The sequence below is a fragment of the Chroicocephalus ridibundus genome, chromosome 1 (genome assembly GCF_963924245.1).
Source record: "Chroicocephalus ridibundus chromosome 1, bChrRid1.1, whole genome shotgun sequence".
In the NCBI taxonomy this organism is placed as follows: Eukaryota; Metazoa; Chordata; class Aves; order Charadriiformes; family Laridae; genus Chroicocephalus; species Chroicocephalus ridibundus.
In genome coordinates, this window is record NC_086284.1 from 70,771,139 (window position 1) to 70,915,317 (window position 144,179).

Here is a 144,179-nt window from a genome sequence, read left to right on the forward strand (position 1 = left end):
AGGATGATAGGTATCCCCTCATGGCCCCAGAGTTTCAGCCTGGGAATATAGGATGTTGCTTGCAGAGGTGCCTAAGATTTTGTGATCTGCTTGCACAGGAGAGGAGCTCTCTGGTCGCGGGAGACAATGGGTAGAAAAGCAGCAATCTCACGAGCTGGCAGGGATGACAACTCATAGGGAGACCTGCTGGGCCTGACAGCTCCTGCCTACCAGCATCCTTCACCTCAAAAAGGCCCAAACTCCTCTATATCCCAGTTACCTACAGGTACAGGGGTAATTTTGGTGTGCGTTTAAGAATAACCCACTAGTGTCACATGCTATGAGCCCTCCCACGTGGACATGGTGGCTATAGTTCTGGGGCAGATGGATGCTGAGGTTTCTGTACAGGCCCCGGGGGTGGACACCCCCAGCCTTTCCAGCATTAAAGCACAATGGAGGAGATCTAGATGTCCCGAGTTGACTTGAGCATATTGGAACGTGTTGTACCAGGAGCTACAGAAAATAATCTCTCCTAATATGGGAAGCCTTTTATTATTTTTATTATTATTAATTTACTTTCCAGCATGGGCACACAGAGTTGAAGAGGGGGAAAGGGAAATTGCTTGCAGGATTCAGATGGCGGGGATCCGTGGCTTGCTCCAGCTGATGGGTGGGAGACACTACGTGAAAACAAACACACTGTCTTCCTCTCAGCTCCACTGGCAGGAACAGCAAGAGCCGGATGCGAAAGAACCGGGAACTGGTTTGTTCCTCCTGTTCTGCCAAGCTGGATGCCAGGGCAGAGGCTTTGAGAGGGGGGTAAATGGTGCTTGGCCTGCACCAGAACAGGCAGGAAGATACTTGGTGTCTGGTGTCCATATCATCACCACTTCATCACACAGCCGGACCAGACCACATAAGTTAATGGACAAACGCACACATTTCACAAGGATGATGCCGTCTGGTCTTCCATCGTTCCCATAATTAACGACAGATACAACAGTGCTAACTGGCAGAGGATTTTAATTTTTATTTCATTAAAGAGGAAGAATGCTAAATAGTGCTCACAAACACACTAGCAACACACAGCTCTGCTAATAATCTTTAATTGTGCTGCTGCTGTTGTGGTTTAAGCCCAGCCAGAAACTAAGCAACACACAGACACTTGCCCACTATGGGCCTGGAGGGATGGGGAGATAACGGGAAGGCTAAAAGAGAGAAAACTTGTGTGTTAAGATTAAGACACTAATAGGTACAGCAAAAGTCACACGCGCAAGCAAAATGAAAGGAATTCATTCCCTGCTTCCCATGGACAGGCAGGTGTTCAGCCATCTCCTGGAAAGCAGGACTCCGTCACACGTAGCAGCTACTTGGGAAGAGAAACGCCATCACTCCGAATGTCCCCCCCACCTTTCCTCTTCTTCCCCCAGCTTTATATACTGAGCATGATGTCATACGGTATGGAATATCCCTTTGGTCGGTTGGGGTCAGCTGTCCCAGCTGTGTCCCCTCCCAAACTCCTGTGCCCTCCCCAGCCTGCTCACTGGTGGGGTGGGGTGAGGAGCAGAAAAGGCCTTGACTGTGTAAGCATTGATCATCAATAATGAAAACATCACTGCATTATCAAGACTGTTTTCAGCATAAATACAAAACATAGTCTCACACTAGCTACTATGAAGAAAATTAACCCTATCTCAGCGAAAACCAGCACAGCTGTGCCTAGCTGTGGCACTAAAAAAAGTGTCAAAAGGAACACAGGCCTTTAAGAGTAAAAATCAGTCACTGTACCTAGAAGGAAGGCTAGAGATTGTCAACACCTCAGCACTGGAATAACCCAGCTATCCATGGAATAGTCCAGTTTAGGGATAGGGTTAAAGTTAAAATTAAGACTACAGTGACATTAATGGTTGGGAATGGGACAAAGCCTAAAACTCCAGTTGGCATTGGACTGCCAAAGCAATGTATCCCCTGGCAACTTCTTTCCTCTGGGCTGCGGAAGCAGGCCTTTGGCTGCAGATGAGCTAAGGGAAGAGTCAGGGTTATGGTTAGGGTTGAGACAGGAACAGGGGGAGAGTTGGGAGAGGAGCTCCAGTTGGCATGGGGCTGCCAAGGGGCTTCCAAAGTAAGGAGGAGGCAGTAAAAATGGTTTTCCCCACTAATTTCTTCATTTACATAATGGCCAGGGGTCTTGGGCTAGGGCTCATTCCACACTTAGTATTAGGGTTAAGGTATGGATTCCCTGAGAGATTTTTCCTCCGAAATCTTCATGAGGACCATGGCTGGTTGTCCCTAGCTATAGTTAACTTCAAGGTCAGGCTTTTGCTTTTGGAGGAAGAGAAGCCCTGAAGCTTCAGTTGTGTTTCCCACAGGCTGCCAACAGAAGTAGCAGCCTCCTAAAAGATCACTCCTTTGACAACTGGTTGATTTGGGCTTTGGGTCCTTGGCAAAAGGTTCATCCCATGCACAGTGCTAGAGCTGGGTTCAACGTTGGGAAAGGGAAAAAGCCTAAAGCTCCAGTTAGAATGGCACTGGTAAGGGGCTTCTGAAGGCAAGTGCAGGCCACAGAAAGATTTCTCCTCTGATTGCTTTTTTTATCTGGACCATTGCTCTGCGTGCCTGGCTAAGGATCAGACTTTAGGGCTACGGATGGAAGACGGAAAAAGCCTAGAGCTCCAGCTGGCATGAGTCCACAAAGGGTTTGGAAAAGGCTTGGAATGAACAGGGAAAAAATTACCCCCCTGCTAAATTTTTCATCTCAGCCACCGCTGAGTGTTCTTATCTACAGAGCAGTCCACACCTCAGCTTAGGGTTACAGTGAGGACACTTAGAGGTCCTGTATCTCCAGCTGGCATGGGTTTTTAACGCACTGCAAAAGGAAAGGAGAGGCTGCAAAGAGCTTTCTCCCCTCTTTATCTTGGCCATGGCTTGGTCTCTTTGGCAAACGCTCAGCTCATACACACAGGGTTTAGGGTTAAGTTCGGGAGAATGTCAAAGCCTAGAGACCTGTGTGATGTGGAGCTGCCAGGGAGCTCCCTCAGAGGGAGGGACTGGCCTCATTAGGATTTTGTCTCTGAAAACTTCATTATTGGTGTGGCTTGTGCTACTTGGGCATAGTCCAGCCAAGGCCAGTGTTTAGGGTTAGGAGAGGGAAAAATCCTCAAACTCCACTTGTGTTGTGGCTCAAAAGGGAGGCCGCAAAAAAATATTTCTCCCATGATAGCTTCTTGATTTCTGCTATAGCTTGTGGTCCTTGGAAAAGGGCTTAGCCCATGCCTAAGGTTAGGGTTTGGGTTGGGAGAGGGACAAAGCTTAGAGCTTTCATCAGCTTGGGGCTGTCAAAGGAAATGACAGGCTGCAAAAAGGCTTCTCTAGGAACTTCTTCATCTGGGCCCATGGTTTAATGTCCTTGGTTAAGCTTCAGTCAAGTTCGTTTGTCAAGGGTTGTCAGTAGATGTTTTTCTCTCTAAGTCAGCGGGATTTGGATCAGGCCCAATTGTTGTACTTTCCTCCTCAGGGTTCAAATCGAACCTTATTTAGATGTTATGTAGAAGTCCTTTGAAATAAAACTCCCACCCAAATCTCACAAACTTGGCTGTACCCAGTGATTGCTCACAGTGCTCCAAAGGAGGAAAATAGTGTTGATGTGAGGTAGATACCATAAATACTCCATGGGACTGATGCTTCTTGGATGTGTAAGCCAGAGGATATGATCTTCAGACAAATCCAACATTTTCTTAAGGTGGATAGAAGTCTACCAGAACTTGGTCATGAGCAGATTCTGGTCATAACTTCATACTCACAAGCCTCTTGACATTTCCACTGAAGTAGCACCAAGTAAGTCCCTCCTGGGACATGGGCGATTCAACATTGTATTGCCACAACAACTGACCTCTTCAGTGGGCAGTCATAGATGAAAGAGGTTCAGCCAAATGGGTCACAGTACACATGCTTGGGCAGGTCAAGGAAATTTCTAGCCTTCAATTTTTCTCTTTTGCTCAACAGAATCAGTGGGAAGGTTCACTAGCCCCAAAACCTGAATAATACCTAACACTAAATACGTTTTTCAACGGAGTGGAAGGAAGTAAAGTAGTGGTATACTCTTACAACCTGGCTCTGCTAAGAAGGTGATGGGGAAGGGCAGGGCTCACTTTGAGATACTGCAATTTGAGTACAGCAAGAAATCAAAAAAGCACTTGAAGCTAAATAAATTCCTCCTGGCAGAAAAATTCGAAATAAGGAGAAATGGGGAAATAATAGGAAAAGTGAAATTATGAGGAAAGGAATCAGTGGGGAAAGAGAAGGCCAGGGCTCATGTTAAGGGCAAAGTGTAGTGATTAGAGAGGGTGTGAGATACAGGAGATCCTTCAGAGGTACTTCTCACCTACATCTCCAGCAGTAAAGGGACCAAGGAGCTAATAGTCAATGGGTCAGGAGCGTGAATGGCCTAGTGGGATAAGCAAGGGCGCTCATGTACTGGCACTCATGCCTGGCACTTATCTGAGGCAGGATGGAGGCAGACATAGATTTGACAACTCACATAGGTTTGCAGGTATCGAAGCCACCAGCTAATAGCCGTGCCCAAGTAACAGGAAAAAATGTGATTCTTAGGAAACCCTGTGGAAAAATGTTCATCCTCCTCTAGCGTTTCACGAATGGCAATCTCCAGGACACCACCACCTGTGCCTGCCACCGACAACTTGCACAACATGGATCACTGATGGTGCAAGTGTTACGAGTGGCCTTGCGCGACCAGCCAACCTGTGCTCAGACAACTGCGTTCACGGAGCAATGAGACCCAGGAACAGCCTGCTGTGCTGCCCAGCTGCCACATCAAACACCCAGCAAAACTGCTCTCATGGATAAAGCCACAGCATTGCAGGTAATTCCCAGCAGCTATACCTGTCTTTTGGAGGTCAGAGAGAGAGCAATGTAGGGACTTGTAACCTTAATTTGGTATTTCCTTGTTTGTCACCCTGAGCTTGGTGCTCTGGAAAGATGTTTGTATTCAGCACTAACAAAGGCTGGGGCTGGCAGGGGCAGGTGGGGGGAGAAGTTGTCCTGTAGTTTGTTTTTCATTGAAAATATGGCTTAGCACACAGCGAGACGTGCTAGTAGGTCCCATCATGTGCTTGCACCTGCAGGCAGTTAAACGGCTCGTTGGATCAAGGCCACAAGGAAAACATTTGCTGGGATGGAAGACAAGAAGGACAAAAAATACAAGATCAAAACGATGCACTTGGCACTAGTGTCAAGAACCTGTTTTGGTGCCACAAGGATCCCAGCTCTTCCTAAAAGCGTAGAGTGCTCAGGGCGCAACCCATTTCAGGTCGTGCTGCAATCTCAGCCACGTTACAGGTCTGCAAGCGCCAGACCAAGCCATCAGTTTTTAGAGGCAGGGATGCAAAGCTAACATGAACTGGAAGTAAGCTGTTTATACCCTCGCTCAAAAACATAACATTGAAATCCTATTCAGAATTAGCCCTGCAAAAATCAAGAAAACTTAATAACTCGTACCAAAGTTGGCCTCACTTCAGGAAAATTTCTGTTGCCTTTGTAAACACAGCTGAGTCTCCATTTTTCTCCTTCCTATTGGCAACGTACTTCACTTGCTAAATAAAGATATCTAAACAATCTCTCTTTGTACAATAATTTTTATGCTTTCCCCGTCAGTCTATTTCAGTCAGCTGCCCCTACTCTGTGCAGTACAGTGCAAAGCAGCATTCACAGGACGCATTAAAAATGTTTGGGGTTTCGGTCAAGATACTAACAGGAAAAACCAAAAATTTCTGGCTGTAAATACAGGGTGAGAGAAAGCCCCTCTTTCATCATGTCTCTCTACAAGACAATGTCCTGCTACTGTTCCCAGTACAAATATCTCATTTTTCTGGACAGAACTAATAGTACAAATTTACTCCAGCATAAAATCTAGTATTCAGAATCTACCAAAAATCTTTTCCATGCATAAAATATTTAATTTCTCTATTTTATATCCTAAAACCCCTATTGCTCAAAACCCATCAGTTATTTCCGCAACATAAACAGTTACTTTATAATGAAATTGCTTTTATTTTTGCCTTTTCCCTTGGAACTCCCGATAACCAATTTCCATCCGTCCCCACCCCCAGAGGGGAGTTATCCCAGGCAGAAACATCTGCTCAAGGAGAACCGGAAACTGATAGTTTTTTCTGTCCAGTCATTTTAGACTTTATGCCAATGAGCAGAAATCACCGTTCAGCAGACCACCACTCAATTTAACAGGTTTTTGGGTTGAGGGCAATCCCAGCAGCAGTTACTCAAGAATATCTGAAGCAACTTGCCAGCTTCTGCCACGACCCAACAGCCACCGATGGTGCACAATGGAGCAGCAAACCTCTCCTTGCACCTCCAGCCACAAACAGCAGCATTGCCGCACCCAGCCTGAATTTCTGCCAGATGTTAATCCTGAAAAGCAAGTGCGGCATTAGCTTTGAATGCAGATGGGCTAGGCCAGACTCTCAATGCACTTCAGCCTTCGTCTAGTGATTTCCCACGTGTCAATCCAACCCCAGCTTTTTTCCTAAAGATCATCCTTAGATGAGGAGAAAACCCCCGTGAAACAAATTGTTATGCTGCTGGTGTAGGCTGGTTCCTTTTAAAGTAAAATGTGGGATGATGATGAGAGGGCACACAGATTACTTGGGTCAAGAGGGAAGAAAACTGTGTGCTTACCAGTGGTGTCATCTGAACAGCAGCGTGGGCTCTGTAACTGATACATGACATTTTAAGCACGCATGAGTCCTTCTCACATGCTGCAGGGAAAAAGCAACTCCTCTGAGACTTGGGAAGAAGGATTTACTTGCCTCCCTATGCCTTGGCTTACGACTGCACTCCATTAATTTGGTTTTAAATGACTCTGAAGACAGCACGCAGTTACCGTCTAACCTACTTAAATAAATGATTTGGTTTGGAAAAAAAAAAAAAAAAAAAAGCTGTTGTCATTTCCATTCGAGAGTGAGCGCTTCTCACTTCCCCAGCTGCACAGGCAGACCTTTGTTCAATAAACCCTACGTGCACTTCCAGCAGCCGGCACAGAGGGACAGATTGTGCCTGGCAGAGAGAGGATGGCTGTGGAGAGCATCCCACCGGCGTGCTGGCCAGCCCCGTGGCTAACCGCGGTCAGGACGGGGGGCAGAGAAACTGTGCCAGTCTGTTTGAGCTGCCAGGTTTCCTTAAATGAGATGTTCTTCCCTACCTTCCAGGTCTAGACCAAGTTTTGGGCCCTTGCAAATGTACCTGGTTGCCAGTTGTTACCCAGCTGTTGCAGGGCTTGCAATGCAGCTCCATGCCTCGGTCATTGTGAAAGAGGTGAGAGAGAAGAGCCGCATGCAGAGGAACATTGATTTTTAGATGGCATTTTGTAATACTCAATTAGAAGAGACTGAAACATCTCCCATTAGGCTTCTGGAAAAGAAACCTCCCCCGGGTTTTGACAGCAACAGGCGCAGGCGAGGGCTGTTCGCCCTAGGGCTGCATGTGGTCCCTGTGCGAGGGGCATCCTGCACCAGCTCCCGAGACTGCTGTGAGATGGGGATAGAACGAGGGGCAATAGTTTCAAACTGAAAGAGGGGAGATTTAGATTAGATATTAGGAAGAAATTCTTTCCTGTGAGGGTGGTGAGGCACTGGAACAGGTTGCCCAGGGAAGCTGTGGATGCCCCATCCCTGGAGATGTTCACGGCCAGGCTGGATGGGGCTTTGAGCAGCCTGGTCTAGTGGGAGGTGTCCCTGCCCAGGGCAGGGGGGTTGGAACTAAATGGTTTTTAAGGTCCCTTCCAACCCAAACCATTCTATGATTCTATGATCCAGCCCATCTCACCCTGTAGGACTGGGAACAGACCCTGACGGAAACAGCTTGTCCCACAGGCTGGGATGAGCCATTTCTCAGGGTCCTGCGCAGAAGAGACAGCCACAGTCTGTCTCCAGAGCCCTGCATATAGGAGTCTCAATCCATATGCTAGACACATCCCACTGTGCCCATGTTTCAACAGAGAAGATGGTGAGCATCAGGATGGAGGAAGATGAAAGGTCTGCCAGATTTTTGCATCACGCTTAGCTTCAAACGGGCACCGGAAAGACTTTTTTCCTCCATGAGAAGACAGAACGAGCCTAGAAATGAGCACTGATTATTGGCTCCATCTGCACTCATATTGCTGGAAATAATTTTGAATTACAAATGTACCAAGGGCACCTTGTGTCTGTACAGAAGCAGCACCACCCATGGAGTGATTCCAAAGGAAAAAGTTTGGTTTAGCCTCCAAGTTGCACTCACCGCTTAAACAGCCTCTCTGTTAGGATCCAAGCCTTTTTCCCCCCCACACCTTTTCCTTTTTTTAATGGAAATGACAAGAAAATGCATAACATGCGCAAGACTTAAGAATTAGACAGCAGGAATTTTTCTCATCAATCACGTTACTGAAGCCCAGCAGATCCAGAAAGTAGGAAACTTGCTATGAACAGGGGTAAAGCGGCAGGTTTTTATAACCAGCAAGTGAGGACAGGGGTGGAAGACCAGCAATACCACCAAGTTATTTCAGTCAGCTGCGTAACGCCTGCAGCATGAAACTTCACGCTGGTACGGAAAGCACAGTTGCTAACTTTGTCTACTGGCATGAAGGTTTCTTCGGATCAGATCAGAGGTGCTGAAGCGAAATTAAACTGGCAATTTAATCCCGCTACTGTACAGCGCCTGCTTTATGAACAGACAGCATCTACATCTGGAACTGTCAATCCGAAACCTTTCATTTACTTCAGAACTAAGAGCATAAAATTTTATAAAGAAGGAAAAAAAAAAAAAAAAAAAAGGGTGTGTGTGTAAGAATGCCACATGGCAATGTCTCACATTACAAACACGTATCTGCAAAATTATAATAAGAATGCCTCAACCACAATGCTGATTTTACACAAAAGTAGAAAGACACCCTTTTTTGGTCTTTTTCTGGCTCTTCTGTTTGCATTAGACATGCAAACTACATGTATTTGCTTTTTCAGACAAACACATGGGAGAAAATGAAGCAATCTCATCCTTGGCAGCTGCTGGGTGCCTACTTAACGTGTTTTACCAAAATTCCCAAGTCAGCCTTCCAGCTGAGCCAGGAAAAGAAAACACGGTATCAAGTCCAGGCTCGCAAACTTTGGCTGATGCCACCTCACCAGATGCTCCGTGACACCAGAACCTCGGTGCTTGCTGTTCACCTCTCCTCTCAGCCAGGGCAGGGACGATATGGAGCACCAACAGCCACCTGCTTGGGTGGAAAGCCCTGGAAGAAGTTCCTTCAGCTCTTGCCATGCCTCCTCCGGTACAGAAACTTGTGGCATGTGGAGCGAGACATGCTTTCACAGCCCCGTGAGAAGGGGCTGTTTCGCTGCAGTGTTGGTTAAACGTTTAAAGACTTTAGAGCAGGATGAGAGACAGAGGGATTGAGGCCGTTTGCAGCCTGGGGAGGAGCTGGAGTCAGGGAAGGGAGGGAAGAAGATCCCAGACTTCCCAAAGCATCTCAGACCCCAGACTAAAGAAAGACGAGACGACCATCGAAAGGAAATTGATACAAGCACATCAGCAATTTCTGCCCTGGACTGTATGCTTCGAGTGCTCACCAAGTAATAAAAAAAGAGCTGTTTTTAGAAACCCTTCCCAAGTGGCTGGTTACTGTGGCTGCACACAGAGAGGCTCCATGCACAGCTACAAGAAAGCCCTGCACTTTCAGCAAATACGCTCTCAAAGGGGATGCTCTCCTTTGCCTCAATCTCCAAAAGCTTTTCCAAGGCTCTCCAGAGTCATCACATGCCGGCATCTTAAGGGACATCAAACTAATTATGCACATTTAAACTTCCAAAATGTGCTCACAGAATGATTTAATTCCTGTTATTAGCCCTTGACACAATGGACTGGTTTTCTCAACACAACCGCAGCCCCACTCAGCGCTCAGGCAATCCCCCAAAGAGCAATCCCGAGACGTTCCTGCAGCTCGGCCGCACCTGGGCAAGCTGGGTCTCACCTTTGGAAACATCAATAGTGGTGACTGAAAGATGTATAGCGTTCTCAGCCACGCAAGTACCGTGTAGCATCCCTGATGCTAGCCAGCACCCAAAATCGTTGGTGTTTATCTGCTCACCCATTCACTTGCGTTAGCTTCCTCACTGCTGGGATGATCCGGTTCTAAAAGGCTCCACTGCTGCATTGTACATCTTAAATTATACATACGGTGCCCTGCCATAGGAGAAGAGCAATCAAAGTGATTTATTTCTGGGTGAACAGAAAGCATCCCCTTTGTCTCAAAACAGTAATTACTGCGGGCCACATTCCAACGCTAGCCTTAGTCATGGCAGAAGTTACCAGAACAGAGATTATTTGCGGAGTAAGGCATTTCTCAGCAGGTATCAGGATGTTGGTTTTCAGCGCTAAAGCATTTACATTAAATACCACATCTTTAATTATTTCAATTTATCTTTAATCAAAAGATGTGTAACTGCACTGCCTGCCTTTCTCTTTGCTGATAGCTGCTCCCATAGATACACAGAAAAGCAATTAATTAGCGCAAATTTTAGAACAGAAATAGCTATGCAGATATCTGTGAAGATGCTAAAAATGTCAGGAGAAAAGCAAGATAAATGTCAATGTTATTAAAAATAAATGTCTACTTAATGCAACATTTACCTAAATGTTTGCCAGGAAAACAGTAAATACAGAATTTAAATCCTGATGTAGCACAATTACCTACGGAGGCTCAAAGGGTAAACTCCACCCCTGCACTGAAAGGCAGCCCGAGATGAAAATCTCATTCCAAGCCTTGATATCATCTGGGCTAGCCCTCTGCACAAAAGTGGATTTTATCCAACACACAGCGACTTTGTAAACAACCCACTTCCTTTTACCAAGACTGAGTTTAGTTTTCTAACGTTTCCTTCCACATCCACAACGGTGCCTTATCAAACCCCACACCCTGGCAGAGTGTCGGGATTTATACTCCCTTTTCCCTCCCTCGGGGCCTCTCAGTCGCGGCTCTGCAGGACAGAGGCCTCGGGTCCCCGCAAGACCCGCTGCCTTCAGCTCGAAATGTAAGCCCCTGTACCGGGCAAATAACAAATGCGCGTTTCTTACATTCCCCCAGTTTATCAAATAATGCAGACGGCTCTCTTCCAGTGAGACGACTTATTCATCACCTCAGCAGTTGCCAGTCTGCGTGCACATCTGCAAACATTATCCGTAATGATTTTATGTTTTCTAGCAAGCTACTGATGCAAGCGTTAAATAGCGAAAGGCCAGCAAATGATCCCCAAGGAACCCTGCTACGCACACACCAGCTCGGAGACGATTCCCCTCCATCCATCTCCATTTGGAGATCTGTCAGTGTCAAAACCGTTTTCTGTTGGACATTGCTCATTTTGTCTCTGGATCAAGATGTGAAGGAGGCCGGCTCAGAAGACTCCTGCATCTTTTATCAGGCAAGCTTGTAATCTTAGCACAGTAAAATACATCAAGCTGATTTGACAAGATCCGTTTTCCTTCGGCTCACGTAGACAGACGCTAACAAAGTGGTCCTCCCTTAATTCGTTATTAAAGGAGTCCCTATTTCAGTTGTTCCATTATTTTGCTTTGGATCAATGTCAAGCTGACAGACCTATACTTACCACCAGCACTTTATTTTGATAGCATGTTAGCAATACACTTTTTCCTACTCACTGACTAAAAAGCAACATACAGAGGTCAACAGAGCTCCTCTCTCCAGGTGTTTAAAAATTCTCAGATACTACTTTCTTGGATTTAATGATTCTAAAGTGTTCAGAGTCAGCAGCTGTCCTGCGTAACCTCCTCTATCTGCTGTCTCAATGGAAAACACTTCAATTTCATCTTTTGTGACAGAGCTGCATCCTCTATTCGCTAGGCCATGCAAAACTCTGCATTAGCACTGGCTTGAACACCAATCTCAATAGAAACCTTCAAAACTGAGCCCGTCTCCAGATTGAACACTCAATGCTTCCACCTGAAAAGCTCATGGATGCTGGTTTCAGCTCTGCACAAGCTCATCCTCTCAGCTCTGTGAGAATACCTTCATTTCTAGAACATCTTTAAGCATTTCCGGCTGAGCTATAACAATTTCTTTGATGCTTGTGTGGTGGACTAGGAGGGAGTACAGAGCACTTCACGCCACAGAGGGTTAAACCTCTTCTAAATTAGGATAAAATAAAAGCTTTGTTCTACTTAGTATGGGTTATGAGCAAGACCTTGGATAACTTCCTAATTTGACCCGACTGATTTATTCCCCCCAAAAAGCCGTGCTGGAAGCGATCGCCCTACCACCGGGGTATCGCTCAACTTCATACACATCACGAGAACAGTGACAGAAACCCGCAAACGTCCCCACATGCACTGGCAGCTCCTAAACCTGCAGGGGTTGGACTGCCTGCCAGGGAGAAGGCTGGGACCTTGACGCTGTTCAGACTAATAAGCACATGCTCGACTAAGATCTGAACAGCAGTTGTAATCGCCGCCTTCTGCATTATTTGCCTCTGCTGTGTACAAACAGTGGCAGGCCCACATTTCTGGGATATTCAAGGAGGACATTCAAGATGTTAATATGTGCCTCCCCCTCACAGGCTGGGGGTCAGGGTACGCAACTCAAAATATTCTGGAGGGTTTTTTTTCCCCCCAACACTCTCCCCACCACCCTTGGATCAATGTAACGCTGCAGCTTGATCTTCTGCGAAGTTTTGAGCAAGCTGTAAAAACCCACCTTCCTTGTGGAGGGCAGGAGGAGATATTTGCAGACCATAAAGTTGCATTTGCATAGCCTAGATACTATCAGCTCATATAGAAACATAATACCTCTTCTTAGTATCCCAGTAATATCTAACCCATCCTAATTTCCTGTTGTTTTCTTTCAGGAGAAGGCACGTCAGAACAGCTGTGGCAGCAAATACACCCTTCAACAAGCTGGAGATGTTGCACGGAGCGCTCCTGCACTCACACCAGGGGAGTTTTCGTGGAATAGCCCCCATTAGATGCCCATTAGCAATCCTTCCCTTCCCTTGCTTCAGCTCACTCCAGCTGCTCCATGCACAAGAACAGCACCGGCCCACAGCCAGACTTGAGCGAACAACGTGGTTCTGCTTGAGAGGCTTGCATCCTCAGAGACGCAGCTCTTCATCCCTCTCAGAGAAAAACCACCCCCTCCCCAGTAACGTTTTAAAAATCCATTGCAGAATTTACGGGAACTGCTTCCAACGACAGAAACCACACTGCCAGGATGGAAGATGAAACTGCAACGTAACATAGAACGAATGCCCCACCGCTATGCAAAAACGCAATCCTGGAAAGCTACAAAAACATTTGGAAACAGCAGCTCTTTTACTTGGCCGTAACACTGCCCTCACGATCAATCCAGTTCCCCAAATAAGACAACCCCGTATCATTAAAGATGATCTCATCGAAAAGCAGTTCCGAGGAAGTTTTCTTGCATGGGAGGCTTTAACCGCCAGCCCCGATGCAGCCTGACGAGCGGTGGTGTTTGCTCAGCACATTCTGGTGGTTTCGGAGACAAAGCCAGCATTCCCAAGGCTCGAGATAATCAAGCAGATGAAGTCATGCACTCCGGATGCTCCAGAAAGAGAAATGGATTTGGAGGAGCGGGGGGAGGTTTACGAGGGACCACATTTAGCATTACCACACAGAAAAGGGGGGGGGGGGGAATATTCCCCTTTTAATGATTCTCTACATGACCGACATGCTGGCATTACCAATAAAATAGTATTCGAAGGGATGAACCATTTAAGCCCAGCAGAAGTCAGACTCACGGACAGCCCATCTAAGCACAGGCACCACAATGGAGCGCCTAGGTCTACGTGCTCTTCCCAGGGACAAAGATCTTTGGTGGCTACAGAGGGAGCCTAAAAGCCAGTGGCTTCTTATTTTAGGGACCTCAATTAAATGTCACCTCACTACTATCCCCATCTCTTTCAAGGAAGGTGCTGCTAATACCAGTCGACAACACTTAGAAATAAAAGGTGAAACACACGCTTACAACAAACCCTTCCATCTCGGAGCCTGCTCAGGGAGCGGGTGAGGGCAGAGACGGAGCACAGAGCAGCTCTCGGCAGCGGTACTTCAAAGGCAGCCCACGGTTGGGAAGCAGGCGAGGATTAGATATTGATAACCACAAACATTTTTGAAAGCAACTGGGGTTTTAAGAGCCCTTGGGTTTCAGAGTTCAACTCCAACTGCTTAAGGGAAATAGATTTTCAGCCCTTTCCGGAAAATCCTGTACTAGGTTGCTTAAAAACTGAAATCATTGTATTGACCTACCCCTGAACTCCTGTGCCTTCTTTTCATATTCATCTCTGCCTGCAAGCCCTCCAGGGAGGGATCTGGCCTCACACTGCAGCATATTTCTGGGGCTTACATTGCAATTATTATAATGGACAGCTTTCTTTTCAGATGGGGGGAGAGTCTGGTGAAAATCCTTTCCATTCGCATGTGTTTTCAATCATTTTTCCCTCCTTACACTCCTCCCCGGCCTTTCCAATTCAAAAATATATCATCTTTCTGCAGATAGCACAGCTGGATGGGTACAGCTCATTACTTTCTTAGAAGCTTCTTCCAAACTCCTTAGTTTTATTTTAACTATTACTTTGTGCTTTCTTCCACCTGGGTACAGATTATGGGCATGGTCTCTGCTGCTGGATGGAAGTCTACTAAATTCCAGTTATCCGCTGCATATTAGATACAGCCACCTCTGGAAAAACTCCTGAGGGAGCGTTTTTGGAAGGAAAGCCCGTGCCAGGTGCCGTGCCAGAATTTCTCTCCATACGAGGCAGGCAGCTGCGGTCAGGCTCAATTCACTCCTATTGCCACTGAAATGGCAGCATGAAACTTTAACAGCAAAAATAGTTTACACTTAGGCATTCCAGCTGTAGAAAAAAACATAGCCAGCATCTCTGTTGTCAAACATCCCGCCGTCTCTCGACGCATCGATTTCACTTCATGCTGAGTCTAGTGGCAAAATCCCCGTGCTAATGAAGTTAATGGGAGTTTCACCACCGGATTCAAGAGGGTTGGGGTTTCACACAGACTCTTCAGTCATAAAATTCCTTCCGCTCACCTCTGAGCTTAAAGACTGTGCCCGTTACACCCAGCACGGAGGATCTGGGCCTGATCCAATATCCTTTTAAGTTAATGGAAAGGCTCCCACTAACTTTAATGAGGACTGAGATAGATGGTTAGTGGATGAGAGCATTTTATTTGAGAGGAAGATGTTGTTCTACAGCCACTTACACAGTCTTTTTAACCCCTCACGTACTTTTTTGTGTGCTTCTCTTATCCCCCATGTTGATCTCAGCTGTTGCCAATAATGATTGTGCAAGAGTTGTGGGAAGGAGCCTCCCATCATAATCATTCACGTTTTCAACTCTTCCCTCCTCCTACCATTTAATGTGAGCAGTAGCTATTGAGGAAGTCTGAATATCAACAGCAGCGTTCAGGAGAGAAAAATATAAAGGTGTAAAAATGCACCAGAAAAAATAATCTGCGCAACCACAGTGGCGAATCAGGCAAAGCCTCAGTTATGCCTGCAGCTAACAGCAACCGCTCTGCATTAAGGTAATGCCTTTTGCTGGGAGGAGACATTAGTAACCAAACAGCTGTGACAGCAGAGTTGCGCTTAAGGGAAAAGTATTACCTTTGTACTGATGCCAATCAATAGATCCGAGTTAATGTTCTTCCCTTCCTGCGTGAGTATCGGTGTAGGCTCATTCCTCCTCCTGATCCTTCCTGTCACGCCCCCTCCCCCCGTCCTTCTTGCTGCATCAAACACCCGCACTTGGGTACCTCGGCTTTCTCTTGTTCTACCCCACGTTCAGTTCTTCTTCAGGTACCATTCTACAGGGCACCTCCTTGAAACGGGGTTTACTTACACCTCTTACTACTGCCCACTTGTTTTCAATCACAGTCCTGCAAGCGGGAGGCAGTTTCTTTTATGCTGGATGAAGCGAGACACGAGAAAAGAGGCTGCAGTGCTGACAATCCAGGCAAACTAGGTCTGATCCAAGTCTCCGAGCCTGTAGGACTCTGGATGTCAGTGAGAGCTGGATGACGCTGAAGCCCATATGACCATTGGGCAAACCTGCACTGTGGTCCCCCCAACCACTGGCATGAAATAGGGCTTTTCTTAATATTTCACACCTTCATTCTTACTGCTTTCTTTAAGCCCTATCCTTGGTATTATGGCATGCTTGAAAACTGAGCAGAAAGCCACAGGGCCACGTGCAGGGCTGAAACAACCATCACAGTTACCTGAAGCATGAGCCAAGGGCTTTTAATTCTGTACCACTGGAGGGAAACACATTTCAAGTCCTGGCCTTCCCACCCTCAAGCCCCCATATTCCCATTTTTTAATTTTTTTTGGATCCCAAGTATGTTCTCAGAGCAATGTATTCAAATGGAAATGAATAATCACCAGCTTAACAAAAGTCATTAATCCCCTGTAAGCATGCTTCTGCATGAATCTATTAATTCTCATTTCCAAGTTTTCAGAATTAAAGTAAGTGTTTGATATAGTACGTGCTACCTGTTCTCTATAATTAAACAACCTCCCACTGTTGAAGTGGGTGAAATACTTCATCAGTCAACAGCACGCACAGTCCTCGTGAAGAAAGTTTCCGTGCTTGCCTGACACACAATAAAACACTGAACATCAGCTGAAGTTTCTTGGCTGACATTAAATCCCATTTGTGGCAGAAGCAGCGAGGGAATTAATTCCCTGGCAGCTTTACGACATGTACCTTAAGAGAGAATTGCACAGTTCAGATTTATATTGAATATCCTCTGCACCTTTCTTCACAGACTAAAGCGTGGTTCAGATCAACCACAAAACTAAATGATTAATAACATTGCTATCACCTGAATGATGGCAAATCAGTGACCTATAGGAAACAGCTTTGCAGCACCGATGCAGTTTCAAGTGAATGAACGTCCATTCACTAATGGGATTCGCCACTTGGCAACCCTGGCAAGGAATTTGAGTAGCAAAGGGATACGCTGTCTAAGCAGTGCCGGAAAAGGAAGAGACTCGCTGTGTTTATACTTCTCAGTGTCGCAAAGCATCCGGAAGAAATGGAAGCTCTAACAAGCCAGTGGCAGAAAACACACAGTACCATTTATTTTTCTAATTTTTTTTTTAATTCCCTCTATTTTTGGGGGGGTGGGCGTCTACAAAGAGTGTATATAGCGTACAGAAGTAATTTTGTGATATTTTGTGATTTGTTACCGTTCTCATAAACAGAAAACAGAAACATACCACCCTGTGAGGAAGGCGGACCTTCACACATCCGAGACAAGCAGAAGTCTGTAGAGGCTTTTTAATGGTGTCTCACAAGCCGGCCCCAGGGCTGTGCTTTTAGTTCTATGCGTGATTGAGAAATCCCACATACTAAGCACACAGATACAAGAGAAATATCAGATACAACAATGAAAGCATCAGGGCAGTATAGATATTGGAGGTCCTTTGACACTGGGGGTGCCCCACGCAGACGTGGGATCGTGGCCCTGCTCACACAGACGAGCTTTGGAATACGGCAGGGGCGAGCAGGAGAGCAGAGCACGGAGCAAGTGGACTCACCCAAATGAGCTCGGGCACTTCAGTGGGCTCCTATGTTTTGGGACCCAGAACTAGAAACTGGTGATTGCTTTGAGACTTTTAAGCTTTTAGGTCACTTTGAACAAGCTTCCCTTAAATGTGTGCAATGCAAGCCATTCCCGAAAGTCCCAGAGGCCTGACACCATCCCCTTGATGGTATCCGATTACAAGGAAAACTTGGGTCATCCAAGAAACATCATCTAATAACAAAGTCATCTCTGGCAGTCCCAGTGGAGCACAGTGTAGGAGGCTGTGAATCACTGAAGACGTGGGAAAATGGCAGCAAGAGAAAGAAAAAAAGACCAGCTCGCGGCAGATAAACAGGTGTAACCTTGCTAAATCCTTCTGCAAGCAGTTGTCAGAACCTGATCCCTGCCTGGAAGCTCGCTGCTCTCTTCTTTAAGTAGCCAAGCTCTGATACTAAACATCTTATAATGAATTCCAGAGTAATTACTGCAATATCAAGCTTGTGAATCCAGCCAGCAGGGAAGAAAGGAACATCACTAAGCAGCAAGGACTGAGAAGCTGAAGCAAAGGGACCCAAGAGGAACAAACTGCCAAACTTTAGCTAAGGTTTGCGTTATATCGCTATACCATCGCAAAAGATAAAACATCAAAACCCATGAGCTGAACACACTGAAAACAACCGTTCATTATCTCGCCTTTGAGCTCATTCACGTATTGATAAAGCAATGCAACAATGATGCAACAACTGACTATCTCGAAAACAAGACCCGAAACTGGGAATATGCCGGGGACTGTCTGCTCTGTAATTTCAGAAGACTGCGGGAAAGTATGCTTTTACACCCAGAGTCTAATTTTTAATGTTGGCTTAGTATAGAAGATGAGCAAAGTGTGCAAAATCCCTATGGGCTGGGAATGTAAGGTCCCAGAGCACAGGCACAGTAATACCATAGCGTTCCCTGGAGAGCTGGAACATTATTTTTGAAGGTGACATAAAACAAATAAAACAAGAAAGAAACAGCATCCTTTTCTTCTCCAACCTGAGGTTTCTAAGACGTATAATATTATTTAAATTCTTAATAGTAAGAAGGGTTTGTCCATTATAAGTATATCTATCCCTTAAACCACTTTCCTCTAGCTAGGATAAAATAACATTAGGAAACGGAGCTCTAGAGTTGGAAGGATGAATTTCAATAACCAGAAAAATCTGGGAAGAGCCATAGTGATTCCATAGCAGAAAACCTAGGAAGTCGGGTTCAGTTAAAGAACAGTGCAATAGTTGATACCAAAGTAAGCGTGAAATCCTCTTTCATATGACATTTTCTTTGCAGATTTGGCACCATCTCTGCTTTTTATCCTTTTTGCAAGATTGGTAAAGTAAATATGCTTCGCCTATGACAGTTTAGACAACACAGATGTATAATTCAGCCAGCTGCTCTGGAAGAGAAGTCAACATTTCTGATCCCCTCTATCCTCTAAAATTAGGCCTCTTAAAATCATAGGGGTAAGTGCCTTAATACTTTCTGGTATCAAACAAAAGTCAGTAAGAAATGAATTGTATTAGAATTTGATCCAAAGCCAAGTTTAGTCACTTTGATCTTTCCATTAAATTTCAGCCTGCCTTGGTATAAGCCCTTAGAAAATATGCAAAGTAAATGTTGATGCTCTTTGTGGTTATTGCGTAACGTTGAGAGGCTCTTTGCAAATGATTTTCTCTTTCTGCGTCTCAGTTCACGGCCACTGCCCATTAGAAACCAAAGCATTATCAAAGTAGCAATCAGGGTGCCAGATAAAGCATACGAATCTGCACGCGGTATATTTGGGGTTGGACTAGATGACCTTTAAAGGTTCCTTCCAACCCAACACATTCTATGATTCTATATAGTTATGGAAAGCAGCCATGCACACAAAGGATCAGCTAGAAGTCTACAAAAACATTTTAAAAATTAAGTAAGCACTATCATGTTCTAACATCCAAAAGAAAAATGTTAAAAAATATATATATATATGCAGAGGTACCTGTGCACTTACCAGTATAGGCAGCATCGCTGAGGGTCAGTGACTTTGTGTCTGTGCTTGCATAATTACACAAGAATCTTGCTGAAGTACGTTAACAGGTCTGTATATTCAATGCACGTGGCAACTGTAAATTGTAGGCATTTACCAAAGACAGTACCAAGATTGGCCAGTTTCCAAAGTTCTAGGGCAAGAAATTAGGAGGGGAGGAAGCATTGTCAAAATCTCCCTATGGGCTGGAAAGGCCAAAGCTTACAGGAAGGGTGAACAACATTCAGAGAAAGAAGCATCTTCATTAACTCTTCCTATTTTTGCAGTACCTGGCTATCTGTCATCTTAGATAAGCATGAAAATCTCCAGCTGTCTAGATCACAATTTATCATAGCATAATTTCGAAAGGCTGTTCTTCCTAATTTCTACTGACACAGATACCAGCTTTTGGGAAAATATCTCTGCTTTCTTTTTCAGGCCAGTATATAATGGATGCGGTTTTCATCACCAGGAAGGACAGTAGTCTAAAGCCCAGGGAAGGATTAGTTCAGAGCACCACACCAAAAGTTCATAACTCACTTCTACCCATTCCATCTGGGAGGGGATAAGTCCCATCCAAAAGTCAGAAGGCCCCACAAGAACTGATGGGGAACCAGCAAAGAGACTGGGTCAAGTCAACACCACTAACAAGAAAGGCGTATTTTAGTCCAGATTCGCAACTTTAGCAAGAATTATGTTCTCCTGCTTTAGAAACAGAAGCACCACAGTGAATTTCAGCGCTTTTCAGGCCTTGCATTGCCCTAACAAGTGTGTACCGGTAAGTCCACTATTACATCTGTATGGTTACAGGAGGGCCAGCACAGCCACTAAGACCTCTGCATTGAAAAGCGCCAGTTCAGAACCGACAGGCACCATATTTTATGTCTCCGCATCAAGTTTTACACAACATCAGCTCCTGATCCAACTCTTACCCATGTGGATGTGGAAGGACACGGGCTCAACATAGAACCTCACACTGCTCTTCCACTGGTGATGGAGCAATCCTTTATTTTCTGGATGCTGATGGCAGGCAACATGTTCATCTGGTTATGGCGGTGGACAACCAAGTTCCGTGGTTGACATGTACAACTACACAAGTGCAGCCATCCCTGGAGGTGTTCAAGGCCAGGCTGGATGGGGCTTTGAGCAGCCTGGTCTAGTGGGAGGTGTCCCTGCCCATGGCAGGGGGTTGGAACTAGATGGTCTTTAAGGTCCCTTCCAACCTGAACCATTCTGTGATTCTATGATTTTTCATATTCAATAGGAAAGGCTGGTGTGAGGAGAAGCAGGGTCAAGGTTTTTTTTCCAAGTATCAGACTCAAAGTCGGAATAAATTTGAAGAAGTATCAGGGCTGCAAAACAGATTGCTGAAGCCAAAGGGATATGCATCCCCAAGCAATCAGCGGGGTGGGGAAGATGGAAGAGTTGAGGACTTTTAACACAATCATGGGCACAACTTAAATTGTTCAAACATCAGCTCTCCCTTCGGAAAGCACTGAGCTCACCAAGGATTAGTCACCTGTGTGCGGCCTAGGGCAAGCCTGCACTCATGTTCTAATGTAATCAAACCTTTCCCCAGCCATCGCCCTGCTACAGAAAGGTGTGCACCGATTCTGAAAGGGTGAGTGAGTTAGTTCTGGAACAAATCAAATTTGAAGAAATCTTTTAAAAGGAGGGAAAGTAAACGTGCACACACACATCTATCTGGGACAAAGGGGATTTCTTAGATGTCTTAATTTCCTGCTGCAGAAGCAGAGACTGACTGCTTATTCAAGCCCACTGCTGTTTATACCCAGTCTCTGCATCTGGAGAGAAAAAGCAAGAACTACTTCAGAACTAAACAGAAGTTCCTCTGGCCTGGACCCGCCAAGCCCGGTCCCTTAGTAAATGCCTTGTGCAATCATTTTGAACTTCCCTCCTGCTCACTGGTGCCAACATATGTATAATGGCATTCGCGTGGGTGAGCATGCTCCTAATAGCATTATCCGTCACCAGTCCCTTTATGATGTTTCGTTTCCATGGCTCCTCGGTGTATGCTCTTTGTCTGCTCTCCATCATCACTGTACAGTACACAGCAATTATTTTGGCTGCTCCCTTCAGTTTGAGCTGTTCCTTCCTTTTGTACATGGGCTGGGGGGGGGTATTTTTTTTTCTTTTTTAATTAAAGGGCTTTGTTTACAGTATTGGGTTTTTGAATGAAGATTTATAGCAGACCCTATAATTATAACAGTCTCACTAAACAGTAAGAACTGTCATTTACAGCTACAACACAGTGTTGTAGTTATATGCCAGCATAACGTCTCCACTATGGCAGCCTAACTATGCATCGATGCACTTCAAGCAAATCAGATCTCACAAAACCTGCTCCTGCTGAGTTGCAACTCTCCTGGAGGAATCCTTGGTATTTTCTCTCTTCAGCAGGAAAGGAGGGGTGGAAAACCACCCCCAAATACCGTAAGAATTTCACCGCCCCTGTTTCGACGAGCATGCTGCGTGGCATTTGGGGTGAATATGCAGAAATACTGACCATGCCATTTTCCCCTCCCCATTTCAGAGTTGCGGCTGCTTAGCCTGTTTGGGCACCAAGCCTTCAGCAGTGAGAACACCGTGCACTGGAGCCCTAAAGTCAAGCTGCTGATTTAGGCTGGGATTACATCGTCCAACAAACCACCTCTGTGCATGATTAAGAACAGGTTTGCTCAAGCAATGCAGTCGCTTGATGGCCTGTTCCTTGCTGTGCCCACAGCACAAACACAGCTCCACCCGGGGAAGTGGGCCTGCTTCTCCACAGCCTGGACGTATAAGGGAGAAGTGTGGTGGATGCATAAGCATTTTTTCCCGTTCATTAGGTAGGCTCCAAATATGAAAGGCTGAAAATGGAGGGTGAATAGAGAAAATTGAAGAAAGGAAGAAGGAGCTGAAAAACTTGAGAAGCTGTAGGGCACAAGAGAAAAGAGAGGAGGAAAGGAGGAAAAGGCGGAGTAGGAGACCAAGTGCAAATGGAGCAGGGAGGCAGCCCAGAAGAACAAAGCATGGGACAAGCAGGATTCGTGGAAACTTGACCAGCTCAAATGGAAGCGATGCCAGACCACACGCAACTGCACTAGACAACACACAAGAAAAATTCATTCATCTCATCATAAAAGTAAAATTGTTGCAGTTAACAGAAAAATAACAGAAATTCAAGCTAGGTGACAGCGTGGTACCCTATTCTCAAAGGTTCAGAACTGTATTTAGTACACACGGCTTGGTTTTGGATATGTTTCTGAAGGTGGTTGGGTTTGCTTTCCAAAAATTCTGAGTACTGCAGAATTAACATTCTGCTAATGCTGAGGAAAGCAGTCTCCTTCCATCGCTAACTAAAGTAGTTCCTGGCACTACATTGTATAACGAGATTCTCCATTTTTACAGTTTTAAAATGATTCGCAAGCATTTACAAAGTGATTTGATTTAAACCAGAACTGTAACCTGTTCCCTTTTATTATTTCTTTTCTAAAGAACGGCCAGAGTTCATTCCATTAGCGCAAAGTTCTTCCAAGAACTAGCATAAAGTAGGAAAGCACCTCGGTTCTTATTTCCCTCACCACAGGATCATGTAATTCATCAAGAAGGGCGTTATTTCCCATTAAGCCAACATTGGATAGAAATGCTGTTGTTCCAAATGATCCAGAAAGTTTTTAACGGCCGAGGAGACTTTCTTGGAAGTAACAGGACTGCCACAGACAAATGCACATGCATTTTGGAGGAAAAGGTAGAGGGAAAAGAAAAAGTCAAGTTTAAAAGAAAAAAAAAAAAAAGGCAAATCTGATGTTAATTTAGGGAGACAAGTCTCAAAACCACTATTAAAAAACATGAGATATCACCATCAAGGGGCACACGATTGGTAATCTAGCACTCACCACACGACAAAGGACTGAGCTGAGATTGTTAACTTTTGAAACATGCTCAGACTTCTCCCTTTTGCAGAAGAGGTTACACCAAAGAGCATCAAAAGGTGTGCTACACACTGCATCAGAAATGCCAGCTAAAAAGAAGTGACATAATTTATCTTAAACCATCCTGAATTTCATAGCAGAATGATTTCACAGAGACAAGCCAGAGACATGGCACATCAGATCAAAGTTACCTGTTAGCACAAGAAACAACTCTGCGCCTTATTAACACAGAACATCAAACACCGATAATGTTGGCGCCCACTGCTGAATTAGTAATGGCAAAGGAGAAAAATAACTGGATTAGAGAGCTCTCTATGGCCCCCAACCATTCCTCATGGAACATTCGTTAAACACTTCCTCTTCTCTTCACCTTGAACTCTGTGCTCAGCCCAAGCCAGTCGCACAAGAGCCTTGACTACGTTATGGAAATCTCAGTTCTAACACGCTCGCAGTTACCCCATCTTTAGTGGAAACGAGTTATACCAGCATAAAGTTGGGCCAACACTGGTACAAAACCAAGTAACAGGGAGTATCCCACTTTTCACCAGGATATAACCTGATAGGATACTGAGTAGGAAAGCTGCCACTAACACCGGTACCCTTCACTTTTCTTAGGGCCTCAACGTCCACTTTCCCTCCTGCAGTGACAACGCCTGGAATTTACTTCTGAATAAACACACTGTACACCAAACAAGGGTTAAGTTTCACTTCTACAAACTAGCTATGCATATTCAAATGGAAATAAACATCCTAATTCTCCAAAGAGAAACCCTCAGATACTTGCTTCATGATCCCAGGAGCCTGTTTCTCTCTGCCTGTCTGCTGGTGCCCTTACCCACCATTCTTTATGGCTGTATTATCATCATCATCATCTATGGACTTAATATTCCAAACATACCAGCCGCCCACAACTGAAGGGCTTCTTTGCATTACAAATTATAATTGCACTGAATGCACTATTGGTTCTGTGACATAAAAAGGAACCAAAAAAAAAAAAATCATCAAGCTTATTTTAACTTGACGGAGTTGAACCCATCTGAAAAGCTAAGTCAGTAACCCACAGAACCCACTAATTAATTACCATATAGAAGTATGTATCCAATCTAATGGAGATCAAAATTAAAAAAAAAAAAAAAGTAACCCATTATTGACCACCACAGTTTCAATTACAGCTGGGAGAATAATTCCAGTTAATGCATTTTCTGTGGCCTGGCTCACACCCAAAAAAATGCTTCTTGGGAAGAAGCTCAGAAGGAAAATTTGGCTTGAAAACTGGAGCAAGACACCTCTTTTGAAGTCTTCCTCCAAAAATCAAAATAAAAAAACCCACCACCACCACCACAGTCCCCAAAATCACACTTTCAGAAGGAAAATTTGGCTTGAAAACTGGAGCAAGACACGTCTTTTGAAGTCTTCCTCCAAAAATCAAAACAACCCCCCCCCCCCACCACCACAGTCCCCAAAATCACAGTTCTCCCCTTTTGAAGATTACTACTATTTTCTAGAGTAGGCCATTGAGATTAACAATTTTATCCATCCATTTCTTCATTAAACTGGACCGAGTCAGTATTCGTTAACCTTTGTGATACTTCACGCACTAGTGCCATATGACATCAAGCTGAATTCCAAACTAAATTCACTTAAGAAAACAGAAAAGAACATTTCTTACCTGTTACTTTTTCCTCATAACTGTGGACTCCCACTGCTGAAGATAACCTGTCAAGTTAAAGTCTTCTTTTTTCTTTCTTTCTTTTTTTAAACCTCCCACTCCTAAAACTTTTAGTATTACCACATACGAAAGAAAATGCATTGAAAAACTTGTCTAATCTGTCAATGGTTACGTGTCACTTCTGTTAGTCAGCTTCCGTAGGAGCTTGGGTAGGAATTTCAAATAACAACAGGGGAGACAATCTATTTTATAACAAGAAAAGAAACACCAAGAACATGCCAGAAAAACTTGCATTTTAAAATACAACAGTAGCATAGAGTTTCAGAGGCATGCAAAGGACCAGAAAATATAGTTTTAAATATACTATATACAGGTTATATTTCACATTAAGTCAATTTAGGTTCAAAAAACCATTCAGTGTGTGTTGGATTTTCCAACAAACTATAACTATATCCAACCGCTGAATACCCACCTAAAATAGAGGAACAGCCAATAAGCCATTGCTTTTGCAAGACACTAGCACAAGTGCATACACGTATTGGGCACTGTTATCATATGCTGAAGTTGGTGCACGTTCGGGTTGCAATTGCAGTATACTTTCTAGAATAGCATTGCACAACTGATCTACTTGTTACTTAAAAGCCTGTTCCACCCAGCAGCAACTAGTGAACGAACAGCAGCATTTACCTGCATCCTCCTTTTACTCTGAAACCTCTCATACACGTGGCCCAGGTGATCTATACACGGTTCAGGACTGTGTACTGATGGTTTACACTTTTCAACTCCTTAAAAAAAGGCACTGAATTTTGGATGTACTGAAGAGAAAGGAACAGAAAGGTTCACAGTTTCTAGTGCATTTTAAGAGCTGAGAGTTACTTTAGCAATACACCCTTCACAGTATAAATACGTTAACAAGTTCCCATTTAAAAATGAGTCATCCCATCCCACTAGATTAAGAAAACAGAACTCATCAGATTCAGATTCTGGAGATTGTACTTGTCTCATTTACCTCTAAATCACTGAATTAAACTAGTTTAAGACCAAGACGGAACGAAAGTCCTTGCAGTTATTTATTTATTTATTATTATTAGTTATTTAGTATATATAATAATTACTAGTTATTTAGCTTTTGCCAAGTAAATTGCCAGATCTAATCCAAAACAAGTGTGATACCTTTTCTAGTTTTTGATTTATAGTTTAGGCAAAGCATGACTTATTTTTACAAGTTAAATTGTATAGTGGTATTTTAAAAGTGCTTCAACTTTGTGTTATAACAAAAGTCATGGTTCTAAGTGTGGCAGATCTCTATTTCCTCTTAGTGAAAGCATTAAACCAGGCAGCAAACTTTACAATACAGAAAAGCTACAATAGAGGTTGGAGGAACAGCTGTAAACTTTTAGGATTTCATATAAATATATGAGACAAAAATATCTGAATAGAGAACACTGAACAGAATCATTCAAGAGTGGGACTTTACCGTCCATTCATATAGTCCATACTCATGTTAATCACCCAACTGCACATCTCTCCCCAAAAACAAAGACTAAGCAGACCCTTAGCTTTTACAATACAGTGGACCCACGTGAGTTTACCTGGCATGTTCTTGGTTCACTCTTAGATTAATCCTTTAATAATTTGTCCCCACCTAACATGCGGCTACCCTCAGGCCAGCTGCGGCTATCTGGTACCCAGCTGGGCAGTATTTAGCTGACAGGTGCTCCACACCAGCGGAACAGTGCACAGCTGCATTAAGTGTTCCTGCTATACTTCTCTGCAAGGCGCTCAGGCTGAGACTCGGCACCATGCCGTAGGTTCATGCTTCTTCCAATTCGGATCTGGTTAGCAGCTGCCTGGTTTGGGACCTGTGCAGAGGCTTGCGTGCATTTATCTGCAAATTAGTGTCAACCTCGAAGCTTTCCAATGTTTTTGGCCAAATACCGCCATCAGTAACAGTAGCGTGACAGTGTAGGCTCTTGCGCAAAGAGCAGCAGCTCCCAATTAGCACGGAGCTATACACCACTCCGGAGTGGCTGGCGTAACACTAGTCTCCCCACCCCTTAGAAAACATCTCATACTTGCCTACTTTCATAAGACTGAAGAGCATAAAAGCTGAGACCAAGGACTACACTGTAGATATTTATGAAGAACAGCTACCACAGCATCCTTTAAATAAAAGATCCTCAGAAGAGGAGTGCTACAGAACAGATGGGCTACGACGTATAAGTTCAGAAGTGACAGGATTTTGACTGTCTTTTTGTGCCTACTCAAGGTAGGGCTATTTGGTGATACCACAAACGGTTGAGACAACTGGAAGAGGGAGCTCATCAACAAGCTCCTGCAGCTAGAAGTGAAGACACGGATCTCAAATTCCTACCACTGCCTGGAAAGTACAGCAACTGCTATGGATTCAGACAACTCTTTCACATACCTACGTAAACACCAGCAAGGCAAGAATATCTACAGGATTAATATATAAAAGTACAACTTACGCACCTATATGATCCAGGTACGATGGGAAAAGCCAGACTGAATACCATAAAGAAAGATCACCACTTCTACTCCATCAGAAGTTATTTGAGCCTTTAATGAAAACTGCAGGTGAATAAACTCAGGTCACCACAATTTCTCTCATCTTAAAAAAAGAACACACATCCCCAACCCCAAGCTTTAACAAAGAGGCCTTAAGTAGTCAAAAAATAAGGGTGACAGAAAGCTATGTATAAAATAGGAAAATAAAAATAAAATCCATGTCTACTGCCCCTTTATTAAGCAGTTAGTACTGAAGACTATGGGCCTAATGCTTAGGCCCAATCCAGCAAATGAGGTCAAAAAGGCAGCAAAACTTGCAGAAACTTATTTCAATTAGTAAAGATGGGAACAACTGAAGAACTATTAATGAGCCTGTTGAATGGAGCGCATGTTGATTAAATACAGCATGGGCAAAAACAAGATGAGGCTTGTTTCAAAAAAAACCCAAACAAATAACTCAAGCTAGTTGTCCACACTGTTGGCTCGTAAATTAACTACTGCTTCCAAACCAAAATACTTGAACAATTCACACCTCAATACACAGAAGCTGTTGACAGAGAATGAGGTAACATAAAAAAAAAGAAAAAAAAAAGGATTTGATAAATCCATTAAAATATAAAGCATATGGTAAAAACTTCACTTGTATGTCTGTTTGCTTTTTCTAAGATACTAAGACTAGAAAGGGGTTAGGAACTAACAGAGCTTGTTAAAAGGGAATATAAAAAAAAAAGTGAAAAAAGGATTTCAAGAGGCATACAAAGGCTCCTGGAACAGGGAACATTTCAGAAAAATGAACAAGGGGCATGAAAGGGTAATTGCAGTAATCAGTTTACTGAAAAGGAAAACCATTCCCATATATCATTTTTCCAAATACTACAGAGTCAATGAGACTGAAAAGCAATTCACTCAAACCTGAAAACGCTCATACAACATATAGTTGACTTTCTTAATGTCATTGCCATACTCAGTACATGCTTAGATTCACCTACAGAAAAAAAATAGGTATTAGAAGGCAAAAACCTATATTCTCTGCAGAATTCACTCATGAAGTTTAAAAAGCAGCCCACTGTGGAGTCCTTCTGTAGGTAGATTGTAAACAACCGGTACTTCTCACCAACTTCCTAAGGAAAACTTCTACAATCTTAGAAGATAGTCATGGGTAGGTGCTCTTCAGGATAATGCATGACCGTTCTGGATTGCCGTGAATTACTGCTTTCCTTCATTAAGCTGGACCAAGCCGAAGGGTCACCGCCCAATTTTTAGTTAATGCATGTACAGAAATAAAATACAGTTGTTAATTCAAATACAGTTGTCAATTCAGAGAACCTTACAGAAATAAGATTTCAAGAGTGGTGGGGAAATAGTACGCGTGTAGAACTCCAAAAGTTTTACTTGCCTCTCGGGTCTGCGCAGGACTGCAATTCATTTGCGGTCTCCTGGCAGTGGTATGATTTACACCAAAGCCAGTCAGACAGCGCTGCTTAACCTACGTTGGAGTTATGCACAGAGGTAGTTGCGCTACCACTGGCTGAAACACAGAATAGGAAAGGAACATGTTTTAACGGCAAAAACGTACCAGGAAACAGCTCCATCTTGAAGTTTTCCTTAAAGCTATGAACAGACTTACTTATCACAGAAAGAAGTAACACAGAGCTCATCAGACACTGCCTCATATCAAACTGTCCTCTGCAGTCGCAGAGGTTTTCTTTTTAGGCCACACAAATTCCAAGACAAATAAATTCATAATTCACTCTATTTCACCTTGCTAAAGGAACACCAGGACTACCACCCAAGGATAAATCCAGTACTCCATCATGACATAATACCTTTTTTATTACAATATCCAAAAAACTGAGTATGTAAGATTTTTGAGATCTCACGATCCCTTCTTCAATCTCAGGAATGTGCCATCTAAAGACTGTATATTTAAACCATAAAGGAGTTTAAATGTAAAGAAAAGAGAAAAATGCATTTTCTTCATAAACATTCTGTGTGTCTCTTCCTACCAACCACGCCATCCTCTGTAAAACCCGAAGATTTCTTTCCGTAAAGCAAATATATATATAGTGTTGGTAGCCCGCCCCACCCCATCCCAAGATCAGTTTTTATTAATCTTCTGTATTAGTGTCAACAATCAGCTACAGATACATATTACTTTGAGAATTAAATACATAATCGTTTAATTCAAACAAGCAGAAGGGCAAGAGGAAAAAGCATTATGTGGATGGCACATTTGGTTGTAGATTACCAAAACATTCAGCCTTTACAATTCAATGATTCTTTCTCTAGTAATCAACTTTCAAATAAAATTTCTCTTTGTTGCAAATACAGACCAAAATACACTAGATAGTTTTCTTTTACTACAATCTTACCATAGTAGTTGAAGAAGTACTATTACAAAATGCTTTTAATTAGTGTACTCTTTACAAAGAGTCAGAGAGGCAATGTAATAGCAGAGTACAGTGTAAAGAGTGCTTCTAGGAACTAGGAGTTTTTGTAATATACTACTCGGTAAGCGATATAGCTACAGAACTCACAGCCACAACTGTTATGTCTACTCTCTCTCTCTCTCTCACTTAAAAGTAGCTGCAGCTTCAGTGCATTCAAACTGTGCCCGATGTCTCTGAACGGAGAGTTCTGCCTGCGTGAGCAATCTGAACAGATTAACACTGGTGTGAATTGAAAACGCCCCTCCTTGATCTGAGCTAACTATGTAAACGTACACAGGAGAGGGGAGTTTTGAACTCAGCCGGGAAGGTGAGTGCTCGCCACGGCCACCCAAGGGAAACTCTCAACCTGAAGAGAGGTGGTCGGAGATTAACAGAACTGGGACACAAAAAGAGGCAAACAAACAAAAAGAAAAAAAAAAAAAAAAAAAAAAGGACAAACAGCAACCGACAGAGCAAACACTTTAGAAAGAGCCTATTCCTTAAGCCTGCTTCAGATATTGCTCTGCTCTATAAAAGTGAATTTAGGACCTAAGGCTTGTAAGTTATAAGAGGCCCAGGCGGCCAAGTCCATCTTCAACGTCACTGAAGTGCTTTCACAAGATATAGCTTTTCCCCGTGTTCACTGGTGAAGATGGGAGCCTTTTTGTAGTGTTCCACCAACTCATCCATAGTATTAAAGCGACGCTGCCCAATACAATAGACATTGTCCACGAGCTGCACCTTGAAATGTTTGTTCTTCCCCGATGCCTTTAGAGATACCGAGAAGTCACTGGGCTGTTGAGAAGAATTTAAAAAGAAAAAAAAAAAAAGAATTACATAAAAGTGAACAAAATGAAGGCGTAATTTTGTAGTTTCAGGAACAAACTGTGTCATACAGTTGATGGTAATTTATGCTAGTCTTTGTTCCACAGCTCGCTGCTTTAGCTGCTTAAGAAACCCAATAGCCTATTATTCAATAAATAATTGCCATCATTATTAACATGCACAGTTAAGTCAGTTAAGTGAAAGCTCCCCAGATGCACAGTCTGAAGTTGCCAATTACATGACTAAATTGCAAATATTATCTTAGTTACTCAATCTAGAAGCACGAGAATGTCAAGGAGAAGGGAAAAACTTTCATCATGTATGGTTTCCTTGCTAGAGAGTCCTGGAGAAAGCAATTATCGCAATATTAGTTGGGCGAGATGAAGAAAAATCCCCATATCGCTTTTTTTAGAGCCGTGACCACTAGAGGGCCGTTCTTGCTTTGCATTGCAAAAGACCAAGACACATGCACCTTTTATCTTCATTACCACATGTATGGGGAATAATTTCTCCTATTGAGTACACCTTTTTTGTTAAAAAAGATAAAGCCATAGAATAAAAACACAGTACAAATCTCACCATCAAACCACCGCCCACAAAAGACAAAATTTGAGCACTAATTAAGTTATTCACGACAGAACAATTTTACATGATAAATCTCTTCGTTTTGGCAATCCGTGGCTTTAACGAAGACAGTGCTGTCCTCCAAAAAGCCGGGACGAGACCACTTGGCTTTCTGCACCACACGCTGCCATAGGAGGGTAGAAAGGACACACTGTCCCTCACTTCTGGCTGAACTCCATCTCTAGCCATTGACCGCCGCTGGCTGGCCCTAGAGATGGGAGTACGCTTCGCCCTGTGAGAGGTGGCTGGAGGTGGGTGTTGCCAGCCAGCAGGAAAATGGAGAAAAAAAAAAAGCACACAGCAGAGTTTGTAGCAAGTATTTAATGGAGATAAGTAATGCCTGATGCGACTCTGGAGGTCCTGCTGCAGGGTCTCTGCCCGCTGAAGGCATGGCTTCAGGCAGAAACCATTGAAGGCATGTGCCAATTTCAGACACAGCTTTCCTGCAGTCCCTCGGTCTTCCCCCACAGCTGGCTGCTGCTTTGGTCAAGCTAGCGCTGAGAACCTGAACTCATCCAGGCTAAACAGAACCCACAAGGGACTATCTGGTTCACAGCATCACCTTACGAACAACCCCAAGCGCAGCTGCAGCACAGCAGAGGACGGAGCGGGGGGGAGCAGGAGCCCTCGGACATTACTGCTGTCACCAGGCTTCGGTTCATGAAACCGCAGCCTCCGGAGTCCTCTACACCACGTTTGGGTGGTCAGGTACACACCTGAGTATGCACCCAAGTAAGCTGAAGGTCAGCATTTTATCAGGCACACTGTCTTTTTTCTTTTCCTGCAATGATGTGAGTCTCTGCCCCACACATACACCGTGTTCTGCCTATCCCAAAATCTCGTCCCTTGCATCTCCCCCTCACCTGTTTTAGTACCAATGCCCTCTCTGCCTTCCATTCCTACTCCGTCCACCCTGCTCAGAGCAAACAAAGCTCCTGCCGTGCCTGTTGATCTGGCTCTGGCCCAACTCCTCAGGCTTGCACCTCAGCTTTGAGCAGCAGCTCTTCCTCTCCTGCGCTGCTCAAGCCAGGAGCTAGCTCCCCACACCTCTGGACTCTTCTATCCCAAGACACTACATATTCCAGATCCACAAGGACCACTTCTTTAAAAATTATTTTACATAACATCCATAGGAGAATTGCTTCTTCCATCTGTAACCTGGTGCCACCCGTGCCTTGGCTGGGTCAGTGCAGGCTCTGGCAGTAAGGCAGCTTCAGGCATCAAGTTGCTCCAAATCCACTGGCTTAAAACACACGCAACACCCCCTGTGACTGCCAAGAGGAGAGGACTGGAGAGGGTTGCAAAGAAATATCCAATAGTGTACCTTTGGGGTTCCCAATGCTCCACCCAAGGTATGTTTCATGCCCGGTCATCTATCCTTACCTCCAAGTTTGAAAACTGCTGTGTTACGCCAGCTAGGTGTGATATTAAACCCTTGCCTCAGGAGCATCACAAACAAGCTGGCACAGAGCTCACAACAAGACTAACCTGTTTCCAGCACCTACCCTGCTGGGTTAAAACTAACCTGGTCGTACCAACATTGTGCTGTGGTCAAGACCTTGACCATTGTGTGGACAAACCCTCCAGCAGCCGTAACCCCACAGGCCTAGGACCTGTTGCAATGGGCATCTCCACAGCCCTACACAGCAGCCATTAAATGGTAACAAAGCACGGGCCTGCACAAACCAAGCTCTGCAGAAGCTCTGAGACGCTGGGCTCATGGAAGGGAAATTTAATGCAGCTGATCTCTGTGCTCTAAACATAAGCTACCAGGCAGGTCTATAAGGTCTCTTCAAGGACGACCACGTTGAGGGGAGCACTTACAGACTGGTTGCTTCAGATCGAAAAACAAGAGCAAGCGTTGTCGACTAAGTTCTGGTGCTTCCACGGGCAATGCCTACGCTGAGTGAAAACCAGCAACCAAAGGGCCCTCATTTAAAATAGAAGAGCTTACAAATGGAAAGTTCATAATCTGAACCGAACACATTTGTTTTAACAACAGGAAAAAATGTTATGACAAAGGTTTAAAAAACAAGTGAAAGAATCACTTTGCACTTAACAAACTTTTAGTGTTTTCTGACAAAGCACAATTGTTTTCAGCATGTCAAAATTACGAGTTTTCAAAGCTCCTTATACTTGCTAAGAATGATTAGCGCATCCTTTCTTGTCTAAAGATAATGACACACAGAGAGGTGCTGGAATAGGTCTTAGACCTCTGACCTACTGTCCTATGTCCCAGGCACTGGCCAGACTTAGATCTTTGTGAAGTGGTCTACACAATACTCTTCCTGCCATTTTAATTATAACTTTAATGAATGAACATTCTCCTGAACATTCTTCCCAGCCTCAGAGCTGCTAATTAGATTGATGCATAAATTGAAGACATTATTATCGCTTATTTTCTCCAGCATATATGTTACAAAGTTTATTCTTTTCGTGATCTGATTTCATTTAAAAAAAATAGCGGAAAGGCTGATCTAACTCTTTTGAGAGCCACCATCCGGTGCAAAGAGATGGAAGAGCTCGAACAGCTGTTGCAAAAATTCTGAAACCCTTTATTGGCCTCAGTGTAGTAACTTCTACAGGACACAAGAACAAACAGCAAAGGCAACTGGACTTGCATTTGTTTTTATTTTGGTTCTTTCCTACTCTAACAAACATGCAATATGGTTAAAAAGACTATTAAAAAAAGCCCCTCTAGATAAACTACTGCTCTTAACATTACCATTTCAAAGTGTGCTGGTTCGATGCAGCTTGAATTGGTTCCCTGCTGTCCTCCTTGGATTTGCTCCAAGTCTGTTTATTTTATTTACTGTTTAAGCTATTTTGTTTCAACTGCTGGCCAATTTTTCTCCCTTCTCCCTCTTAAATTAATTGCTACATTTGGATGTTTGCACACTAACTTCTCCACGAATAAAAGCCTCATATACACTGAATAAAGGCACATCAGAAGTAAGCTTTAACCCCTGAAATCTACAGAGGAGTTGATGATTCTGCGACAGAATTACAGAGCACAGCTTCACAGCAGGGAACCTGTGAATAGTTCTGTACTGTCATAATTGAGAAGACCTAAAGATGAAGATAAATCAATTCCTAAATCAGAAAATTGAGGATTAGTTATTATGCATCTGCAGCTTTTCAGTCCAGGTGTAGTATTTCTTTGAATAGTTTCAGATTCCTTTATTTTAACTCCTGCTTATGACTAAGATGACCATAGACTAGGTGATGCCTACAGCATGTGGAAGACAACAGGCAGGAAGATGTTCCTTTAATTTTACAACTTTGTTCAGGAACTTCACTGTCTTTTCAAAAAAAGATGGAAAACTTTATCATGAAGACAAGGTATAAAGCGATATAAGGGAAAACAAGAGAAAGCAGGAAAGAAGGTTCCCTCTTTACAATCTTCATTTAAGAATGAAGAATGAATTTAAGAATGAAACAAGACAATTCTATCATGAATGGCAATGTTGGGAAAAATAACTTCCTCTGAAAGCCTTTTACTCATCTTGTAGCTGTTCCCTCACCCCACCCCCGTGCCTGGGAATACCCTTCCCTCCATGGAAGACACACTCATTCTCCAGACTATTCTAGACCCTTCATGCTCCCATCTGTGAGCCTTTTCATTTCCATTTCCATACCCAGGTTTTCCCCTCACTTCTCCTCCTACTCAGACACCCATCCAAAAAAACCCAAAAAACAACTAACCATAAACAAAAAACAAGCCATAGCTCAAATGTCTAAGGTCACGCTGGAAAGAACCACAGGGGAAGGTTAAAAATTCCTTTTTCTACCCCTTCCACCTTGTTTAGATATAAACAAATACCCTTCCTCTCTATGTAATGGTTCACCATGTTCCAAAATCAACGTTACACTGGTCAGAAACATGAATTAGCTCCATCGATCTTCAAATACAGTTCTAATAAGATTTCTGTTCTTCCATTTAAAATAAACCACTATTTCCTTAAGCCTGTTTTTAAAGATAAACTTTCTCCTCTTCTCCACTCTACTCATCAATCACAGCACATCACAGAACATGACAAACACTTCACTGTTTGAACAGTTGCCACATTTCATTGCTTCTATCCAACACTTGTAGGATCAAAACCCCAGGAAAACATGGGACACCCTGAACGCTACAGAATTAGCACCTCAAAAAGTATAAAAGCTCTCAACCTGTGCCTCCTCCTTCCGCTATCACTACTGCTGGACAAAGAGCACTGAAGCTAAATGCGATCTCAAAGGACTGACACAAATATAGTTGCACCTACAATCCTTAGTATCATCTTAATACAATACCCTGCAACACCATTTAGGATCAGTTACTATAATTTGATAGCTGTGACACTATTAGCAGAAGGTAGCCATTACTTCCTAGTGAATAATTGCTCCTGGAATGGTACAAAAATTTGCATAGCTCATTCCTGCTCACAAACAAAACTGGTTTGAGAAAAATAACATCTTTTCTGCTTCATGGGAAGAAGTCACAGGGCTATGAAGCAGTGGTGTCTGTCTTATCCCCAGTTTCGCACCCCTGTGCAGTGGAGTACAAGGGGACTGCAGGTCCTGACAGAAGCTTCTGCTGAGGTCTAAGGGTGTCTGCAGTCTGCTCAGAAGCTGGAGTTGTGGTGTGGTTGCCCTCCCTCATCACCGGCCACAGCCTATAACTGCTTCCTGTTAGCTACAACACTAGCAAGCACACTTGTTTCCTGGGGTGAATCTGAACAAAACCCCCTCTTCCTTCCAAATTTGCTTCTCTCCCCAGTGGAATCTTAGATCTCCAAAGCATGATGATCACCTACCCAGCCCAGGCCAACGGTGTCAGCCAAGACTTGTTTGTCTTGTGTTAGGTACTACACAGAGCTAACAAAAATCTGACTGCTAAAGAGTCTGCAACTCAAAAAGGATAAGAAGTGGCTGTACAGAGACTGCATAGATTAAATCTGCATTATTTTTCAGGAGTGCTACTTAAACGAGACAATAAACTTCAGTTTTTAATCTACTGAGCAGCCTGCAACAGAAAGAACAGATCAAGCAGTATTTCTAACTAGGTATGTTCCACTTCAGTCTCCTCCTTTACATCTCCAAAACTAAGGTGACATTACCTAGATATAACAGAACTGGCAAAAATGTTATCAGTACGTAACCATGCCTGTTACATAAACTATGGGCTTAAATGGTTCAAACAAGTTTATGGCTCTAATAATAGTATTTTGTAATTAAGATAATCAGGCTCCTAGCTACCTTACAGAGTTCATCTCAGGATATTCTCCACCACAGCAGCATCCCTCAGATCTAAGCGTAACTGAGGAGAATATTTTTGGCTAAAGAAATCTAGCTGTGAGACACACATCTGGTAAATTAAATCTAGAGAAATATTGTAAAATCTTGCATCTACTAAAATTTGAAATGGAAAAACATGACAGTCTCATCAAGTGAATACAGAGTAATGCAAACCTTCATCTATCCAAGTACAGCTTTTCATATCTCGGTAACAAGAGCAAACTCAAAGCAGTCTAAGGAAAACTTTTATACATACGACTTTTCGTAACTATGGTGATGGAAGGCTATAGAAAACCCCAAAAGAGGTCAAAAATCAGGCACAAGATTAGCAGGATGACTCACAGTTTTATCTACGGGGCCTTTTTAGAAAGGAATAACCCCTGCATCCACAGCTTTAATAGGTGGGTTCATAATGGGAAGTGCTGGTCCGGTGGAAAGGTGAGCGAAGCGGAGAGCCGACAACTTCACTCTGTTCAGTCTGGTCTCTCTAATCAAGATCTTTCGCTCTGATCCTGCGGACACTCCTGGTGACTTTTAGCCGCAGCATGAACAGCCTTTGTACTCACACGTGTGAAACGCATCAACCGTCAAAAATTTAAGAGCTATTTCTAAATTCGTTTTTTGTTCCATACAAAATAAGCTTGACATAGATCTTTTGTAATCTTTTTCCCAATGCTATCAAGTATGCCCATTTGCTTATTATATCACTCCCGGCACTTCAGGAAAAACCAAAACAACCAACACCCCATCACCAATGCTTTTAGAGTTCACATGCATAAACAAATTATATGATGTTATGATATATAAAGATTAGGGCAGACAAAAGTTTGAGAGGTAGTAAAATATTTCTTTAAACCTAATAAAAAATAAAACTCTCTAGTAGTACTAAGACAAAAGAGGCATTCATATGTATAACTACAGCCTTCCTCACTGCTCAAAAAAACCCCAAACACAGGATCTGCAAGACCAGATCAAGATTAGAAAAAAAAAAAACCAAACCCCAACTATAAGTTCCTCAGTTCAGCACATTTTTTTTTTGCGTGTGTGCAAAAAAACCTTGCTGTAATATGAATTGAGTAAATTTTCTGGGATTCCAGTAAGCATTAGATGCTGGAAACAACTTCAAGACCACATTCTGAATGAATCTTTTTGTGCTCCACAAGCAACAATTTCCCCAGCAACAATGCAGGCAGCAAATTTGAAACTGCTTTGAATACAAGTATGTTTAGTGCTATGATGTCATAATAAATTAAAAGGTTACTGTGTCCTTTCGAGGAAATTTGTTTACTCAAGAGGTTGACTCTTAGTAGCAAAGAAATGAGCTGCAGCACGGTGGTCACTGTGACATGGCGTGCACTGAGAAATGGTTGCCCATTTTTGTATTTTAAGTAATGTATTCATTTTCAAACTGTCCTTCTGGCACTTTCCCAAAAGACAGAAGAAAATTAATAGCTACTGTCTCAGGATAACCCAAAACGCAACATCCAGATCTGAAAGTGAGCTTCTACCTGCTGGACAGACACACCAAGGGTACACCACATCCAGTATACCCGCCTGTCCCTGTCAGACAGGAGGCTACCTTGAAGAAACAACTGAACTACTGTAATTTAATGATTACCATAATCTCCTAGTGGCTTTCTACATTTTAGAAGACTGTATGCCCCACCTCAGTCTTTTCTTCTGTTGACTAAACAAATTTGATTCCTCTCAGCCTGTGTCAGTCACTCATGTTTTCTAAATTTCTATTTTTCTTCCTGTTCTCCTTTGGTTTATGTTTATTTAATCTCTATTTTTCTTTCCTGTTCTCTTCTGGTTTATTTGCATTTGCCTTCATTTAGTGATGACAGTTAACTAATAGCAGAAATAGGAACTCGGTGACACAGAGCTTCCAAGAAAGGGTAGTTTGACAGCTACCATGTCTACTGCAGGTAGGAAAGATGCCCGAAATTTCATCAGACAATACTGTATCCAGTTACAGAATTGTACTTTGTCAATAACATTATACATGATGTAAAAATTTCAGGGAATAGCAAGAGTCCTAACTTCAGTAATAATAATAAATTAGTAATGTTTTCCAAAAATTAGAAAGCAAAGTTTAATTTGGATTTAGAAAACCCTACAGAGTTAACAATTGCCTTGTCTTTCAGCTGTTGTTCTGCTGCCACTAGAATCCTCTGTTCTTCTCACTCGCCCACAACCAACATACCAGCCAATCACAAATTTTAGTATCGTTACATTAAAATGCCCATAGCTGCATAAGGTATACTTATTTTAGTAGTATTTATTGTATGCTTAAATTAGAAGACTGAACTAATATAACTATATTAATTTTGAATTTTTGTACGTGAAGCAACGAATACTTAGATGGAAACATCTACTAAAGAAGAGTTTGTCTTCATGGAACAGCCCCACGATTGAAACAATAAATGCGGAAAAGCCCTAATCACAAATTCAGATTTGTTTTTTTATTTTGTAGCTTTTGAAAGATGTATTAGGGAATTATTAAAATCTTTCACCTTTTAAAAAAATCACAGTCAAGGGATAATTAAATTTTGAGTGCTTTAAGCATGAATTCTCTGGCCTCAGCATACATGAAAGGCCTTTCAGTGTAATTTTAAATTTGAACTTTCAGAATTACAATGATCCCTAATCAGCATTACTCATATCCCTCTGATGTCATCAAGGCTCAATTTACAAAGCATATGATCTGCTGACTTGAGCCTCTCTGTTGTGTATCATAATCTTAACAGTTAGTACAATAATAACTTTACCTTATTACAACCTAAGTAATCTAAGTAGAGCAGAAATACATTAAAATGGGATTTTAACCAATAGTTTAAAGAACCTATGCTATTATTCAATTGAAGGCAGAATGAAATTGTCCAATGCAAAGATCCCATTTGAAATTAGCTTGAAAATCAAATTAATGACCAAATTTGCAATTCACAAGAATTATTTTATCTCATAGCACTGTAAGTTTGAGGAGGATTGCACATGAGGAACACATGAAAAGTCGAACTGAAGCCTGAAATGTTCGGTTACTCGCCCACTAATTAAGAAACCCTGGATGATACAGACCGCAGCTGTCAAATTTCAGTGTAAATGTCACTGCATTTCAGAACCATACCAATTCTCACAACCAGTAAGCATATGGGTTGGCAACGCCACAGCCTTGCTTCTTCTTGAAGGGTGAAAAGCCCTTTACTACAGATAGGGAAGCTATTAGCTGTCATGCTTGCTAACCCAAGCATCGGGTATTACAAAGCCTGCCGGGCTGAGTACCACTTACCGAAGATTCACTATCTCTAACAAGGAAATCTCCTTCCACTCCCCGTTCGTTCAGGGCACATTCTGCTTGGTGTCGGGTGACATTCCCATAATACCACTCTCTTCCAGCAAACCGTCCGGTAGATGATGGTCCCGTGTAGCTTATCTGAGGCGGATGGGAAGTGTTAATGGTAGGACCATCGCTAATGATTACTACATAGTTTTTAGGAACAAGACCAATTTGCCCTCTGGAATTTTTACATTTCCACCATTCTGGGTCATTTTCTGGCTTTTCAATGACTTCCATCGTCTCCCCTTTTTCAAAATTGAGCTCTTCTTCAGTGACGGAGCTGAACGGATACAGTGTCTGAACAACGTGGAGTACTTTGGTGCCCTGGCCGTTACTCATGGAAGCGCCTTTCCTTAAGCTGAGGAAGCTGGGTGAATCTGCAGTTGCCTCCTCGACCTCCTCTACCACATAGTTCGAAGGAAACCAGCCAATCTGTCCATTGTAGCTACCTCTCCACCAGCCGTCACTGCACTTCTCCATGACAATTACTCGGGATCCTTTAACGAGGGACAGTTCATCCTCCCTCTCCGCAACATAGGCAAATTTCACGTAGGCTGGAATGTTAAGATCGTAAATCCGGTCAGCGCTGCTGCCGTTGGATGGGTATTCTGCGTCCGTGCTAGGAGTGGGTGAGGCGTCTCGTGCGCTCGTCTTTCTCTTGGTTTTTCCCAAACCTGTTAAAGAGAGAAACACAAAGTGGTCACTTGGAATGTTTGTCCCCAGACTGAAAACGCTGGATTTGATGACACGCTCCTCTGTCTCTAATAAAACTGTTAAATGAAGATCTCTTCTGTAACACTACATAGTCAGGAAACACCACCTTTAAGAGATTATCTTTAACATCCAGCTGATGCACCATTAAGTAAGGTTCAATTTGCATTATAACAGCTCTCTTGCATTCCCAGAAGTACCAGAGTTTTAGCGCACTTAAAAACAGTGGTTTCTTCACCATGAGAACAGCTAATCACTGGAATGGTTGCATAGCTTGCTGTTATGTCTCTTAAAACTCCAGCCAAATGATCATGCCTTTTAATTTCAGTGATGACTTTAATTTGGTTTAAGCAAAACATGAAAGAAAGTCTACAAAAATAAACTAGCATGGCAATAAAAGCTTAAATTTCTCTGCAGATTACATTTTGCTCTCTTCATTCTTCCGTCCCCAGGCAGCTACAGCTGCAACTCCTTCCAACTGCAAGCCCCTTTTTGAAATCCACACCCCTTTCATCTACATTTCATCACGTACCATAAAAGCATAAACCTGACGGTGAGGAAGACCATTTGCATACGTTCCCCTATAATCTGTAAATTCTGATGTACTGTCATGGCTTTAATTATAGCATGAAATACAACGCAGAGAAGAAACAACAACAACATTAAATGCATAACTTTTTTTTTTTCTTAATTAGAGGAACCACGCTAACGTCTGTGGAAGAAAACATGGAAGAAAACCTGCACATTACACTTGGTGTACTTTTCAAACTTTTGCAGCAAGGACTGCTTAAGCTTATATATAAACAGAAAGGTAAAATGAACAAGTAGCCCTTTCTTGTGAAATTCACTTATAAAAGTTCTGAAGAGAAAACAAAAGATGAAGCCTCAATATAGCACAAACGAAGCAAAACCCAAAATATCACGCAGGGGAGAGAAAGCAAAAACCAACACAGAAAAAGGAGCTCTTCTACTTATCTCCATGCTCCTAGAGCCTTGCTGGCAGGCGAGAGATTCACTTGAGACACAACGAGTACGTGCTGATTATGGCAGATTGAATGGGGGGAAAACATATAAATAAGACTTTGCTTTTGTTTCTTCAAATGATCTGATAGAAGAAGGTGCATGCTATTTCATTTTTAATAACTCAGAACTATTTAATCTGGCCACTCTCCTGCTGAAAAGCATGTTCTTTTTTAAAAAATATATATACGTATAAATGTACATGCATATACAATGAGTATCTTCAAATATGTTTGTTTGGTGCGAAACTATTTCATGGGGTTAGCTGTAGAGCACAGACAAACAGCGCACACGTAACCACACAGGGATTGCTAACTAGAAGGGTTAAATACATTAATTAATACAGTCTAAAGGTCTCAGAAGACTGCAGAAAATTCCGATGATCCTAAAGTGTTTCCTGACCTTCCCCAGCGGCTCCTTGCTTCCTGCTGGAGCCTGCTTACATCCTAATGTCATTCTAACGACATCATTTCAGCCGAGAGCTGGTGGCTGCACTTTCAGGCAAAACGAGGGAGAGCGGCTTATTGTACTAGAGGAGACAATCGCAGGAAAAGAGCGTCCAAGCAAGCACTAATCGGAAGCTGGCCAGGCTCTGATGCCTGCCAAGACTGGAAATTTTCATCAGTTTAGAGATCATTTTCAACTAAAAGACAAGGATGTATCAGAACTAAGGAGCATTAAATTAGGGTGATATAAACAAACACAACTTAAGGGTTGTTCTGTTAAGAAAGGGGGGAAATTACTTGTTACAACTTCATGGAAAACAAGCAACTTCATGGAAAACAAGCAACTGTACTTCAATAGATTCTCTCTACATGAAGCCCTACACTGAGACTGAACCTTCCAGATTAAATCTTAGGGTTTTCATGTGCTTTGTAAATGGAAATATGCAGTACCGCTTCTTGGAATTACAGCAGGAGAACTAATACAATAAAATAAAACAGCCAATGATGAAGTAGCTGGCCAGGAGAAAACTAATTGAAAATCAGAGCAGAGAGACACCTGTGAGATATGGGGATATAGTGGGATAAGATAATGCCATAAACTGAAGTATCTAGCAAAAAAATTGTTGATAAACAGGTGAAAGAAACAAATGTCTAAAAAAAATTCCTGTAGTCTGATGAAGGTGTCTAAACATCTGCCAAAAGGTTATCATCCAAACACTTTCTTTCACTTGGAGTTTCATAAGTTGCATCTTTTTCTACAAACCTTCCAATCCTGCGTCTGACATTTTAAATGTTTATTTCTACCCTCCCCATTCAACACAAACTGTAAAAACATGGGGGGAAGGGGGGATCAGAACCTTCACTTTTTTCTTTATCAATAAAAGGCAGTCAGAGGTCTTCAGTTTAAGCTTAACATTTAACGTAACCAAACTTTTTAAGGCTGATAGCATGGTAATGATTAGCCTTTTGCAATAGCAGCAATGTGCACCAAAGACTGTGTTTCCAGCTGGTTTGACCAAAGTAACTAACTACGCAGAGATCCATCTGCAGCCAAGCACAGCGAAAGGCATACACAGCATTATCTAACACTCATTTTTTTCTGCGAGGTTACAACATTCATAACTGTGTCTGACAGAAGAGGAAACAAGTTGTTCCACGAGCAGAACGAAGGAAATCTGTTCCTGTTTTTCTCCTTGCACCTCCTGCTGCACTACTCCTCCTCTGCCTCCCCCATCTCCTGCAGGATCCACAAAAGGCCCCCTTACCATATGACTGTCTTTGCAACCCCAGGTCCTTCTCGTACCTCCAGCTCCCTCATTGCCATCTCCAAACTGCCCTCAAAGTTTACCCCATCTCCCCTGGCGTTGCCCTCCCTACCTTCGTTGGGGTGGCCAGCCAAGCGTGGTGCCTGGCTCCCCGCTGCCTTTCAGCCCTGCCTGGATTGAACAAAGAGCTGGGATCACTCTGGCTTCTCCTCCAGTGGGGAACACCAGCAATGACCCTCCCAGGCAATGAGTTGGAGAAAACTAGTTAGTTTATCTCTGCCAGTCTGACGAGTTTCCTTAAAATTGGCTGAGTTATCAAGGGCGGACAGATGGACGGACGATGACAGCTGACTGCGACAGCATGACTAGTGTAAGCTTCATTTCCTTAGGAAACAAGTCTAAAAATATAATTTAGTAGGATGGCTAGTCATACCTAAGCAAGAATAAAGTTAGGATGATTATAAACTTCATATGCATCTATGACAAAAATCGTAACTCCATTAAAAAAAATGTACAATTTACATGAGTCATCTCTGGAAGAGTAAACACTGCCATAACTCGTTACTAACAGAAATGTTCACTTACTACTATTTGTTAGAGTATTTCTATTCTTATGTCCAAATGGAATGAAACCCACGTAAGGAATTTCACAGAAAACAAAACATTCAAGCACTTTGGGAGTCACATTTGGAAGAGTCAAATATACTTGTAATTGCAGTCATAATTTTGGCGTTTATATTGTCTTCATTTTAATTAAAATTTATTTACTAGGAAATACAACTGTATTTTCCCCTTATGACTCATTGGTTACAGTTCACTTGAAGCCCTAATCCTCTGTAATACAACTAGCTGTCATAAGAAGAAACCTAAAGCAATGGATTAGCTTTCAAGTGAAGGGAAAAAGAGTAGGAGCAAAAGCATTGCAAACCAGCAGAAAGCCTGGTTTATGTTATGGTGTCTCCTAGGAAATAACACTGTTCACAACCTACAGCTGACCCACACTAAACTAGTTCGTTTTTGTTCTTACAAACAAGTTGCCAAGTGATGTAAGCAGGTTTAATTTCTAGGTGGATATATTACTGAGATGAAAACCCAACTGGTTGGCATCATTTCCAGAGACGGGATCCACTGCAAATCCTCCTTCTCTCTGCAGCGAAAGAAACTCTCTGGCCCCAAGGTTAGTCCTAGGGAGACTCAGAAACATGCCTGCCGCATTACTTGGTGCCCTCTTCCTTTCCTCGCTCAGTTGTGGCTCTAAAGAATAGCTTGTTTTGCGACCAGCAAGCCGAAGGAAGACCAGTTTCCTATGAATTCGCTTCCTGTCTCTTAAGTCCCTATTGTGCAAATCCCAGCTTTGCACCCTTTCGCTACCAGCTTGTCCCCATGACGGCCTTCCCATTGTACCCGTCGGTCCTCCAGCTTGGATCTCCAGTGTCCTCTCCCTGCAGCGCTTCCAGCCTTCCCACCTCCTGCTCCTTAAGCTCTCCCAGGAAATAAACGTCTTTAGCTCCCCTCCAACACCAAACCTCAATTGGTGGGATTTCCTTCTGGTCTTGATGCTGTGATAGTGCCAGTTCCCCTACCCTTGCCTATGTCTTCTGCCATACTGGCCACGCTCCTGGCCCAAAGCTTGGCTGCCTGTCAGACAGCACAGATGCCCGACTGCCCAGCCTTCTCCTGCTAAAACCAAAAGAAGGATTTCTCTCTCCTTCTTCTGTCTTCAGCGAAAGCACTGAAACAAGGCTGCGTAGCTACGATCTTTATGAAAACTGATGCTTAGCATAAACAACTTCAATTATCTTTAAAACTTTATCCTAAACACATGCTTTATCAAATACATACATAACACTTTTATAGAAAGGGATATTTTTTTGCCACTAGTAAAAATTCGTATTCCATTTGCTAATTATGGCTTATATTACATACTATCTTTACTAGAAAAAGCCCATTTACAAAACAGGTGTCTTTTCCTAATTTTAGGAAAACTTATTTGATGAGTCTTTCCATGCTCCTGTGCGCTGGTGTCTTTGTCTGGAACTGATGAGTGACCACAGTTTGTATTTTAACTGCTTTTGCTCATCCCCAGAGGTGAAAGAACAGAAAGAACAGGCTCTGTAAGACATCTCCGCCGGCTTATCTGTACTCACATTTATTTTATTGAGTTCTGTTTAAGAATAACATGCATTAAACACTGAAGGTATTTGCAGTCAAATTGTCTAGCATCCCCCTCCCAAGATTACTCCATAAATTTATTACATCTTTTACGTAGCTTAACTTTTATATATACTAAGTACAGTTGCATTTCTTTTCCAAAGGAATTTTAAGCTTATTTGATACCTCAGATTACTGACTTTCCCATTTTCCCATCTTCTGTATATAAAAAAAGTCAGTCAATACCCAAAGCCAATTTCTAAAAAACAGCTGGCAAGTGAAACTACTGTCATCTGAATTCTGAATTCTCCCAACTTATCTTTTCTAAAACCTTCTCTGATTTTAATACATAAATCATAAGCAAAAATATTTTCTGCAGCTTACCTGCACATTAAGTTCACAGGTAAAAAAAAAAAAAAAAAAGCCTTTCATAAAAAAAGGTGCAATACAAGAAAACTATTGCTTTGAGAAATCATAAAGGCAATACTAACTTTCCAGAACAGGATTCCTCAACCCAGAAGTCAGTGAAAGAGTCCATGCCACTAAATATGCCAGATACAACTGCTTAGGAAGCCTCCAACAACTTCTTATTAAAATATCGAGAGCAATTAAGGAGGGCTTCTCCCACACACACCACCCTAAATGTACGTGACCTTTAAACTATAAAAAACACTGCAAAACCAGTAACAAAAGTACCTCAATACAACTGCATTCTTGGAAACTACTTCCTCTTTAAGGGACTAGATTTCTACTAAATGGTGTCCTTCACTTCTGGGGTAGCTAGTTTTAAGTCTGACTATACAGCTGGAAATATAATAACAAATGCTGCTGTGTAATGCTGTTACTTTCCCTCTCCACGTGGCAATTAAAAAATCAACTTTTTATCTATTTTCTTTTATTGCTGTATTTATATTTCTTAATAGATTCTTTTTCATAACAAGTCAAAACTGATGTTTATATCATGCATTCAGCCTTTAATGTTTGAAATGAGTTTTCTATCAGTTATTATACAGTATTACAAAGCTGTAAATTGTCAAAAAATTAACTAAAGTATGGTAAGGGTCATCAAATAGATATCTTGAATTAATAGTACATCAAATACTACCTTTCTTTCATAGTCTGTTTACAAACACAACAAGCTTTTTCTCAATCAAAAGCCCAGGTTACGCTGTATCACCTAGTCAAAACACAGGAACTGATACTAGAGATTAATTAAAAGTGCATTTACATGTAAATCAGAAACAAAAGTGAGTAGAAAATGGTGTATTTTGTTTTTATCTCTTTAAGCTAAGTTTGTGGATTGTAGGTGCAAAATTGTAGGTGCAAAATTGTAGGTGCTTTTATTTTTTAAATCCTCCAGAAACAGAAGTGTGATGCTCTGCCCACTTGGAAAGGCAGGCAGGGCTAGTGAAGATCCCTGTGCCTTCCCACCTCCTGCCTCCCCGCCAGCCCCTCGGCTGCCCAAACCGGCCATGCCTTCCCCAAAGAGACATGCTCTGCAATCACGTTAGTCCCCCAAGATCAACCCGTGATGCACGTCTCTCTCAAAAGGTGACTAACTGGCATGATTTTAGCGAGATGAATGCAACGCCAGGCTGATTGTGATGGGTCAGCAGGAGCAGGGCAGCGGCCCTTGGGCCCCGGTTGTGGTGCTGGGGTTGTGGTTTGCAGGGCTGTGCGCTGCTGTCCTCCTTGTATGTGATAACGCCCTTTCCCAACTTCCCAGTTTGCACTGGATGGCAACGCCTTTCAGCACTTGAGTTTGCAGCTGTTGGGTATCAAACTAACTAATATGTAAAAACGAAGGTATTGAAAAGAGGAGAAAAAGGGAGAAAATTCTGGGAGATGGATACTTCAGCTTCTGCCTTAAATCTTATCTATACTGCCACAACTGAAACACAGGCTGTCAAAGCACGGGTTTTAAACGTAACGTGAATTGAGTATTTGAAAATTTGTTTATGGGAAAAAAATAATTAAAAAAAGGACCTTTCATTGGCATTACAAATTACCCAGTAACTGAAGTTTCTTTACATTACTGGCCATTCTTCTCTGAATTAAAAAAAAAACAACAAAGCGTTTACTTGTAAAATTTTTCACACAAATTTCAATGCACCTCCATTTGTGTACTATCCTTCTAGACTAAAATGCTTTATGGTTAAGAAAAATTATCATAGAAGCCACCAGAAAGAGCGTAAGTACAGTAGGTTTTTTATGAAAATAATTTTAATCAGTTTTTTAAATAATGTTTTTCTTCTTTGAAAAGAAACCTATTACAATTCAAACTGAAACAAGGCACTCCAGAGCTGAAAAAATGTAACATTACTATAACCTATTAAGACAACTTTAGTTAAACAGCTGAAACATTCAAGCAAAACAAGATTGAGGCTGATACATTTAAGGAAGTCAAACAAACGAGCTAGGAGAACTCCCAGTATAAATACCTAAAGCAAGACTTGTTCAAATACCGAATAATAATAGTCATCCCTGAAAGAGTTAGAAAAAATATTTTTAAATAATTTCTGTTTAGTGACTTATATAAAAAAATTAAGAAATCAATTTCAGCTGAGATGGAAATACTTTTTAATTTCCTCAAATATAAAACTAAGTTTTACAGAAAAGCTCTCCTAGTTCTAAAAATCTTCGAAGACAAGGTAACCAGAAATTCTCTTTCAATTTACTAATCAAGTGTTTTGTGTTAGATGCAAAAATAAGCAAGTTTATCAAACCTCGTTTTTATTTACAGGTAACATTTATTCAACATTTTAGCCAATTTTTATTTAAAATACTTCAAATCATGATTGCATTTCAATAGAATTGCAATTTCATCTGGCTTCACACATGTCCTTTTCTGTTCATCAAGTCAGTCATTCATCTCCTAATACTAAGGCTCTGAATTATATTGCATATTAATGCATACAGTTAATAAGTATGCAAAGTGGACACTATCTTTTTAAAACAAAAAATGTATTAAGAAAGTAGTAATTAACTTTTCAGGGAAAAATCTTAAGAAAAACATAAAACTATGTAAATTCGTAATTAATTCACCCAATACAGAGATAAACACATAATTTCTTGACAGCTGGAATGTCCAGATCAGACATTCTCATTTAGCTTTATGTTATTTATTATTATTATTTTTATGATTTTAAATTGTCTTTGCTTCTTTATTAAAAAGGACTTCAGCAGACTGAAGTTTCTCCTGTTACGGAGAAAGAAAAACCAACCATTTCTGCACATTTTCAGCCTGCTACCTCCCACAGCTTCTTCTCCCCCTCCACCTACACGTCCAGTTTCCAAATGAATGTTCAAAGGCCAAGATCCATATGGGATAGTCAGTATTTTAGAAGCAACATCTCCATCAATAGCACCCTTTAAAGGACACTGCTATAAATTCCAGAAATCTTTGACTGCATTTGTGATACAGAAATGAAGCCTTACAGCTCTATTAATGATGTTTTATATCTTCTTTAAGAAGCTCAATATCAAAAAAAGCTACACTAGAACAAATCAGAAAATGGAAGCTCTTCTTTAAATGTCAAAGTGAAATTCTGACATTTCCACAACCAGGCTGCTTTAACACTATGTTTTTAAAATACAGGAAAAAGTAGTGTCAAAGTTTCCCATACATCAAACACTATTTTCCATGGAGGCTTCCATAAAGAAATCAACTCAACAACCATATTAAAAACAACTACTTCATTAATTCTTGTAATTTAGACTGTGTTAAACATGCCTATCTGTTATCAGGAAAAGCACATTCAAATTCCTGTACCAGATAACAAGTTTCCGGTACCCAGTGCATTTTAGACCAAGAGCTTAAAATGAAAGGGATGTTTCCAAAGGCATCAAACATATGATCCAAAGACTTCCATCAACCCCGTCATGTACCAGTGGAAGCACCCCAGTGGAAGTGTGAAGTAGATGAAGTCGTACTAGGCAAATTTAAAATGGCCTTGTGTTTTTACATCCTATATAGAACAGGAAAACTGCTGTCTCAGTCTCAAGTAGAAGGCATACAAAATGAATAGGGTTTCTCAAGATCCGTGGTTCCATTTTCTGTCTACAAATTTAAACAGAAGACAGCTTGCTTTAAATACACCATCTTTGCTTTCAAATAGTGATCATTTAAAGATATTTCCATCTACTTTGTAATCTTATTAATCATAGAATCGTTAGGGTTGGAAGGGACCTTAAAGATCATCTAGTTCCAACCCCCCTGCCATGGGCAGGGACATCTCCCACTAGATCAGGTTGCTCAGAGCCCCATCCAGCCTGGCCTTGAACACCTCCAGGGATGGGGTTTCCACCAGCTCTCTGGGCAACCTGTTCCAGTGTCTCACCACCCTCTAGTCCTACCATTACCTGACATCCTAAAAAGTCCCTCACCAGCTTTCTTGTAGGCCCCTTAAGATACTGGTAGGCCACTATAAGGTCTCCTCGGAGCCTTCTTTTCTCCAGACTGAACAACCCCAACTCTCTCAGTCTGTCCTCATAGGAGAGGTGCTCCAGCCCTCTGATCATCTTCATGGCCCTTCTCTGAACATGTTCCAGCACAACCATATCTCTCTTGTAGTAGGGGCTCCAGAATTGGACGCAGTACTCCAGGTGGGGTCTCACGAGAGTGGAGTAGAGGGGAGAATCACCTCCCTCGACCTGCTGGCCACGCTTCTCCTGATGCAGCCCAGGATACGATTGGCTTTCTGGGCTGCTAGTGCACAGTGACGGCTCATGTTGAGCCTTTCATCTACCAGCACCCCCAAGTCCTTTTCTTCAGGGCTGCTCTCAAGCCAGTCACTGCCCAGCCTATATCGGTGCTTGGGATTGCCCCGACCCAGATGGAGGACCTTGCACTTGGCCTTGTTGAACTTCATGAGGTTGGCATTAATGATGCTCTCTTGATTTTGTAGGATGTCCACGATAAGGGAAAATAACCATGACTACCTTAGAATGATAGGGCTGCCTTAGGTTAAGAACATATTTATAAATTATGGGGAAAAGGCACAGTAGCCCTGTAGGACTCCCCGGTACTTTCTGTTCCCTTGATGTACATTAACAGAACATTGACGAAGAAATCCCTAATCACCGTGAGGTGCTCCAAACTGTCTACACCAATACATGCTCCTGTGCCTCAGTAAGTACACAGTGGCTTATGTTTCCCTTCCTCCTCCAGCATTTGATGGAAAGATGATTTATATTTAGTTTTCTCACATTTATATGAACTCAAAGAGGTGCACAGGACAGCTCAGGGTATAAATCCAACTTGCTAACGTGAACCCACTCAATTTTTTATTAAAAAAAAATAAATAATACAGCAAGTACAAACTAGATTACCCTGAATGTAAAGATGATGACCCTCAAATTTAAGGACTGTTCCAGATAACTGAGATGGAACTGAGATCCTATTTTGGATATGGGTAATTATAGTACTAACTTGGACTTTCCACTTCTTGTTTACTCAAATTTGCTCTCAATTCTGTACATGAAAATGAAAGACTTAATAGGTGTTAGAAATACAGATTGAAGTTCAGATCGTCAAGCCTAAACCTGAAGAGATAAATTACAAAGCTGTAATTATACAGCTCCTCAACTCAAAAGACATGCATTAGAAGATGATGATGCATATGCTGACTAAATCTCTCAGCAGCGAAACACTCAGGACAGTCCCCCCTGAATGTAACACGGTCAGCTACTCTTTGAGGTTACAGTGTTTTACTCCAGCTGGCCCATACCAACACCAAGCATGATGTAAAGCCTTTGCAATTCTACCGTGAGGTCCAAATGACAATGCTATATAAATGTTTTCAAACATTAAATACCATGTTACAAGAAAATCCAAGGGGTGTATTACTTTTTTCCTTTGGAAACCTCAGAAACCCTTAGAAGCCTGTCATAGATTGGCAATTTTATTCAAAGTTCCTTTTAGGAAAAGAAAGCAAAGTAAATACCACCTTTTCTTTACTAACTTCCTCGCTCAGTTGCAATGCCTATGGCTTCACTAATCAAGGGCTTTCAGGTTATTTGCAACTACAGATGCAAAACCAGGCCTCCCCATCACTCAAGGGGAAGTAACAGGGGAAAATGGCTTGTTTAACAAAACAGCCTGTCTCCTCCGAGGTTTGGCCCTCAGAACCAAAACACAAAACCCCACACTCACACACAAACTAAAACAATTTATTCTGTAATGAATTAGTAAGTAATATAAAATTTATAAGTAAGTAATATAAATTTATCTCTTGTTCTGGAGAACAACTTCCTGAATGAACAATTAAAAAAATCTTATGGGTTTGTAAATTTGTAGAGCCCATGCACTAGAACAACAGCGTTTTCACTACATCAAAATACATTTTCCCTTTCTTTTTTTCTTTTGCTTCCCCTTTTCTTTCATTTACAAGGTCCCAAAGACTGCTAAGCAAGAGTGATGGCGATGATTGCGTATAGTTTAGACTGCCTACGGCCAAACTTCTAAATCAACTTTCTGGTGCAAAATACAGCTACAAATAGTCACCTGGTAGAAAGAGCACCCCTGAACACCTGCCCCGCCAACCTGACCACCCGTTCACATTAAGAGCGGTGTCTGTCCAAATTTGTTTGCTGAGACCACAAAAACTACTTGTCAGTAAACGATCATGTTTACCACTGAAGTGACTCTCAAAGAAAGCCATCTCTGCCACAGGAACTGTCCTCCTTAAAAACAACAGAAATGGTCGTTTTCTCTCCCAGAGCAGGTTTATGCTGGGTGTCTGCATACTTTGCACGCATCTTGATTCCTGCTCTATGGATGTACTCCACAAAACAAAACATTTTTGAGACTCAGAAAAAGGAAGGAAATCTTCTCTTGTACATTCTAAGACAAAGCCCTTTTTTTTTTTTTTGGTGTGAATGCTAATTTAGAAATTTTGTTTGCATGGTATGAAAACATTTCACAGAATGGCCACCTACTGTTGAGGTCTTCAAAAAACCTGAGAAACAGAAAGCAATGGAACCCGAATGGAAACACATAGAGAAAAAGAAACAAATTAATCCTCCAAAAGACCCTGGAAGACTAAATGTTAAGACAGCCCAAGGCCTCAAAAAAAAAAAGAGATTTGGCAATATTGAAAGAATTATTTAGGGATGTATATTGGAGGAAATACTCACATCTAAATGAGACTAATTCCCCGATAATGCTAAGATGGTAGAAAGAAGTCACTGGAATTCTTTGGAAAATAGTGTCCCTGAGCGTACATATACAGGCTAGTGATTTTTGCTGGCCATCGCAGCTCAGTCTTCAGAAGGGTGACCCAGCTATACTCTGCAGACCTCAAAATCAGCTAACTGTTGACTGATTCTTCTCTGCTGCCACCTTCACACGCTAGGATGTGAAGCTAATGGAGAAGACAGTACGCAGAGTGTGCCGAGATCACATTTTCTGAAGAACTGTGGTGACTGCATCTCCCCATAAGCACATGCTTATGGGAAGGGTTCAAACCAGGCAGTAGGGTGCAATGCGGTGACCCACGCTGCAGCCCCGGTTTTGCTGCTTCAGCTGACTTTGCTCCTCCCAGGAACCTGAGGGAAAGGAGGACAGAAGGGAACACAATGCAAGAAAACCAGTACAAGGCACTACTTGGGAAAAAAAAACCAAACATACTCTATTTCACCGCCTCAGAAGAGGAGACATAATTAGCAGATTGCTTAAAGGATTTTATTCTATGGAAAAAATGAAACATCAAAAGAGTTGAGGGTTCAGACACAAACTTTTAACGTGAAAGAGCAAAAGGCTCTGCCTCCACGGTTGGAACAAGGTGTAGGAAGAGCTACCGGCAATGCGGGTGACTCTTTATTAGGGAACAACAAAACTACCTTGGGAGCTAATTTTTTGGGCTTGCTCTAAGGCCAAACACCATTACATGTTAAAACATAACTGGCTCAGAGAAGGGCAAAACCAAGGGTCCTTGAAGGTGACAGCTGAGGGAAGTAATACCACCAAAGACACCAGTACATGCAGCCACACTGAATTAAGGCGATCCTTTCATCTTTTCAAAACATAATGACTAAAATCAAAACTCGTTCTGCCATCTGTAATGTCAAATTGTACCTGTAAGCGTATAAGCACACACTGCATGGGGAGGTGGGAGAGAAGTACCTACAACACAAAACTTCTAATACAATACAAAGAACAAATTTATTCACTCAATGTGAACTAAAACCAGCCAGATTTCTTTATGCCTTCAGCCTTACAACATTTTACTGCGATCGCCATATTTGAAAAATCTGCTGAAAGGTAGAACACATCATGTTTTCCTATATGTTTGTTTCAAACACTTGAAGCAGCAAATCCTTTAAATAATCCACCCCAATAAATAATTCACATAAGACTAACTTTCAGCAGAATAAAATACATGGAATTGTAAACTGAAAAAGGAGCAAACTTCTGCTCCCATCTCCAGCTATCACTGGAGCTCGGGGCACTGCAAAAAAGCTGCAGGTTCTGCTTTCAGTGCTGCTTTTGGCTTTTCACCTTGCATCAGATAAAGGGCCTGATGCATACATCCGGCAGAGAAAGTCCTTTATCAAGCAGTAAAAGAAGCATTACTCTGTACCTTGAGTTCTCCAGAATATCTACCAACTTGCTTTCAAGTCTTTTTGCTGCAGGTCATGAAGTTTGTGTTTTATTTTCATTTGGGTTTTAGGGAGCTTTTTGCACTAGTCTGCTCTGCAATTTCAGATTTTTTTTTCCTTCTTAAACACACGTTCCTTTAGGAATTATAACATGGTATTTTTTAGAAAGTCAGATCTTAGTTCCACAAAGCAGAGACTTCAATTCCTTTAATACTCCTTTCACTGGACATAGTTGATATGCATGAAGTTATTTAAATTTTTACAGGCATAAAATAGGTCCATAACCATGAATTTGTGAGTTTGTTTTGCATTCTGGGTAACTATTTTAACATGCATAATAGTAACACTAATTCAAAATGAACATATTCATCTGCCATTGTGTATAATCAAATTGATAGTAAGATAGCAGACCTTACCATGTCAACAATATCTTCTTGTATCATTTTCACTGTGCAAAGCTAATGCTATTGAACGTGTTCTCTAGATCTTCAAAGATCATCAATGAACTGAAAATAGCCACTTAAGCTAAGTCTAGGTTTTGATGATGATCAGGAGGCAGGTATGTTTCCAGAAAGTAGCAAGGCATTTGAATTCCTTATTATACAAGTCATCTGCTACCACTCCAGTGGTATCAGCACTGCCAGCTCCTAACTCTACATGCTCTAGATGGGAATGAAAGAAATCTCTTCTTTGTTTTGAAATCACTGTGAGTATCTCCCATTTCTCCTTTCTCAGAATCTAATGACAGTAATCCATGCAAACAGACTGATCTATTATTACTGTGATGATGGAAGAAACGCAATTGTTCCAGCTTTTTTTTTTTTTTTTTTCCAAACCACCAAGGACAACACACCTAAACAGATTTCCCATCAGCTTCTCTTGCTACCACAAAACCATGTTCCTTAATTTCATCACTGGTGAAGAGTCACCACTGTTGCCATGCTGCCCCACAAACAAACATACTTTGAGCAATGCAACTAAAAAACAGGATGAAGCACATCAGCGAAAGTGCTTTTGCTGAACAAATTCAAGCATGGAATAAGCTACTCTTGGAAACTGAGGAAGAATTTGTGTCGTATATAAAAACTTCGACTACTTCCTCTCTGTAAAGATGAACTTAAATTCCTGTATATTGACTGTTTTAAAGTGCCAATACAGACGACTTACCCTCATCCAGTGCTCCAAGAGACATGTCAGACGTGACACTACTGCCATGTCCACATTTTCTGACAAGCTAGAAAGCTTCAAAGCAACATAAAGTGACACAGGAGAAATACTCTTACTTGTGTTGAATTTCTACAAGGGCATTTTACTGCTAACTTCAACTAGAGATGTTTGACTAAAGAAAAGAATTCATATCATTCCTTCTTAGAAACCTTTATGCATGATAAATAATTTGACGAGTAGCTAGATACCATAGAAAGTTCTGAAGGTTAGTTGGTTATTTGTTTTTGGTTTTGTTTTTTTTTTAAATCAAATTTATTAAATGCCTGCATTTGAGTGGAAAGACTAGCATTTCTTACAGGTCTGTGACAAGGAAGTCCAACAACATCGGGAACTCAAAGTTCTAAAGAGATTAAAATAACTTGTCTTATATGGCAGCTCTGTTTTTATTAACATGAGCTCTACAAGACTTAAGAGGCTGTGCTATACAACAATGTACTTATTATACAATGATACCATATTTATTCTTATTTCCACCACTCTTTCATTCTGTAGTAAATTTTATACTCATATAGTGTCCAGAAAATACCAGAATTGAGAACAACTAATTAAGAACTAATAGAAATATTTTCAAACTCGTACTTGGTCATACTGCCAATTTAATGTGTTTTCTGCGATCTTGCAGCTAATATGGCTAAGGCAGTTTGCTGATAAACAAACACAAATTCATCAAGCAAAGAGTACAGAAGACTCAATTTATAGCTACGACTGTGCCAGAAATACTGTGCATGCTTCTCACGATTACACTTCTAATAACTAGTGCTGAAGAACTGGGAAAAGTTCAGTTAAAAACCACAGCAATTACAGTCACCTAAGTAACTTTCACCAGTGAAAGACTTAAGTAGTCATCAAATTTCAGTAGTCAAGAAAAGATTTAGAAGCGATTTCATGAATGTCATAATACCACCTTGTACAAAGAGCTCTTCTTTAACAGATAGCTCTTAAATTTACTAGACATACCATGTCAGAACTACTGAAATTGGGCCACTAAGATATTTTAAAAAAAAGAAAAAAAATCCTCAACACCAAAAACAAAACGAAAAACATAAAGACCACTAACCCACACACAAGAGTGTTAAAGGTTGATGACTTATTTGGTTTGGAGAAGGAGATTTCATGACCACGTTATGCAGAACTATGATGGCAATAGTTTATATTTGAGATGAAATATTTGTATCTAAAAAGGAAATACAGTAAACCTCTTAACCAACCATGTTTTCCAGTGTTAAGAAAACACTGGATTAAGAAATTACCTATTCCACATTTCTGCTTGTTACTACGCAGTGACTGTCTAAAGAAAAAAGAGCTAACTACCCTGACAATTTCCAGAAAGGCATGGTGAAGGTGGTATTAAGTAGCTCTCAAATGGGAAAATGTGAAGTTATGTGAAAATGTTTTTTTCACATTCATAAATAAATAAAAATAACCAGGGGAGAAGGGGAGAGGTGTAAAACCATTGATTCCTGGAAGCAACAATATATATAGCACTCAGGAACTGCTGCACAGATCTACAGATTGACCCAGGTAGACAAGGCTGACAAACACAAGAAATACTCCTGGACACTCACAACACTTCTGAAATAACGTACTAGGAACAGTAATGCAAATAAGGACTGGTTTCTGTACTTTACATATTACTCGGCAATTCTTACTTTCCACGTGAAAATCTGTTACACTGAGTAAATTAAAACTAAAAAAGTTACTGAAATGTTTTACAGACTTACAGAAGCTTAATAAAGCAGTGATTTGAAGAGTTTCTCAGGCAACTTAAATATCTCTGTGAAATGTTATCAAGATTACTGTTATTTGCCATCATTGCCAACACTCATGTCTAGTGTTTCTATTGTTTCTACACATTTTGCAAACACATCTCCTCTATTCTTTGCCTCCAATCTCTCTTTCAATACCTTTTAATAAACTTTCTGTCGTTTGCTGGGCATCTGTTCAAAAACCCACACCAAGAAGCGAGTGGAAATACCTTCAAGGTTTCTTATGCGGTTGTTCGCTAAAGGGAGCAACACCAGACACCTTAAGAAATCCCTATTATGCAGTGCTGGTTGTGAAGCAAAAGCAGTAACAGTCAGAAAATCATGGATTCCCATGAAAATGGCACCCTGCTGCTGGATCGCACGCATCAGTCACCCGTGGCATGCTGCTGCCTGGGGAGTTGTGCTGTTGCCAGGAAAATGACTTGCAAAGGGACGGAAAAAATGCAGAAGTTTTATTTTGCTTACACAAACAACTGGCTTCCTAATTATTATTGCTTCTTTCAGATAAGGTTTCTGTTCGGCACGACAGAGATGAACCAGCAAGCGTAGAGATCATCTTTGCTGCAGAAGGGGAAACCCGTGGAGCCGCGGTCAGAGGCAGCTCTGGGGGTGGTGCTGGCAAACACCCTCTCCATCCAAATGGGTACGGGAATTCCTTCCCACCCCCAGTGCATGGGAAGAACTATATTTCAGAAAATTACAGTTTGGAAGACACATGCTGGAGGCCTCTGGCTTAGCAAGACTTAATTGAAATGTATAAAAAAAAAATACCCTCCCCATAAAAGAAATGCTGTACAAAGAAACTATTTTAAACTTCATTATAATGAATGAAGATGAAATTTTAATCACAGGCCTGGAAGCTGGCTTTTGCCTTAAGAATAGTAATAATTAGCAGATTTCATTCAATATGAGCAAACAGAAGAGGGTAATTTGAAATGGCTAAATTGCCATTAACTTTTTACTCGCAGTATCACTCAGTTAAGACAAAAAAGGGAATGAGAAGATGAATCATTTAAAAGACTTAATAGGTGGCCTATACGCTACATTTCCATAATTAAAACTGGTCTGCTGTAGCTATATATCCCTTAGAGTTCACTCAAGAAAGAGATTTATAAATGCAGAAGTAACATGTATCAAACAGAAAAGTGATAAAAACAGACCGGCATCAACAGAAAAATTACAAGTCTAGAAATGTCTCCAAGTCACTTAAGGAAAGCTAAAGGTTTTGGAAAAATTCCCAGATGACATGACTAAAAGAAGATACCATATACGGAATAAGTGAATGGTGCAGAAAAGGCTATTGTTTTGTAAAAAGATGTTGGATGATCCAAAAGTCAGAAATTACTACGGGTCATTTGAGATTTGAGGTGAGCTGTTTTTCAGTCCACAAGTAACTGATTTAATGTACATATGCTAATCAAGTGTTAATCAGCATTTTAACATGCACCTGACACATTTAAAAGAGCTGGCTCTGAGCACGTTTTATTTCCTGATGTGCTTTTTTTAAAAAAAAAAAAAAAAAAGGTAAAATACAATGGAAATTCCATAAGCCTTAAGAAATTGCTGAAAACGGGCTGATGTTTTAAACCCCCAAGCTGCGTGTTCTAGGTACCCACACACCCATTAACCTTCCACCAACCACAAGCCAAACAATGGTAAAGCTGATGGGATTCTATTAATAACATATTCAAGGACTGAGATCCAATTAATGACGGTCAACTGAGTTCCAGGAAAATTAGAAGGCATGACTTCATTCTCTGATGAGATTAAAAGTTTTCCTGATAAAGGCAGCTTTGTAAAGGTAGTAAACTTTCATAGTGTATTTGGCTTTTTATGTATAAGACACTGATGTATTAACTGGTGCCATAAACTTTCATTAGAACACGGACTAAATGGATTAAGAACTATTTAGATGATGCACCTTCAACAGCCAACTATGGCGACTATTAATTAAACAGTAATAGCTCTTATGGTGTCTGCCACAATTTGAACTATGGCTGGTACTTTTCATATTTATTGAATATCTAGAAGGATTTATAAATCAACCACCGGTAATTACAGTGGATAAGCACAGGAGTGGCAGATAGCTATGGGCTATCACATAGACAACACACTACATCATTTGTGCGATAACAATGCTTTCAGATGAAATATGTTTGAACGCAAGGAAATGTAATCGATTAAAGAAGAGGTAGGGAAAAGCACATCTCCATGGGATTGCTCCGTTTGCTGGAGAACCACAACTATGAAAGGTGGGTCCAGGTATGTCAGGTCCCTCTCCTTAAAAGCCTGCTAGCCTTGTCACTGGAAGCAGCTAAGGGTCTGCTCTTTCTCTCCTGAGATTTCACAAGACTTAACATTCATTATTGGCTGAGTATTAAATGACAATTTTTTATTTTTATTTTCAGTTCAGTACCCGACATTTTGGTAATAGCTTCAAGATTGAAGCTGGAAACAGGTTTGGTTTAAGGACTAATGCTCCTGACCGCCACTCCCATCTGTGCTGGGTTCGCGGGTATTTTAATGTGAATTTTCTTGTGATCTTAGGAAAGGCACGTTTGATGAGACAAATAGACGTATTTCTATAAAGAGAACTTAAGAACTTGTTTCACTGCGCGCAGCAAAACTTTCAAACGCTGTTTCACTAGATCAAGCATCAGCCTTGCAATTTGCAAGCCTTTGTTAAAAAAAGGAAAAAAAAGTGCATTTTTTTATGGCCTCTCAGAACAAAGGATCCTCCAAGGAAAGACACATGCTCTTCTTGTTCTGAATAGGAAATTACCGTACAAGACGACAAGTAAGACTTAAAGACTATAGTTTAGTTGAGGACTCCAATTCAGGAAAGGTAAAAAGAAAATTGTAGAGATACGTGGTGCACAGCACAGACCTAAGTTTCATTATGCTAAGCAGTTCACTTAAACTATAAAAAAAAAGAATACTCTTAAGCACCAACATTTTTGGGGGGTGTTAAGAATATCCTGAGCCAATTTGTGGGTTGGGTATGGCTGAGGCAGTTTCTCACTGTCACAGGATGTGCGAGCATGAGGTGCTTTGCACTCTGTATGTTTAACAGCTACATGTGGTCACCACAAAAGAAAAAGCTAGGCTCCACCACATGTTATTTTCTGCCTCGGCTGAACAAACGCATCGAGAAAACTATTTGAAAAAGTACAGGGGAATCAGTAGATTGTAACAGTCCTTCAGAACTTAAAAACCTGTGTAAGTCTGTGCAAAGGGCTGAGGTTTGGAAGATGCGACGTATGCAAAGGCTCGGCCGTGAAACCACCAAACTATTTTCTCACACTGTTTCATCAGTCGCCACCATAATGAAGTGAAGCATCCTGCAGCACGCAGCTTTGTTAAGATCAGGGAGGTAAACATGTATATATGCTAGGACACATCTCTGTTCCTTCACTTAAACACCTTTCTGTTGGATATAAATAAAAATGTGTTTCTTTATATCAAGTAAATACTGTCCGCATTTTACACAAACACTTGATATGTTCACAACAGAAATGCAATCCTTTCATAAAGCAGCTTTTAGACAAAATATATATGTATGTATGTATTTTAAATAACATAAATCCATATAAAAGGAGCTTAAAGTCACAACTGGGATTTCGATTTTAACTAGTTAATTGATGTTGGAGCTTATTCTTTAAACAAATCTTTGAGAAGGCATAGTAACACTTGCTGGCACTGTAATGAGTATATTCCAAGAGTACCTGTAGAAAAGCCTACGATTTTCAATATTACTATCGCAAATCTTGTGATAACCTTGTTTGCCTGCCACCCATCCTGTAGCCCTCAATTATCACGTACTTTATGGCAGCTCAGCAATAGAGGACACTGTAATGAAGTAGTGACCGAGAAACCTAACCTGTGAGACACAACACTAGCACAGGACGCCTGCGATAAACCTACACGAGCTATTGCCACGTTATTTTTAAGTGAAACTTTTTGCTTTCTACCAAGTCCAATCTCAAATTCTAATTTTTCTGTTGAAGAGCCAGTATTTTTTGCAGCAAACTGCAACAGAGCAAGTTTGCCCTATGGCAGACTTCACAAAACACAGGCAAAAACCAAAACACAAGCAAAAAATAACCTCAAAACACCTCCAGGTGCATATCTGTTTCTGTTTTATTCATTGAATCCCAAAATACCACTAGTAGAGTTTTGGGGGTTTTTTTGCCTCTATAAGTAAAATGATCACTTACTGCTATGTTTAACTTTTTCTAGCCATATGCAAAGCCTTTTATTTTCTAGTAATTTAAGGCCATTAAAAATCATTGCAAAAATAAAGACAAAAAAATTCATGTCACATGACTTCCAAATATATTTCTTCAAAATACACTCAAATTTTTTCAAAAGTATATTATTTTATACATGTGATACATAGTTGTGAAGAATTTATGTGCAAGTATAGAATAGAGTACATATTAAGGAGTTGGAAGCAGAAGAAACGCCTGGGCCCACAGGAACTTAACTCCTGACACTGCACATAGCCACATCATACAATCCCATGCATACAGTGATTCAGCTTTGCTATGATAGCTATGCTGAACAATCCAGTTTACATCCTTCTACTTCTGAGTGAGAGGACTTGGCATGAGAGGAGACAATCAGCAGTTGATATCTCAATGAAAACACAGTTCTTCAGCCACTGAGAATACACAACCTCTGACAAACTGGAACAAAACTAACATCTTATTCTCCTGGATGTGATACGAGAAAACCTGTTAAGATTTTTCCACATGATTCTCCTCCCGCCCCTGCTTGCTCTCTCCCTCCCTCCATGATCCACCATGTCACCTCACACTAAGGATTCAGAAAATCCAAACAAGCATGTTAAAAATATTTATATGCAACATTACATTCCCAATCTGAAACCCATCATGTCTACTAAACTTCTTCCAAAATACAAAAAGTACTTACCCAATGTGTCTTTTAGATTTTTAACCAGAGAACCTTTCTTCAAGCTGTTTTTTCGCTCCACATAATTTGATGGCACATATCCCGTTTTGTTGGCCGCGTTTCTTACCCTCCACCATGTCTTGGAATCATCTAATAGCCAAAGACGCTCATTTTTCTTGATGTCAAGTTCTTGGTCCTGCTGTGCAGTGTAATCCCACTTTGCAATAACAATAACTTCTTCTGTCATCTTTCATGGAGTCCTTCTGCAAGGAAATATTAAAACATGCTCATCGGTAAATTATATCATGTAATCCTTACTCAGGTTTTTCTTTGAGTTCTTCTGAAATAAGCAAGAAAAGGGTAAGGCAAAATGAGAATGTCATACAGAGAAAAACTCATAGATTGGATCTCCTCTTTTAAAAATAAGGGAAGTCCTATTGACCTTTCTTGCTTTTTCTGCCACTAAAATATGACAACACCTCAATAGTAAATTCTAGTTATAATGTATTACGCTCACTTCCTCTGAATGTATATAAAACATTATTCAGATATACATTAATAAAGGCTAATTTATAAAACCGATTTAGTTTTTGCATATAGCACTATAAAACTATCCCACACCTGGCAATTAAAGTTCTGATCTGAGAAAAAAAAACAAAAACAGCAGCATTCCAAAAATATACTTTCCTTCTGCCCTAGTTTCTCATCCTCATACTAACATATCATTTATATGTGGGTTTTTTTGCATTTAAACAAAGTTATCCATTCTTTTTTTTGTAGGAATTTAAAAATACTTCAAGAAGCAATGTAACTCGGCAGAGAAATCTGCCACCAAGAAGAGGGTACTCTCTTTAGTAAGCCCTTGCTCACAATGTTCTCTGCAGGCAGCACAAGACTGCATTTTACGAGAAGCCTTTGCTCCCGGGAAGATCCCGGTTCACTGCAGTCCTGCACCAGACACAAGTCAGTGGCGTGAAGAGTATCCACTGTGCTTTCCTCGACTGCATTTCCTTTCTTCCCAACCTGAAACTTACACAGATTTCTGTTAAGACTGAATGAGTTGGGTTTTTGTTTTTTTTTTTTTTTTTTACTTACCTGTAACAAGAATGATCTTTTCCAAAGCTATTTGTCAGCTGCATAAAGACAGCTGTATGCTTCCATGTTTTCCTACGCATCCCAGTCATTACTGGGAACAACATGAGGGAGCACAATAGTGTGCAAGAAAGAGAAAAGTCCCATGCCAGTGACATCCAAACATATTACAATGCCAACCAAAACACGTTGATTTTATCCTCTAAATTCTGAAAAGTTACCTAAAATTTTCTACTTGCTGACAGGGTTTTTTGGGGGAAGAGGGAAGTGAAGGAGGATGGGAGAGACTGGGAGGTAAGAATATATTTGAAAATCAATGTAGCAGATTTTTTTTTTTTTTTTTTTTTTTTTTTTTTTTTTTTTAAGTAAAAGCTGTAGATTTCCTTTAAAGTACACAGTAGTGGAAACACGTCCCAGAGTACTTTAAACTACTAATGTCCAAGGATATTTTTAACATGATTTGACTTTGTTGCCTAGTTCTTAGCAGTCCACAACCCTATGAACTCTGATACCTAATAGTTTAGGTGACAAAAAGATAATTAAAAAAACTAGACAGCCAAGCAGTCTACTCTTTCAAAGAAAAATAGGACTCTATTATAATTTAATAGCCGCCTCTTACTATTTTTGTTTCCAGAAGAGCACCGTATAGGGTTGAGCTATAGTTGCTAAACTATTTGACAGCAAAGCTCTGGAAAGCACCAGCAACGTCACCCCTCATGGCCAAGGTAGGATGACATTTTTGAAAATCCGAAGCTGAAATCAACAGGCTTAAGTTCTCATTTTCCAATTAGAAAACAAAAAGGAACATACAAAAATTAAAACAGCGTTCCAATGTGAGTTTGCATAGCTGAGAGTCCCAAGATAAATTCAGAAACAAGTTACTATGTTTTGAATAATTGAGAATAAACACAACCCTTACAGTTCAAACAGGCTGTGACTTATGCAGGTGGAATTGATGAGTTTACAAGAAATAAATCACTACACCCTTCAACAATTTTTTTACCCTAAAATAATAATCCCATCTGACAATGACATAGGAGAGCCTGAGCTTTGGACCGCAGTCTCCAATAAACTGCCCTGGTTTCTGACTCACATAAAATGGACAGATAGCCTGCAGGTCGATAAGCTGATGTAGCCACAGGGGGACTGCAATCAAGCACGTTCTGGAGGCCAGTGTTGTCAATATGATCTCTCTTTCCAGTTTAGATTGGTTTATTTTATCTCAGCAATTGTAAAATGGTCAATTCTTACTGTTCCTGGGGACATGGAGAACATGAAGAAATAGGACACCATCAATGCAGTTAGCTGATGTTGCCACCACACAGGCTCCACTTCTAAAAAGGTTATTTTCACAACACAGGCAAGTTAAAATTATCTATCAATAGTACAGTATATTAATAATAAAAAACACATTAGGCATAATATTTGACTAGCGACTCACAGAAAGCTATTAAACTCTTCCCATCCCTCTGAAGCAAAAAATAATTGGCCCGTGTTGTAAGAGTCACCAAGTGTTTCCCTAAGGTGTTGGGCAAGGACAGAAGCACGGGAAGAGACCACACGTCAGGGCTGACGACGGCAACTATACAGTCCTCCGAAATTCACTCAGGACAGGGAACCTCAGGCTACCTGATTTCTACAATTCCAGTTATTGTTGATGTGTAAAACTGCCACTCTGCATGGGAAACAATGTCATTTCACAAGCAGACCCCTTGCATGATGCAATTTTGGCAGAAGCATGGGGAAGCCAAGTTTCTCAAGTGGCACGCTCACGCAGAACCCATTTCAGTAAAATACTCCAGGTTTTGCTGAATGTTTAATGGCACACGCATTCCTACTCAACTGGGGACAGGATTATAACCAGCCAAAATGCATCATATAATTGCAGCTAAACATTTGGTCATTTAAAGATGTATGCATGTCTGTGGAGGAGTTCGGTTGCACTGTTTTTTTAGGGTTTGGGTAGTGGGGTTTTTTTTGTTGCTTCGTTTTGTGGTTGGTTTTTTTGGTTGTTTTTTGGTTTTGTTTTGTTTTTTGTTTTTCTTTAATGGGGGGAATTAGTACTACAGTTCTTAAAATTACTTTCTTCTGGTTACATCATTAGACTGGCTCCATCAAGGACAATAAGGTTCTTCCTGTGACATTTGCAGAGCTAAGATTTCCTTGTATGTGAATAAGGACACATTTGTTCCCCAGAAGGGGGGATGTAGAATTAATAGTTTTGAAATACTTCTGCAACACAGCTGTGTGCCAAACAAAAGATTAGAAGCAAATGACATAACTAGATTTGGGGAAAAACATAAGGAAAAAACAGTAATACAACCTTCCAAAGCATCTGAGCACCCCATAAAAACTCAACACGTGCTTGGAATTTCTTAACTATTTTGCTTATAGACTGCACAATAAAAAAAATATCAGAGTCCTCATAGATTCTAATGTTAACACAAGACTCCTTCACATCAAGAAAATGAAAAACCATTACTGCTAAGAGTGTACAATCTTCTGGAATGTTCCTCCTCAAAAAGCTCAAAAGTTCCAGCGCTTAAATACAGAGTCTTCGCCTCATAGCCGATAGGATAATACCCCCCCCACTTTAAGAAGTACCAGTGAAAAGCTTTGAAAGACCTATGCAAGGAACTGTAAATTTATGAAACGTAACACAGCCATTTCTCAGTACAAGATTGTTTTGCTTTAAAAAGCATATGTATGGCCTTGGGCTTTAGCTTACTGTATCAAGCAGTCATTTGCTTCACTTTTACGGCAATCCAACTTCCAACTGCAGTTTTTTAAATAAAAAGAAAAAAAAAAAAGGCAAAAAGCCCAAAGACCCCCCACTAAACAAGCAAACAAACAAAACTCCAGAACCCAGACCCTCGAAAGGTAATTCTTGTATTAACTATGTGACCAATACACACTTCCAATCCCTTTTAAAGCCAGCACTTCCTAGCAGCGGACGCAAACTAATTTATTTTACCAATATTGCTCTGCTGAAATGTTACAACTAATTAGATGGAGCTCAGGTACTTTCAGACACTTTGTTTCTTCCCTCCAATTTAGGTTTTGTTAGGAGACGAGTCCTGTCTTCTTGCCCTACTGCAGAACCACATGTAAAACGTTCTAACACAAAAAACGTGCTTGGGAGAGAGAGGGAAAACCGAAAAACCTGCCAGGCTGGGAAGATAGTGAACAAAAACCCAGCCAAGGTAAAGTCAGTCATAAGAAGACTGTACTGAAAGCCTTCTCAGACAGGTGAGGGACATTTGCTAACCCTAAGGCAGAACAAAGGCAGACATCAGTGGAATATCTACTACTGCAGCTCCTGCATAGACTGTATCAGAAAAGTCCAGAAAGGAAAAGGCTATGCTCAACAAACTATCGATTCAAAAGTTATCAATGGCTGAAAAAATACCCGCAAAGACAAACAAACAGCTATGCCGTTTTGAAACAATGCTTAAAACTAAACTATGCAAACAATATTCGAGACTATGGAAACTTAAATGTAGAACTTAAGAGAATTTGCTCCCTAGTAAATATGCTCGTGATTTTTCATGGGAAATCTGATGTTATTTTAAATATCAAACTATATATAATTGTTACGCAGATCTCATCTTCTTTTATCAGGCCCGGATTATTTTTTTTCCCCCCCATATATGTTTCTCCTACAATGATAAAGGATCCATCCCAGCATGCCACCTGAACTAGAATCTTCTGTAGACTGACATAAGTTAACACTCCCACTAGTTTAACGCCCTGACCCAATGATGGGCAGAAAAGCAGCATCTCCTGCCTTCAGGAGGAAGACTCAGGGTTACGTCAGGGACACAGTTAGTTAGGATACCGCAAACGGGAGGTATGGTTGATCTTTAACGATGCAGTGAGAAAAGCAGCAGTTGCTCCCCCTGTTCACAACTTATTTTGCAAAAAAGAAACATGTCTGAAAAATGACTGACAGTAATGCTTGAAATTTAATCCCTCACCAAGGGAACAAGCAAAAAGTCTATTAATAGGAAGTGACAATTGATATAACAGACTGTTCTGGAATTGGATGTCCTCTTAAAACACACTGAAAGAAAGGTACTAAATGGATACGGAGGCTTTTACATGACAATGATGAGCATAAAACACATAATTGTTATATGGTATTACATAAGACATAATTACTGTACAATATTTAGTTAATTGTCTTGGGAGAATTAAAAGATAACTAATGACATATCATGGTTTGCTCTAAGATTTGAAGGCTGAACAACCTCTTCTGCTGCCCCCAAACTCTGGAAATCAAAATGGGTATTGAACTCTGCAGTGATGGGCCAGCTATCTGGTGTCCACTTGATTAATCTTTCAGAAGCAAACAGGCAATATTTGGTCTTCTAAGGTAACACAGTTGTGGAAAATTAAAAAAAAAAAGTCTCTTTCTATCAAGGCCTCTTTTACAGTGACCGGATGTGCTTACTGGATTATGTTAGTAGAATAATTTGTATTAAAACACTTTATCTGAAGTACACGCTAAGTCTGAAGCTTTCTTATGAAGATGCAATCTCTGATTAGCCTGCCTACTGTTTCAGGAGGTTTGAAGCTTTGTTTTCACTTAGTTGTTTTCTTTGTGGTGTGTGTGGGTGTGTGGTTAGTTGGGTTTTTTTTGTTTTTTTTTTTTTGTTTTGTTTTTTTGTTTGTTTTAATCAGCCTGAGTGAATAGTTTTGACATACAGAAACGTTTCAAAAAAGTGCATCTCTGCATTTGAGATTGTTTCACTCTGTTCTTGAGGATCAGTGAGCACCAAACTCAAAGACAGAGCTCAGAAGGCATTAAAAAGAACAGAAATGTGAATTCAAATGAAAACTTGTGGTAAAAGAATGCACCTTTTGGCGATACTTTTAGCTATTTCCAGTAGAACACAGCATTTTTGACACTTAAAGTATGCATGTTTGTAAAAATGGGAAAGTATCATCTCCTTCAGGCAAAGTCCAAAGTTAACTTAAAACAAGTAAAATATACTATTTCTAATGATTGCTACAAGAAAATCTCAAAATGCGGAAGTATAAAAAAAGAGTAAACAAGCTGACACAAATTATGGCAAACAGTGCCCCATGTTAAAACCAGTAAAACCCTTTCCATGCTTTGCTACACAGGCTATTTGCTGGTGCTCAGACAAATGAAGATGGATCACATAAAGGCCACCATGTCTAACTGCTTCTGCAGTTTAACACTTTAATATTGCATGTAATGTGCGTCAATCCACCTCAAGGGACACATTTATTTGGAAAGAGGTCACTGCACCAAAAATTACTGTAAGAATACTTCTCCCGTCTTTTAAAGAAAGTTAACTAAATAGCTGTAGTGACTAAACGTTCATCATCTGGCTATGCAGTTTTGAGGTGTCAAACCGATACCCGAGCAGAAAAAAACCCACATACCTGGGCTGCCTAAATTGCTGACGGTTTTAACACAAGCTTGACAATTAATTTGGGGTATTTCACTATTAGGTCTCATTAGGATGCATTGACTACTGAACTAAAAGTGATAGCTGAGTAAGTGCAAGAGATTATTATCTAATTTACTTTGATGTGCAAACTGAAGACACAGTCACAATCAATAGAAGCTTCTGTCGGTACTTTAGGAGGGTCAGTTTTACAAAGCTGAAAGCAAGGATGAGTGGAAACTGTAAAGAATAAACATGAACAAAGATGGCAATAAATCCACTGCAAAGGAGGAACATTTTATTACATTTCCCAACCTACTCCCACAATTTAGCATTTATGAATGAAGTATTACAAGGTTAAAAGAATATTCTGTTTAAAAAGTGATGTAAAAAGCTCTAGAGGTTTTCTGTGTCCTTTCTTTGAAAAGGAAAAACTGATAGCAACAAGCTCAAGTCAGGAAATGCAAACTGAAGGTATCAAAAGAAGTGCAGCTCAGCTCATTAAGAACCATAAAAAGTCATTAAACTGCATCTGGAATAAATTAGATATTATCAATAGAATAAGTAAAGAATTAGGCCGAACATTAAGTTTCCTGCACGTAATGTAAGAAAAAAAATGTTTAATACTTATTTCTATGCTATTGGATTATTTTACAGTGACAACCATTTTCTTCTCTGTCAATAACTAGGGTATAAAAATAATAAGAAAAATTAAACACTTTTAATCTTCAAATGAATCCCAAGATTAAGAACTGTCCACAAAGCTTTTACAGCTTTAGCGTCAACTCTGAGGAAAATTTGGAGCAATGAAGAAGTTCTGGGGAGTTACAGTTGTGCCACTAATTTGAAAGCACAAATTAGACATCCTTAATAACACCACGAACTAGTGAGATGAACACTAATCCTAAAGAAAAATAAAAGGAAAGAAAGAAAGGACCCCCTCTAAAAGCCCACAGAGCATACCAGCAGATTATGGATGTGCAATTAGTACTTATTAGAAGGGTTTTAAGGAAGATAAGCATGAACAAACTATTTTTTCCTGTACATTTTTCACTTCATTTGAGCTCCTGATTTAGGCCTACCCAAACCCGCACAGATTAAGAGCCAGCTGCCAGGCAGGCCCAGCCGCGGGGGTGACTTCAAAGGCCGGCTCAGCGGGCACCATTAACCTTTCTGGCAGGTCCCAAGGCATTTGTTCTGAGGTGCAAAAGTGCCCGTTTTCCTTATGAGTCACTTAGGAGAAAGAAAGCCACAATAATTATAGATAAAACTGCGAGGGCGATACAGCCCGGTGGAACCGTTAATCACGTTGGAGGTGCTGCCCTGCCACGGCCCACTTCTACGGGCGCCCCAAGTACGGGTTTTTTAGAGGATACTTCTCGCTAAAATGTAAGCGGGCTGTGTCTTCAAAAAAAGCGAAAGATTAATGTTAATTAACTGATAATTTAGAACTGCAGTAGCTAAGTAACTTCATCTTGAAGCTACCCAACAGCCTGTCCCCCATGCACCTCAAACCCTCGTCCCCTCTGTATCGCCTGCCATTGTTTCAGGGCACAATGCTGCCAGGTTTGGGGTTTTGTTTCTTCAACCGGATGCCTCTGACAGCTTCTAAGCAATGTTTGCTCCTCTCGGCTCCACAACGTATCTGATATCCCCATCTCTTATGCCACAGCAGCTACACTCCGGCGCCTTGTATCTCGCATTACAGAACAACTGCAAACAGGAAACCTCAAGACTAGTTCAGTGGTAACGAATTTCTGCGTAGCTCCAATCCAGCACAAAAGTTAAGCTTGTTTTTTTGTCTTGTAAGTGGCTTAGAAGTCTTTTAAAAAAAGACACACAAAGAAATAGTTGAGAATACATATCGGAAACGCCCAGAAATACATCCTTCCTGCTAAGGAGTCAGTACAGCACTTTACCATTCAACAAAAAAGAAATTTCATGTTATATATGTTTATATAATAACATATAAAAGGATGTTTGTAAAAAAAAAAAAATCCCACACCGTGTTTTCACAAAGCCTATCACACGAATCAGCCTGCCCAAATGAAATAAGCAGGAACTGCTTCAAATGATCTTTTAAAATGTAAACTCGCCGTTTAAGGAAAGGGAATCACAAAGCGGGCATCTCCTCAGCGAGACCCACACGTTTTGCCCGCAGCCCAGAGTCTTGGCGATGACCATCTCTGATGACTGTAGGTGACGACAAAGCCCTTTCCAGCTCTCCAAACCCACCCCAGAAGGAAGGTGTAGCACCAGTGTCTACCAGGCAAGAGCAGCGGAGAAGCCCTCAAAGGCAGAGGTTGCCAAAGCACAACAAATGCAGTGAGGGTGATCTCCCAGCTCACATCTCCCCTCCCTTCTTGTAAGCCAAGGTCACTTCATAGTCACAGCTGACCATTATTCACTAATACAGCTTCATGATTTGGGGCTTACGGTTTCAGAAAAAGTGGAAGTTGCAAGAAAAGGACACAATGATGTCATAACAGTAAGACTCTGGGAAGTATTATTAGATAAGAAAAAAAGTGCTAACACTTATTTGGGAAAGTAGCAGATACTTCAGTCTGCTGCCTCTCTAGTGGTACACAGAGAAAGCCATCGGGGCTGTTACAAGGTAGGCTGCTGCAGCACTAAAAGAACACAAATCTGAATTCTGGCCTTCTGTTAATTCATGTAATACAACCCTAATTTTATACAATGTTCACTCTGTTTCATGCTACGACCTTCATATGAGCTAACCTTCCCCATTTAATATTTCTTTCATTTCATTAGTAATACTCTATGCCACAAAATTTCCTGGTGTGGTGGGGCAGCTCAAGATACAAACGCTTAATCAATGTGACAGTCTTTAAAACACATAATACTAAGTACTATCTTTCCTATTTATGCAATAAGAACTCTGCTGTTTCGGAAAGCTAAGTTTTTAAAAATCTTTTGATGTCTTACTTAAAAAGAAAAGGATATTGCTATACCCCTTCTGGAACAGCATGCCTATTATAAAGTAGGCAGTGTTCATTTTTAGCTTCTGACAGATTATTTAAATTTAAATTTCTATTTCAAAGGAGAAAAACTGGCATTCTACAGGAACAAGCTGGTATTATAGTAACGGATGTTAAGGTTTCACAATACCAGTTAGGAGCCTTATAATTTACCTACGCTTAAAAGATAGATAATGATAATAACAGAAGTTACAGAGAAAACACTCCAATAGGTCTTTAGCTAAGGTAAAACTGAGTATGGTCACCAACACACAGGGCAAAGGGCTTAAAATAAAAACCTGGCTCAAGTCTTTCCATAAACATGGAAAGACTATTAAGAAAACGGCTAAGGACAACCTTAAGGGATTAAAAAAAACAAACAAACATATTTCAGCTTGTTTGGGGTGGGATGGGCAGGGAGAGAGAAGGGGGTAGGGGGTGTTTTTAAGAAATCTGTACTTTTATTTCATTTGGAAAGCAGCACAAAGATTTACAGACGGTACTGGCAACCTTCTAGAGACCAGGCAAAAAACACTGAGGACGAGGATTTTTGTAGTTAGATGATTTTATTAGTACTTCATCCAACCCAGATGGTATTTTTGGAAGAAGGTATTTCCCTGTATCTTTGAAGACTATAACAAACTTGCATCTTTTCATGCCCTCTTATTATATACTTATCAGAAAACATAAGGAGTGTGAATTACTAAGTTATCATCGCTGGTTTTAGTCTGTTAAAAGAGGGGGGGAAGTCTGAATGTAAGGCAACTCCAACCGCAGACAGCCAGCTAACATCCCTTCCTACCAACTCCTTCCTCCAGCCTTTAGTCCCCACATACTCGCGCCATCTGTCCTCAAACTCCCTTTCGTGCATCAGTTGCTGCAAGCTCCACCAGCAGACAGGTTCTCATTCTGCCTCCATGAGCAGCCTACGCAGATGCAACTATTGCGGATGACGCAATCTGCAGTGACTTTTTACACTATTAGGGCAAAAAGCTGCTTCTTGCTTTATTTTGAAGGCATTGCCACCAAGAGCGATGGATGGTTTTCCACATTCTAGACAGCAATGGTAAAACCCAGACTGCACAGAGAGGACACCTTAGGACCCTTCGGCTACAAACAGCATGAGACAAACAGGGAGAAGGCAGCTTTTTTGACCTATGTTTCTTGGCTGCAGAGTAAACACCACAGAACCCCAGACACTGCCTCACATTTAAATAAATACAGAGAGAGGCTCAGAGAAGAGCATCGGCTCACCTTTTTCTGAATTCTTTTAAAAGCAGTTTCAGAAAAGCCACAGAGCTAATAGACAGCTCAACCCTCGCTTTTGGGAAAAGAGACCTCATCTCGCCTTTAAAACAGCAGCAACGATTAATGGCCACATCTACGCATTGGTTTATGTGTGTTTCTATGAAGTCAGAGACAGGGATAAGCTTAATGTTTGTTGATGTTGCTCTGGACCGTTCTCTCTCCATTCCTCCCAGCAGATAACATTCAAGCTTACCTATACATTTGGAAATACATGGGGGGAAAAAAACCACACAAACGCACAAACAAAAAAAACAAGATACAAGGAGGGGAAAGTCCAGGAAAAATACAACATACATTAGGTGTCTAGACTAGACAAAATTATAAAATAATTTTACACCTCCCAACCTCTCCATAATCCCTTACAAAAAGGGGGCAGGAGGGTGCCAAGCACACAAGATCACAGAAAAAACCCAGACACTCTACTGAAAGGACATTTAGGTAATATTATCTATATGACAGACTGATGAAACATGCTCTGTGGAAGAACAAATTAAGTGTATCACTGTTCATGCATTTTCATCCTCACTACCAATAAACCTTCCTTCTCGCCTTGAAATTAAAACAGTCGGCCACTCAAGATATGGTGAACAACACAAAATTTTATAAGGGAGACATCCTTGAATTTCTTTCAAGACAAAAAAAAAAAAAAAAAAAGGCGTTTGCATGATTTTCTTGCCTTGCTGCTTCTTTTCCCCTAGCTCAAACATTCAATGGTCTGCAGGAATTATACTTCACTAGAAGTGTTAGTACCTTTATGTATTGTATAAACAAAGAACAGACCTCAGACATAAGAAGTTTAACCTTGATCTTACACAGAAGGACAAAGCTCAGAATCACTGTGGATTGCTGCGTTTTCCTGCTAATCCCTTGAAACGCTGCTACCTACTTTTCAAGAGGTTTCACTTTAAACTGTCTATAAAATGCTGAAAATAAAATTGAACTGCTGACCTTCTGTTCCCCAATAGAAACATCATATATTCACTTTTTAACTAGAAAGAGGAAGCGATGTTTGTTCAGTTCAAAAACGCATTTATTCCCAACCAAAGCTGTTTAAGAAAAAAAAAAAAGAGTACATTGTCCATTTCTAGACAATGATCACTTTATAGTCTTAAGCAATTTATCAATTGCTTTACAAAAAACCCCATTCAATCTACCTCATGACAGTAGGAAAATGTGAAAAATATGTATATTAAAACATTTTTTAACTTTCTAGCTCACAGAACATAAAGTCTTTTAAGTGCCCTGTTCAAACTCTGTTTCTGTGAACTTCCAGTTTACTGTCATTTCAAATATTGAATAAATTCTTAGACTTCTGGATTTTTTTTACTAGGTCACCTAGACCAGAATTTTTATCCAATATAAAGAGGTGCATGTGGCAGTGAAAAAAACCAAACACAAAAAACCCGAACACAAAAATATAAGATACTTCTCAGTTTAACTCTCTAGGCAAAGTTCTACAGATTTTTACCTGAATTTGCGTTACTGAACACCAATTTCTCATATCTAGGAGAGTTTCTCAGGCAAAAAGCTACTTTCTGGAAGCAGTGTCTTTGAATATTACAGGTAAAAATAATCACCGGACACAAGATAACATTCTTGATTCTGTAACCAAGGAGGCAGCTTGAAAGATACAGTGTTAGATTTCATTAAGAAACAGCTAACACCATTAAAATTATTCCTGTATAAATCTGTACATCTTCCTGAAGAAGACTGGACCGCAAGACAGTTATTTGGAAAGCTATCCTTTTAATTTCCTGATCGGACACGTACCAAGAGAAAGCACGATTTAAATGAAAAGACACTCTTGGATCTTTGTATGAGACGTGAGCGGATGCTGCAGCTTCACGAGTCTTTTGCCGGTCAGATGAACTGCTGTGCTAATGCTACACAAGCAGGAAACTATCAGCCCAGGCAAGAAAGGGCCATCCCAACCTCCCCCTGAAGTTATCTGTTCTCCTTCTATCTAATAGCTCTTCAGAGTCAAGACAGGAATCCTTTCTTACCGCTCCCAAAACACAAGCGCGGAGGAAACCCCGTCCCTCACACTTTTCAAAAACAGAACAGGTTTCAAAACAACCTGTCCTATACGCTTTAACTTTAAAGTCAAGGCTTCATTTTTGGTCTGGAATGTTGCCAGCATTTATTTATTTCAATCAAATTATTTCTTACATACTCCAGTTCAAATGCGGTCCTCTTCCAAAAATCAGTACTTGGGAGTGCTCTGCCACATGATTGTAGCAGCAAGCTATTATTAATTCCTCAGTCAAAGGGAAGGGACACAAATCCAAGAGAGAAACACCATTCACTGAAGGGGAAAAAGGATGAAAAGGGATTTACTGAAACCCTCCTGCCAGGTATGCTCCAGAGAACACAGCCTGCTGTAAGCACATTAGGAAGATGCTCCTTATTCTGAACTCTTACCTTGCAGTTCAGGTGTCAGCTGCTTTAAGATGGCTTACACAACCTAAAAAGTTGTTCCACTACTATTCCCCCAACTTGATTTTCCACTGCACCAGAACTGCTGCTTAAAAAGATAAGCTTCTGAAAGCAAACTTTTACCAGATAAAGACTAGAAATATCTGACTTTTTAAATAGAAACAGTTACCCAAAACCAAGAATAAGCAATTAAAAGAGTCCACATTCCCATGAGCAAAATATACATTCAGTAGAGACCGACACTGCCTGGCTACGCCAGACTCTCGTCCTTCTTTATTCCCACTCTCAACTCCAATGCTTGACCAAAACTGAATCTTTCTAAACTCCTCTAAATCTCCTTGTACTGTTTCATCTTCTGCCAGAAAATTTGTCACTTTTCTGAATGAAATCTCCCTGCAATAAATAAATCAGTTCAAAACTAAGCATTTGGCTTTGGCTGCTACATGACATTCCCTCTCATCCACAAACGTTATGTACTCTTGCACTGATGAGACGTTCTATTCTCACACACTCACAGATACATTTTCTTCCTCACTCCCACCAGATAACAATAAAATGCATCAACAAATGTGAAAGGGAATAATAGTAGCCAAATAATTTCCAAAGGTGGAGAGACACTGTGGGGATTAATATCTGTACTGGAACCAAGATTAAATAAAGGAAAAACAGGTTCAAAACCACAGGTCTGAAATTTAGAACTTTAGCCACAGAGTTCTCGTTACTTCTAGGTCAATACAAATTTAAAAATTTATATTGCTACTGAGTTTCAATAAGAGTGACTATGCCATCATTGTTTCATATACAAGTTTAGTTGAGAGCCACACAAAATATTTAGTACTTGACAGCTTCTTGTAGTACCTTAGTACTAATTGTAGTCAAAATTCGAGTGACACACCACAACTCTGTTTTAAGTAATTTCACAACAACAGTACACAATTTCTTCATTATCTAAATTAGAACTTACTAAGAGAAGCCAATAGTGTTACCAAATCTGCAGCAGGCCTCAATGAAAAAGGCTTTTTAAACAAATTCATACGCAAACATTGAGAGCTGTGGCGCAGTATATGAAAGGAGCAGCAAATTACAATTCCTGGGCTCATCAAAAGTACGAGCAAGTATATAAAAATTCACAAGTCACCTCAAGGTGGGAAAGAGAATTGGGAGAAGGGGGAAGACACGTGCATCCCCTTCTCCCCGTGAACCTCTGGGAGAACTTACAGAAGAGATATCCCTTTTCCTTCCCTGCATCACAGAACCTCTGAATGCTTCAAGTGACTAATACCAAGCATTTTTATTTTATTTGTTCTTGTTCTTAAGCTCCTTGTTGAAAATTAAGCTCTGAGGAACAGGTCTTGGACTGAAGTGCTATTTGATGCCTTGCTCCTGCTCCTCTAGTGTGCAATATATTTATATTCAAAACCTCAAACCTGAAACCTAATCAAATTCAACAAGTGCAAGTGTAGGGTCCTGCACCTGGGGAGGAATAACCCCATGCACCAGTACAGGTTGGGGGGTGACCTGCTGTAAAGCAGCTCTGTAGAGAGAGAACTGGGAGTCCTGGTCATGACCATGAGACAGCAGTGTGCCCTTGTGGCCAATAAGGCCAATGGTCTCTTGGGGTGCATTAAAAAGAGCGTGGCCAGCAGGTCAAGGGAGGTTATCCTTCTCTATACTCTGGCCTTGGTGAGGCCGCATCTGGAGTACTGACTGGGTCCAGTTCTGGGCTCCCCAGTTTAAGAAGGGCAGGGAACTACTGGAGAGAGTCCAGTGGAGGGCTACAGAGATGATCAAGGGAATGGAGCATCTCTCTTACGAGGAAAGGCTGAGACCTGGGTCTGTTTAGCCTGGAGAAGAGAAGACCGAGATGGGATCTCATCAATGCTTATCAATATCTAAAGGGCGGATGTCAAGAGGATGGGGTCAAGACTCTTCTCAGCGGTGCCCAGTGACAGGACAAGGGGCAATGGATACAAGCTAGAACAAAGGAAATTCCATCTCAACATGAGGAAAAACTTCTTTACTTTGAGGGTGGCAGAGCACTCGAACAAGCTGCCCACAGAGGTTGCAGAGTCGCCTTCTCTGGAGATACTTAAAACCCGCCTGAATACATTCCCGTCCAGCCTGCTCTAGGTGGACCTGCTTTGGCAAGGGGGTTGGAGCAGATGATCTCTGGAGGTCCCTTCCAACCTCTACAATCCTGTGAGTCTGTGAAACCAACCTTTAGTTCCAAAAAGGTAAGCAGTACTGTGTCATTGCATCAAATGCTGCCCTTAGGTTTTGTTACTCTTATTTTTTGTTACATGTATTTTGTTACTCTTATTTTTAACCATTCTACAGAATTAGTCAGGGTACTGGCTCAGGATCGGGAAATGCCCAGTCACCACTTCCAGTAGCCTGGTTTGTACCATCATTTTCCTCTGATTCTCCTGTCACAGCAACCTACTGATCTCTCCGCCCCAACCTTTTTTCCTAAAGAATACACAGCAGCAGCCGCTCCTCACACAACTGGACATAAACAGCACACCTATGGGACACTGCCATTTTGGCCACCAGTTACAGGGTTACAGCTCACAGGTCAGGACTTCCTGAAATTTCAGCAACCTACTGTTGTCAGAAAGTATGTTATAGCAGCCGTGCATCCAAAGAGTGCCTGAAGCACAAGCCAGCAGTTGAGAATGCAAGATTCCATTATCCCTCTGAGGGTAAATTCAATTTCTAGAGAGCACAACTGTCAAAACCTTGCTTAGCAGCTAGTTTCAAAACCAGTTTTATAAACATACACACACACCAGGTTTGTAGTTCTAGTCAAAACATCTAAGTAAACCCAAGGATGTCACACCCTTTTCTTTTGAGATAAATGCTTTAGCTTACCAACCACCCTGATCTTCACCATCATAAACCAGCGCTCTCTCAATAATGGAACAGACCTTTCCAGATCCTATACAAATCCAGAGCTGGTAGAAAATGCCATTCAGTAATCTTGAGGGAGAACTAAGAAAGGAAAACTAATACTCTGACTGTTTCATCTTGAAAGACAAATTCAGAGATCAAATACAAAGAGAGGTCTAACCCTCATTCAATAGCATTTTTTTGGGCTGGTATGTGATAACTTGAGAACTAATGGTTATGAGGCAACCCAGCTTATCAGGGAATGTGCTAAGCACAGAAAGACAAAACACTACTGATTTTGGTGCAAATTGGGAATTCAAAATCAACCTCTTGGGAAAATCCAGATCCCCCAAACTACCTGCTGCTTCAGGCAAAGGATTTCTCTGACATTATCTGTTTGCTTGCATCACAGAGGATACTTAACTTGCATATAGGAACCATGTCTGTTAGGACGTCAGTAATTCACATTAAAAATAAATAAATAAATCGGGCTACAGGTAGATTTTACAGGATAGCAGGAAGAGGTGGAACAAGTCACAGGGAAAAGAAGTGCTAAAAAGTAATGCAAGGACTCAGACTAGCAAGGAAAAAAACCAGTGCAAGTAGCACTGACAGCAGCAAGGGATTTGCTGGAAGGATTGCACATGCAGCTGCCGAATCAAAAAGCCGGAGTAGGTTCATTTAAAAGAAAGAGGGGGGAAGAGGGTTACAGAGCAGGTAGAAAATAAGCTGCACAGAGGTTCTATTATGGGGAACAACTAAGAGCAGCTGGCACAGACAACAGCCTACAAAATAAGAAGGGATAAGATGAGAAGCTGCAGGGGATCCCTGAAACAAAAGGGTGTGAAGAGAGAGCACAAAGAAAAGCGGGGGTTAAACCCAGGAGACTGCAAGGAGCCTGTGATGTCTTAAAATGAGACTCTCAAACTTCAAATCAGGGAAAGAAAAAAAGACTGTAAAAGGTTTGTATGCATGGTATTCTACGCTTCATGTTACTACTGGCTTAAAAAAATAAACAACACGACATTTTCTCAGTCCTCTCTGCTTAGTACAATTTGCGCTTTGTTACTACAGCGCAAACAGTAATTGTAACCCAAGATTAATTAACCGAGTTATTAGAAACAGAATTCCACAGCAAATATACCACACTAACCTTTAAATATTTTCTGTTCTGTGAAATCCACCAATTTCAGCGGTTATCCAGAGCGCCTCTGGGTAACGCACATAAAACCATTTGCCAGGTACAAAATGAGATGAACTGTGTGTACTGTCTCTTCCCATTCATTAAAAGGCAGTATTTCAGCAAGCTGAACTGATTTTTTAATATCATAATACATTTGATGTAATACATACCATTTGAATATGATGTTATATGGAAGATGTTAAGAGCACTACTGAAAATAAAATCATTTACAGTTTTAGCTGTATTTCTACTACGCACCAATTCCAACACGAACAATGAATCATTTAAAGCTCCCTCAAAGCCTCCACACCAGAAGAACTGCCTTCCAGCCATTACCAAATGGAGGAACAAGACTTCAACTGATTTTGTAAGTGACCTACGCCAACACTGGCTGTGTGCCTGCTTCTGCACAGCACCAGCTCGAGCAGTCAGCCCTACAGAGCTACCAAACAGGCACAGCACCCCTCAGAAACCTGAGGGGAGGGCATCTCCGGCAGGCGTCTGCAAGCGGGAGATAACAACAGCTTCTTTATGGGGCAGATAGATCTTGGAATAACTCGGGTGACATCGGCCTCAACTGCTAATCTGCTTCCTCCTTCAGGAGAATTTGGGATTACTGACCCCTCCTTGCGCCAATACAGCCCTATCACACTACACAGAGCTGACACAAGGGCTGCTCCCACATCCCGGATGCCGAGTGCCTCAAGCTGACACTCCTGGACCTATGCCTCTATGTCCAACACTCACCAAAGTCACAAACGCTTTTAGCATGTCAGGTTACCCTCCATGTGATGTAGCTTAACTGCATAAACTACCTTGAAGAGTTTCTCAAGATCATATTCTAAGCCACATCAGTTGTCCCTCAAAAGCGCAGCGTATATTCAAATTTTCTAACTGAAACTAGCGTAACACAGGGACAGGTTTATGTAGAAGCCACAGAAATAGGGGCTCAGTAACCAGTTCTGCCAGTGGCATTCCTCCGAACACTGGTCAGGACAGTAAGATTGGTCACTGTGTGTTTTGTGCTCAGTTCACAAATATACTCAGGCACAAGCTTAACCTTAGCTTATTTGCATATATCTATTTCATATATATAGCTTAACTCATAGCTATATTCACGAGCAACATGCTAGATTCTTTTCAGGAGGCAAAGTTTTTTTTGGCTCAGAAAAACTGACACGCTGGAGAGAAGACAGCCAAAGCCCATACGGGCTATCAAACCACAAAACTACTTCCACCAGGAAAAACGTGGTCATTGTTTTATTTTTACTGAACTGAATTTTCAAGTATTGATGAAAGCTGTACAGTGTTCTCTGACAAGGAATCCATATGGATTGCAGTTAAAGTACACTGCAAAGACCATTTGTGGGCCGTAACAGGTACCATTGATATCTACAAACCTGAGTTGCACCTGAAGTTATCAAAGCTGGAAAAAAAATTATAGACGTGTGATTCTTAATAACCTATTTTAATATTATTAGGAAATAAAAGCATGCCTGTATTTTCATGCAAAGAACTACAATTACTACAAAAAGAAACAGGAAAAAATGTAGTTAAAAATCTAAAAAAGAAAGTACTAGAATTACATAATTCAGGGAAGATCAATTTATTTGGGGGGTATACCTGTGATTACGGGGGTGTAGACGCGGGATGAAAGTACTCTTCCCTACTGTCCACAATTACAGGTTAGAAAGTATTATGCCATTAGCATAACATAATATGCAGTATTCTATAAATTCATTTATTATACTAAATGTCTGTAAGTATTTTTAAGTAATACTAAAGTTGCATTCAAAGGCTTAAAATGAACACTTTAGGCACCTGGGATCGTGGACATAATTACAGGAAACTTTTTTTTTTATGAAAAGGAGTCCAGACATCCACTCAGTGCACACCCTTCATTCTCTCAGTTACTGTCAGCATCAAAATTTCCCATAACTCACAAAAAACACCAAGAACAGGCATTGTTTTCCTTGGGTTTAAACTCCTCAAAAATCAACAACTACAAACATGCTGATCCATAGGAAAATACCAAGAAATATTTTGATACAGCATCACGGACTAGTTGAATTGAGACTAGTTCCATCTAGTTGAAATGTCTGTGCTGCTTTTTCCTCTTTAATCGAGGAGGAGGATCAGTCTTTCAAAAGCTGTGATCAGGTCCCCATTCTTGCAATGTGAGAGGTATATTGATGTCGCCGTTGTTCTGGGCACCTTTTCAGAGTAGGCTTTCCACCAACTGTTGTGGTACCATAGCCATTAACATTCAATCGCAGTTTAGCAAATCTGCTGGGTACTAAGACTGTCCTGGTTTGAGGTAAAACAGAACCAGTTTTCTGATTTGTAATTTTACTTTTTAGCTGGGCCTCTTCTAACTGACTAAAGTCTGAAATTAACAGCATATTGTTCAGAAACTGTTCACTCTCAGAGTGATAAGACCTGATTATACCAAGGAACGGTATGCACAGAGGCTCTTGCTTATACTTATTGCTGTAACAGCCAAGGTCAGCGAACTTCGCTATTTACCCCGTTAGAGGGTCGGAAGCAGAGAAGCGTAGAGGGGTCCCACCTGCAGGGAGGAGCGGATGGGACAGATGACCCAAAACTGACCAGCAGGGTATTCCATCCCATCTGCATCACGCCCAGTATAAAAGCTGAGGGATCAAAGGGGCAAGGTTGCTCTGGCTCGCTTTTTCTTCAACGGCCGACATGTGAGGAGGACCCTGTCTGTTCCTCTGCCTTTGATCCCGATCCGAGCATTCCTGACTCTAGTTCCGGAATTCAGCTCCTGTCCTCCAGTCTGGGACTTTCCCTGTGTCTGCTGGTGACGCGTTCATCATCGCGGGAGCTGGATACAGTTTTGTATATATTGTATACTTTTTTCTTTAATTTTTATTATTCTATTATTATTTACTATTTTCTTATTTATTATTATTTTCATTAAAGTAGTTCTTTCTCTAAACTCATAAATCTCCTTATCTCTTCCTCTCCTCTCTGAAGAGAGAGCGGGGGAAGGGGGGGCCATCTGTCATTCTGATTGGCCAATCCGGCCAAAACCATGACAAAGATGCTGATAACTTTGCTTGTACCTGTTTGCCTCTGATCTCATCAAACAATCTCCTTCCTGTGTACAGAGGTATCCCTGAGAAATCAAACAGTACACTCCAGAAAGGTGTGTGAAGTCTCAAAAAATTATACTATGAAAGAACATTTCCCAGAAGATTTTACCTAAACATCATCGCTAAAATATGAAAAAAAGAACTGCTCAAGGCACATACTAATATTGCAATCACTTTTCAAAATACTCTGTTGTGAAAATACAAGGTGTGATTTATTTTTTGATTCAAAGACTTTAAGTGAATAAGGAATAAGTTCAAAAATACTGAATACCACCACATACAATACGGTGTTCTAAAACAGTTCAAATGCTTTTAGGATAGTTTCGGATCTACAACAACTGAATGATTGCAATAAATTGCCAGAACATTAGACTCCATCTGTAGCTTAATATTAATATAATTACAGAAATGACAGAATTTTTGTTTAAATAAAGGGTGCCTTTCTATATAGTTTTCTTCCTTAAAGAAAAAAAGGGAAACAGAAAAAAGAAAAAAAAAAGGGAAAAAGAAACAAACCACTGAAAAAAGCTAGCTTGCCCAGCTAGACAAAAGATAAGCTGGCCGATCTTGACAACCACATACTAATTACACTGTAGTTCTGACTCAACAAGATCCTATAAGGACACATTATTGTCCACAGTTCGGTGAAGTTTAAAAACACTTTGAGTGGCATTTGTGAATATTTACTCTGTTGCCAACTGCATTTCCTTTCCAAAGGGCAAAAGATTTACTATGTTCTGGTTCAACAAAACATTTTAAGTGCAGGCTTTACTGAACCCACACCTATGCATTCATTTCCTTTCAAGAAAGGCATTAGAACGCTCCAAGTTTTGCAGAATGACATCTTTACCTAGTTGAGTATAGCCCATCAGAAACACGCACACAGAGGATGGAAGAGACACAAAGCATTAATATAAAAGTTAGACTTAATTTTGTTACTGAAATTAAGTGTTGTCTAATGGGACATAGCAAGTATTTCAGGTACGCATACGTTCAAACAAAACAAAAAAGATGAGAGAAAAAAAAAGAAAAAAAAAAAAAAGAGAGACATGTACACCTCTACATCCTCTTCTAACTCAGATGTCCAAGTGGCTCTTCCTCTCCTCCTTTCAGTAAGCCAGTATCTATTCATTGCCTTTTTGGGAAGTATATAAAACCTTCACCTGCTGTAAACACTTTCACTTTGGGAACGCTTGCAGTGCAAAAGCCAACTGTAGCATCTCAGAATTTCCTTTTCAGGTTGAAGGAAAATGAATCATTTGCAAAAACATATGTAGATGTTGAACTTAAGACTGGATTGCATTTTCAATTTTAACTGGTTCACCTGCACTTTATTAAACAAATTAAGCCTAATTTCAACATCTGATAACACTTCATTGAACAAGCATTTAACAGAACTCACAGCAAAAATCAAGGCACCCAAGGACTTCATACATTGCTTTTCATTTGAAGGCTCCAAAACGTCAATAATTAGCCTTCCTAACTTCCTTCTGAAGAAGGTAACATTATTTTTATTTTATAAACACAGAATTTGAGTAAAAAATAATAAATCCACCTGGTAAAGTAATGAATGAAACTAAGACTCCTACTCTTCTGCTCTGTGCTTCAGCCACTACAATGCTGAAAGTTCATTCAGTGTTCTGCCTTTTTGCTTTTATTTTTGGTACAGTTGTAATGAGGTTTCATTTTATTCAAAGTTTCTGTTAATAAATCTCTGTTAAGCCACAGAGATCAACTACAGTTACTAGAAGCAGACAGCGGGGTACATAAATTAATAGAAAGAAGATATTCAGACTCTACCACAAAATGAATCCTATGGAAATCAGCTTCACTCGGTTACGTCAGGTCTTCTGAGCCAGCCCAGGAAGACACTCTATATATACTGAATGCAATTCTGTTCTGCTCTCACAGAAAATCCACAAACCTTCTTTCCTCTCAATATTTTATAAGCTCTTACTTAGTTTTTAGAATTCAATCAAAGATTAATATTAAGCCTGCTCCACCACAGGCTATGCATGGCGGTTAGTACTCCACACCTCCCACACCACCACATCCTGCCTACAGCGCCTCCAGGGGAAAACGTCCCAAGTCAACACAGTAGGTAACAGTAGGTGGGAGCCCAAAAACTGTGGTAGCAATATCTAGTGCTTAATTAATAATCTGAGCCTATCCTTTTTTCTCATCTTTTTTTGAAAGTAAGAACTACAACTCATTTGTGTCAGATCACTGAAGGAAAAAGATTTGCTATTTAATCATCGATCCAGCAGTTTAAAAAAAAATAAATTACAAGTACACTACATTACATGAAAGCAAAACCAAGCAATATATCCAGTTCACTCGTTATCTTTAGTTATGAAAATAACCACTGAACTTGAACCACTCACCTTTGGCACACTGTTAAAAGGAACCAGGCAGTGAAAGGTGCAGGACTCTCCAACAAAGTTACGTAGACCACTGTCTGAAACAACAAACAATACATATTTTAGTTTCAGCACTAAACTTAGAAGAGCTTTAGCTAGATAATTGGGTTTCATTCTATCAAAATCTCCTAAGAGAGGCTGAAGAGCAGGCAGAATGGCTCTAACTTGATCCACCTATTTAGCATAAATAGAATCCATCTTCATATTTAACTTTTCTCAATGAATACAAGGGCAACTTAACGGCCAACCATCCAAACCATCTAGGAAAGAAAGCAACTACAAACCCAGCCATCACAATAGAGAGAAAAATCAGTCAATAAACAGAATTAAAAATTCAGCCCAGTTTTAGAAAGATTACATTTGAAAGAGCACCATTATTTACTGTTTCCTTCACTTCTACATTAGTCAGTCTAACTTGCCCATACTTCCTAAGAAAAGGTAACGCTGTTACAAGTGGAAAACTGAGGTACATCAGCAAAAGCACAGCCCACAGCTTTGTGGGACACGACTATTTCCACCCAGGAGGCACTCACACATGTTTGGATGTGGAATCCACCTGGACTACTACCGCTTGTGGTTTGGGGCCCTCTGTCATGAGAGACACTGACCCAGGGAGGCAGTGAAGTTGGTCAGAGGGCTGGAGAACTCTGTTAACAGAAGTTCCGGCTGGATGTAAAGAAGAAAGGTTTCACCACGAGGGTGGCTCAGCATGGCCACACGTCCCCCCTCAGAAGTGACGGACCTTCTTCCTGAAGGTGTCTCAAATTCTCCTGGACATGGCCCCAGCTGGATGGCACAAGCCTCCAGAGGTCCCTCCCCGCCTCTGTTGTTCTGTTAAGTATTTCTAGCTGCAACACTAACCTTTCAGAAGAGGCTTCAAAATATTTAAACATTTGTTTCTGCCTATTAGCGATGCTTCTAACTCTGTAGGATGTCTGACAAATTCAGGCAGTGTGAACGCATTAAGATGCAATTCAAAGAGAAGGAAAAAATTCTAGACGCCTTCCTGCACTGCAGCCCCTAGCTCGTAAGGACAACAGATTACAACTCCTACTCTACCTAAGGCCACTCATGCACAAACGTTTCTGTTCAAAGTCCTCTCTGAACAGATTCCAATCAGTTGCCGCTCTACGAAAGCATCCTACAAAGAAATTCTATTAAAAAGAGCAATTTATCCAATGATCCCATACATCATCATGAAAGGGGAAAAAACGCACTGACAAATTTATTAAAAATACCTTACACAGATGTTTAAAAGCGAGATTTAGACTCCTACCCATTAATAAGGGGAGTAACAAAACTACTAAAACTACAATTCGGTAAGCATTTAAGCATAAATGTGTAGTCGGGGGTAAAGCATGGGAGAGTCCCTGCCCCTCGGCTCCCTCCCTGCTCCCCAGCAGCTGCAAGTGCAGCCAGAGCATTGCTAGCCCTCCTGAGAAACACACAACAGAAAAAAAAAAAAAAACAAAACAAAAAAACCACAGAGGAGGGCAAATTATAAGGACGCATTATTCAAACACAAAAGTGTCCTGATCCAGTCAAGCGTCTGAATGAAGATACGCCTGTGGCAGCGTATCTTCAGATGGGGCTGGAGGGTGACCTACCCCTTTCTCCCCTGCCAGGGTGCTGGCTGGAGCGCCGGCTGCCCCACTGCCCAACCTGGGCTTTCAGCTTCCCACAGACACAGACCGTGGGCAACAACACTTTACTATATCAGTTTTCCTACCCAGTTACAGACCTTAACCGTGTTCTCACTGAAAAACTGTTCTATATTCGAAATTACAAGACAGATCTCCAGTAAATCGGAAAGAGATTTTAACAGATGAAACAACACTAAAACCCTGAGGCAGGGCAGATCTACTTCCCTACCGGCTGAATATTTTGTAGTTTTTCTCCTATCAATAATGCAAGAACATTTTTAACATTAAGAGGAACAAGTGAGAAAATACAAGTAATTTTGTTTTTTGTTACAAGATCTTCTGAAGTTTACTATCCTTCCCCTTCCTACCTCACAAATCATCTCCTCCCCATTACCATCCAGCACTGAAGTACTGTACCAAGTTTCTGACTTCATTTGGGGCTTTTTTTTTTCCGTTTTGTTCTTTAAATACATACCGAACACCTCTCAATTATTGCTCCCACCTTCACAAATGCACATTCACGTATAGAACTTGCATTTGAAAGTGCGCTGAAAAACAGGACTATTAATCATCAATACCTGAAAAACTAACCTTGTATTTATTAGCCAACTGCAGAGGAGGTACAGTTGGGGAAAATAAGAGTCCAAATTCCATCTAAACACACAAGAAAAGAATGAGTCGTGTTTATCTCCATGTAACAATGCTAACTTCCTTCTGTACAGCAAGAATGGTTTTATTTTCGTAGCTCAGTTAACATATATTAAAAGTAACTCAGAATGTTAATGGTGATAACGCGAAGAGTCAAAGGAAGAAAATGCACAAGAAAAACTCATTCCTACCAATACTTTGATTGAAATAAAACCCTGTTAATCTAACAGACATACGAGTGCAAGGTGCAGACTAGTCTCTGTCCTCTCTGGGCTCAATTCTGTTGCATTGCGACCTCCGTTTCTATTTTCCTCCTGGTAAAAATCTTCACTGTGCTATGGAAGAGCCAAAGGAAGTCTTCTGCTATCAATCACACTAAGAGTCACTTCCCCAGAAGAGGAACCAATTTCCATCACACGCCCCGACAGACCAAAGCTCTGCCTGCAATGCTGCGACTTGCAGAGTGACTCAAACTCAGGATGGAAACCTGGACCACAAATAAGTCGCTTATACTTTAAATATGCTCCTTGAAACAATCTTTCAGTTACATAAATTCAAGATCTGTCTTCTCAAAGGGCAGTAAATGGAAACAGTGGTTAGGGTTTGGAAGCATCTGCGCCAGGGCAGAGGGTTTGCACCGTAGGTGGGGTTTTCTAGTTCTGCTGCTGCATCCTACCAGCCAGGACTCTAGACAGCTGTATTTGACAGTAAAACCAGGATGGGGAATGAACAGTTAAACTCTGAGAGTACAAAATAATCTCTATCAACCTTCAAAAACCTTGGAGAACACGTGACAAACAGTTACTGTCCACCCAAAAGACAAATTGGCGCAACATTAGAAAACTTGGGAAATGAATTTAACAACTCTTTTGAAAAGCAGCAAAGCAAAAGGAGGCACAGAGCTGGGCAGTCGTGTCCCATCATTTCTGTACCATCTAGTGTGACGTCCATTTGGACATGCAAAATGCCACGCTTCCTTACCACTCACAACTGTCTTCATATTCTATGCTTACTACGAGGCCCAGAGCAGGGGCACAGAAGATAACAAGAAACAGAAATTGGAGAGTACAGGAACTGGATGAACAGGTGATTACAAATGTGCAAGGTAGAAAGAAATTTGTCAACATTTGAACGGCAACCTCAGTCACTCTCGTTTGTTTTCTAAACCAAGGTCCTCTGAACACAAGGACTATAACAAGTCCCATAGTAAAAAGCACTTTTGAATAGTCAGAAATAAAAGTTTCAACTTGATGCTTGCAAACGAGCACCATGACAGAAACATCAGTAACATCCGATTTAATAAGCACCTTCTGTTTAACTGTGTAATCTTTAAAGATTACAACCTAAAGAATAAATTAGTGCTCTTGTAATGATTAAATTACAAGTAACATCCAAAGTTATTAACCACCTTTCCTTTCACTAATAGCTCTAATGTGCCCCATTTTCTTTATCCCTGTGGCTAAAATCCAGATTCAGCCTTACAATGACTATTTCAATGACAATTCTCTTAGGCTCTCTTCCCAATACCCAACCACCTCCTATTTAAATTCTGACATGAAATAGCTAAAATAATCTCTTTGATACTTAATATGCTAATACACAAGAATGACCTGACCATAAACCTGTACTGCACAGAGTGGGAATTTTAACTCCAGTGGTAAGGTATTCAAGTGACTCCGATAACTATGATAAAATTCAACAATTGACGTATTACTGGTGACCTTCTGGAGAACAAATGAAAAGCACCACATTAATACAAATTCTCCTGTGGAGAAGATCAAGCTGGCAATCTGCCAGTTCATTACACCATCTAGCTCCACTCCAACATTAAATATTGCCTGCCTTTGTAATTGACTGAAATACGCTGGAGCAATTGCAGGTAACCACTTTGGGCTATTAAAGTATTCCATTAAGACTTCTCCATTAGGCAGATATTTCAAACGAAGTTACATCAAAATAGGCTATGTTCAAAATATTTTAACTATGCAGACAATTGGGCAAGCACAATCCAGTTCCACAGAGCAGCAGACAGATCAGCCTAAGCACTCAAAAGCTCAGTGCCTGAATTTGCTTAAAGGGAAAAGAAACCCACCAAGTGTATTCAAGACTCTAGCATATGCTTAGTATTTTAGCCTCCTAGTCATACATATTCTCACAAAATCACTTACTATTACCTTCTTCTAAAGCTGAGGAAACAGTAATGTTAAAATACGCAACTGTTCTTCAACTCAGATAAATCAAGGCATTAATTGAATACTACATTTCAAAACTAAGTACGGAACACGGGGAGAAAACAGAAAGCAAGACGTGATGCACATCGTATTTAAGGTTTCAAAAAGGCAGCAAACTGCAGCGTTGCACTACAATGTGCGTAACATTCTGAAAACAAACAAAAAAATTAAAATCCTTTCATGGTACATATTCTACACAACTAAGCTTTTCTTCTCTTAAGATTACAGTTCCTTAACAGCAAGGAAGCAAGCGAAATGGGGCACGAGAGCAGGTTTGCTGCCTTGCATGCAGAAAAGACTGCCAGATACTTAAAACGCTGGAAAAGATTTAAACCTCTATGCCAGCTGTGAAAGCGAAACTAGCCCTTGAAGCAAAGACAAACATCTGTGTCTAAATGGGCTTTTTTAAGCAGTCCAGGTTTGGAGCCATCACCAGAGGCTGTAAGGCTTAGCCTAAGAAATTCGGGTCTCTTCTGAACAGTGCACGGGCAGGAGGTTGTGCATACACCTCCCGGCCATGCTGTTTGTATCAAGAAGGAAGCAATTAGACATGTACCATTGGTTGTTCACGCAACTTTTTTTTTGTTTGTTCATTAAAACAAACACATACTTTGGGGGGCAGGTAGGGAGAGGAACGCAGCTAGAGAGAGCGTGCAATGGTTCACACTTGAACCACATGCAATCAAAGAGGCTACGCTGACCTATATTCTCATTTAACTCCTGCAGTCAAGTGCACATCCTCTGCAGACTCTGGTGTATACGTGATAAGTTTTCAAAAAACAAGATTTTTTACATCTACTCACACAACCACCACCTCCCAGTCTACTCATGAGGCACAAGTAGTTCGTTTTCTAAATAATATCAACAATTAAAGTAACTACTGTATTTCAAAAACCAACTTCCAGTGCCAGCTTCCTCTGTAGTTGCAATCCAAATACATGCATGACTAGTGTCTTTTTAAATGGGAAAGAAACGAGGATTACACCTGTTAGTGACTGCATCTGTTAGGAATTCTCCAATATATATTGTACAGATTCACATTGTTTTATTAAGAGGAATCACAGGCTTCTTACATTCAGATAGGAGTTTCCCCAAAAAGTCCAAGTTATTTAAAAAGCTAATACTGATCCCAAATTACTACCTAAACTAACTGCAATATGCAAATTTTTTTAATTCCTGGCTTAAGCAGGATTTTCCATCTTGATACTTACTGATATTGACCTAATTCAAATTTGACTATGCTGAGCTGCAAACTTCCAGAGCAGACCCTGCATAAGAAAAAAAAAAAAAAAAAAAGAAAAAAAAGAACCACAAAGCAGCACGGGGAAACTGTGAATGGGAGCCAGGAAGCCTCCCCCAGCTAGGCTACAAATTCTTTGAGAGGAGGTGTAATACTGCAGCCTCAAAAACAAACAAAAAAACCACAACCAACAAAAACCCCTACACACCTGTCCTTTAGACTGATAGTCAGGCATCAAACTAAACGCAAGCCGTGTCCAGTCACTCTCTGCAAGCTGAAGGAGCCTCACGCAAAGGCACCCTGACACCAAAATAGCCCCAGTTTTTTTAGGCATTCCTAGTCAAGAGCCACCAGCGAAAGACGAAGTATTCAAAACACCATTTTACCTCAATTCCCTTATTTTTTCTTTTCTATTTGCAATAAGGAATAGGAACACACAATCTTTCTAATTTTCCTTATTTAAGGGTTTACAAGCTGGCTATGTAAGCGCATGCATAAATATCGCTAAAACCCATATAGGAGAAGCAACAAAGGTCTTGATTTATGCTTAGGACAGCTCTAAACACCTCACAATCCCTTACAGATGTCTGCTGAAAGACCTGAATTACCAATTATAATTGCAGATAGAGAAGCAGAAACATAACTACACTTACCAAAGCTGTTCTTAAACGTGTCTCTCAGTATCTTTAAGGAAAAGAAAGGTTTAGGCTTCAACCTTAAGTAGTGCTTAACTAAGCAAGCTTCTCAGGCCGTGGTTTGAAAACAAGATAATTATTTTCGTTTCTGTAATAGGATACCTTATTATTCAAATTACAGATTTGATTTTTAGAAACATCTTAGCATTTATAGCTAGATAACTTTCTTCAGCACTTTAGAAATTAGTATTTTGTACATATAGTTTAATAATTCATACCACTGGAACTTCAGCCCTTTTCTGATTGGTATTTTAATTTTTTGTTTGTAAAAACTGTACAATGACAGTCTTTTCCATTAAGTAATATCTGCTCAGAATGTTTGAGAACCTGAGTGGTTAAAAACACATCAGCGCTAGCAACTCCTTCACAAATCTACTTTTATTACCACATCTTTGCCATTAAAATAAATACATAAAGACATACAAGACCCACTGAATCATACCAGTTCTTCCAAGCCTCTTTAGTAGAGTCAGAGCTTTTAATTCTATACTTGTGGATTTCAGGGCTGTGAAAGATGACTACGACAGCATATTAATATACTCTTTACAGTAATCTAGTAATCTGCACATGTAAATTACTGAAAACTCCCACCTCCACTGGAAAAAGGCATTCACAGATGCCTTCTGAAGAAGTGAAAACCACAGATTCCGATGAATTAGCTACCACAGAAGGATGCAACCCTAACTCACTATCAGAGAAACACTAGGCAGAGACACCTGGTTACCGCTCTTGCCTAGGGAGGTAAGTAAATAAATCTCACATCTATGCATTTGGGTAGCTTTGGGGTGAGATAAAACAGAAAATGCACTGTAACAGGGGCTACAGAGAGACTACAGATTAAGTCAAGTAAGGCAGACTTAGCCCACTGGCAATTCAAAGTTCAAGGCTGACTGCAACCCTTATTAGAGCTCCTGTTCTGGTAAATTATTCATTCTTTCTTAGTCCAAAGGAAAACTCTTCTGTGCGTACATTCAACAACATAGCTTGTCTGTGCCAGATTAGCACTCACTGAATTCAAAGTAATAGTGCCACTCCTTCTCAGTGCTAAAATACATGGATAAGGTGATGTTAAGAGGGACAGGTTAAGGTCAGTGGTTGTCTCTGAAACCACCAGACAGATACAGAATTGGAGGAAACGCACAGAGCAGATCCAGGAAAACGTTGTCAGAAACAACTTGAAAACTCTCAAACAGGAAAGTGACAACTTGGTACGTGATGCTGATGGAAGGAGGTCTGGTCTGAGTACTCCCCACCTGCTGTAAAAGCATCACCAGCAGCTGCAGCAATCACTCCCTGCGCCTCAGCCTGTTTGCTGAGGGTGTTCGGATTTTACCCTTTCTCCAGGTGCATAGCCACCGAGTATATAAGGATGCTGGCGGCATTACTGTTCAAGTAGAGTATCTTATTCTGAAGAGTATGCAAGCTTTGCCCTGATCTGTTCAGGCAAACTGCATCTGAAGTACCGTCAGCATAAACAAGAGCCATTTCACTTTGAAGGGATGGCAGAAAGAAGTCCAGGCACCCTGGCCCTCAGGTGAAGAAATCTATAATGACTTCAGCTGAGGGAGCAAGTTGAAGAGAGCTCTCAACCACCAACAGCAGGAAGAGTAGAAGTATTTACTGTTTACTCAAGCTCAGTATTTCATTTACAAGGTTGAAAAGGACCAGGCTGCAGAACTCACATAAGCAGACATTAAACTGGAACCTGTTAGTAAAATTGAGGGAGGGGGGAAAAAAAAACAACACAACACAAAGACCGCAACACAAAATCTCTTACTGAAACTGGAATGTGCTCAAATAGTACCTGGTGTTAGAGTTCAGTAATACACTGATGAAAATGGTCTTGTGAGGAGCAAGACATTTTTGTCCCAATACATTAGTATATCAAAGGCTGGGAAAAACTAGCATTCCAGATCTAAAGCGGTTTTGGAGTCTCCTCTGATGGCCTGACTGAAAAAAAACCAACAAACTTCATGTGGTTCAAGTACAAAACTATCATAACTAGGGGTTCACAACTAAGAGCGACAGGTAAGTAGAAGAAAAACACTTGGAACTTAGAAGTGGCTTTGGTTCCTACATGATTTGGTAGGTGGCACATGCTAGTCAGTGACGTGTGGTACCGTGACTGTCCTCTTTGGACACGGCAGAATGGCAGTCCCCAAAGCCAGGACCTTCAATGTGCAGATCAAAACAAAACCGCTGGGAACAAACGCCTGAGTTGCTAGGATAGATACTTCCCAAGAACACAGAGTCCCCCCAAAACACCTGCTTTTTCTTCCAAGTTAATAATCAGAAACTGTTGAAGCAGTTTTTGGCTGAACTGCCCCAGAAACTTTGCTTTAGGTTGACAACAAGAAGAGAAACATTAGCACAACTTTGGTTCCACCACAGCGTATAGCAGCCCTAGCCGCAGGCACTGCTATTATTGCTATTTGAAAGATAACTAGGTATTCCAAAATCTCATAATACCCAAATAAAATTTGGCAACAGCCTACCTTCTGAGGTTTTCAGCACTGATTTTCTCCCTTTCATGTCTTGTACACATTTGGTGGTGTCTTACTGTACTCATTTTAATCACGCCAATTCAGTGGCAGACTACAAATGAAAATGCAATAGAAACATTGCAGGCCCTGTAACAATAGTCAAAACAAAGATTTCCTATGGCAGCTGTCAAATTAATGACATCTCCAAAGCTATCTAAATACAGTATCTGGGCAGAAATCCAATTATGTCAATTCTGTCTGAATACCCCAAAAGAGTGTCCTACTGGGGTTAGAAATGGAAAATAATTTTAAGCGCAGATTAGCTACATAAGCAGTTCCACACTTGAAACCAGAACAAGGGAACAAAAACCTAAAGGCATGACATTTATCTGGACACAAGGGAGAGGGGAAAAAGAACTGTTAGACATCTGGCAAAAGGTCAAAGCCAATTACCTTGTCCAAATTTGCCCCCAAGATAATAGCTTCCAGGTTCACGTCTTCGAAATAAGATGTATTGACTCCAGTAATTAAAAAGATTTCTGCTTACCTCTACACCCTCCACTACTGCTTTGGTTTTTCCAAAACTTCTTTTTCACAACAAAATATTAACAGCAGTAGTAGAACCTGCCAACTTCCCACAAGGACAAACTAAATTTATCTAAAATCTACATAAAAGAAAATAATATTCTTCCTCACTTAAATATTAGGCAGCAACAACAAATGGTATTCAGGGCTTTGAATTCAAGAGTATGATTTCTTGCTGCTTTTGCTGCTTTTCTTAAACCATTGTAACCACTGATTTCCCTTTTGCCTTGGAAGTGTCTGTTACCACTTAATTACGTGGCAATTTCAGTTTGCTGAACCTTGCCACAGGATTCTATTTATTTGTGGTTTAAAAACAGACAATGATTAAGGTGGGGCGACAAATAGCCTTTTAGTTCAACAAAGAAAACAAGGATTTTTTTTTTTTCTTTCTTTGCAGGCATATTAAATTAACTGCTTTTGAAGCTACAGATAAATACAAATCTACATGTTTTTCAAATGAAACTATTCAAGAGACTGCTACTGAAGAAAAAACTGCACGTGCCAAATAACTAAAGCAATATATATTGGTTAGTAACTACATTCCAATGAGAAACCTTTATCTCTACTATGAATAGATAAATAAGCCTTTAAATAAACATAAGTGAATGATGATGAAACATAGCAGACTCTGATTTAGACAAAGTTTCTAAGCCTGATCCATCCATACACTGGAGAGAACACTTTGAAAGGTAAGGACAGAACACACTGTGTACATATATTGTGAGTGCTTCTGCCATCAACACAACAATGAATTCAGGAGAGAGTAAAGCATTCATTATGAATGGGCCTATATTTAGGATTGCACATTCCAGGCTGTGCTTCTTGCAACAAGACTCACGCAGTCAGAGGCTGGGGGGTTGCTGCTGTCGGGCTGGTGTTGCTGTGCTGCTGAGCACAGTCATAGAATCATAGAATGGTTTGGGTTGGAAGGGACCCTAAAAATGATCTAGTTCCAACGCCACGGGCAGGGACACCTCCCACTAGACCAGGCTGCTCAAAGCCCCATCCAGCCTGGCCTTGAACACTTCCAGGGATGGGGCAGCCACAAATTCCCTGGGCAACCTCTTCCAGTGCCTCACCACCCTCACAGGAAAGAACTCCTTCCTGATATCTGATCAGTAACCCACCACATTTCCCGATGTTATAGCAGCACTTTGAATATCAGGCAATAATTTTAAGTAAACATTAATAATATACTTTACTGTGAGTATTTTCTTACAAGGAAAAATTACACAGTTTATTTAAAATAGCTCACAATTGAACCATGCAGTCAATGAGTCTCTCAGAAGCATTTTGGCAAAGCCTAGAACAAATTTCTTCAGCTTCTTTTTTTTTTTCTTTTTAATTTTAAGAACATATTCAAGGAATCCATTTGTTGCCAGTTCTTTATTACAAGAGATTTCATTTCTGCATTTGCTCTCTAGAACACACCAAGCACAGTACCATGAATCCTCCTTTATGTCACACAGGCACTGCAAATCCAATTACTACTCTATTAGGTCTCATTTAAATCCCATACGGTGTGACAATAAACTGAACAAAATGAGTATCAGCACTTTTTTCAACCATCTTTACAGTATGACACAGGTGGCAATCACAGCTTAATAAGATTTCATTTACAAGGAAGGTAGCTCTGAATTTTCTCTTTCTCTGACAGGCGTTTCAGGGAGATTTGGGAAGCGCCACTTTTTCCCACCCTTCCTTGAAGGAGCCAGTTGCCCATTGCTATTTCATGCTTCCCAAACATCTGAGCCTTCTGCTTGGGGCACAGAAGTTTGTCTTGGTGCTCAGTGCTTAACACACATGCAAACCCTACCGACCACCACCTAGCGAATTCAACGTTTACTCCAAAGGTGTCAAGGTTTCTTTTTTTAAGATTTCCTGGGTAAGGAACCCTTTGACATAGGGTAACATCAGGTGGGGAAAGCAGGGAGGGGAGAGCAAAACAAGACCTCACCAATCTGAAGGGTACTGAAAAGATGATGGCATTTTTAAGTAAGTTCTCATCCTATCTGGATGTAAAAAACTATCATTGCTAAATATTGCAAAGTAAATTTGCACAACTTGCAGAAGCTCTGAATACTTCATCACTTCAGTGCAGTTAATTTATGGATATACTATAATCATGTGCCCCTCTGCCTTCATTACAGTATTTCCCAAGCTTGTCTCACTACCCAGTGACTACTGTTTATAGACGTCCAGGTCTGCCCTTTCTTTTGGGAATGCAAAAAACCCAAAGAAAACAATCAAAAAAAAAATCCCTCATTTGTAGTAAGTAGTCACCACAGTCAAAGCTCTCTCTGAAGGATGCGGAAGAGCCCTGTTGAATAGCTGTTTCTTAATAGCTGACCTGACTAAATCATCTTCCTCGTGCAGGCTAGATATCAAAATGTCATGCTGACATTTAAACACATAATATCTTGTTAAAAAACAAAAGCCAGGAAAACATATTCTGTCCACTTTCAAACATATTCCCCGGACACTTTGTTGCTAGGACAGAAAGGTTCAAAGTTTCACGAAAAGACTTTCAAATATTTCAGTCATTCCATTAAATAATTTTAGTTATTATTTTATCAAGTTTTGTCCTTTACATGCCTAACACCAATAGTCAGTAAAACCATGAGAAACAGGTAAGTTCCAGGTTAAGGGAGAGAGGATGCTGGTAGAAGAGAGGGAGAGTAATTAAATTTCAAGGTTTGTGCTCCAATTCTGCAATTAGAACAGGAAGATTTGGGCCATAGCTTTCTCTGCGTGGAGATTATAAAGACAGTAACATTATTGATTTTCTTCCCTTTTTGCCAGTAAAGGAAACAAAAGGCGGAGGCATTTTTCCATGCATATTACTCAATCACACAGTCTTTTCTAATGTATTTCCATGTTTTCTATCTGAATGCTCTTTAAATTGCTGCCCTCCCCCCCCCCCCCCCCCCCCCCCCCCCCCCGCTGCTTTGCCTATCTTTTGCTCCAATTTAAGGCCCTCCCATTTATCTTCATCTTGTATCTAAAACTATGGGCAGGCCACATTAAGAACAACAAGAGCCAAAGACCACAGACCCTGAGTTAACTCCGTCTGCAACTCTGAGCAATATAACAGACCTTAAGGAAGATAAGCTTCACTTACAAAAACGTGAAGATGCCAGCTTGACCCAAATGTCTTTGTCTGAAAATGAAGCTAAGAGTATCATCTCTTCGTTCTTAAATCTAATAAAGAATTTAAAACACTAAATTGTACCTGCATACTTAAATTTTGAAAGCTCTGGTTTACTTTCAAGAAGGCAGAACAATCTCCCCTCTTTTCTGCATTTTTTTGGTTATATTTCCTTTCATTGTATTTTACCATTCCTTTCAGCAGGCTACGATAGCAAATACAGATCCTGTAACAAGAACTTATTCTCTTGGGAAGTTACACCTATTGCGCTGCAAAAGAGCACAAACAACCCACATGCTTCAGAACAGAAACCCTACTGACATGAAACCTAAGAGTAACAGTCTCAGAAACCCACTGTCGATTGCTAAAGCATACACACAATTTTTCTTTGAAAAATCAGCGATAACAACCTTCCATTTAAACCAGCGATATCACAGATGCCACAAGTGCTTTCTTCTTACAAATATAAAGTAACAGTTGCCAGTAAAAACCAAGAATTTTCAAAGCTAGAGCCTAAATACAGACTATGAACATATCAAGTACTTAAATTATAGCTACTGTATTTTTAGAAGCACTAGGTACCTTAAGAAAGCAGTACAACAAGCTTCAAGTTCTTAGCACATTTGACATATGGTAGCAAAAAAACTATAAAAAAAAACCCTTAAAAAATCAGTCCAGGAACAGACATCCTGTGCAGACAGGATTCAAAATTCTGGTGACGGTCCAACAGTCAGAAATAAACATACCAGAGTGAAGCAATACCAAGGACAAAACGCACGATGCATCATCTAGTACTGGTTCTGCCCCCTTATGGGGTACACCATTAATTCATTCCTTTGCCAAAAAACAATTCCTACCTTACGTTTTACTAACTTGTAGTAACTTTACATGTAAGAATCTATTTTTTCAACTAAAATCACCTTGCCCTTCCTGCTGTTGACATGCATTATGATCTCAAGAAGGGTCAATCAATATTTAGCATTTCAAAACATACATGGAACAAAGCCACTCAGACCTACTTATTTTTATTACAGAGTACTATCTCACTTGGTGAGACGCAAAGGAAACAGACAACAGGAAAAGAAAAAAAGCAACCCTTCAGAGTGCATACCCACAAAAATTCCCTAGCATGGGTTTCGGTGCCTATTACGGATCAGCAATGAAGTTTTGAAGAAGACAGTACTACATTTATAAACTGTAAAGTAAAATGTTACATGCTTTGCATAACTCGTGTCTCTGAGGCCAGTTTTAGCTTTGCCACCTAAAAAAGCTGGCCAGCTTCACCACAGAAACACGACTCCTCTTTTTCTACAGAGTACAGACTGATGGGAGCTTCAAATAGTCTCAGAACCAAACCCAAAGCTGTCAGAGAGAAAAAACACCTCCATTTGAATAAAGCTTCAGATTCTTGAAGGAAGGATCCCCTCAAAGGAGGGCAGTATTGTTTCTTCTTCCATCCTTTTAATATACCCACAGGCAAAAAATTTCTCATTCCTATCAATGCCCTCCCCAGAGCTGAGAGGCAGGAGGACTGCCTGGACCTGCTCCTTGAAGAAAAGTTACACTGGCAAGCAGAAGAGTAAGTAATCCCACATAAATGCCAGCTGTAAAAAGTTCTTGGCACACGCTACTCAGTCAAATTTATGATGTAAAATTTAAGAATGAGCCATCAGACTAATACACACACGTCCACAAACTGTGAAGGCATCTTGTGTTCCTACACAAAAGCTCTACTGAAAAATAGAATGAGAATGAGACTGTGGGGTCCTCAAAAATCAACCACAGGATTTCTGTAATTCTCAGCAGGGCAGGATTTCCCCCACAACTCAAAAGACTGACTCAGGCTAACTACCACCAAAAGTTATGAAACACTTCTTCACTAAAAAACCCAACCCAAAACAAAACACAAAAAAAACACCCCCACACATCTATGGTTTCAAAGAAAACTTGCAGAACTAAAAGTATTTGTAAATCAGTGGCCTGAGGGCATCATGAGTTCACCTTCAGGTCTACAGAGCTTCTCCAAACACTACGAACACATAAATGAGAGTACAAATCTACCAGGGATATGTTCTGGTTGCTAGACCATGCTATCACATCTTCATTACTGCCATTACCTGCAGCATCTAGATTAAAGTTTGGATCAGCGTGCAATTACATCTTAATTTTATTGCAGAGAGATCTGCCAAATTGCTCCTCACTGGTGTCTTCAAAACGAGAGCTCTGATAACAGATGTAGTCTTTCAGAAGCGGATGGTAAAGACTCCACACCTTGCGCACAATACGGAGCGGGGGGGGGCTGGTGTGATAACTCACATGAGAAGGTCAAGCAGTGAAAAAACGGAGGAAGAAACAGGACAAGAGCAGCCAAAATGTAAGAGGAACAACACCAAAAAAAAAAAAAGCAGAAAGATTTTTACGCAATTAGCAGTTCCCTGCACAGACAGGGAAGGAAAAATACACGGAGAAGAGCTATGCAGAGTTGAGCTTTCTTAATTAAAGTGATGACAAACAATCATTAATTATAACAGATTTTTTTTTTTAAAGTATTCAGAACAATTTAACAGAAAATAAGGGCAGATAATAGCTTAAGTGCAGGCAACCTTTTTGGTACACTGAAATTTCAAAGATAAAAAAGTTAAGGAAAATTGTAATCAATAAAGGGAACACAGAACATCTACACTGAGTATTACACCAAAAGATCTTAGGTTTTAGTTAAGGTTTTGTATTTGACAGCTTAAACTCCAATCCTGAAGGATAAAATAAAAAACTAATGAATTCAAGCCAGCCTTTCAGAAGAATTGCTGAGATTTTTGTTGTTAATTCTGATCCAAGTCAAAGACACAAGATGAAAAGGTTCAGCATACAGGGATTCTTCAAATGTCTGACTACATGTTCATTTTGTGACTTTTCAAAGTCTCTTTCCAAAGTTTCTTTAAAAATGTGAATACAGACAGCATTTCTAGAAAAAAGTGGGAGAAGAGTTTTCAAATCAAGATATGAAGAAAGAGGCCTAACTAACAAATCCACAATGCTCCTCTTAAACCATTTTGAAATCAGTTTCTATACGGATGGAAATTTGAGAAACGTATTACCATTCTGACACAGAATACTACGCTTAAAAATTGCTTTGTGAGTAAAACAGGTAAAGCTAAAAACTCTGAAATGTCCTTTATTGTATTCCTACCAAAAGACAGAAGTTGCAATTCAGAAATGTCAAACTCTTGACCACAAATAAACATTACATTGAATACACGCTTAGTGTGTGTTAATAAGAACAATGTCTTTTTTTATTATTATTATTTATACTCCAGAAGAGTTTAAGTGGAGTATGGATATGAACTGAGTTTCTGCATAACAAAAAGTTTGCTTGAATTATAAAAAACCACCTTTGTCCCAAAAAGAGGGAGATCATTTGAAGATAGATTTCACAAAAAAACAACAGCCCATTCACAGAAAAAGGAAGGATATAGCCTTCCTCTCCTAGAAATCTCCCTGAGTTTTCAGACAGTTAGCCATTGCCCCCCACAAAAGGACATGCTCTCAGCATCAGGAACCCCCCATTCTGATTCACGCTCCTGACCATGATGGCTAACCGGGGAGAGCTGCCCCATGGCCTGGAGCCCGAACGTTATGGGGCACATATCCCAGGAGCAGCTCCCGGCCTTCCTGAGCACCACAGAGCTTCTTGACTCTGACCAGCAGAAGCACCCTCGTCAAACTGATCTATTAATTAACATAGGCTTAAAGAATCGGTATTTTCCAGCAGGAAGGAAAACATTTTTCCACCAGAAGGCTGTGTGACTAAGAACATCAGAATTGTCGGTAATTATAAACACATGTAAAACTGCAGCTTTACATCACTGAATACCATCCCTTCCCCGTCACATTCGTATTGCAATTGGAGTGCACAACACATGCTTTCATTCAAGGTCAGGAACGGCAATTAACTGGCACACGGCAAGTTCAACCGAACCATGGAAATGATCTAACATGGAGAAAACTCACAATCTTATCAAAAGCCTTGGGGTTTCATACAAATCAAAGAGCATAAAGGCTGTGGGTTGGAAGCACTTATGAACAATTAGTGTATCAAGGTACAACATTTAAAAAAAGAAATTTAGGGAAGGGACTTAGTGGAGTAACATGATTTCCCCTGTGAAATTTCCCTTATTGCTATGGGAAGACAGAATTAGTTTTAACAAATTCTAACAGCTAAGCAACTACTGTGGCAAAATATTAATCAAATTATATATGTCACAAGTAAGCTTTCTTTCCCCCTCTTTATATAGAGAGTTTCAAAATTCATGGTCTTTAATTCTGAAGAAAATTCACAGAATTTGTGTAACTTTACATGAACACAACTAATCTCGATAAGGAACGACATTATTAGTTTGTCCTTCACAAGGAGGAGATGGTTTTTTTCCTAACCAAAACCTGACACAAATTCCCCAAACATCTTTTCTGCATTTAAAGAGTTTTCATGGAGTCTCCCGGATTAAAAATAACCCTGGTACAACTATCTCCGTAATGCTTCCTCAGCTTTTACTAAGCAACAAAAGCTTAAGAAATCTACTCATGAAGTACAATCAATACAGAACCTTTTAAGGAGACACAGCATATATAAAAATAACAGTTCAACAATACGTAAGAATTAATTTCAGGCATTAAGGCCTGAAAGAGAAGTTTAGGCACAAAAAGGGTTGGAAATGAAGGATTAAAACCAGTAACAGAGTTGCCAGTAGCAAAAGGATGCTCAGTATTTCTTAGCGTCTCCCAGAATAAACACAGCATCATGTAAACTGGCGGTCCTGCTGAAATTACGGCATATTTTGAAACATAAATTACGTCTACACCTTGCTGCATTAGGACAGCGGCTCAGAAATAAGCATGCAATCCCTCCAGCAGAATTTACTTCAAAGCCTCCCCCCTCCTCTGCCTACAGAGCTCGGCAATAGATAAAATTGGGAATGTGGTTTTCATTCATTTCTTCCAGGCACTCTAAAATTCACACATGCACCTCGGAGTGGCTTGAAATCTGGAGTGCCATATGGCAGTGCATTTGTCATTTCCAGAAATATGTTGAATATGGGTTCCAGAGATATAAATCCCCAATAAAAAAAAAAATAAAAAAAAACCCCACAAACTCCCCAAGCCAACAGATTCTGCTCAAATGCCACCAACTTTATACTATGTGCAACTGGAGAGCTTGGGCTTTGATCAGGCTTCAAAGAATCTCTTCATTTGCCCCAGAAAATAAATCTGATGCCTTAGCTTGTGGAGGCTCATTTCCCTACTGTTTTGCAACTCTGTAAAGTTATTTACACTTGCCTTGAGTGAGACTGAAGTAGAAATAATACATCAACACCAATACTAGAATTATACAAACACTTTGCACTTGGAGTACAAAGTAAATGATTTACAAGCTGCAAAGTGGTGGAGAATCAGGATCAAGAGTTTTACGGCTATTTCATTGTGAACCAACTGAAGAAGAAATAATTACTTCTTCCCACTCCTGCATACAAAGTTTAATGATGCACGTTATGAAGTAACATTCAAAAAAATAACAGAACAATTAGCAAACAGATTTTTATTTTTTTTTAAACCCGAAAAAAAGATAAGGCTCTCCTGCTGTCTGAAATAATCACACAGTCTCCAAACTCAGGAAATTAGAGAGAGATCTCAAAAAAAAAAAAAAAAACTGGTGAAGCTGAGCTAAACATCTTGCTGTTGCCAAAATGAGCAAGTCCTGGGCTGTAGGTAGAAAGCAACTAATTCATCCTTCTACTACAATTTCTACTTTCCAGGGATGTCTGCTTTGCACTATTTGCAATCTGTGACGAAATTATCCTTTTTCTTTTTCTAAAAAAGCAAATGCAGATCAGCAAGCAGCAATCAAATGACAGGAAGAACTTTCCTCCTCACTTTTTTCCTTCATGGCTGGAATCACAGATCACGGTATTTTCCGACACAGATACACAGAAACAGAGAATCATTCAACTTTTGGCTGTCACACTCAGTTTTACCCTCCTCTCTTTTCTCCTCACGTTGCCTCTTGAAACTAAGTTATCTTCGCACACATCTTTTTACCCCGAGGATGAAAATTAAAGGCAATAACTCTGTTGACTAGAACTGCTTTGGGGTTGGTACTTTGTTTTGAAACACACACAGAAATCAAGAAAAATCTTACTCCAGAAGGGTAGATCCTAGATTCTCTGAAGAACTTCCCATGTGTATATTCTATAGCAATTTGTTTTGAAGACAGCGTACACATACGATTTATCCAGAATGGGGAGGTGACTGGAAAGGCTGCACAAAAGTGCAGGTGATTCTGTAATCAAAGTCTAATCTAAGGTTCCTATGTATAAGGAAGAAAATCAAGAGCATTTCCACCCTAACTGGGAGAGAATACTTGCAGGCACCTAAAAATACTTATGGCAGCAGCAACTGGGATATTTAACATAGCACTGACATTGTTTCACTACACTAATCAATCATGTTCATCCAAGACCAGGATTCATTCAGCTGTTCCAGCTGATGAGCGTTTCAGCCATCCAGACACAAGACTACTGCGTATCTGCCACTCACATCTCCTAACAACGACAGCGTATCTGCTGGCTGCTCCTGGAGGCAGTGGGCTTTGAGAAAGCCAGGGTTTTTTCCCCAGGCGCAACAAGCTGAGAGCTGCCAGCCGCTGGTGTTGCCATCTAGGGAATCTATTCCTAGAAAAGCAAGAAAAACGTGTGGGCTGAGCTGCAAAGACAATGTAGAAGCTAAAGCAGGCACAAGAGTCCTCTGTAATAAAAGAAGTGAAGAAAATCCCCATGTCTGCTAAGATTTAGGTTGACAAACACATGTCTCCCCCTCAGCCAGTACCTGAGCTTTTTAGGTGTACTGAGCTTGTGGGTGGGCTGAAAAGCTGCTTTCACATGCTAGAGCAAAATTTTACTGTGCCCAGCAGATAAAAAACTACGCTAAATTTCCTGAACATTTTAAGATTCATTGCAAGGCAGAATAAAAACAAACAAAAGCCCTAGAAAATCTGCACTTTACGGAACTTTCTATATGCTTTACATGTTGCATGGAAACCATGTGCTGATGTGCCAGAACAATTCAAGAACCACCCAAGTCCATGTCTGATGGGTCCAGACCAGCTGCAAAGAAAGGAAAATCCCACATGGGAAGCCTAAACGAGAGCATGACTTCAGCACGATATAAGGAGGTGTTCCTGCGTAATAGGGAAGAAATTTCTTCTTTAATTATTCTTACAATAAAATCAGCTTGAAATTCAACTTTTCACCATATTCTTAATTGTAGATCTAGAAAACAGAAGAGTCATCAGCTATTGAAGTAGCACACACTCTGCCATCCTGCCACAGCTATTACTATGCTGGCAACAAACTATCCTAGACAGGCAAAAGTATCTACAATAGCAGTTCTCACATTGTCACAATGAAAACACTAAAGAGACAAAACTGATTCTCAACTATGCATACGCTTCTTAACATATGTATTCTTCCAGCCAAAGTCCCAAATCTAAGCCCTAGAAAAGTTAATTAAACATATTCATAAGCAGCTTGAGTATCATAACTCAGCTGAGGAACTCTTTGGAAGAGTTCACCGGGTGGCTCTGAACGAGAGCAGAGGACCAAACCAGAGATCTGCAGGTAGTAATATACTCCTTGGGGATCTATCATTAAAACAGCTACAATCCTTTAGCTGAAACAAAGCCAAAAGATTCAAGATGGGAAATGAAGCTATAAACAGTAAGAACATAGAAGTTTACTTCCTGTACCCAAGATTAGCAAACTATTACAACTTCAAGGTACCTGCCAGTAACGCTATTTTCCTTTCTTACTTACAGATTTAGCCTTTAAGGTGTTCTATGCACTTTTTCAAGCTCTCGCTGCATATTTTAATTTTGTTCTTAAAGATCTTCCTGCATTCCGAGACAATTCTTATGACTTTGCTTTGATGCTTTTTTTTTTTTTCCCTTGGATGTTTTCCAGATGAAGCTCTAAATTGAAGTTCAGCAGAAAAACGATCAGAGCACTACATTTCAATAACAGAAGCACTGAAAATGTGGCCTTCAGTGTATTAAACTCATTGCTGGAAGCTACATATGAAAATATATTACCCACCTCAGAAAACTCTCCATTGTTATAATTTGGTCATTTCACACACCAGTGATCAATCTCAGCTGAGCACATTCTGTAAGTCCACACATAATGATAAAAAATTAGTCGTACCAGCGAAAAATTAAAGCCCTTCCTCCGTGAACAAGTTTATTCACCTAGTGATTTTATATAAAAATCACTTTTCTACAGCTTCTTGGTATGAAGCTAAACAAACTGAAGATACATAAGTTGTTGATTACAAGGGTCAACGACTCAGCAACCTGCATTATAACCACTTTGTAGTGAAAGCTGGTAGGCATAAAGAAACAACTTTAAAAAAAAAATAATCTTAGAAGTATGCTAAAATGAAACTTTTTTTTTTAAAACAAAAAGCTATATACACATTTAAAACTACTAGCTGTGAATCATGAATCCCTTGTCTAACCCTCCTTAAACTCAGGATTTCTATTCTCCAACTCACTTTCCTTTACCTACCCTCAGAAATTTGAAAGTTTCAGATTGGTGTCGCATATAAAAGCCTCAGAATCGGCGATGGTCACTAAGTATATTACAGCACACCTAGAAGACGAAAACCCCAGGCTACATTTCAACACAGAAGAGCAGAGCTTTTTCATAACAGCAACATTCTGGAGAAATATTACTAAAAAGAGAACATCCATCTACGGGAAAACAGAAAAACCTAAGTAAGATTGCTTCTGCTGTTCCCCCAGCTCCCTGTCGCACCGAGATCCAGCTCTGGACCCTCATCACACATTTCTCGCTCCAGCAGTTCTCCCTCTCCCACAGTAAAGAGCGCACAAGCAGGAACAGGATGCTGCATGGGGAAGGAAAGTACAGTGTTATTTTTATACAATTCGTTTTAGCCCGAAGCCAGTTCACACTGGTAAACCTACCTCAATTCAGACCACAGTGATATTCATAAATTCAGTCCAGATTTAACGACTCACTCCCAAATACCAGGCTGCAAGGATATACATATGTAGGTAGGAAATGAAAACACGATATTCAACAGAATAACCTGTAAGGCACCCTGTACCACTCCCAGCCTCAGCAGATAAAGTAAGCAGCCAACCTCATTTCTGTCACTGGTGTGCGACTACATGCTTAGAATAGGGAGCCAACAAAACAAGAACAAAAATATCTTCATCCAAATGCTATTCACAGCTGTTAATTTAATGGAAAGGCTCTTTCAATGTGAAGAATACATGAGTAATAGCCTCCACAGCAACTTTAACAGCAGACCGTTAGACAAGGGGCTTCATAACACAGCAGCTGGATGCCATTCAGCTACCTGACAGCCTCTAAGTCACTTGGAAAAAGAGAATTAATCAGAAGAGGTGTGTTTCTAAGGCAATGACCAGTGCCCCCCCCCCAGTACTGCAAAGGGAGCACAAGGGGGAAAGAAGGCAGATTTGGATGCTTTGAAAGAGGGATTTGAGCAAGGGGCTGGGTGACTCAAGACAACACACAACCACCACTGTCACACAGCAGCTGCAGGAACATACAGACGTATGTAACACCTCCACTGGATGGTTACACACGACAATCATTTTATCCTTCTGTAAATTTATAATGTTTTAAGATAATCGCATGGAAAATGATACAAAAGCAACATGAAACATTCACAACTTTTATCAACATGAAAACGCTTCTTTTTATTTAGTGAAAGACACATTGACTGAAACACATGGGCACTCACCCCAATATCCTAATGCAATGCCAGAACATATTAATGGAAGAAGAAAGTTTAAAACAATTATACAGAAATGTTGTATGCAAGGGTTTAAGAGTCCTGTGTTCAATCTGTCCTCATTTCAGAAACCTCAAACATATTTTTGAACATCACTTTTAACTGCAATGTTTCAGTCAAAACTCGCTCACTTTATTCCCAAATGAATGTAATCATGCCAGACAGGATATAGGTTTTTTTTTAATTTTAGCTTTATTTAATTATTTTTTTTAATTGCCAGAATATTTCTGCCATGTGAATGGATTACAGATAGCCCAAAAACATACCCACTCACAATCAAGGCTATTCCCAGCCCTAACTACATACAAAACACTACAAAATGGAAAAGGAGGAGGAAAAGACTAACAAAGCCACAAAGCAGAGAAGATCACCATCTGTTTAGATAACACAACAATCAAGGCATACACCAACTAAATTACAGTTTTTCTAGAACAAAATTCAAGTATTTACAAACTTTGTGAAATAAAATGGTGTTTCCCTAAAAAAGTCTAAACATGCATCCACACGACCACTGAAACTATGAATTATCTTGACACCAGGTGCACGTAGTCTTATTGGGTTCTGGGGTTTTGATTGTTGTTGGGTTTTGTAGGGTTGGGTTTGTTGGGCTTTTCTTACATCTTGTAGGCATCACAATTTCAGAAGGACAGCGTCAGCAATTTGAACAAACCGTTGAAATCCAGCTGCTTAACACCAGGTGTGGCACCTTGCAAGCTGGGCACATCCCTTACCTTTGAAAAGCTGGTCCCAATAAAACAGAGCAGAAGCGAGAGCCAAGGGCTGCTGACAGCCAGGCCGGCAGCAAGCAGGCAGAGGGGACGAGCAGAGAGGCAGAGGGGGATCACAGCTCCTGGCTGCCAGCGCTGCCCCGGCAGACACAGCCCAGGCTCACCTGCGGGCAGGATGACTCTGCCTGAGGGCTGGGGCTTGAAAGGCAACACATGATTATTTTTTTTTCCCCCCACCTGGCTGGGACGAGAGCCAACCTGCGGACATAGAATCATAGAATGTGTTGGGTTGGAAGAGACCTTTAAAAGTCATCTAGTCCAACCCCCCTGAAGTAAGCAGGAACATCTTTAACCAGATCAGGTTGCTCAGAGCCTCATCAAGCCTGGCCTTGAATGTCTCCAGGGATGGGGCCTCCACCAGCTCTCTGGGCAACCTGTTCCGGTGTCTCACCACTCTCATTGTAAAGAACTTTTTCCTAATGTTTAATCTAAACCTGCCCTGCTCTAGTTTAAAACCATTGCCCCTCGTCCTATTGCTACATGCCCTTGCAAACAGCCCCTCCCCGGCTTTCTTGTAGGCCCCCTTCAGTTCTGTTTTAAGTTCTAGGTTTCCATATTTTAAAATTAAACACCAAACTAAACCATCCCCTGTTTTCCCCACCAGGAACTAACTTCCTTTTTCCATGAACTTAAGCAGGCATTATATCAAGCACTGCCCAATCCACCCCCGTTCTTTAACATCTCAGTCTTCAACATTCGTTAACAGCACTTAACTACTAGCTGCCCTGCTGACTTTATGGGACTGCTGATAGAGTAACATAATACACAATGTATAGGTGTAAAGTCTGTCTGTAAAATTAAGCTGGCTATGTGACACTGTAGGCAGAGGTTCAACACGTAATTTAATGAACATGTCATGACAAGTTAAAGAATGTATAACTAAAGGAGAGTTGACCTGCAATGTAATTTTGGTTCTTGTCTTGAAGAGACATACTTATGGCTCAGCTTCGTGTTTTGTAAATAAGAGACATAAATTCCAACAGGACCACTAGCCGTACTAAGCACACGTTTGCATTTTCACAAGGCCACAGCAACAGCGGGAAAAGTTGGGATACAAAACAAATAATCAACATTTTGACAAAGCCACGACATTGCATCTTCCTGATGTTCCAGAGAGGCAAAAGGAGTATCTGAACAAAATAAGCATCCAGGATCTCCTGTCAGCAAAACCGGAAAAGATCCTAAAGGAATACAACCATCAGTATTACGAGACAGGACTAACAGCAGAAGACATACATTGCCGCAATAACAACATTGCACTGACTTTAATAGTTTTCTGTCATAGGAGGTCTATAACATTTCAGTCCATTACGATTCCCCATGCATCCCTTAAGAGCCTCAGAGCTCATAAAAATGATGTGTCATATTTTGATACTTGTGCTAAACACGAGCTTTATTATTACCAATGTTTAAACCCAATACAATCCACACAGTCCTTACTGAGATATCTGATTAAATTTCTAATATTCATGAACTAGAATTTTAATATTGAATGCTCAAAATGATTTAAGTCTTCTGATGTAACGGAACATAAGTCATTCAGTGTCAAGTGGAAGGCAGATCCTTTATTATAGCATTAATTATTTGGGATATTAGCATTAATTTCTTTCTCTATTTGAATTAAATGGAATTCAAAACAGTGTGAATTTATGAATAGTCCACAATATAATTATTTCTATATTATCCCTGCAGCACTAGCAGAAAGACTGCCTACAGACCTGAAAACATAAAGGAAGGAGATTGATCATCAATTTTTCTTTTAATCTTTTTTCTGAAAGAGAGGAAAGGTGAAGCTCAATATGTTTATACTCTGAATGGCTTACACTTTTTTGATGTAAAATATACGTCTTTACACCTATAAATGCCACCTACATGTTTTTGTATTCAGCATGCAATGATTAAAGGAAAACACATTTAAGCAAGATGTACCATAGCCAATTTCTTTTACGACTGGAACAAAAACATTCTTAATTAAAATCACAAAGCTGCAAAAATAGCAGGGACTTTTACAAAATTTCAATACTCGCTGGGAAAAACGCTATGTCTTAACTTACACTTCCAAAACTGCTACGTCCACAGGATTTCAAGGAGTTCTGGTAGGAAGGACTGATTACAGATACAAACTTGGTACTTTTTTTTCCAGCAGCTAAACAGTAACAATTTTTATTTCATTTATGTTACAGGTATAGCCAGACAGCATTGCTAGCAAAAATAATTCACTACTCAAAATAAACAAATAAATGCAACACCACTCATGTAAAACCGATGTTTGCAGATCATCTGAGTCAGTTACCGGAATGCTAGATACTGAAACGCAGCATAACATTCCCATACAAAACATGCAAAAATCAGTATTTATCAGGTTTTTATCCAACTGTACAAGACTTCTGCAGTCTGCTTAAACCAGAAACAGCTGTCCAACTGAAATCTCAACTTTACGAATAAACAGCAGCCAAGGCTAAAAATAAGCCAAACAAACCATCTGTGCCACTGCCCCCGTCTGCAGCCCATCTAACACAGGAGTCAGCTCCCATCCCCGCACTCCACAGCAGAACTAGCATGGGGTGTTTGTATTGTCACTGACTTATAACACTAACACAAAATGAAAAATCAGTGCATAAAGTGACCACTTCCGACCCAAAAAATATCCAACACTTGTCCTTCTGGTTTTGCTGAAGTTCTTACTAAAAGCACTGAAAGCATCAAAAACATACACATCTTTAAAGTGACTGGGCAAAGTCCAACTACTTTTTTTTTTTTCTTCTATGAATCTAGCAAACAAAGGTCTGATCTAAAATTACCAATTAAATTATCAACAAACACTAAATCTATTTAAAACAAAACAAACAAAAAGCCAAAAGGGCTTCTGAACTCAAAACCAAGAAAAAGCCTACAGTGAGTTTTGCTAAGCCAGGTGGCAGCGTGCATTTGCAGCAGCCCAAGTCTCCTGTGGTGGAATCCAGAATCCTTGATGTGTCATCATTCAAGATCTGTCAAATCTGATAACACTCCGTGTGTGTCTGGCGGGACACCATCCATTCAGGGAAATGAACATGTGATTTGTTGTCATGACAGCTATCAAAATTCAGCTCGAGAACATATCACACAGCCACGTATCTCTCCTGCTGCATTAAAAGGTTGAAAAATACTTTCCTTGTCGTCATCCGAAACATCATTAGGATGTCAACTAAGAAGTCAACTCCCTTGGAACAGCGGTAGCCCAGGATGGCACTGGGAGCCAAGTCCGACACACAATGGATGGGGGAGAAAACAAGCGTGATGAATATACTGCTATTGTAAGAACAGGAAGGAAAAACCTTGCAGCCATGCTATGCTGAGGGTGTTCCTATTGCATTAAAACCAGGAGGTCAGTCCAATCGATGCTTGGGACTCCTCTCCTCCAGTACCAGTGCCAGGGTTTGCTAAACAGAAGGCTTAATTTATTGCTGTTCCTTGAAATGTTTTATTAGTCAAGAATGCCCTAAAGAAATTCAGAGTAATACACCAATTTAACTCTCTGTATGCAGAGTAAGTTTTAACAGGATTTAGTGTTCCTCTTCTCTCCAAAACTCATGAAGGAACTACATATGAACTGCTTTATTTTGCTATATAGTTCACTAAAAACTTAATTGGCATGCAAAAGGGTAATTTCAGCCAACTTAAATTCAACAGAGAGTCAAATTTGACAAGATGGTCAGAATTAGAAAATCCCAATATATTTAATTTATAGTTTGTATGCTTAATGAACGCCATCATTCCTTTCTAAACCTTCCCACCCTGCGAGGATCTATTCTCATTTTGAAGGAAAGGTTCTAAAACAGCGTTTAATGACTTTTAAAAAATAAACATGAATAAGGACAACATAGTTATATCAGAAGAGAAATTGACTAATTATTTTTAAACAGCTTACTTTATTTTCTTAAAAATAAAAAGAGTTATTTTTTTTAAATGCTGCACTGCTAGCAGAACCCAGACTCTCACCGCAGCATGAGCAGAAAGCACCTGCTTTTGCTAACCCTCCTCCCGTTCTCCTGCAGGGTCTGACGGCTCCTCCATATTTGCATGGAGCTGATCCAGTGTAACCAGTAGGAAAAGACAGCTGAGAGATGGCACTCACTCAGCGAAAAGCATCTTACACCGTAAGAGGACATGACCCAGTTCACCTGCGTCAGGAAGAGCATCCGCAGCCTCCAGCCTCTCGCTAAACTTCAGTATCCGCTTGCACATCCCGGTCACTTCTCCTTATTAAGGCTCCCACAAATACTCTGCTCATTTCTAGAAGTCAGAAACCTAAAATGGCTCAGAAGGCTAAAATCTGCCTTTCTACCAAAGTAGTAGTAAACTGATGGCCTTTTTATTTATTTTTGGTTACTGATCCATTTTGGCTAAACGGTCCAGCCCTGACACAGCAAACACTGTCCACACCACTTCCAAGGACTACGCATTAAGACACCTGCTGAAGTGACAGAGAAAGAAAGCGCCCTACATATAAAACCAGCACAACCTGCTGAGACACAATGGCCATGAGTTACCATCTAACTATATTTTTTTTATTTTTAATTAAAAGTCTTCTTGGAAACAAAGTTTATATTTCATTTAATTAAAAAAAAAATGGTGGTTGCCTGAGAAGGTTACTAGCTGATTTTATAAACAGACTAAATATACCAGGTTTTGTCTAATAAAGTTTCAGCTATACTCTATCCGTGGTATATCTCACCACCTTTTTTCACATCCATTTCTATAGTTGTGTGTACTCTGCAGCGAGTAACTTAGATGAGCTGAGGAAAACTCGATCAAATTTCATCAGCCTAGATTAAAAACATTACTGCATCTGTAATTTGTTAAGCTTGTAAGAGAGAAGCAACATTTTTGAGAATTCAAGTACCTACCAAGAGTCCCAGCATGTTCACCCCACTGTCTACCTCACAATAAAATCAATATTAGTTACATATCACCATGTTCATACTTGTTAATGGTATTAGGACCAAAACCAGCATAACAAACCTACAGAGAGAAAAAGACTTTAAGCCACAAAGTTTGTTTCTATGACTTTGAACAAATACTGCCTATACCAGCATGCCTGAGCTTCCACTCTAACAGATGTTTTTCTTAGCACAAGTACTTCTAAAACTTTACTGACATCGGGTTATTGTACATAGCTGCAGTAATTTAAGATGCAATGGGTTGCTATTCTCTAATCAAGATTTATTCCTCTGCACCTGAATTCTTAAAATTTACAATACTACTAAAGCTTAAAAACATACACGGCCAGGCCACCTCACTGCACACAAAGTTATTTATGATGGGTTTAAAATATGAACTCACTTCATTAACAGTGAGAAACAAATTAATTTGTTGTGTCACATATATTTAATGGAATATAAAAATATATATTTCATATTTCAATGCACTTGCAATTTACTCATTTCATTAGCATTTATGAAACAATTAAGAATCCTTATGATGGGGAAAAAAGATTATTCCAAGAAAAAAAAAAAACAACACTTGAAAGAATTACTTTACCCACCACTGAATAGAGCAATGGTTTAATTGGGCAGAACACCGACAACTACGTTATTATGAGGAAACTAATGGGCATAATTGAATCTGCAAGAAAAATTTTAATGGAACTACCTAAAACAGAAATGAGTTTAGAATTCCTAAGCCAACACTCATAAATTTCAAAGCAAAACAAACAGAACAGTCATTTTTCAGAAGGTGTAAGTCACCAGGACCTCATGTAGTATCTCTTTCAGAAGACTAGACAACAGTGGACAGGTTAAGTGAGTAGTACGGGCCACACTTACGCTTCAGGAAGAAGAAACAATGCTATTTCCCACATTACAAACACTATCCCGGTTCTCTCTGGAGGTCTTCAGGAACTAACAAGGATTCTTGACTTTGTGGAAACTATTGTTCTGCAACATTTCTGTATACCTAGTAAACATAAGGATAAAGTGCATTGCCTTTAAGTTTATTATTTCAGCAGAAGTGGGAAGCATCATTCCTGCAGAGCACCTCAACTCTTCCACACTCCAGATGACCTACTTCAGGGGAGCAGGATGCCCCGTGACGAGCGCCCAGCACCTTACCCCAGGTCTGACTAAAGTAACCAAAACACGGTAGCATCTGGTTTCACAGACAGTTGTCAGCTATCTAAAAACTCCTTCAAATATCTCTAATAAATCCCCACCAGCAATCCTTCCTCAAAACACAGCACGGCGGGGGGAATACCCACGGCTTAGAAACCATCGGTCCCTCGATGCAAACAGGAAATATTTTCTAGAACATACGCTTTGGATTCAAAGATGCCTTGGTTTTGATTTCAAACCTGCGGCAAGTAAATTGATACAGCACCTGTCTCCATGAGTCTGGAAGCAGCTTTTATGCTCAAGGAGCATGAAAAACACAGATACTCCAGGTAGTTTTGCCGCTGCTCAAGACCATGACCAGCAAACAAAGCTATCAGGGCATCACTTTTTGAGTTGCTGCTGTTATAGTTTCTACCAAGGAAAGCCAGGAGCGCCCCGAAGGAGTAAAACACCGACAGCAACACAAGGTACAAAAAACAAAGGCTGGAAAAGAAACAGACGCCGCTGACCTTGTCCCTCTTCTTTAGCAGACAGAAGATGCAAGGTGACACATAAGAGAGAAAAAATACCTTTCCTTATGCTCCCACATAGCTAGTCAGGAAACAATGGAAGAAAAGAGAGGAAGGGGAGATAAGAAGATCGCTTTCCACTCCACAAACCACAGGCTGAAGTTTTTAATTTATCATATATTCAGTAGCAAGGATGTAATAAAAAACACCATCCAAGGAATCAAGGAACAACTGCTGTTGGGTTTGCAAAAATATAGCAAAAGAGATTTTGTGTATCATTATATCACAACAGCAATCAGAAATGCCATCTGGTAGAAGCAAAAGGCCAATACAACAGCTAATGCTGTAATGACAGAACCACGGCAGCGAGCGCTAACATCATAAGGATTCTGTATCTGTTTCATGGCCTATATAAAAATATTTGCTAATTACAGTCTTGATTTGGTGGTACAGGTGCCTTCTATCTCTACATTTATTCCCTGTTCCCGAAAATGACATCTTCTGTCAAAGTCTCAAGAAGCAAGTCAGTTACGAAGACAAAGCGATCTGCTTAACTGCTTAAACTGACTTGAGTTAGAAAGGCCATTTAGATTTCCAGAGTTGTGAAATCAGTTAATTCTAAGAAGCAACAACATTATTTTACTTCAGAAGTTATAATCCCGAAAATGAAAACACAGTACCATTAACATCATCTGTGTGGTGCTGACTGCTTCAGATTCCTAAAAAGCAGCAGCAAAACAAGTACTTTCAAACAGAGATTCTTCACAAGTTCCTACCCAGTGAGCCCTTTCAAATTCCTCCATATTAAGTTACCAGTCCAAACTCTCGATGATACAAACCATGCGTGGTTAGGCCATGAAAATTTGTTTTTACAAAGGCCGCTGCCGCGTTTCATGAAAGAGAAGTCTAATTCTCCTACGTTGAGCTGCTACAACAGTAGCGGTGTGTTCCTCAGAAACAAATATTGCTTCACAGCAAGGGGAAGAAACGCCACCCAGATAAAGAAGGCTTTAAAAATCTTGCTGAGGTTCGGTCAGCATTCAACTTTTAAAGTAACAAAAAGAACAAGCCAGTTAAAACACCACATGTAACTCACAGAATAACCCCGAATCATGCGGAGGGCCACATGCACGGTAAAAAACACCAACAGTAGGAGATGTCAACATCGGAACCGGCGCCGAGAGGCACCCACCATCAGCCAGTCGCGGGTCAGACCCGAATTACAGACCTGAATCCCCACCTGACAACTTTACCTGAGGTGGGCTAGCTGTTAGCGTGGGCACATTTTTAATTAAAAAGAGGATGAAAAGACTTGGAAACTCAAGTAATTTTCCTCCCAAAATGCCCAGGGATGCACTTTACTGAGCGGTCAGTCCACGAGGTATAATTTTACTTTTTTTTTTTTTTTTTTTTTTTTTTTTTAGCTTTACGTCCTTTACCTACACCGGCATCGACCGGGGTCGGGGCGGGGGGGCAGCATATCGAAGCGCGCTCCTCAAGAAAACCCCCGGCTTCAGCTCTCGATCCAGTCGGGAACGGAGAGAAAGAAGGAGCTGGGGGGGGGGAGTGGGGGAGACCGGGAGGCCGAACCCTCGCCCGCAGCCCGCCGGGACCGCCCGCCGCGAGAGACCCGGTGCGGGGCGGCGCCGCTCCCCCTCCGCTCCTCTCCGCGCCCCCTCCCCGGCCGCTCCCGCCCGGGAAACTTTCCGGTTGCGCCGCGCTCCAGCCGGGAGGCGCTACCCGCCCTCCCCCGCCGCCGGGCCCGTAGGACACGCCGCCTCCGGGCCGAGCCGGGCCGGGCCGTGCCGTGCCGAGCCCCGCGGGGGAAAGGGGAGAGGGGGGTGTCCCGGCCCACCGCTGCCTCCCCTCGGGCCGGCCGGCGGGTGGCACAAAGCGGCGGCTGCCGCCTCACACACACTCACCAGCAGCAACTCGGGAGGATGAGGAGGAGCCGCCCCCGACCCCCCCTCCCCGCAGCTGGACGTGGCACACAAACACTCCCCCCGCCCCCCCTTCACCCCTCCGGGCAGGTACCAGCCCCCCCCTACCCGGGGCGGCGAAGGGGCCTCCCCCGCCCAGGTGACACCCGCCCCTCCCCCGCTCCCGGCGGCCCTTCCCGCCCCCCCACCGCCCCCCGCCGGCACAAGTTTACGGCGGGCCCCAGCCCCCGCTCCGGCCTCATCACCGTCCCGCCCGCGCTTACCTCCGGCCGGCCGGCGGGGAGCGGGGCAGGCGGCGGCGGGGAGGCTCCCAGCCTAGGCGGGCTCCGCTTCTTTGTCTCCTCGGCGGCGGCGGCGGCGCCCGCTCGCTCCCCCCTCCGCTTCCCTCTGCCCTTCCCCGGGCGGATGCGGGCCGCGTCCTCCGAGAGGGGCTGTCTGGCTGGCTCCCCCCCTTCCCGTTCCTCCTCCTCCCGCTCCGCGCCGGACGCGTCCAAGGCCCCGGCCCTCGGCGGCGGCTCTGCTCCCTGCCTCCCCTCAGCCTGCTGCGCCCGGCGGCAGCGGCGGCGGCCCCTCCCCCGCCAACCGCCCGCCCCCCCCCGGCACAGGCACAGCCCCCGCCCCCGCCCTGCCCTTCCTGCCGCTGCCGCTGCCGGGATCGCGCGGGAGGAGCTCCCCGGACTACCCCTCGCCCGGCGGGGAGCGCCGCCGCTCTCCCCCGCCCCACCGCAGGAAGGCCGGGCAGGGCCGGGCCGGGCGGCTCCCTCCCCTCTGCGCCGCCGGGGCTCTGGGCCGGGACCGGGAGGCGGAGCAGGGCAATGCCGGGGGGGACCCTGCCCGGCGGGAGCGCCCTGACACACACACCTCCCCCCCACTACCCGTCCCCCTTAAGCCCCGGCGCTCCCGGTAAAGCTGGGAAAAGCGGAAGCGCCCGGGGAAAGTCCTGGCGAGCGCTGAAAGGAAGAGGGGTACAAGGGGGGGTGAGCGCACTTCGGGGACGGGCCGGGAAAAGAACCCCGGAGTGGAGCCGGGCCGGGGCCGCGGAGGCACCGCCGCCGGGGAACTTCCAGCCATGGCATCAGGGGCGCCTCCGCCGCCCATTGGCCGCGGGGCCGTGACGTCACGCCCGGGGCGCGCGGGGCGTCCGCGGCCCCTAGCCCCGCAGCGGCGGCCGGGCCGTTCCTGGCCCCGGGTGTTCCCGGCCTCTCCCCGTCTTTCCTCTCCCCGTCTGGTCCGGGGCAAAGTTCCAGCCTCAGCGGCCCCCGCATATCGAGCGGGTTGGGCGGTAATTGTCGTTACCGGGGCTCGGTGCCTACCTGCCCAGGTGTTGTTCCCTCAGGAGAGGGCAGGGAAGCCGCCCCCAGCCGCCTTTTTCTTTCCAAAATGGAGCCCCGTCCCCGGGTGCGTGTCTGGGCCGCCGCCCTGCGTCCCTCCACGAGTGGGAAAGGCGGGGTACCCCACCGGTGGTTAAAGAGGGCGGGCAGAGGGCCCCCAGCGGAGGCCGGGGTCCTGCCGGTCCCCATCAGTCGCCGCCCCCGGTGCTGCCCCCGGAGCGCGGTGAGTGTTCCTGCGCCATGGGGATACGGAAAGACGGTCCTTCTGGAATCACCCGGGGAGTTCAGAGTGAAAACCAGCGTTGCTGCGGGGGTAAAGCTGCTCTGAAAGGTTACAAACCCATTAACCCTTCCCAACATGGCCGCTGCCAAGGAGAGGAGGCTGGTGCGTTACCCTGGCTGGTCCGGTCCCTCCTCGGGACGTGTCGCCTGGCTCGGGAGGAAATGCTCCGCAACACCGCCTTTTCCACCTCTGAAACAAAGTCATCAGCCCACACTGTCGTCTTCCCCTACCAAGGAAAAACGTAGGGACAACTTCGTATAAAGATTTTCCGCTCTTTAAATATACCTATTCAGAAGCGCGCAGTTGGAGATCTTTCTGTGCTCCCACTTAAAATAGTTTAGAAATCCTCCAACAGCTCCTTCTTCCCCTTGTTAACTTTTACGAATTCTCACAGCATGTAATTGATGGTTTGGGAAACCCCAAGTGCCTTTCAAGTGCCCGTGAGATAAACCTGAAAGGAAAATGTGGCCTCTTCTTTTTTCTTCCAAGAGAGACTTCGCACGGACCTCAGGGAGGAACAGAAAGCCCCTTTCCTTTCCAGGCTTTTCGTGCATGCGTTTGACTTCGATTCAGAGAGGTGTTAATCTTCCTTTTGAAACAATAGTCTGACATTGCTTTTTCAGAGCTGGAAGACATTTGGGGTCCCTGCTGCCTCCCCCTCGCTGCGCGGTCAGGCCTCGCAGAGGCTTATGCTGAATTTAAATGGGACGCATCATCCAAGGGCTTTCGGAGAGAAGTCTGTTGTTCCTGGAACAAAATGCACCGTGGGAGCGATAATGGAGAGGTGAATTATCCCTCCTCTCTTTTGCATTCCTAATACACAGTTAGCTTTCAGGCTGAGTTTTGTCCCTTCTTACCGCCACCTTGCTAACACCATCCTACAGAAACCTTCCACTTTCTTGTTTTCCCTGTGGCGCCGTTGAGTTGAGGATGTCCAGAGGAAGGTGACACGACCCCGCAGGGTTTCCAGGCTAAATTAGACCTACGGAAGTGTTGGGTACTGTAAGGCACCGAGTGGGCAGTAGATCTCAAAGCTTTCCAGGTGTCTGAAAAAAATGATAAAGCGCACCTAGCCTTAGCAGATTAATGCTAATAGGATTTACGGAAGAAGAATGTTTTAAGGAGGTATTTGGATGAATACATTGTCTTCAGGCAAAGGACTAATTTAAGGACTCTGAAGCACACTGTTGTTAAATACATTTAATTACATTAAGAAACGATCCATTAAAGCTGGTTTTTCCAAACTGTGGCTTATGATGAACAGAAGGTGCCGTAGAAAGGGTTTGCAAGGGTATGTTGAAGGGCGTTTTAACTGTCTGTCTGCTGAATGGATCCTTAGTTTTGCCAGCAGAAAAGACCAAGATGTTGCCCTGAGTCGTATTTCAGAACGTTGAGCCTACTGAAATATTAATGTGCACTTTTTGAAATGTCATAATTAGCTGTTATCTCTGGAATAACTGTTATTAAGAAGAGCTGGCTGCTTGTGATTTGAGCGAGAATTACCTTCTAAATATGAGAAGATGATAAATTTGGGGGAATTTGCACAGAAGTGAAAGCGGTACATGATGTGGCAGGCACGCTATTTTGTATAAAGAAAGTAAATATGCAAAACATGCACTTTTGCATATGCATAAGAGCGGTGCAGTCCTTAGAAAATATATACACAGGAGAGACGAGCATGAATATTTCTCCCAGCCTAAGGCTGTAACTGTATAGTAAAAATTAAAGAAAAAATAGTTAAGCAACAGAAAGATGCCTTCTTCATCTTTGGTAGAGAAACAGCCTGCCTCACGCTGCTGCTTCAAACAGGGTTTCAAGCAGACAACAAACCCAGAGGCTGTGTGACGGACTTGTTTCGCAATTACGTAATGGCAGTCTTGAAATTCGTATCTTGCACAAGAGCCTAAAAACTCATATTGTGTCTTTTGGCTTGTATTGCTTTATTTTTCTTCACCTTTCTTTTTTTTTTTTTTATGGTGACCTATTTTCTCTTCCCGACATGATGCTGCTTGTGCTTTACCCCCTGCCTGGCCAAGCGGTGGCTTCCTCGGGATGGGCGCGCGGCCGTAATCTCCATCACAGATCCCAGCCGTGCAGGCCCAAACCACACTAATGTTTTTACACCCTGATGTGGTGAGGACATGACGGATGCCTCCCAGATGGGCTCCTTCCACCTTCTGTGCAAATACCTCTATCTTTTTCCAGGTGCATCAGGTTTTTTCACCGGCTGCTCTGTCTAGAGTATGAGCTGAAAGGAGGTTGTAGAGAGGTGGGCGTTGGTCTCTTCTCCCAAGTAACAGGCGAAAGGACAAGTGGAAATGGCCTCAAATTGTGCCAGGGGAGGTTTAGATTGGACATTAGGAAAAATTTTAACACTGAAAGGGTTACTAAGCATTGGAACAGGCTGCCCAGGGAAGTGGTTGAGGCACCATCCCTGGAGGTATTTAAAAGACGGGTGGACATAGTGCTTAGAGATATGGTTTAGTGACGGTTCTTGTCAGAGTTATGTTGATGGTTGGACTAGATGATCTGAAAGGTCCCTTCCAACTTAGGCAATTCTATGATTCTCTGAGCTAATACTCACTCGCATAGGCCAGTGGGAGACGTTTTAGCAGGGACGTGAAAAGGAGGGACTGGAAAGTTGTTTGAAAATCTGGAAAATGGTGTTGTCCAGTTCAGAGGTGGACAGCAAAGACGTTTGATTTCTCTGTGTTAGTTCACTGAAAAGAAAAGGTACCTAGATATAAATCAATGTGTTTTAAAAATTGCTGCTCCTGCTTTTTAAAACAGTTTTTTAAAGGCATCGCTATTGTAATAAAATCCATTTATACATGTGGTGTTGTAATACTGTGTCACTAACAGATGGGGAGGTAAAGAATCACTGCGAACTCTGGAAAAACAAGGTGTTTTTTAGTTCTCTCTAATCTGAAAAAATGTTCACTTTAATAACACCTTTCAGAAAACTTCCCATCTTATGATTCAGTTAATTTAAAAACGCTGAAAGCAAAGTCAGTGTCTTTTCTCTCTCTCAAAAAGAAATCTTCTTAAAGGGTTTATATCATACACATCATCTAGTTTCTGCTTAAAGCATGTGCTCGATTCCCATGTAGATGAAGGGGATTTACATGACCGCTACCAGGGCAGAACAGATCCCAAATACTCAATTAGTTACTGCTGAGTCACTTAAGTGTATTTGCACAATGATTCTAATTCAGCCTGACGGTAACACAGCTGCTTTTCTCACTTGCTGCATGGCTGCTGCATCTTCAATGACATTTACGAAAAACATTGAGGGGGAAGAACGTGTCCTTAGAGCTCAAAACACATCCAAATTCTACTCTTCAATGGACCAAAGCTACCCAAAGGTGCTGTAAAACTGCAAGCTGAATCTATCAGCAGATCGCGTTTTATTATGACAAATTCTATCGTTATCTTTTGTAGACAGTTGCTAAGATTCAAAGTATTTATGTAAGGAAAACAAACCGGTGTTTTGGGCTTTGGAAATGTCAGGGCCCTTGATGCTCCTGTTTATTTAAAAGTGAAAGTGTGCTGAGGGACATCTCTTGAACTCTATTCAAAGGTTAAAACTGATCTTTTGTACAGTTTTGAAATTCAAAATATTGCTGCTAAATGGCTTGACTCTGCAGCGTAATCTCCATTTTGTATTTAAATACCGAATTCTGTCCAGAGCTGGCAGTTCCGCACACCGCAGAGACCTGGACATTGCATCTTCCAGCCTTGAGGTGCGGCCATCCCAAGGGAGGAGCACAACCCCCTGACACCCAGGGGAGGAGCACAACCCCTTGACACGTGGCAGGGCCATTCAAGAGTTCACAGGGAGCGTCCCACTGCTAAGGCAGGCTATGTCGGCAAGATGTCATTACCCAGACTGGACTTTGCCCAGGACTGCAAGCTTATCCTCCGCTTTCATGAGGAAAACCATGCAGGGAGAGGCAACAGAAGAGAAACAGTGGAGGTTATCTCTTACTTGGAGATCCAATAGGCTGCATCACTTATTTATGGATTGCATAAGCCCAGGGGCCAGTGCTTTCTTAGCTTGGAAGGAGCGTTTTTCAAGTGTATGCGGTTGTTTATCCCTACTGATGGAGAAAAACTCAACCCAGTGGGCCTTCAGCCTAGTCAGCCTCCATGGCAGCTTCCTTGGGGACCCACCAGTTGCAACCTTGCAGCATCTGTGTGCACGGGCAGGACTTCTTCACTGGCCCGTCCCAGCTTGACATGGCAGTGACGGTCTGTGGAGGTGGGCAAAGGGACTTGCTGCAGGTGGACAGTTGCGTTGGTGGATCCTGTCAGCCCAAGACCTTGGGCAAAAGGAACAGAGGGACAGTGGCGCTGATTTGGGCCAAGAGAATGGAAAAACAGCTGCAGGTTGTGAGTGAAGGCAACACAGCAATCTTGTAACGTGACCCTGACTTGGGTTTAAGTTCCTACTCAGTTCTGTACTACGTGCCTACAGCCTTAATTACCAACTTCATACGCGAGAGGTGACTTCACCCTTAAGAGCTCTAGCTGGTGTCAGAATTTCACAAGCTAACAATACTGTAGTTGACTGCAGAGAAGGAAAGAAGTGCTCTTTATTAGCCTTCCCATTTCTTTTATAATAACTGATGACGAATCATAGGCCCTGCCTTTGTAAGCTGCATTGCCAATTATTATAGTATTGTCATTGTTATACAAAATATTTGGTATCTATCTCTCTGAGCACCGACTCCAAGAAGCATAACGCTATGCGAGAAGCTCAACCTTCAAACAATATTTTCATGACTGCCAGGGAATGCCTGTAAGCCTGATCCCTATGAACTTAGAAACCTGTAGATAAAAGAAAAATCAATGTGCTTTTAAATCAGGATTTTACATTAGTTTCCTGACTGCTGTCCTGATTCAATTTTTGAATGTTTGAGGTTGGCGATTCTGAATTAGGTCAGGTACTGTAAGTAGTTTTCTGCTATTATATGCTGGCATGAAATTTACCCTCGTGCAACATTTCCTATTTGAATAGGTAATGCAGACTGCTACCTTCCAGTGCACAAGGTTTTCATCTACAGTCTACACGGATGTACAGTCCATACAGATCAAACATAGTCTACAATCTACAGAGGTCATAGTGAAATTTGCTTTGTCTGTTTCAGAAAATACAAAAGTGGAGTCTGTATGTTACCTTTCAATCTGGAATTAAAAGACAAAAAGGACCATAACAATAGAGTGATAACTAGATGATTTTCCCTGCATTTACATGATCTACAATAACAGGGGGTAAAACACAATGGACGTACAATAACAAACCAAGATTCCTCCTGCTCCTGATGCAAGGTGTTTTGTATGGTCGCTTTTTAAAATTTCTTCCTGATGTTACAGGGCTTGTGATCTCTCTGCTTAACAAATGAACACGTCCTTATTTTCTAATGAGAAATATGTTTAAAAAATCTAACTAGGTGTGACTTTAAAATCAGCATTGGGATATACAAAATGATGGACCGCTGTTTCCAGTAGAACTGGTACGCAATTATTGTAAAATACGGTGTACTCTGGTATTTTGCTGTCACTCAGCAAATAACCTCAGTCGCCGCTGCGGAATTAATTGAATAGTACATCAGTACAATCAATTGCTGCTCTAACTAATTAAAATTAGAATTAGCTGAAAGAAAAATAGTGTAAAGAACTAGCATGATTGAAAGAGAAATTGTCCTGTGACTCCATCAGTTATAACTGAAATTGCTGAATGATTATACATAATAGAAAAACTGAATACAAGACAGCAATATAAAAATCACTGGTCAAATACAAATATTACATAAAAGAGTCTGAAACACTGAATTGTTAAATCAGATGGAGAAATTTTTAACTATACAAAATTATAAATATGGGTTGTTAACTGAAATCAAGATAAAGTAAGATTTACTTTAAATATTGATTGTATTTTTAAATAGAACTCATGTTCTGTACAGTTAATTATTTTAAGGAACAAACTCACTTTTTAGGTGTGACAAAAGAGCTGAAAAAAAATAATCAGGTTGCAAAATACAGTTACGGGTTTGTTGGGTTTGGGTGGGTTTTTTCAGCTTTAAAGCAATCCATCTTTAAGCAGCTATTGCAAAGACAGCAACCTGGCAATAGCAAATGGCTGAGCATATCTAACGTCAGATCTGCTCGACTACCATTCTTTTAGCTGATCTCTATTACATACAGGTATTGTCTAGAGACAAGAGAAATAATTCAGAAATCAGTGTTCCCAGCCTTTGTTTTCTATCTGTCACTGTCACCCAAGCTCTATATAGCTTTAGCTTAGTCGGTAAAGCTTTGGCAGTTTAGCATTCCTGTCTTTCATACGATTATAGTGATAGTTCACTGGGATGATGGGGGGCTAATTTGTAGATGTAAAGCATGGAGGGTATCGTATACAGGTGGTATATTTTAGTGTTATGACTTGCAGCAGCAAAGTCAATTCTGATTCAGCTCACAAATCCAGCACTCAGATGAAACATAGCAGGTGCTATTTTTTCTTCAACAAATTTTGGGTGGATCTGTTGTATTTATAGTGTTGACCCTCATTAGCCAAATACCTTTGTCATATTAACGTAAGTCAGGACACATTTATCTGTAGTCTGTGAATATACATGGGCATATGAAGCAGAGAAGTCTGGACAGGTGTCTGAGACGGTGCCATCTGCCAAAAGTAGGAGCAATTCCTACTCCTGGCAAGAAATAGCCTATTCCGGACAAAGGGTCTGCATAGTTCCCCAAATTCCTGACGTGAAACATTGCAGCTCTTTCAATACCAAACCTCCCTCGAGTGGGGAGTGTCTGCCATAGCCGTGAGGCAGGAGGCATGGGGAGTGGGTGGCCACACGCTGCTCAGCTGCCATATAAAAATGCAGTGGTCCAACGTGTTCAGGAGCTATTTGACCCAATAACCAGTTCTATTCTAGGTTTTAAATTACCTACACATTGATGTTTGAAGTTATGTGAAATGAGTTAATTCTTATGAACATTTACATGCTGTTTTCCTCCTTGTCTCCTGGAGGGTTTTCTGCAGAGCTCACCACCGCAGTATCCTGCTGCTCTCCAGGGTTTTTAAATTTGGTTGGTGAAGTCCCCAGCTGATGGGGCAAATCGTGTAAGCAACCTTAATTGCAGCTTATTTACATCATGTTGATGCTGGTAGGTCCTGACGGTCCTTTTGCAGATCAGTCAGAAGAATGACCGTGTCCTCTGCCTGCACCCCACAAATCAGGTTCATTTCCCATAGGAGTTTCCCAGCAGACCGCAGGGAACCCTGCAGAGGGTCAAGGCTTGAGGTCCGTTGCCTCAGCAGCCCCCCCTTGAAGCCCTCCTCAAAGCATGGCCGTAGCTGGCTTACCTCCCCTTGCCAGCTGCTGGCTTCGGAGCTCCTGCGACAGCATCTGGGCAGGAGAAAAGCTCCGCACCATGGGAGGGCGGGTGGGAAAAATGATAACGGGGAGTGGTTGCATTCTCCCCATTCCTGTCCCAAACCTCCTAGTCACTGGGCCCTCTCCACCAAAATACCCCCAGGAGGGGAATTCCTGGGAAGCATCCAAGCTAGAGGGAATGAATTGTGCCTTTAGGTCAAGGTGTTATTGTTCAAGTAGGTCTAAAGCCGTTGTGAACTGGGGTTTGTGCTGGTCCCCACACTGTTCTTTGCCGGGTGCAACATATCGCATCACAGTGCGGTGTGTTTTAATGGCATCCTCCCCTAACGGGTGCCTAACGCTGTGCTGCCTCCTGCTTTGGTGTCTGTAACTTTGAAATTGTTTACGGGAAAGCTCATGGCTCTCACTGATTTCATCTGCTCTTGTAATTTCACCGTGAGTCATCTAATATGGTCTGTACTTCATTTTGCTTACAGACCAAACTGTCCGAATTGCATCTTTACTCAGATAGTCTACTCTCAGCTTTATTTAGGCAAAAAAGCAAGCAAATAAAAAAGTTTCTTGCTCTCAAAGCTGTGGAGGCACTCTACTCCTAAGCCCTTTTTTACTAGGAGGTAAATAAAAACAAGCCTACCATCTCACTTTTAATAGCGCTTATTTGGGGTCAGGAGTTATGCATACCAGTGGCTAGCAGTTCTGGGTGTTTGGTTTCTCTGAAACTTCCACATATCTCCATGTGGGCACCCAGAAATCGCATTACCCGCCCTTGGGAAAGTAGCGATGTTATAACACATCAGAGGGCGGTGGTGAGGCTCGATGGGTGTTCATCAAGCACTTTGAGAGCCACAAAGGGAAAGCATTGAAGGAATAGCAGTCCTGTGTTTTTTAAGTGTTTCCAAATAGCCTAGGTCTGCTTTCAACTGCAGTCAGAGTGGTTTTTTTCTTAACCAAGCTTTCACTATACTGCTTTGCCTGTGAATCTCTATAATGGAGGTGGCACGATCGCTACAGCAGTGCAGAATCTACCCATTTATTTTCAGTCTTAGACCTGACTTGATCTTTCAAGGGCGGCTGGTAAGAAGCAGCTGCACAGCGGAGCCCGAAAGGACTGCAGAGGGAATCTGCTGAGATGGGTACAACCACCCGGTGCCCTTCTAGCCCAGAGCTTCTCTTGCTGCCTCAAACCTGTGGGATAGAAACCAAGTCAATCTCACACTCTTCAGCCAAAGCTGAGCCTATTGAGAGCACCAATTACAGTGAAAATCCTTAAACTACACTTGCGGGGAGAACCCTTTCGCTTTTATGATTTGCTGAAGCCAGGAAGTCACTAAGTGAGCGCAGCCCTCTCCGAGCGGGGATGCTGCTAACAAGCTACATCAGTGTTAGCTTTAAGAATAACACATTCAGGTGCACTGGCCAGGCTAACGGAACGGAAAGGTTTTTTTTCCCACAATTTGGCTAAAAGTGGCATAATTATGTCCATTACTTTATCAGAGTTCTTACCTTTGCAGTTGTAAACAAGAAAGCCTTGCCAATTTTCCACTCAATGGAAAAATTCTGTATGCTTTGATAGCAATACACCAGAGACGGCACATAATGGAAATGTTGTCATGGAGTGCCAGCTCAAAAAGCGAGGAAAATGGCTGAAGAATTAACTCTCAAAAGACTTTTTTCTTTCCTTCTTCTTCTCCTCCTCCTTCACCTTCTTCTTTTCCTTTTCTCCTTTTCCTTTTCCTTCTTTTTCTTTCTCTCTCTCTCGTTTTCAGTCTCTCTCTCTTGCTATTTTTCATTCTCTTTCTCTGTTTCTTTTTGTTTCTCTTTAATATCAAAGCATATAGAGAAAAGAATTTCTATCTCAAATAGGCCTGTATGTCTTTTTTGCTCTAATTTAGACCTATAGCAAATCCACTTGACTTTTCAGTTGTAGTTTCCCAGGCGCTTCCTGCTTGTGTCTTTTATCAATGATGGTTAAATATTGGAAAAATAGACTTGCAGGCATGCAGATATCATGGAATTAAAGGTAACATAACATATGCTGCATGAACAGAATAAAGCAGTTCAGGGACTATATCTGCCAATGAATTTCTCCCAGATGAATGCTGTACCGGTTTTGTGTATCTCTGGGTCAATCTGTGATCTGCTTTTGTGCCCTCACCTGGCGGTTCCTTACCTTCTGAAGGGCAGGATGGGCAGAAGGGTCTTGGTAAGCTGTAAGTCTGCTTGGGCTGTGCTCTCTACATAGGTCAGCTGAGCTAACACAAAGGAGGAAGCAACCCGTCCCATTTGGAGCTATATTTTGGTCCCAGTTCTTTCCCTGCAGCAGTGCAGACGTGTGTGTTTGCCCTGTATTGCCCTGTATTGTCTTTAATTCAGATTCATTATTTGCTGACCAACAACAATTGATTATCTGAAACAAGAGTAAATATTACTCCAGACATTTGTGGTTTCCCTAAGGCTAATTCCTAGATTAAATCACAAATGTTTATACTCTGGGAGAAAACGTTTATTCAAAGCTGGGAGAACATGTATCTAGTATGAACATAGCCCCAGCAGCCACCGTTTTGGCTGCATGTGACTATTTGGACGGCCTGCTATGTTTATATTGATTAATCTTTTTCTAATGAAGTTATACCGGTCTTCTTCATTCCTCTGATCTTTGCTCATATTTTCACCAGCAGAGGTGTTCATTATGTGCACTGGGCATGGTCCTCCCAGGCGAGCAGGCACGGAGCCTGCGGGTGCAGCCACTGAAGTGCTCGTCTCAGGATGAAGAGGAGAGGCTGCGTGTGTCTCTCCTTCTTTCCCAATCCTGTGTCCTGCTTACTCCAGCTCTGGCCCTGACTGGACCCTCCCCTTTGACTCACTGGTGCGGCACAAAGCTGTGTAGGTTTTGCTGTTGTTTGTTTTGTTTCCTTCTGGGCTGTTGAACTGAGGCGGTGCAAGTACAAAGCCAACGCATGGGTGCCAGCGTCACTGTGAGAAAGAGAGTGGGACTTTGCAGTGGCAAGGGCATGAGGGATGCTTGGACCTCCAGCTTTGGGGTCACAAAGTGCTTATTTGACTCCCCAGGACGTGTGAAACCAAACCCTTGGGGCAAAGGGGTCAGGAAAACAACACCCTCAGCCAGCACCTTCTGCAGGGAGCTCCTGCAGCCTGGCACCAGGAGACATGGGGCACAAGGATCTCCTAGAGATCCCACCACTGCTCCTCTGGCCAGGACAAAGGGAGCCCGAACTTGCTTTCTTGGGAATCCAGTGTCACACATTTTAGTGACTCGCTCCTTTCCATGTGAGTGCCTGACACATTAAGCAGTGACACTACACACCCTTTCTTTAGCCCCATAAATCTCGTTTTTATCTTCAGCAGCAGCGGGGGAGGGTATTCGTAGCCAAAGTTGCTGCATAACCATTGTGCATCCCTCCTCCAGTTGTGTGCCTGCTGTAAGGAACCCGCTGTGGCAGGCCCTCAAGGCAAACGAGCGCTGTATTTTTGGGATTGAGCTCAAGCCCAGACATGACAAGAGCATCAGGGACGGTCCCGGGCACGTGCAGGCACAGAGCTGGCAGTGTTTAGAGACTCGTGCAGTCAGACAGGAAGGTATGGATTTGTGATGTTGAGTGGAGGCATCTTAATAATACATAAGTCTTTTGTTACTCACCTAGACCTTTCAATGGGCCAAGCCCTAAGCAGCTCATTAAGTGCCAGTCATACAGGCAGGAAGTCGAAGCGATGTCACGGAGAGCCGTGATTGCCCCCACATTGTCCCTGCTGGGCTGCAGCGTGCCATCTGTACCCACCTAAAAAACTTTCCTGCAAACTCAAAACTAAGATACATGTTCGTGATTTACGAGTGATTGGAGAATCAGCCTTCCAATTCTCCCTGATTTTCTCAAACATTTGGTTTACTGTTTGAGCAGCTGTCTAATTTCTTCAGATTAAATTGGTAGTTGTATTTAGACAAGAAAAAAATCTACTGCAAGTGACTTGTTTTACAGATTCTTATGTATTAGGAACAAATCTTTTACGTACTTTAGGTGGAAGTTGATTTGATGAAGAAATAAAAGTCTCTGAGCGCCGGCCATAGGCAATAGAATTTTGTTATTAAAAATAACAAATAACAAACAGCTGCAGAGAGGGAGGTAGAGTCTATGTTGGGAAATTAATGGAAGATTGCAGCCAAGGAAAAGGGAGGCTGGCTGTAGGATTAGGAAATGAATTCCCCTATCTCCTCTCCCATGAATAAATCGGTGGAACGTGGATGACCCTAATTCTGGTAGGGAGAGGCAGCACGCAGTAACCCTACCCCCTGCCCCCGGCTCCCTTCGCTCCCAGTAACGCCCCCGTTCCCGGAGAGCAGACGCTTCGGCTTGTCCTGCCCTGTGGCCACTGCCAGCCCAGGCAGTGCCAGATGCAGGAGTATCACCTCTGCCTTCGGCTCCCCGACTGAACTGCTCCTCCTTCTATGTTTTATGTGTTTGCTGTTATTCCTACATGCTCTTCCAAGCCTTCGTTTCTCCAAGAAGTGGGTATATTCCCGTCCAAGTGCTTTGGTGTATTTTAATAACACTTCCATTCGTTTTCTGCCTGCTAAACGAACAGCATAATCAGTATGTCCAGTACAGGAAAGAGTTCAAGGGGGTTGTTTAAACTAGGACAGACTTAAAAGAAATAGTATGTAGGCAAGAAGCAATTTACTTTGGCACATTTTTAGGTGTTTTGCCTCCTATTATAAATGATGCAGTGATGCCATTTAGCCTAATCAAATATGATTCCTGATTTCTTCATTTTCCTTAAGTCTGAGGCAATAAAATACACCTTCTGTAGAATAGAACCATGAACTGCAGATACATCTCATACCGCCCAGGCAGGGAAAGAGAGAAGGCGTCTCTACATCGAGCATATCTACTGGAAGCCTACATCTCCTGTTCATACACAAGGAAATCTTGCTTCAGGTTTCAGTGCTCACGAGTTCAGATATTAGGATGATGAACCAGGTCTAAAATGTTAAACCTATCCATTAGGAATAAAAAGGTACGTGTTGAAAATTTGGGTCAGAACATCAGCTGGACTAGGCCGCTGCAGCACTATAGAGGTGAGGATACAAGCATGGGTCATGTTGCCTGATAACTTTAAATTACAGCCCCACTGAAAGTAGTCTTTTCTTCATGATTTCTTGTAAAATATCGTCTATATCCGTAGCAGCATGGGAGCAATAATAATACAATTGCTAGTGCAGCACAAATTAATTTCTGAACGACTGTCTCCTCATATGAAAGTCCTCTTGGAGGGGAAAAAAATAGATCATTAGGCAAAATCCACTGCATTTGCACAAGGCCATGACGCTTGGGCTGCCTGGTGCAGCTGGAGAGTTGTAATCCAAATCCTCTCCGCACGTGACCGGAGTGAGCTCGGGGCTGCTTTGCCGGGCTCTTAAGTGTTAGTCTTTTCCCACAGCATGAGAACGAGCAAGCAAAAAGCTGCCAGACTCATTACAGCCGGACTGTGAACAGGTTTCTTGGGGCCAAGCCCTGCTCCCAGCCATCCGCGGGCGAGCAGGAGCCCTGGCACCGGGGCCACGGGATTCAGGGTGCTGGGGTGCACGTCCTGGAGGTGCAGGCCAAGCAGCTGGGGAAGCTGCGAGGGCTGAGGGGTCCAAACTGTCCCTCTGAAAAACCACTTTGTTGAGGTGGCTGGGTGCTGGTGACAGGTAGTTGTTGCCCTTCTTCAGCAGAAGAGCAGCACCGCCGGGCGTCGCGGCTGAAGTTGCGTGGGGTCCTCGGGGAACGGCGGTGCACCCCAGCTGAGGTGACGGGGTGGTGAGGGGCTCGTGGGGGCTAAACATCACGGGTGAGGCCAGGGTGACTGCAAGGACAGCCCCGGTTGACCTTGCCAACAGTCTGTCCTCTGGTTTGTTCTGCAGGGCGCAATTAATGCGAAATCACAGTGCGGTTGACCCTGCCTTGCCTACAGCTAAATGGCACAGCGCTTGCGAGGGACGCAGCGGCAAGTCCCCATGAAATCTGCTTTTCCCTAGCACACCGAGCCCTCTGCTCTTGCTCCCGTCTCCAAATTTCCCTCTACGACAGGCTTTGGGGAGAGGATGGGGAAACACTTCTGTGTGTGCAGAGGAATGGGCGATGGGGGCTCCTGCGCATCCTCCCGCCCCGGCACCGCTCCCACGCACAGCACGATGCTCAGGGTACAGATGGAGTTTGAAAACATGCAGGTAAAAAGACCAAAATAAACCATCCTCTCTAGCACTGATATAACTCTTCAGTTTAGTCTAAACCACTCAGCCAAACCACAATATTTTGAGAAAGAGAGTAAATGTAAGTACTCATGTCCTTATAGCCAGTAAAACAAAGTAAAATAAATGCAGCAGGCAGCCAGTTATAATGGACAAACAGTCCTTTGGGGAAGACTTTCCCAAGCCAACCATTATATTCAATACATTTTTCCCTGCTCACTCTGGGCTCCTACAGAAAAGGTAGAGCTTGGGGGATGGCAGGGGAACTGAGGAAATGAGATAAAAAAGCTACAGAAATTGAATTTCCTCACAGAGTAATTCTTCCATATGCTGCATAAACTTTCCTTACCTAAATAAATACTCTGAGGCACACAAGTTCCAGTGTGACTCTGATGGTAACCTTTGCCTATATTGCAACTGCCCAAGAATCTCAGAAAATAGCAGGTACATTTACAACTTATATACCATCTTGAGCTGGACAACAATTGGGAACCACAAAACCCTTCAAAGCATTTGCAAATACCGGAGTCTTAAAAACAAAACAAAACAAAACACAACAAAAACAAAACAAAGCAAAAAAAACAAAACCCAAATCCCAACCTCCCCTCCCCCTCCTGTCCCCCCCATCCTCCCCCCCAGCTCTGGCTGCAAGTGATTTTAAATACATAAAGAAAAAGTTCTTTGGTCTTTTTGGCAACCTGACCATAAACACCTCTGCCTCTTTCCTTGTCACTGCTTAGGTGATTATGCCTGGGCAGGCCACATATAAGCAGAAAAGAAAATAATGAGGTAATGAGAAAAGTGCTCTAAAATATTGACCTAAATATCAGCTATAGTTGCACTATGATGTACTTTCAATATATATAGTTCTATTCATTGCTGGAGTATCCCATGAGGCAGGTACACTTTATATACAGCTACATTTAGGACAAAGAAATTACAGCGTGCAGCAGTTAGAAAACTTCCCTTTGATCAAAAAGCAATTCATTATCAGAGATGAAATTCAACATAAAGCTCCCGATTCCGCTGCTCCCGCCCACTGTCTCAACAGGAAAACAAATACATTCATAAAATAAGAACTAAAATTATTTTGCTTCAAGTGCTTTTGACATTTCAAAAGTATTAGAAAAAAATAAACCCAGCCCTCAATCTCTTACCATACCTATAATCTAAATGAATCAAAAAATCCATCCCTTAACCACTAACCCAATATATATGTTTTACAGCCACGTAGGGACTAACAGCATGAGCTCCTGACAGGTGGAGATGGGTAAAGTCTTACCTTCTTGCTCTACCAGAGCTGGCCTTTAGAGAGCTTGTTTTTAATCTCACTTTTCTCTCTATTAAATGAACAGCTCAAGTCAGATGGATTGCCTTGAAAGGAATTAATTTATTTGTTCTCCACAAACCTCTCTTATAAAGATCTACTTTCCATCCTTGAAAGAAAAAAACCCACCTAAACAAAAGCAAAAAAAAAAAAATAGCAGAGCACGAGCTGTGATTTATCCAGTCCAGCATCAGAGAATCAGTTCTTCACTCAGAACTGAAGATGGAGAATTTAGCACCAAATTGGCTCCTTTCACTCAAAAGCCATGAATCAGTACTTGTTTATGTACAGTCTGTCTTACTATACTTGGTGTAGAGGAAGTTCTTTCACCCACACGTTGCTCCGCCTGACTTGTTCAGATTTTGTGTAGAAATGTTCTTGTCATCAACAATAACAGGAAGTAAATATAGTTTTGTAGTATTTAAACTGTTTCATCAAGAATGCCAATTAAAAAAAGGTGCCTTAAAGTTAACCTGCTGGGAAGAAAGAGGATAAAATCCATCACTCGTATAGATTTTTTTTTTCGCTCTTCAGAGTGGCCTTCAGTCCTGCATCCCTGGAGTTAATTACCTTTAAGAGGATTTTGCTATCCCCCTGCTTTTATTGTTAAAAATAAAGTATTTCATCATAAATTAAGACCACCGTAAACTGAATCACAGACCTCAGTTTATGATTACTGCTACCACCAGTAATGGAAAATCTCTCTGCCATACTGGAACAAATCCCACGGCCTTTTAAATTGCCTGCGTGAATAATCTGCGAAGTCCCCTATTTTAAATCTTTACTAACATTGTCTCCAAGTTTTGAGAGACTTGAGAATTCGACAGGTCAGTTTCAATTTATTGCAGCCTAAAGATCTTTGCAAGACCAGGAATAAGAAGAGTCCTTGACTCAATGGCAGGGAAGAGACAGCTCAAGGCCCGCTTGCAAACCCTGCAGCAGCTGATGAAGCATACGGGGGCTAAAGCCCCTTCCACGCTGCTTTTCTCCCTCTTTTCCCCTCTTGCATCATCTCTGCTGAGTGACTGAAAACAATATTCTCCATAAAATGTTGCCATTGAAGATATGGGAAACCCAGCAGAACTAAAGGTCGAAGTACATTTTTGGTCCACTGACCTGAAAATTCAAACCAAATCAAACAGATTCATTTATCGTATAAAGAGATTTGTATTGCTGATGCTGGCTGCATGTGTACTTCTGCACTCCTCCTGACCAAGAAAATGCCATTGCCTTCATAGCTTGGAATAGCATAAGTGGATTTTACAATTAAAACACATCTATGCAGCAACATCAGGCAGATATAAAACCAGTTGTAGTCAGGGGGAAAATGCTTTTGATACTATTTTATAAGAAGTCATTTTCTTTGTTGCAAACATTGAAGAGTGTACCAGAAAAGGTGCTTGTGCCATCTACCTAATTTCCTTCCATTTCACATAAGAAGGGACAAAACCATGGGGAAATGTATGAATAAATGTAATAGTTAAATAATTCGGTTCTCTGGAATGCTCGCTGAAGTCTTTTTCCCATCTCAGTGAAAACTGTAACATCCACTTGTGGCAGCCTATAGATGAGGACTGTGTTAAGAGACATTTAAATTAAGACGTGATTCCAACAATTTACCACTTCCCCTATTTTGAAGAGCACCCTTTTGGCATGGACTGAGGTTATAGGAGTTGTAATAAATACACAATTTCAAAACACCTTATACAATTTTTAGACTGTTTGCTATCTATGAGCAGAACATCACCTTTGAAAGAACAGAACTTAAACCAAGGAGAGAAGCACAGCTCTCCCGCAAGATTTCCGTCTCTGCAGCGTCCAGGGAAAACAAAATATTTTGCATTGACTGCTCCAAGATGCAGATGTAATGGAAAGGATTGGAGCAGAGGCATGTTTTTAAATAGAGATATCCCCAGAGAGACATGAGTTCTTTGGACTGCAATATTCTGGCATCGGTGCTTGGGGACAGGGGTCAGCAAACCTCCAAAGCTCCTCTTATGGATGGCATCTGTAAAACAGACAAGGGGAATGCACCTGCCTTTGGGGCAGGGGGCTGAGCAAGAGATGTCTGTATGGCAAAACCGCCTTTCCCAGGTCGAGTGACAAATGCCACAAGCAAGACCTGCAGCACCATTAGGCCGCAGGGGGTTACAGCTCCATTCCTTCCCTGATAGCTCCATCCCTGGACATCGACGTCAAAAAATTAGGACTGCCTCTTCAAATGCAGTCTAACACAAGAAGTGCGTTTTGAAAAAATATGTTTCCAAGACAAAACCTATTAGAATTTTGTCTCCTCAAAGTACAAGGGCAACAATGTTACAAAAATAAAGGCAGGAAGATGAATTGGAATAAAACATTTGGTTGGAAACACTGAGTTGTTGCCATGACTAAAGGGAACTAATTTATTTACTTATACATTCTTTGTAATCTCATTTTCTCCCACGTGACAGCCAATGACTCATTGTTTACTGATGAAGAAAACATACTTTCTGAAATCTGTACATGGAGGCATCTTCTCCGGACGGTCCGCATTCCTCCCACGCCCAAAAGCAGGCTGAGCCTCCTCCGCAGCGCCTGTCCTGTCTGTCTGTCTGTCCGTCCGTCCGTCCGTCCCCACAGCCCCACGGACACCAACCCTCGGCATCGCAGGGCTGGTAGGGCAGGGAGAGGTGGAGGAGATGCGACCGCACAGGTGCCGCCTGTAGGGACCACTTGGGGCAGATAAGGCAGCTTTGGGCTTGCTTGGCTTTCCCTGCGGCGTTTCCCAGCCTTGGTGGTTTGGGCACTTTCTGGGCAGGGACAAGTAATGCTGGCAATGCCGCTGGGAGAGCTGTAAGGCTGACAGGTCAGAGGCAGCTCTGCTGCGCTCTGTCTACTCTATTTCTAGGCTTGATACGTACCAGCTCAAGCAGTGCTACCAGGAAATGCACACCGGGAGGTGTTTGCTTTATCTTTTCCTTCGTCGCCCCTCACTTGCATCCCCATCTTGATAAAAATGAGCAGAAATTGAAATGGAAAGATATTTCTGGGCTGCTTCTTCAAGTCAGCAGACAAATGAAAAAGATCTCCATTGAAGAAAAGAAGAGAAATTCATAATTTCTGACAAAGCAAGCCAGCCGCAAGAATCACTGTGGTAATCTGCCAGCATTTTAGAAATGAGGACTACTCGTTCGTAGGTGCATCATGTAAAAGGCTGCTGCTTCATGGTTGTTGGATTGCTTTTTCCTCTTCCATCGCCTGTCCTTCAAAGAGCCTTGCTGGACCCCTCAGAGCAGGCGTTAGCTGTCAGTGTACACCATCCATCCACCGCATGGAAGAAGGCAGCCCCAAACGGTGGGGCTTTCCCCAAACCACAGACCTCTCTGCCCTTTGGGATGACGGGCAGCCGCCGTTGTTTGATGCGGTGGGTTTGCGTCATCCCAGGCCTCTAGTTATTAAAAAGGAACAAAACTGCTAACAGATAAACATGTGAGATCATCAACCCTCCCATTAATTAAAAGGGAGTGTTCCAATATGTGAAATAATTAACTTAAGCGGATGCGGGATATGAGCCTCGTAGCAGGACTGTGTACAGCAGGGAAGCCTTTAATGCCAGCAGGTAACGTTAGTCATCTGGGAAATCCTGAGAACGCTCTTAAACAGCGAGACTAAGCTGCCTGTCTGCAGCCAGAAAACAAACGATATCCTTCGGTCTAAGCCGGTGCTGGTTCCCAAGTCCACAAATTCTGCTCGTGGCTTAGCCATAGGCTTGCTTTTGACAGTCCACTTCATGGGCCTGTGGCTCAGCTTCTGTAATTACAACACCAAACATAGAAAGCAAGCCCTGGATTCACGAAAAAAAATATAATGGTTCGGCAGGGTGGCTTCAGGGAAAGGCAGAAGCTTGTCACCCCCCTTGCTGGAGCCGTGCCCTCAGCAAGGAGGCAAAGCCATCGAGGGGGGACAAAGCCTGGCCGTACTGGGATGTGGATGGCTGTGTGGAGGAGACACCGCAGCCTGCTCCCAGGCGGACGATGCATTTTCAGTTTGAGATACAGAATCAAGGCTCCAGACTGCCCCTCCTCAAGGAGCCCCACATCGCTGGGCTCCGGGCATCGCACGGGGACCTGTGGGGCTGCTCTGAAGTGATGCTGAGGAGGGACAGAGAAACCCCCTGAAGCTCCTGAGCCTGGAGGTGAACCTTGCCCACCGCGGCTGACTGCGGCAGGGCTGGGCGTCCCCCTGTCCCTGTCACTCCATTGATCTAGCTTGTTGAGGGCTTGTATCGCTGTCGACATTTGATATACTGCAGCAATGAAATAGATTATTAGAAATATTTTTATGGAACCTGGACTCTGGTAGAAACCTTATTGATGCTTTTGTGTCACAGAACCGAGCTGCAAAAGCACAGAGCTCTGCCTGGCACAGCCCTGCAGGAAGGACACCCAGAACGCCCGCGAACCTGACGATAATTGAAAGATTTTATGCATATTCGTCTCCGAATCTTCGCTTACATGAAAATTCAGATGGACATATAATTTATCTATCTCTAACCTAAAATACTCCAGGGTGATTGTTCAGCTTGTAAAATATTTAGATGCACACACCCACGCATGGCCCAATTTTTTAAACTAGGTTTGTCTAGCCGTATGCTTAATTTGTTTGTGCAATTTCTGCGATTGAACGTTCAGCTAGTAAATGGACATGCAAATGCTTAGGTATATAGACACCAACCTTACTGTTTCCTCATTTTTATGTGTAAATAAGAGAAATGTTAAACACACTCTTGTGTCAGACCCCGAGCAGACAGCAGTCCATCCTGCTTTTTAAAAGGAAAGTGGGCCCAGGAAGAAAAAATCTGAGTTATCCCACCACTAAATGCATTAAGCCTAAAATAAGTGGTTCTATAAATATATGTACTGAAGCTGTAAGTGGGAACTATTCATAGTGGATGGTCACATTCTTAACCCTTGTCTGTGTTTCTTGTCAGATAACTACTGGAATTCCCAAGTTGCATTTACAAGTGCTGCATTGTATTCCAAAAACACTTGAGAATAAAGTTATGCTTACTGTAAAGAGGTACTCCTGCATTTTATTTACTAGCTAATGCAAAAAAAAAAATTAATTAGCACATTCCTCGAGCCCTGGTTAAGTTAAACCTCATAAGGGTTTTACCAGGTACCATATGTGACTTGCAGGGACTAGCTCAGAGAAGTTTTAAACTTGCATTAAAGGGACAGATTAAAATAATGTCACAAACAAGGTGCTTACACAGCCTATATAAAAACACATAGTATTTATGCATCAGTCAGTGCTGTGACTCATGTTAAACTGCAGCGTGAACACTACATCACTGTCATACAGCTATTACCTATGAGAGATCCCGTGCCTTACAATGCATTGTTGTTCCCCTCAGCGCTTAAGAAGTGCAGTTTTCCAAATTCCTCTCTGTAATTTCCTAGACGTCATCTGTATGGAATTTCTGCTCTAATGTTCACCTTAATCTCTGCAAATTGAATCTCTGCCAGTTGCACAAGGTATATCTCTTGAAGGAATCCCCTCCTTCTCCTTGGCATTTTATTTGCCCTCCGTGGCGGTGGGAGTGGTAGAGATGCGATGCCGTTTATTTCATCAGGGCGTGGAACTGTCAGCAGGGAGCATTCTCCACTCCCCCTCCCAAAAATCACCCCGCGTTCTCCCATCTCACGGGGCAATCTGCCTGTGCTGGTGCAGACACGCTTCCCACAACCCGCACCCAGGGGAGCTGGGATTTGTCTCACCCCAAGAAGGCAGCGAATGGAGGAAGCCACGGGCCAGGGCTGCCATGCCATGGTTTTAAGTGATGATGCATTTACAGACTGAAGCAGGGTTTGTTTTAAATAAAGCTACCTCTACCTAACAAGCCCTGCACAGGCCACAGAGGGTGAAGGCAAGCAATTGACTCATTTCCTGAGCCCGGTCCCTGTCGCTGTGACTCAGGGTGGCGAGTCTCGCCCTGGGTGTCGCATCCTTGCCGGGGACCCACGGGTGCCTCTTCCCACGGGACCCAGAGCCTCAGGGACCCGGGCAGACACCAGAGGAGAGGTGGCTCTGCAGGGGGGGGAGACGAGGCCTCTGTTCTCCACGTGGTGCCATTGCCATCGCGCCAGGGAAGAACCTGGAGCACGTTACGGTTCTTCTTTCATTTTGCGATATATAATCTCCTAGCATTTCTTCAGGAGAAATCACTTCCAAAAAAAAAAAAAAAAAAGAAGAAAAAAAAAAGAGCTGCTTTTCTTTTGCACGCAGCAGCAGAAAGCTGGCTTCGTCGCTCCAAACGCTGTGAAAAATCACTCTCTGCAGGAGCAACGAGCTTTTGAGAAAAGGAATCCCTCCTATTTTAGAGGTCTGCTTTGGAGCAAGGGGGATTGCACCTCCACGCCCGTCTCTCTTCATCAGCTGTGGAGGGGGTAGCTTGCTCCGGAATAAACCTCTCTAAAGGAGATGTCTGAAGTTAGACCAGGATAATGTAGATAACTGGGAGGACATCCCCCCTCATCTCACCCAGCCCGGCCGCTGGGCTGGAGTTCTCTGCTCTAAGTGCTATAGGTGCCCATACCTCAGATTACCTGATGTGGTCTTTGGATGTGATTTTTAGACATCAATAATTATCCTGAACTATTTTTCCACTGAGGGAATATAGTAGGAACTTTAACATCTGGCTTATGTGCAGAGATGGGCATTTGGAGTGTTAATTTGGAGCTCCCTCCCGCTCCCATCTCCTGGTCTGGCTGGTTAACCACAGGTGCCCGGTGCATTTTGAGATGCCCAAGGCCTGTCCCGTCCTGCCTGGCCTCCAGCTCTATGCTCCGGAGGGACGTGGGTTTCCTGTGGTTCCTGTGATATATCTGTCAGTCCCCAGTGCCTGTCTGCTGTTCCCCGGGGCCATCAGGCCATGCCTATGTGTGAGCAACAGAACAAAGCCCTAAATTGCCGCCGATTATAATGGGACATTTGATACCTCCATCATGTGTAGATGCCTCCCTGTTTATGGTAGTTTTAAATCAACAAGCTGAGTCTTCCCCTGCATTTTTTCCCTATCTTAATGTATTTTTCCATTTCTCTGAGACATAAGAAATAAGATGTAATTCAATAATAACCCCTTCGATATTATGGATTAATTTAATCAGGGTAGTTAATTTACCAAATATTTTCTCACATGCTTTTTTATCAACAGCTAAAGTGTTGTCAATAGTTCTTAATTGCCAGCACTCCGTCTTCATTTTTCTTTCTGTAAAACAAAGTTTGGAAATAGTCCTGCATCATTCCCATTTTGTAACAGTTTACATCACTTCCCCCTTTAAAAGGGGGTCCGCTTCCTCTTTAGCACAGCACTCCCCCTGTCTGATGCCCCTCTGGCTACCCTTCGCTCCTTCTCTTTTCTTGCTGGTTCTATCTTTTCCCAGGGACTCCGGCGGAGCCTGACCAGCCGGCTTTCTAAAGGCACGCTGCCTGCTTCTTCCTCCTTTTCGTTTTCTCTTTCAGGGGGGACACTGTAGACAGACACGCTGTAACCGTGGTTTCTTTTAGAGTTCTCCAACTTTCTTAGAAACTCACGTTGTTTGGTTTGTTCGTTGCCGTACAAGAATGCATCATAGTGACTGTTTTTCTTAACACCATCCAAATTTTCTTCCACACCTCTTACCTCCTGTATTAAACGTCTAGTCCAAAACTTGTGGTTATCAGCAGCGGTCTCCCGCACAACGCCTTTTTGGGGTTTGCTTACTTGAACTTGAATCATTGCGAGTACCAGCATCAAACTTTCCTATTAGTCTCGCATGCCTAATTCCCCCCTTGCTGGACAGAAATAACTCCAGGCTAACATCTTCCTTGACAGAATTCCAGCTGCGCCAAACCCAAAAAAATCAGAAATTGCAGATCAGCCTTCCTGTCTACAACTGTTTGATACTGTTAAAAAAAAAGAAAAAAAAAAGAAAAAAGAAGCATGGGAGTTCAAGAAGACATGGAAGGAAGTTAGTTTTTCTTTGTGTTTTAGTCCTTTTAGCATGTGGGGCATTCTCCTACGCTTTTCACTGCATCAGCGAGAGAAAGAGAGATAGAAAGGAGAGGAAGGGGAGAGGGGGAGAGAGAAAGAGAAAAAGGGAGAGAGAGAAAGGAAGGAAGGAAGGAAGGAAGGAAGGAAGGAAGGAAGGAAGGAAGGAAGGAAGGAAGGAAGGAAGGAAGGAAGGAAGGAAGGAAGGGAGGGAGGGAGGGAGGGAGGAAGGAAGGAAGGGAGGGAGGGAGGAATTTTTGTGTGTCAGGATAACTCCAAAAGGGAGGTTTTAAGACAGCTATTAGGAAGTTCCCATGACAGTCAAAACGGCTGGCAGCACTGAGGCACTCTATCATCTGAATCACGATGCAGCTGTGTCTGCAACTGAGAAATGCCTTGATATTTGCAGTAGCTATAACTGTCATGCCGTGGATGTCAGGGTGGGGTGGGGTGGCCCCTTGTCCTGTATTCCCAGACTGTGGGGCTGTCAGTCCTGGGATTGCTCAGATTCCCTCTCTGCCAGGCTCTCACCCCCTGCACCCGTTCTTCATTTTCCCTAATAAAAATAATCTCACTCCCCACACCCTGCTGCCCCCTTTCCTCATCTGATTGCACCCAGCTACTTTAGTGTCCTCTGTCCCACCTCCGTCTCCTGCAGCCGAGCCTGGACCTGCACAGCCATCTGCCACCCCATACACCTACAATGGCAGCTGCAGGGGCTCTCTCCTGTGCCGGCACCCTCCGACACTGTCGGGGGGCTGCAAGGAGAGGGGTTGGGGCGCTGCAGTGGGGAGGATGCCCTCCATCCAGGACCCCACTGCTGGGAGCCGTGCAGGAAAGCACATGCCTCCGGCACAGCTGGGGACCATGCTTCAGGTGGCTTGATACGAGTGCCTCCCATGCTGGAAAGGAAGAAAATTAGGAGGTGGGGACCCATCAAAACTAATAGCGGGTTTGTCCTGGAAGCACTGCACAGAAGCAGTATGAAGACAAAAAGACAGGAAAACAAGACCTTCCCTCAGTAGATCAATATTGTTAATATAACTAAGATCTCTGCAAAAGGCGAGGGCGCGCATTTCCTACATTAGCTGTTGTCGTAGCAAGTGGTCCCTCCTGTTCACATTTAAAAATTGACCTTTTCATGTTTCATTACTGCCAGGGAGATCAATAATCTCATGCATGAGGAGAGATATTGGTATCTGTAGGATGTCTGGAGGATAAAAAAAATAATGTTGTGGTACTCACTCCGCTGTCTGCCCAAACGCCTCTTTGCGAGTGTCCTAAAACAGGCTGCTTAAATTTCTTCTACAGCACAGAGATGGAAGATAAGGCGAGAACTCATCATCATTCATTCTACATAATTAATCAGCTATGATAAGAGCTTGATGAAGCAACATTTTCAGTAATGTAGACTTTAAAAATAGATTGTATAATTCCCTCCATGTTTTCAGTTTCAGTCTACATTCATGCAGGATGTTATGCAAATCCATCATCATATCCTTTCCTCCCACACACATGCGCTCATAGGAAGGCTGGCTGATACATACAGAAAGAAAACACATGTACCCATGCAAAAACATGCTTGTGTTGAGGTCTATGCATCAATTTTAAATATGCTAACAAATATTTACATTATTTTCAGCATTCTTTTCAACTGCACGTTTCTGTGTGGGCTTAAATACCATGCCACGTAAGCACAGTGGCACCCATACATTAAGCTGCAGAAACATGGGATGAACGTTGCTGGTGAGAGACACAAAGTACATGTTCAGGTGCGTCTCCGTTACATACAAATGTTCAAAAGATTCATGCCATCCCTAAGTATATCTGACAAAACAATTGCTGCCAAGGCGTTTTTAGTCTCTATTTATTTTCCAATACATTTGAACAGAAACGGGAAAAAAGTAAGAGAGGAAAAAAAGGAAAAAAACACAAAGATAAAACAAAACAGAAATTGAGGGGGTGGGAGAAGTCAAATGTACTTTCAGTCAGTCTCTCCACAACAAAGATTATAATGTGTACCACCTTTTTTATCAAAGGAGACTATGGTAATTATAGGTACACTGTCCTACGTCTGAAACCTCTGTCTCTTATATTTATACATAGATGTACGTATATATCTATATTTTCATATGTGCTTTTATCTATACACATATGTATGTGGAAATATGTGGGATACAAATACCACCGCAACCCCAAAACTTTTACAAGGGGAGAAGACCAGCGAAGCAGATTCCCGATCCTCTGACAGAGCTGGGGAGCCAGCTTATGTCATTTCTGTCTCCAGTTCGCTTGAAATACAAAGGACAAATTTCTGCTTTACATGCCGCTTCTGCGAGCAACGCCTTATGGGCAGATTTACAGCACCAACAACATCAACAACGGCAGAGCGGGGATAAAGTCACTGAAATCGCTGACACAACTCCTCAGCTAGAAAAAAGCCCCGCGGTGGC

The 144,179-nt window shown here is 41.9% G+C and overlaps 1 protein-coding gene across 1 annotated transcript; it reads right to left on the reverse strand.

Moving 5' to 3' along the window:
* Nucleotides 1–29,599: 29,599 nt before the first annotated feature.
* On the reverse strand, nt 29,600–117,712 carry NCK2 (NCK adaptor protein 2). Its single transcript, XM_063338837.1, has 5 exons — nt 117,382–117,712; nt 85,193–85,266; nt 62,405–62,646; nt 40,235–40,956; nt 29,600–31,011 (listed from the first exon to the last, which is right to left on the reverse strand). Exons 3-5 carry the CDS (start codon nt 62,628–62,630, stop codon nt 30,817–30,819), a joined length of 1,143 nt encoding a protein of 380 aa, XP_063194907.1. The 5' UTR covers nt 62,631–62,646; nt 85,193–85,266; nt 117,382–117,712; the 3' UTR covers nt 29,600–30,816.
* Nucleotides 117,713–144,179: the final 26,467 nt, after the last annotated feature.

What these genes read in the sequence shown, in the direction of transcription:
- NCK2 (XM_063338837.1), bottom strand. Translation starts at nt 62,630, where the DNA reads ATGACAGAAGAAGTTATTGTTATTGCAAAGTGGGATTACACTGCACAG. An exon ending in AAATCTAAAAGACACATTGG is followed by an intron (nt 40,957 to 62,404) that starts GTAAGTACTTTT and finishes TCTCTTTAACAG; the next exon opens with GTTTGGGAAAAACCAAGAGA. An exon ending in TTAGAGATAGTGAATCTTCG is followed by an intron (nt 31,012 to 40,234) that starts GTAAGTGGTACT and finishes TCTTCTCAACAG; the next exon opens with CCCAGTGACTTCTCGGTATC.